Below are 144,179 nucleotides of genomic sequence, written 5' to 3' on the forward strand. Positions count from 1 at the left end.
TTTCAGGTTATTTAATTTCTTCATCTCTCAATTTTACCTCTTGATTTTGTCTTTCACCTTTTCTGTGAATTACTTACTTCACTGACTTCAGCTTTTATTTATCTTATTGACTTAATATACTAATTTAAATCAGTCCGTCCCATATTTTTAATTAAATATACATTGTACTTCTATGCATTTCCCATTATATGAGTTAAGATATATTAATGACATTTTTGAGGAATAGTTTGTGATTTGCGTTTCCTATGTGGGCTAAAATGTTTCTTTGGCTCTTTTAAACTTAGTTTTTGGGTATGATTTTGTAATTTTTCCATAGTTTTAGAGTTTGTAATGTTTCTGGGGTAGAGGGTATCCTCTTTTGTTTATGAGACATTTATTTGTTTATAGTCATCTGTTTATTTTATTTATTTATTTTTCTCTTCCCTAGTTTCTTTGGTCTCTCTAACATGTCCGCCCCCTCCATAGACAAATATAGGAATAGTGGATATTTCCTCAGTCTAGAAATTACCGATTTCTCTCTTATCTTTCATACTTTTTGTATACATTTAAAAGTTTCCACTCGTCTTTGTATTCAAATTTCTCTTCTTCTTTGTAACTACTTCCATTATTAAGTATATTTCTTAAATACATTGTGACTACATTTACCCTGTTTCTAACTATAAGTTTTTGAAGTGATTACTTGTTTTTTCTTTAAAAAATAAGGAATAAAATAAAAAAAAAAAAAACTTTTTCTTTTATTATCGCTAGTTAACTAGATGTAACGTCTTTAACTTTTTCAAAACATTACATCTAATTTGAAGTCTACATATAATACATTGGTCGTTGCCAGTGTTTCTTCTTGTTTTTATTTTATGATCTTTATTTATTTAGGAGTGGCAAGAGTTTAGCCTTGTTTTACTCCTTTTTACCTTGGAGGTAGGAGATTTTCTTTGTCATTGATTTCGAAGCACAACATGTATTAGTGGTTTTCTGGATCTGGAAGATGTTGGGGTCTTCCCTTTTCTGACAAAACTGCATGGTTAACATTATCAATAGCTCTGTTATAATTCACAAATGTAAAGCAGAAGGGGGTTTGTACTTAGTTTTTCTGCATGATTATTTTTCTAAATTAATTTTTGGCTCCAGTATTTTCTTTTCTTGGCCTGTATATACTTATGTATTTTTTTTTGGGGGGGGGGAAGTTTTCGGTGTGGGTGATATGCTTTTTTTTCCCATGCTATAGGATGTGATGGCTATAGCTCAATAAGCCTTAAATTTCTGTGGTCTTGGTTTTTTGGGTAGTTACTTAGGTAGGATTTTGATCCATCCCACTGCAGTAGTTCCGCTCTCCCATATTCTATTAAATGAGGGCAAATAGGTAGCGATATTGTTATAGGTGCTATTTATTTTTTTTGGTTTTTCTGCTGTGATATTATCTGGCCTTGGAGCTTTGCTTTTTCTTAGTGTTTTTTTTCTTAGTCTTTGTTCACTTGTTATTTCATATATGGAGAAACCAGTCGACAGGGGGGTGGCGAGGTTTTGTTTTGTTGGTAGAGTCTTTCCGTGAGTGATAGACTATCATATAACAATCAAGCCAAAATGCCTTTTGTTAATCCTGGCCAACAATTACTTTTCCATTTCCTAAAACTTACGGAGCTGGTTCCTATTTCTGCGTCATAGTTTCCTTTCTCTCATATCTTTATCATTATCAAAGACCTTTTTCGCTATATAATCTATCTATCAATCCATAGAGTATTTTGTTTCTCTGGAAAAAGAAAAAAATAACCGTTTGTTGTGTGGTGTTCGTTGCTGGATAGTCATAAACCGATTACTGACTAGTTTTTGCCTATTCACTGGAATCTTCACCTATTTTAAACAATTTGTGGTAAACCCATTTAGCTTTTCCTTATTTTCATGAATAAATTCTAATCTCAATTGATATGAACACATTCTCAATTATTGTTAGTAACTATCAAGGCTTACATTAGATGTTAAACTTAAAATTAGCCACCACCCACCCTTAAAGTAATTAAATTATTTTGGCAGTTCATGGGTATAGGCTTTTGTTTTGCCCATTTCTTTTTGTTGATTAGCCTATAGACGTTTAAGCAACAGTTCTCGGACTGTTGCGCGTACAAGTACGTGCGGCTTGCCCACAAACGTGTGAATGGCTCCTCATTTTTTTCTCCCCTTAATTAACTATCCAGTTTGATGGATTTTTGAGGAAAACCTAGCGTAGCTCTGTTGTATCCACAACCAGAGGGCGAAAACGCTTTTATCACGTATCACGTATTTTGAAAAGTTTCCATTTATGATATATTATTTTTCTTATATTCTAAATATTATGGTAAGATTATAATTTGTTTTAATTATTTCTTAGTCTAGTGAATTTTTATGAACGTAGATTAGGTGATACCTAAAAAAAGGGAATGACTAAAATACGCGTCCCCGAAAACTACGCGTCCCTACGCGTCCCCGGTCAAAACGACTTATTTTTATTATTATTAATAGGAAATCTTATTAAGCTTTATAAGATGAGTTAGAAAATGTTTTTTTTAATTTAAAAAAAATACGGTAACTATATAAAATTTACAAAAATTTATTTTTTTAAAAAATAAACTACGCGTCCCTACGCGTCCCCGGTCAAAATACAGTTTTTTTTAAAAAATCAAAACGGATTCATATTTAGCTCATTAAAAGAATACAGAATATGTAAATATTATATTTTAAACTATTTTATAACTTAGTGATTTTTTCAAAAAACACTTTTTTTTTCAAAAACACTACGCGTCCCCGGTCAAAAAACCTTTTTTTTTAAAAAATAAAAGCAGATTCATGTTTAGCTTTTTAAGGAGATTCAGAAAATGGTATTAATAAAAAAAAAATTTTTTTTGGCTAACTACGCGTCCCTACGCGTCCCCGGTCAAAATACAGTTTTTTTAAAAAAATCAAAACGGATTCATATTTAGCTCATTAAAAGAATACAGAATATGTAAATATTATATTTAAAACTATTTTATAACTTAGTGATTTTTTCAAAAAACACTTTTTTTTCAAAAACACTACGCGTCCACGGTCAAAAAACCGTTTTTTTAAAAAAATAAAAGCAGATTCATGTTTAGCTTTTTAAGGAGATTCAGAAAATGGTATTAATAAAAAAAATTTAAAAAAAAAAATTTTTCGAAAAATTTTTTTTTTGGCTAAACTACGCGTCCCTACGCGTCCCCGGTCAAAATACAGTTTTTTTAAAAAATTCAAAACGGATTCATATTTAGCTCATTAAAAGAATACAGAATATGTAAATATTATATTTTAAACTATTTTATAACTTAGTGATTTTTTCAAAAAACACTTTTTTCGAAAACACTACGCGTCCCCGGTCAAAAAACCGTTTTTTTTAAAAAATAAAAGCAGATTCATGTTAAGCTTTTCAAGGAGATTCAGAAAATGGTATTAATAAAAAAAAAATTTTTTTGGCTAAACTACGCGTCCCTACGCGTCCCCGGTCAAAATACAGTTTTTTTAAAAAAATCAAAACGGATTCATATTTAGCTCATTAAAAGAATACAGAATATGTAAATATTATATTTTAAACTATTTTATAACTTAGTGATTTTTTCAAAAAACACTTTTTTTTTCAAAAACACTACGCGTCCGGTCAAAAAACCGTTTTTTTTAAAAAATAAAAGCAGATTCATGTTTAGCTTTTCAAGGAGATTCAGAATAATTTTGGTAGTTGAGAATTCAAATAAAATATTTAATAAAGCCAATGTCTAGCCCATATTTAAAATTAAAAAATTTTCAAGGATATCTATTTTAAATTTTACCCAAGTTGATTTCTATCATAAATGTAAATTATGATATTTCTAATACCCTTACATTGCAACATTTTTACCTCTTTTTCTCCTAAATATTAATATTTTTATGAAATATATTAATAAAGCATATTTAGTATCGTATACACCTAAGTAATTAGTAATTACCCATCAACCCCGTCATTCTGATTAAATTAAATTAATTTTATAAAAAAATTTTTTTAATATATATATACAAATATATCAAAATATAAAATTGACGGAGGGGCTCAATGGTTAGAAAGTATGCCTTCCTAACGATAAGTTGCGAGTTCGAATCCCGTTTTGCCATATAAAATTTAAAAAAAGAATTTTTAACATTAGCGAGATAATAATAGCTCTCGATTTATTTAACATTAAGATGATAGGAAAGTTGATAGAAAAAAAAAATTTTAACATTAGGGATAGGAAAGTGAAATTAACGTTAAGAAGATAGGTAAGTTGATAGAAAAAAAATTAACATTACCAAGATACGAAAACGTTCATTTCTTGATTACATTTATAGATAGATAGATATATATCATATTAAATCAATAGGTCCGTGAAGTTGTAAGAACGATGTAAGGATCAATTAACAAAACCTATGCCATTATTTAGAGTCTTAATTGATCCTAATTGATCTTCAAACCAGACATCAGCAGAATTAAAGGTTTTTGAGTTATAAGCAAAATAATGAAAGTGCGAAGATTTGCAGCTGTAAGAATGATTTGAGGATCAATTACCGAAACTTATATCATTGTATAGCCCGTTAATTGATCCTAATTGATCTTCTATCCGGAAAGCAGCAGAATGAACCGTTACTGAGTTATGAGCAAAATAAGAAAGTGTTGGCACTTTGCCAAAACCGAAAATATAAAAGATTACGATCTGAAACTTGGCAATTATTTAAGCTTTAATTTGTGCGTTAATAATATCCAAACCGGATATCGATATCACTAACCATTGAGTTATGACCTGTTTTTATAGCGTGAAGTTGTAAGAATTTTTTTAAAAAGTGAGGATCAATTACCAAAATATATGCCAAAGTGTGGTGCGTTAATTGATCCTCCAGAATCTTTAAACCGCATATCAACAGAATGAACCGCTCGTGAGTTATAAGCAAAATAGAAAAGTATTGGCACTTTGCCAAAATTAAAAATTTAAGCAATCATTTTTTTAGTTATAGCCAATATTTAGTACCATAATTGATCCTCCATATTCTTTAAACGGAATGTCAAAAAAATTAAAGGCTATTGAGTTATAAGCAAAATAATGAAAGTGCGAAGATTTGCAGCTGTAAGAATGATTTGAGGATCAATTACCGAAACTTATATCATTGTATAGCCCGTTAATTGATCCTAATTGATCTTCTATCCGGAAAGCAGCAGAATGAACCGTTACTGAGTTATGAGCAAATTAAGAAAGTGCTGGCACTTAGCCAAAACCGAAAATATAAAAGATCACGATCTGAAATTTGGCAATTATTTAGGCTTTAATTTGTGCGTAAATAATTTCCAAACCGGATATCGATATCACTAACCGCAACCGAGTTATGACCTGTTTTTAAAGCGTGAAGTTGTAAGAATTTTTTTAAAAAGTGAGGATCAATTACCAAAATATATGCCAAAGTGTGGTGCGTTAATTGATCCTCCAGAATCTTTAAACCGCATATCAACAGAATGAACCGTTCGTGAGTTATAAGCAAAACAAAAAAGTATTGGCACTTTGCCAAAACTGCCAAAACCGAAAATAAAAACGATCATGTTTTGAAACTTGGCAATTATGTAGTATTCAATACGTACATTAACAATCACCAAACCGGATATCGATATCACTAACCAATACCGAGTTATAACCGTTTTAAAAACGTTAAGTTGGCGGAAATATTTAAGCAGTAAGAACGATTTGAGGATCAATTACCGAAACTTATACCATTGTATAGCCCGTTAATTGATCCTAATTGATCCTGATAAACCCATGTCACATCCTTCATAAAAATGTAATTTCAAAAACCACATCACTTTTCAATATGACCTATTGTAAGTATTTATCTCAAAACACATATTTCTTTTTTTCCTTTCTTTTAAATAAAAATGGTCAACAACTTTTATAATAATTTCTATAAAATAATTAATACATAAAGTTAGAGTAGACATATCCATGGTCTTGGTATTTTTTTAAACTAAGACCTAAAAGCTCTTTTTATGGTTGCCTCCACGCGGCTAAGAGCGGTAACATAAAAAGGTGAAAATTGATTATTTTCCACCTTTTTATGGCTAAAACCATAATATTAAAACTAAACATTAAAATAAAGATCAAAAGCAATATATTAATAAATTATAGTATTTATTTTATTTTACAGATAAAGTCTTCAGACGAATCAAAGACGATATTGGGAACGATAATAGTCTTTACAATTCGCTTAACCGTCACTTACAGTGAAACGATACACATGTTTAAATATACTATAAAAGGGGGTAAACAAAATAAGATTTTATTTTTAATAGAATAAAGATTGAAATTAAATATGGACAAGCAATTAATTAAGAAGATTTATAGTTGATTAATCATTATAAAAAAAATGTGTTAAAATTTAATTCAAAATAAAAAATTAAAATACTTACATATTAATTATTTTTAATTTTTCTTAAATAATAAAAAAAAATGTTTAATATAGAATCTTTATTATCCAATAGTAATACTAATTTTTCCAATTTAAATGAAAACTCCCAATCTTCGTCGAGAATTCAAAGACCAAAAAGAATACACAAATATTGGAATAAAGAAAAATTAGATATATTTACCAAAATGTTATCAATGCCGGAAGAACAACAAATGTTTGATAAATTTTAATTATAATTTTTATGTATTAATTATTTTATCGAAATTATTATAAAAGTTTATAGTGTTATCATATTTTTATCGAAATAAATGGATATACAAAATAGATTACATTTAAGAAATTCTAAAATATTTTCAAATATTAAAAAGACTTTTTACAAAAAATGATTTAGAATTTTAAATGAAATTTAATCAAATATCTTACTTGAGCATTCTCAAAGAAAATAAGAAAAAAATTCATTTTTCATCACAAATTATATATATGTAACACATTTCTTTTTATAATGATTAATCAACTATTAATCTTCTTAATTAATTGCTTGTCCATATTTAATTTCAATCTTTATTCTATTAAAAATAAAATCTTATTTTGTTTACCCCCTTTTATAGTATATTTAAACATGTGTATCGTTTCACTGTAGTATTGCGGACATATATTACATTAACACTATCATGACTATTAACATCTTATTTTTATTAAAAAAAATTATAAACTTGGCTGCTCTGAGTAATTTACAAAATAACAAGTTTTTATTAGTTTCCTAAAGAAACACGACAACTGTATTTTTTTTATACTTCACTCTTTATTATCCCCCCCCCCCCTTTTAACTAATTTTTTGTAAATTCACTAGAATATTAATATATTTTAATTTTTTTTTATTCATTTCCTATTTTTATTTATAATCTTATAAAATTTATGATTTATAATTTACTTTTTATATAAAAACATATGTCATAATCCAAAATCATGATAAATGTAAATCTCATTTTATTTTATATTATCAAAAAGAAATAAATTTTGAAAAGAGGATAAAAATAACACATTAACCTTACTATATTCTTACATAACAAAGTAAAACATTAACATTAAGCCTCTTTTTTACTATTAAAAATTTAATTAATATATCTAAAAGACCTGCAGACTCCAGTCACTACCCAGAATTTTTTATAATATATCCGCGCCGGGCCTATTTTTTATAAAAATTTATACATTATGTCTAATGTAATTTTAAAAAATTCGTAGCCGGACCTGAAAATTATTTTTTAAAATAATAAGGGCCGGGCCTAATCTGAATAAGTATAGCGTATTCTGAATCTTATAATTATAGACTTTTTGAAATAATTAATATATATTTTATATAGACTTTATTTTTTTAATAAATTAATTATAAATAAATTTTTTTGTCCCAACCTTGACAGACTCTGTGTACGTTGGGACACACATGTGTGATAGTAGGGAAACTCATAAAATAGAGGTCTAAATAAATTTAAACATTTAAAATCAGTTATCAAGTATACTATTAGCAAATTTATTGTAATTCATAACCAATAACGATATTAAATAAAATTTAGCAAAATTTAGGAAATTTATTTTGATTTTACATAAAAATAGTGAAAAATAATAGAAGCCAAACATTTTTATTGTAATTCCGCATTAATAGTAAATGAAATAAGCTGAAATGGCGTGTCCAAATTATATATAAATAACATCTAAAATCATATGAATTCATGTTTATTGATTATGAAAATTTGTAAGATTGAAAAATAGGAGCCTTTCCTTGTATCTTGCATATTTGCGACATAAAAGTTTTATAGTTTTTTATTAGATCATATTTAATGATTTAAAGCATATAATTAATATATAAAATCATTTATAAAAAAAATGAGAACATTATCCACAATCTATGCAAATAAAGTTAGGATTAACTGCAGCATATTTCATAAATTTATTAAGATATTATTTTTTTAAACTATTTATAGAATAATTAAATTGATATTTATTGTTTTTTTTTAACAAAAAAGTATAGCCTTCTCGTCTCACAACGTCAAAACTAAAAGATTCAAAGTACATATAACTTATATTTAAACATATATTTTTGTTTTTCAATTGGATTTCCTCATATAAACTATGTTAAAAAAAAATTAAAAATGAATATAAATTTAAAAATATATGATTGGTTAGTTGAACCATTAACAAATATTACAATTTTTTAAAATATTTTATAATAAAATTATTTTTTATATTTGTTTTTAAAAATATTTTTAAAAAATTTAAAAACGTGAGAAAAAGTGTGAGACTAAACGTGATTATTTTAATTTACTCAAAAACGTAAGGAAAGCGTGAGGTGTCAGAAAACGAGAGTAAGTAAAAAATTTGGTAAGAAATCGTGAGAATTACGGCTAAATCGTGACATCGGGCAACCCTGTATGAGCTAGATGATATTATGTGAAAGTTGTTTATCTGGTAAGTCAAAACATAGTATGTATTAACAAGCCATATACTATGTGTTAACTGGCCATTATATATTATATAAGTATTTTAATATACCTATTAAATAATACAATATGAAATACTTGCAGACATTTCTTATATATTTCCTCATTTTTTAGATAAATAAAAATAAATTATACTATAATACAGTGTATTATCCAGGATTTTCCTATAGGGGGGGGGGTTTAGGGGGGCCTTTGCTTCCCTAACCTATAATTTTAAATAATTATTAGATATTAGTAATAAAATTTTTTTTTTTAAATTTTGCTTTTTAAAGCATTTGCGTTTATCTGTAAAGACATTTTAGGGAATATAGTTTTATATTTTATGAATAAGAATTTTATATCAGGATTTTCTTTAAAAATACTAATATTTTTATATTTTATAAATAAATTATTTCAAATTTGTTGAGTAGAAAAATTTAAATCATGATTAACAAGCATATAGTTGAAGACTATTATAATTCATCAAATAATATTTGTATTAATAATTTATTTCATTAAAAATGTTGGATGTTATCTTTTAAAATATAAAATTACAATTATAAACATTAGTTTAGTATATGGTGAATTCCATATCAAATCAACCAAAAAAAGTCGATTCTCAACCCGACCCCCTTCAATTTTTCTTAAATTTTGCATAATGGTAGTATATACTATAACTAAGAAAAAAATGAAATTTTACCTCCCAACAAGGTTTACTCGCTAAGATATGGGTGTTTAAAACGCGGAAAAATAGTACATTTTTGACAAAATGTGCCTCATTTATTTTCAAATATCTCGAGAAATAATTAAGTTAGAAAAATAATTTAAATTTTATTATACATCCGGTTTTGGACATTCATAATTTGATGAATGTCCAAAACCGGATGTATAAAACCGGAAATGGCCATAGAAAAAAAAAGGTATAAGCGGGTAAGCCTTTTTGGGAGGTAAAATTTCATTTTTTTCTTAGTTATAGTATATACTACCAGTATGCAAAATTTAAAAAAAATTGAAAGGGGTCGGGTTGAAACCTTGGTTGATTTGCTATGGAATTCACCATATATATCCTTAAATGTTTTACAATGTTGCAAGTTGAGGTAATGCTAACTTAAATTTTCGTATTTACATGGCAAACCTGTTTCTGTCAGAGATTTGTTTACTTTATTATAAGATATTATTTTAAAATTTATTATCTAAATTAGCCATGGAAAAATGTCTGAACTGGTTGACGCTTCATTGATTATTATTTTTTCATCTTCATCGCTATTTTTATTAATCTAAATATATTTTTAAAATTTGTATAATAAAATAATATTTACCACTTCCATTGAAAATAAAAATAGCAGAATCCTTGAGATGCATTGTAATATCAAAATTTGTCTGCTTTATTGATAAACGCGGACATAATATTTAATGAATATATATTAAAGTTCTAATATTATACATATATTATTAAACTAGTCTTAATATTTTTTAATATATATATTTAAATTATATGCTCATATGAAAAAAAATAAATTTGGCACCAATATTTTTTATTTAAAGTATAAAAAAGCGTTAAATATAAGTATATCTAAATAATCTTAAAAAATATCTAAAAATAGATACAGATACCTATAAAATAATATCTAGATACAGATATTATTATAAATAAAAATCTATCTAGGTACAGTTACCTCATTTTTGTATCTAGATATAACAACTTTGTAAATTAATATCTTACTTATCTTTTTGCTAAATATTCATAAGATTATTCATAATTTGAAATTTCAACAAATGGTGTGACTGTGTGCATAGAAGGCCAATCAATATATGGCCAGAGAGTACTCATCTAATAAAATTCATCGCCTTTATATTTCTATTAAAATAAAACTTGTAAGCTATAATTTTTTGTGTGAATAATGCTTAATGCCTCAGGATAATATTTATAAAAAATATCAGTAATCTTAATTAGTATTTTTTTAACAATATAACATCATGTGTAACCTAATTTTTCCAGATAGAAGTATTAAACCGTTATAAATTGTTTTTTATTGGATTGCTCTATTCAATAAATGAACTTAGGCAAGGTACATAACATAATAATACACATTATGACATAATTATATATAATTCGGTCATAATAAGTATAAAGTTAAAGGGTTTCAAGCCTAGCCATTTATGCCACATTTGACCTATATTTGAGGAGAGATTTTTATTAAGTAGTGTATCACAATGCTCGGTGATATCAAATTAATCACAATATATGTTTTAATTTCACAACTTAGATATATATATATACTAATTTTAAAAATATTTTGATTTAGGATCTTTTTGTGCAAGGTTTGTCATATAAATATCAAGAGTACGACACCATCCATTGCATGCGAACAGTGTAATGGGTGGATTCATTCTAAATGTTTGAATTTACAAGGCAGAGTTTTTAAATTATGGGGGAATATCGATGCCCCATTTTATTGTTGCGATTGTTATAATATTTCAGATGCGCTATATAAGCTAAAAAATGAGAGTAATATTAAAACTGCCGATAACGAGTTAAGACTTTTAGCGCTTTATAAAAAAACACCGCAACGTATTAGGAAACTAAGTAATTTTATTATAGATAACGTATCATATAATATCCTAAAAGATTATAAGAGAAATGATATATTATCGGAATATACTCCCTTATGGGTAGTGGGGGACGGTAATTGCTTATATAGAGCTATATCGGTAGCTCTATACGGCATACCAAGTGAGCATATTTATATCAGACTGATAACAGCTATTGAGATAATTAAGAATCGTGATTATTATGAAAAAGATAACCCAAAATATATTTTAAAAGATGATGTTCTAGATTTTGAACGATCTTTTGATGATATTTTAAATACAGTATTAGATTTAACAGAGTGGGCTACTATTGTACAGATTTACGCGACTAGTGCTGCTTTTAAGATCGCTATAAGATCTGAAATGGTAACTCAAGATAAAAGTTATAATAGGATTATATACGGTAGAGGGGTCCCACTTTATCGACATAACGATATAGCCATTCTTTGGACATCATATGAATATACTAAAAAAACAAATATTAATCATTTCGCGGTATTGTTTAATAAAGATGATATAATTTCATCAAATAATGATATAAACGAGTTTAATCTAGTTAAGGATGAAGAAAAAGATAAAGATATTTCATCAGATTATCATATATACGACGTTTTTAATGGAGATGATATAATTTCATCAAATAATGATATAAACGAGTTTAATCTAGTTAAGGATGAAGAAAATAAAGATATTTCATCAGATAATCATATATACGACATTTTTAATGGAGATGATATAATTTCATCAAATAATGATATAAACGAGTTTAATCTAGTTAAGGATGAAGAAAAAGATAAAGATACTTCATCAGATAATCATATAAACGACGTTTTTAATGGAGATGATGATATTAAGCTGAAAATCTCAGAATATATATCGAATAATAAACGAATAGATGATAAAAATAATTTAGACGTTAATATTCCTGAAAATATAATATTAGACGAAAAATTGGAAGGTTTACATTTTAAAAATTTTGACAGCCTTACCTTAGTAGAGATGTTAATAAACCCTTCAAATATAGTGCAATGTATACCTCGTGGTATAAAAAATAATGTTTTTTTTACGGTTATGAAAACTAAGAAAAAAACAATGCAAACATCATATGACGATGATTGCGGCGCTTGGACTGGAAAGAAAACATCCTCTACCAAGCGATATTTTGTAATAGAAGATACGATAAAAGGACCGTATCTCCTCATGGAAAATAAGTTGTATAAAAGTTATAATAGTTATAAAAAAAAATTGAGTATAGATATCGATTTATCATCAGCTAATGTGATTATATTATATAGATATTATACTAGTTTAAAACGAGATACTAATTATGCTAGAAGAATATCCTACCTGATAGGTATGTCGCCAAATGTAAATATTAAATTAGAGGATATATTTATAGTTGAATATTTTGGGGTTTATCCCGGAAATATTCGTCACGGTAATGTTAAAAATTATGATGAGGTGTATACTAAAACACCGACAAATGTCCTTAACTCTATAAAAGAGAAAATTGCGGATAAAGGTGTTCAAGACATTTATAAAGATTCGATTTTTAATGAAGACATTAATGAGTCTGCTAGAGATATAAAACAAATTCGGAATATTAAGTATAATATTAAACGTAAAAATCAAAAAGGATATACAGCCAATTTTTCCGATCAAGTTTTATTAATTCTTAAGGATATGAATAAATATCCGATGGTGAAAAATATAAATATAACTCGCAGGAAGTTATTTCAATTATATTATACACACCATTTATGATACAAAATGTGAAATATATGTGTCATCAAAATGAACCATGTATATTAGGTGTAGATAAAACTTACAATTTATCAGAGTTATTTGTTACGGCAACAATATACAAACATAGAGCAGTTTGTAGAAAACAAGGCGGAAACCATCCTATATATATGGGCCCTATATTTTTGCATGGTAAATCTAATTTCGAGACATTTAATTATTTCTTTTCCCATTTACGGCACCTCTTTACCAAACATGATATCAATGTTGATAATCTAATATTTGGTAGCGATGAGGAATTCGCCATGATAGCTGCAATTAGAAATAATTTTGAAACATCGGACCATTTATTATGTTACGTGCGTGTGAGAAGAAATATCATAAGATATTTAAGAGACAAACAGGGAGTCGATGTAAATCATCGCTAAAAAATTTTACGTGATATATTTGGCAAAGAGGGACTAGTATTTTCGATAAATGATGAGATGTATCGTAGATTGTTGCAATTAAAATCATATTGCATCGAAAAAAGATATAATTCATTTATGAATTATTTAAATAAAAAATTACAGGATAATTTATTTGCTTATATTTATAAGCCATTACAGAAAAAAATAATTATAAATTTATGGTCGAATAACGATTGTGAATCGTTTAATAGTATGTTAAAATCTTTAGTAGATAGAAAGACGTCGGCTTTACACATTTTAATTGAAAAAATAGCCAATAAGAATAGGGTTCAAGAAAAAGAACTTGAACGGGCAGTCATTGGATTGGGCCAATTTGTTGTTGTTGACAGTTATAAGAAATTTATTTTGGGAAAAAATTGGGATAAAATAAGTGTCGAAGAACGTCGTCATCGTCTCATCGCAATGATGAAAGGACGGATTATAAATGATGATGATATTATATCGACCTGCGGTCAATTAAAATTAACCAAACCTAAAGGGTCTAAAAAACCGACACAGTATAAAAAAATTAAAGTAAAGCATATGGATGCTAATTTTTAAATAGTTTGTATATATTTGTTTTATTTTATTATTTTTATATGACATCCACATTCCGTGTTGACAATTATTTGGGATGATTGACGGATCATTGGAGTCGGACAATAGGCTGGAGGAGGCCAGACTAGAAGCTTTCAGGCTATATTGGCAAATGCTTAATATAGCGAGACCTACTCGAGACAGACGGTCTCGTAGGTCGGGTAGCCCAAGAAGGGGCTATGGTACCTACAGGTACGGAGAAAGAGAGTCTTTCTCGGGAGGCGCCAGGGAAGCCTCGGGCTATTGGAGATGTGAGGGAAATCATTATATAAGATACTGTCCAGAGCTGCGCCGAACCTATTATGATGTTTTGGAGACAAACCTCACCCCAGTGCGCCCAACTAATCGTCACTTTTTGGAGACAAACGACAAGGCGCACTTCTGCCCCCTCCCTAACGGCGCCCATTCCAGCCGTGCCGATTCACGTATGGGCGCTCATTCCAGCCGGGCCGATTCCCGTATCGGCAACACCACCGAGCCCAAGTTAACAGGTTGACTTGGCGTCGGAGGTTAATATGCTTGATTTAAACGTCACGTCTAATGACCATCATATAGAAGATGAGTTATTAGACTAGGACAAATAAATTTTTTGTTTAATATTTTTTTTGTTTAATATTTTTTTTTTAAATTAATGTAAACTTTTTAATATATTATATTTTGGTTATATTTCAGGTTTAAAATTTTAAACCTATTATATATCCATGGTCTTGGTATTTTTTTTAAACTAAGACCTAAAAGCTCTTTCAACTGGTTGCCTCCACGTGGCTAAGAGCGGAAACATAAAATATTTTTATGGCTAAAACCATAATATTATAACTATAAAATATATTAAATATAAGATCAAAAGCAATAGCGGGACAAATCATTAATATAGTATAAATAATGTAATATTGTTTAGCTAATATTAGAGAAAGTTTGTACAGTTAGAACAATGCATCCAATTTTTTTTTGTAATAACAATATAAATAGTTATTTTTAAGTTTAAATATTACCAATTATTAAAGTCCTATAATTTGAAATTTTTGACTATAATTATTGAAGGTAAAAAGGCATATAAAAATAAATATATTATATTATTATATAAACTATAAATAGATATCGAAGATGAAAACAACATCATATTATAGTTTGGTCAATGATTGAAATTGGAAAACTAAATCGTGATACGTCGGAAACAACATTCTATAAAGACTACCGTGATTGAAACACCCACATTATTTTACAACAAACGAATATTTACATTTTTTTACCTATTACGATTGTATATAATAATATGTAATATAAATGGTATTTTATTAAAAAATATGTTTTAGTAATCTTATTATATTTAATAAATTGTATATTACTTGAAATAATAAATATATATTTATCTGATTAATAAAATTATTTGTTTTATAAATTTGGTGAATATAGTAGGAGAGACTGCGGTTATTCTAACCTATTTTTAAAAAATTGGCTATAGTTTCTGGTTTTTTTTTACATAATATAAAAAATAAAATATGATTAGATACCGAAAACAATACTTTATAAAGGGGCCTTATAAAAAAATTTAAGAATATATTTATTTTTTTTAAATTTTATTTTTTGTAAAAATCAAATATATGTCTAACAATCCCCAATAGCGGGGTGAGGCAAACCACTTCAAGGGGCTTCCTAAACCATTGGTTTTTTAAGGCCATAATAAATTGAAATGTATTTTTATTTATTAATAATGATACAAATAGAATAATTTTGTTGTATTGTAGTATATAGGCTTATTTTATATAAAAATTGAAACTTAATTTTGGTTAATTTAATAAACATTTTGGACATAAAAAATAAAGATCTTAAGGAGAGATTATGATAGCATAAATCCTAAACACCAATTATAAAATAGACATGAATTGCCTTTACAAGATTTTGAAATTTTTTTCATTATTAACTGCTTTAATTGACTTGTATGGTTTAGCAAGCGCCGCTAGCTCTAAATTTACAAATTATGATTGAAATATTATCTAGATATAATAAATACACATTGAACATTTCCAAATTATAGAAGAGTGTTTAAAATTAACTATAAAATTTAATTTACATATAAATGATTATATATTATAATTAAAATTCTATCATGTAAAAATCTTTTGAAAACTTCATCAAAATTTTATTTCTTAAATAAAATTTTTAATAATTTAATATTTCAAAAGATTTTTTGTCTATAGATGTAAACTAATATAGGATATTAATTTTGAAATGAGATTAAGTGGTTTGCCAAGCCCGGGGTCCTAACCCCAGTCTCCCATATACAAAACATATAAAATGATAAATTTTAACTATTAATGTAAGATTAGAAAGTTATTTTAAAAAACTTATTACTAACATAAATGAAAAATAAATTAATAATTATAATATTTTCTAATTCATCAATCAGATTTAGAACATTCAACTTTGTTTGATTTTTTAGCTTTTTAACACATTGATTTAATATATGATATATATCTATCTATCTATAAATGTAATCAAGAAATGAACGTTTTCGTATCTTGGTAATGTTAATTTTTTTTCTATCAACTTACCTATCTTCTTAACGTTAATTTCACTTTCCTATCTCCTAATGTTAAAATTTTTTTTTTCTATCAACTTTCCTATCATCTTAATGTTAAATAAATCGAGAGCTATTATTATCTCGCTAATGTTAAAAATTTTTTTTTTTAATTTTTCATGGCAAAACGGGATTCGAACTCGCAACTTATCGTTCGGAAGGCATACTTTCTAACCATTGAGCCCCTCCGTCAATTTTATATTTTGATATATTTGTATATATATATTAAAAAAATTTTTTTATAAAATTAATTTAATTTAATCAGAATGACGGGGTTGATGGGTAATTACTAATTAGTTAGGTGTATACGATACTAAATATGCTTTATTAATATATTTCATAAAAATATTAATATTTAGGAGAAAAAGAAGGTAAAAATGTTGCAATGTAAGGGTATTAGAAATATCATAATTTACATTTATGATAGAAATCAACTTGGGTAAAATTTAAAATAGATATCCTTGAAAATTTTTTAATTTTAAATATGGGCTAGACATTGGCTTTATTAAATATTTTATTTGAATTCTCAACTACCAAAATTATTCTGAATCTCCTTGAAAAGCTAAACATGAATCTGCTTTTATTTTTTAAAAAAAACGGTTTTTTGACCGGGGACGCGTAGTGTTTTTGAAAAAAAAAGTGTTTTTTGAAAAAATCACTAAGTTATAAAATAGTTTAAAATATAATATTTACATATTCTGTATTCTTTTAATGAGCTAAATATGAATCCGTTTTGATTTTTTTAAAAAAACTGTATTTTGACCGGGGACGCGTAGGGACGCGTAGTTTAGCCAAAAAAAAATTTTTTTTTATTAATACCATTTTCTGAATCTCCTTGAAAAGCTTAACATGAATCTGCTTTTATTTTTTAAAAAAAACGGTTTTTTGACCGGGGACGCTGTTTTTGAAAAAATCACTAAGTTATAAAATAGTTTAAAATATAATATTTACATATTCTGTATTCTTTTAATGAGCTAAATATGAATCCGTTTTGATTTTTTTAAAAAAACTGTATTTTGACCGGGGACGCGTAGGGATGCGTAGTTTAGCCAAAATAATTTTTTTCGAAAAAATTTTTTTTTAAATTTTTTTTTATTAATACCATTTTCTGAATCTCCTTAAAAAGCTAAACATGAATCTGCTTTTATTTTTTAAAAAAAACGGTTTTTTGACCGGGGACGCGTAGTGTTTTCGAAAAAAGTGTTTTTTGAAAAAATCACTAAGTTATAAAATAGTTTAAAATATAATATTTACATATTCTGTATTCTTTTAATGAGCTAAATATGAATCCGTTTTGATTTTTTTAAAAAAACTGTATTTTGACCGGGGACGCGTAGGGACGCGTAGTTTAGCCAAAAAAAATTTTTTTGGAAAAAATTTTTTTTTAAATTTTTTTTTTATTAATACCATTTTCTGAATCTCCTTAAAAAGCTAAACATGAATCTGCTTTTATTTTTTAAAAAAAAAGGTTTTTTGACCGGGGACGCGTAGTGTTTTTGAAAAAAAAAGTGTTTTTTGAAAAAATCGCTAAGTTATAAAATAGTTTAAAATATAATATTTACATATTCTGTATTCTTTTAATGAGCTAAATATGAATCCGTTTTGATTTTTTTAAAAAAACTGTATTTTGACCGGGGACGCGTAGGGACGCGTAGTTTAGCCAAAAAAAAATTTTTTTGGAAAAAATTTTTTTTTAAATTTTTTTTTATTAATACCATTTTCTGAATCTCCTTAAAAAGCTAAACATGAATCTGCTTTTATTTTTTTAAAAAAAAGGTTTTTTGACCGGGGACGCGTAGTGTTTTTGAAAAAAAAAAGTGTTTTTTGAAAAAATCACTAAGTTATAAAATAGTTTAAAATATAATATTTACATATTCTGTATTCTTTTAATGAGCTAAATATGAATCCGTTTTGATTTTTTTAAAAAAACTGTATTTTGACCGAGGACGCGTAGGGACGCGTAGTTTAGCCAAAAAAAAATTTTTTTGGAAAAAATTTTTTTTTAAATTTTTTTTTTATTAATACCATTTTCTAAATCTCCTTAAAAAGCTAAACATGAATCTGCTTTTATTTTTTAAAAAAAAAGGTGTTTTGACCGGAGACGCGTAGTGTTTTTGAAAAAAAAAGTGTTTTTTGAAAAAATCACTAAGTTATAAAATATTTTAAAATATAATATTTACATATTCTGTATTCTTTTAATGAGCTAAATATGAATCCGTTTTGATTTTTAAAAAAAAACTGTATTTTGACCGGGGACGCGTAGGGAAGCGTAGTTTATTTTTTTAAAAAATAAATTTTTGTAAATTTTATATAGTTACCGTATTTTTTTTAAATTAAAAAAAACATTTTCTAACTCATCTTATAAAGCTTAATAAGATTTCCTATTAATAATAATAAAAATAAGTCGTTTTGACCGGGGACGCGTAGTTTTCGGGGACGCGTATTTTAGTCATTCCCCTAAAAAAATGATTCTAAGACTATCCCTCCTTTTAATTTTTTAAAATATAGTTTAACATAATTCAGATTATTTTATTTAGATAATGGGAGTGTGCTGTCTTCAGAATTGTATGGCACCATTATTTATATATTGATGATAGATCAGTAAAATAAAAATAATGAAATAAATTAATGAACAAACTTATAGAATGTTTGATTATCTGAATTCAAGAAATTGTCTTGGGAAGGGATATAAAGCCCCGCTACATATAAATATGATTCCAGAATATCAAATTCATTTTGATAAGTGTATTCAAACCTTAAAATCTTTAAGGTTAACAAATGGTGAATACGTTTATAAATCTTCAAAAAAAACATGTGTAGAGGGGCTTATTCTTTCCATGACAAGTATCCTGAAAAAGGAGTTATTAATTGGAGAAAATCCTAAAATGAAGTATTATATTTAACTTATAACAAGAGTTATTCATTAAATTTCAATATAATAATATTTTTTTAAGGTTCTTTTTAACGTATAAAACATCACAAGATCATTTAGAATTATATTTTTGTAGTATTCGTAGCGGGAGTGGATTTAATGATAATCCATCAGCTTATCAACTACAATCTGCTGTTCGCACTACATTAATGGTGAAATTAGATCCAACAATCATGGGAAATAGCATTTCCTTAGATAATACACAAGTATTATGTTCAAATTTTCAAAATAATCATGATAATGATGTTAACATTATCAAACCTATAGCCAATCTAGTACCCATACCCACCACTTCATCTTATTATTTTAGAAACACAAACCCACATATCCCGAAATTATCTTTATATTTAGATAATGTATCAACTTATATAACGGGATATATTGTACACCAACTTATTAAAGAAAAAAAGCAACGTTGTGATGTTTGCATTACAGCAATGGTTAGTGATTCTTATAATGATAATAATATCAATAATATGCTAATAAATATTAAAAATAATGGGGGGGGGGTTGGTGATACCTTCTACTAGTATGTCCAAACTATGCAGAATATGTGAAAGTTCATTTAGAACTTATCAAAATGAAATCACACATAAAAATATTTTAAAAAAATGGAAGTATTAATTTTTTCCAAAATAATAGGTACAAATATTTAAAAGAAATGAATTTAATATTTTTTTAATAGGCACAAATCTCTTTATTGATCTTTGTGATCATATCATTGAACATGAAATTGGGTACAGCCATTTTCAAATTCTTGTAAAATTAATTGTTCAAAAGTAACCAATTATTAGATTTTATACTATTTTTTTTAAAGATATTTAAATATTAGATTTTATCATTTTGCTGACTTAAGAAACCAGGAATTGAGAACTGGTATGCGACAGAATCTTACAAAAGCAATACAATTTAATAATCAATAAGTCATATATATAAATATATATATCTTCTATTATATTTTAAATATTATATTGTATAAGGAATGACCAGATATTAGGCATATTATAAAAATTATGATCTTATATATTATCTATGCTAATTAATTATATTAATTTTTTATAGGTGATGATATAATCAAAAATGATGAAAATGTACTAAAAAATAATATGAAAGTGAATTGTTACAATATCTTTTCCTTTTCAAGGCCTATACATTTATATCATTATATACTTATTAAATATACTTTAAATAAATGATTTATATAATATAATTTATACTCAAGCAAAAAATGATATTATTACATTATGTATTTATTGAAAAAAATAAAAGATATTTTTTTATTTGTCATTTATAATTAAGATGAAATAATCAAAACAAAACAAATGATCAATTATGAAGAGAATCTTAATAGTATATACTTTTGGAGTTATCTTTAGTTCTTCCTTTATAATAAAATTAATAATACAAAATAAAAAAATTAACAGCACCTTCTCTTATTAGTAACAAAATTTGTAGATTTTATTTAATTTTATCTATACAGGTCTATTTTTTACATAAACTTATGAGTGATTATTGTTTTAAGTTATAAGCTACTATTTTACATAAAATTTAAAGTACCAGCTACTGCAATAAATATAGGTGCATCTATGATATTTATTATTAAGACAGGAATCATAAAAGATTATATATGTAAAATATAAAAATAATATATTTATTATTTTTAATTAAAAGATTCTATAAATGAACAACATGTGTGTAACAAGATTTTTATTGTAATATCTAGTGAATTTGATAAAACTATAAAAGCTAGTATTCTTGGAAATGAGGGGTGGTATTGTGGCTTTTTATATATGTATATCTTGAGTCTTATATTTTAGATTACTAATAAAATGAATTGAAGAAGCTAAAATCATCAGTTGAGGTGAGAATTTATTTTGTATTGATATAGATAATTTAAAAATAATGATCGAGGCATTTGATCCATATGGGTTAAAGGAATCTGGGTGGTAAGGTTAATTGGAGATTATTTATTGGATTTTTTGAAGGTATAATAGATAGAGGTATGGAATATTTTGCATGAAGGGTGGTATTGTGGCTTTAAATATGTATATCTTGAGTCTTATATTTTAGATTACTAATAAAATGAATTGAAGAACTTGCTAAAATCATCAGTTGAGGTGAGAATTTATTTTGTATTGATACCGAGAATTTAAAAATATAATAATAATGATGAGGCATTTGATCAACGTTCAAGCTACAAAATGGCGCTACAGCTGATTGCAATGTGAGGACGTTTTTAATGAATGGCCAATCTATGTTATATATATCATTGACTCAATCTTAAATTTGGGGAGTTTTCATGGATATAGGCTACCTTACCAACCAAATCCGGCGGTATTGGTATAAGGTCACCTTCCCTAAGTGCGTTCATATCCTCTCGCTTGTCCTGCGAGCCCATCATTCAAACGCTAACAAAACATCCTGACCCCTTACTCCAACAGGCAATTGATCCATGGAAGTCATTTTCATTAGTCGATCCTCCATCGTCGGCATTACAGAAGAATTGGGATAAACCTCTAGTTGGCAACTCCGTTGCATTCCTTAAATAGAGGAGCCAACCAGAGGACCATTTTCTACTCTTCTTCATTTCCGAAGGTAGTGGATACGAATTTCTTGAAGCCTTCCCATCCCGAAACCTTGACCAGTTCCTAAGCAATGATGAGTTACGTCACGCCATCGGTCTTAAACTGAATTGCGATATGGTAATACCTTATAACTGTATCCTCTGTCAAACGTCGGTCCAAAGGCCGTCACTCTCTACACTGCAAGCGCTGTAAAGGCAGATTCATTAGGCATTCAAAATGCAATGATACCATTGCTAGGGCCTTAAAATCCGCCGGCATCCCATCAACCCTCGAACCTACTGGCCTTTACGATTTCAGATGGTAAGCGGCCCGGTGGTTCGACTATGATCCCTTGGAAGAGGAGGGAATTCCTAACATGGGATTTCTCATGCAACGATCCTCTTGCCCCCAATATAAATAGAGATGCCATACTAGATGCCGAAGCGAATATTAGCTAAATATTCGCCATCTCTTCCCGCCAATTATACATTCCTACCATTAATCGCCACTATCTTAACGTCGTTCGGCTCTCATGCCCTAGACTTCTTTAAAGAGCTAGGAAAACGGATCTCTGCTAGGACCGAGGATCCCAACGAGGGATTCTACCTACGCCAACGATTAGCCATAAATATAGTAAAATACAATTGTCTCAGCTTTATTTTTTCAATATCCGAAACGCCGTGAACATCCTATGCATAGTATAGACTTTGGCCATTTTGTTGCATATTATTATAATGTTAGCGCTAAATTTATATTAATGTATAATTAATATATGTTATTTTATTTTGTTAAATTATTTTACTAATAATGTAATAATATCTTATTATTATAATGATTATATATTTTAATATGATAAATAATTTATATTTAAATTTTAAAATGATAATATATCACAATATGTATATGAAGATATTAGTTTGCAAGATATTTATTTAGGTCTGATATTATATTAAAATTGAAATGTATTATGAAAAATCGATCACATTAATAAATTTATATTAATTCCTTCTCTTAAATTTATGTATTTATTAATCTTAATGTCAACATATTTATCAATTATACTAAATTTTTATTTTATAAAGAGAGAGCTTAGTGAATTCAATGATATTGCCAAACTAATAAAAGAATTCTCTGAAAAACAATTAAATCTTGGAAACCAAAGTGGTTGCAAATCCAAGCAACAAAATTAAATTTTTATAATCTAAACATGCTAGCCAGTGGCGTTGCTAGTAGGAGGGGGGCGCAGGGGCTCAAGCCCCCTAAAAAATTTGAATAGCCCCCTGAAGCAAAAATTTTTTTTTAATGGCTCCTTAATATCTCCTTGAGCTAAAAATAAATTTTTTTAATTGCCCTCTGAATAATTTCTTTTATAATTCTATTTAGTAATATATAGATTTAATTTTATTAAAAAATTAAAACAACTATCTTAATTTTTATTAAATGATTACTATTTTAATTATTAGATTAGATTATTACATATAAATTATACTATGTCAGCTTGCAATCAAATTCTGTGTTGAAAATATAACAATATCACTCACTAAATATTAATTTAGCTTTAACAGTTGAAGCTTAATTGACTTTTATATTTTTAAATTATTATATAACCCTAATAAATATAATCATTTATTAATTGAAAATTAATAATTTAATATTTTAGTTTAGCCGAGTTCAAAATTACTAATCAACTATATTATTAATTTTTAAATTTAATTACCATGTCTCTTCCTATACTAAAATTATTTTCAAGGTCCAAATCTAAATAAGTATAAGAGATTTATTTATAAAAATTAAGTAGACATATAGTTTATAATCCTCTATTATATATAATTTTTTATAAAATCACTTTTACAGACGTATCTGACAGTTGTTAATATTTTTTAAATTTTACTAATAAATGCTTTTGATAATAAATATAAGTAATAATTTGCATACAAATATTTAACGCCATCTATTTATTTAAAATAAAATTATAATTAAACGAATTATTACTCATCCCACAATAGATGTAATAAATTAGATATCTTTTCTTCTCTTTTTTTACGTGTTTTTAGGAAAGCTATATTTTTCTTCTTCGAAAAATAGATTTGGGTTAAATCTGGTTAAATCTTTAATACAAATATATTTTCGATATTATTACAAACTACTATATTTTAAGATATAATATACCAACTAGAGATGGTGCGACAATAATATATAAAATCTTAATTGCTTTCATGATATCACTCTGGTTCTTATTTTGTAGCTACAAAATGTTTCATTTCTAATATGGAATCCTTGCCATGTAAATAACTCAAGGCTTCAATATATTTTGATAATTTCTTCTAAAGGTTTTAATGTTTTTGTTTTATCAATTTATCACAGAATAAATTGTGATGGGTTACCATCATGAGTGTCATGGATAGGACTGCATATTAACTGTTGTAACTGTTGAAAAAAAGAAGAAATAAATTTAATATAATACATCAAATGTCAGTTATTTTCTGACAGGGGAATTAAGTTTTCCTTGGGGGAAGAAGGGGAGATGATGATCACATGATGGGTTGATGGGAAGGATTCTTTTGTTATCCATTTTGGGATGAAGAGTTTGGATTAATTCGAGAAGATGTCAGCGAGGAACTAAGAATGCTTTGGGAAATGAAGAATTAGATAATTATGATTTATGATTTGTATATTTTTTTTGTTAATGTATAGAGATTGTTGTGAGCGTTTTTTAATAAATAAAGTGGAGTCGTATTCTTATTCTTATTATTATTGAATTATGGGTTGTTATATTAACCAGCATCTATTATTTGTGTGGCTATGTAATTTAAGATTATTACTACAGCTGCTGAGAGCATATGATCGCATATTTTAGATGTTTATATAACATTGAAAATGGAAGATAATCTTTTAGAAATAAAATATCATACAATAATTTTCTCGATTACTTATCTAGCTTCCATCATGTCTTCTAAGAGAAAGTTCTAACCACCTTATAGTTTTATGATTTGGATTGGTCGTTTATATTCTCTTCTTCAAGAATTGTACATTTGGTAAGGTCTATAAATTTTTTCTTATTAGTCCATTTGTCTAAAATGGTAATAGGGAGTTATATTAGTTTCATGACCTTTTGTAAATGTAAGTTGCTAAGAATTATATTATATTATGTAGTTTTCAAAAACTATTATCAACTAAGGCATATATGAATTAATTAACCTTTTTTATTATTCTTTAGACGCAAAATCATTTTATATCAACAATCGAAAATATTTTATACTGTAATAAATAGATTTTCTATTAAAAAATATTATTTTTAGAAATGTCTTCTATTATTTTTATATGCTAGTTTATTTTGTATGCAAAATATAATCAATGACATTCAGAATAATTATTTAGAGTTAGTAAATTTTAAAATAGTATAATATATTAATATAAAACCCGGCCGAAGGCCTGGCAAAAGCGGGCCGAAGGCCCGCTAACTGGTGGGTATGGGGGCGAAGTCCCCATAAATTTTTTTTTGTTCAGCCCCCTGAGATTGTAAAGGCTAGCGACGCCCCTGATGCTAGCTATCACAAAAAACAGCTGGCAAAGTTATAGTGGAATTTATTAGTACACTTTCTAATCACTGTCACTGGTTGATTATCCTGAGAAAATGATTAAAATATTTTCTCCAACCAGAGTTGTACATTTGCTCAAAATAAAAAGATCTTGATCTTTGAAGGTAAAATTTGAAGATCTTTTATTTTTTAAAAATTTTGTGTAACGATCTTCAAAGATCTTCATGATATTTATTTTTTTTACCCCTTTATTAAAAGCCCAGATGTTTTTCAATTTTAATAATATAATATTTCTTTTATGTTTTATACATCTCCTCCTGCCTTGATGAAAATTGAAAAATATCTGGGCTTTTAATAAAAAGGTAAAAAAATAAATATCATGAAGATCTTTGAAGATCGTTATACAAAATTTTTAAAAAATAAAAGATCTTCAAAGATCTTGCTCAAATTTTTGAGTTAGATCTCGCTCAAAAATTTTCAAAGAAGATCTTTTGTACAACTCTGTCTCCAACTATATAAATTTTGTGTCATCCAACTCTGAACAACAAAATATCTATTACCTTTACAGATATGACCACAAATCTTGTATGTGATCACCATTGCTGATTGCTAAAGTAGTCATAGAAAGTATATTATATTTATATTAATTTTATAATGTTTTATTTTAGGGCTTTTATCGGTGTTACGCCCCATTAGGTATTAACCCTTAAGAGAAGATCAGTAGCTTTTGCACCGGGGTGCATAATTAGAAAGCAAACGTATGTTTTGACTAAGGAAATTATGGATATTCATAAGACTCATAAAATTAATAATAAGGTGGTGAAGATTGTGACAGAAAATGGCTCCAACGTTGTTAAGGCCTTTAAGTAATATTTATATTTAACAAAAAAAATTATTTAAAATAAATATATAATTTTTCCGGAATTTTTGGAGAAAATGAAGAAGATAGTAATCCAACTACAAGCCTATCAATTAATTTACGTTGTTGTTGTCATAATCTGAACCTAATTGCAACCACTGATGTGGAGAAGGCAGAAAATGATATCAATTTTAAGCGAACATCAGATAAACATTTGCTAATTTTCTTTAATTAACAAATCAAATATGTCCCCTAAAATGGCTGATACTGTATTGCAGACATCGGGAAGATATCTTACAAGACCTGATAGAACTCCTACCATTCAATAAAATTAATGGACAAGACTGAAAAAATTTTTCAAAAGTAGAAGAAGTTTGTGAACAAATCGGATTCACAATGTAGGAATGTTTCTTATCCAAATATATTAGTGTTGTTAATTGGGAGCCGATTTTTAAAAACAGCTAACTCAGTATTATATCCAGAAATATATTGCCCACGCCTCGAGATTTCGCTAATAGATGCTCAAACCTTTGTGCCATAATATATTTCTGGATAAAAAGTTGAGTTGGCCGTTTTTAAAAATCGGCTCAAAACGAGCTGTTTAACAACATTAAAAAATATGCATTAGTAATTTAAAGATATTTTTATTTTAATAGGTAAAATTTAAATAATAAGGTTATGAAACAATATAATTAAAGATTTTACAACGGGAGGAAAATAAGGACCAGGGATATCAACCCCAGTTCTAAACTATTCTATAGATAAATTAAATCTTTATGCAATTATTGTATATTGATAGATATCAGAGATCTGCAAAATTTATTAGAAAATTGTAATGATTATGGCAAATTTATTAAAATATTTTTGATATGACCCAATATATACCATACAGATAATGGGTCAGGTCTTACTGTAAAATTTGGAAAAGCTGAGTTTTGCTGATATCTGATTTATATGAATCAACACTTATTTAATAATAAATTAGTTATCAAATATAGATTTCCTTCACTGTATGATGAAAGTAACATATTAGCAACAATAATTAACTCAAAATTTAAGCTATTGGCCTTATATTAATCTGCCACAAAATCTGTTGGTAAAAAAATATTAATTGTTCATTTGGAGAATCTGCATCAACCACATTTGGATGCTTTAAATTAATGTATGGATGAAATTGATATATTTTGGCATGAAAAATTCTTCAAAAAATTCGATTTCTATTAATAATTTTTTTATTCAAAGGGAGATGATAGACTTACGCCAAATAGCGTATTAGCAAGAAATAAAAGCTATATTTTTTCTTATTTATACGCATTTTCCAAATTTCGCACTTCTATTCGGGATTTTTGAACTACATGCAAAATATGAAATCTCAAAACGCATTGCAAAATGAAATAGAAAATATAGTTAATGAACTTGACAAATCATATCTTCGACCAGTTCATGTATTAAAATATAAACCAATAATATCATTACCTATTCCTTAGGCTGAGGTTTACGACTGTTCATTAAAATGCTGTAAAAATTCTGATATGAATATTGAAGAGTTCCAAAAATGTATAGGAAGATGCTCAGAACCAATTATTAAATGTCAAAATTATTTACAAGAGGAGCTCTCTTCATTTCAAGTAAAATTTAATTTCTATAATTAATACATGTAAGGATAATTTAATCATTTTTTATATAATGTTTATATAGCATTCTTATTAAAAATTATATTGTAAAGAGTATATTTAAATTAAGAAATTTACTCAATTTCAAAAGCATATAATTTCTCTACAATTAGATAAATCTTGCTCATGCTATTCTTGGGAATTTTAAAATTGGTTTTATCAGTTTCTGAACATTTTAAAAGAATTTCCATCCCCATTGCTATATTTTTGCCAGTTCTAAGGATTCCAGCTCTAAGCAGATATTAATTATATTTGCAAATAAATATAATTATCTGAAAAAATATGCTTATTTAATCTATTTATCAGACCTGTAGAGTATTGGTTAGTATACCTCAAAGGGGAAAAATGATTTTTAGGTTAGACCATATAAATTATTCAAAATACTTTTATGCACCAGGCTGAAGTTTTAAAGTGGATAGTTAGGCTAATTTATATCATTTTTCCTGATAAAAAGTTATTATAGACCTGGCTCTTAAAATAATAAGGGGCATAGTGGAAAACTAGTGCTATTGATCCACAAATTTGATCCAATATTTTCTGATATTATTATAAAATTGATCTGGTATTTATATATTATCTATCTCTGAATAAATATCATAAAAAATACTATTTCTAATGTAAAGCACTTTTTTGTCTGATTAGCTGTATTTTTATTCTCCAAAAGCGTCTCATTTAAAATATGGACAATGCTTATAACTAAATGTAGTGTTGTTAAATGGCTTAATTTAGTTGATTTTTATAAACCACTAAATTAGGAGCTAAAATAATATTACTTGGTCATTCCATGTCAAATCAATCACTTTACAACCCGACCATCTCAGATTTTGTTAAAATTTGGTATTTAAGTTAGTAAAGTATTGTAAGTGACGAATCCAAAATATTAGACTCTTAACTCTATTAGAACCGGAGATATAGGGCTTCAAAGTGGCTCAGCTTGGTCATTTTTTGAAAAAAATGAATTTTTAAAATTGGGATAACTTTTATACTAGATGCACTATGTATATCTATTATGGCTCATTTTATAGCCCTAAGTAAACTCTTGAACGCATGTTAAATAAAATTAATTTTTAGTTTATATATTTTTCTTAAATTGCGGTTAAAAATTTGTGATTAATTTTTTAAAATGTTAGACTAAAATTTTTTTTCCAAATTTCAGATATTTTGTAAAGATTACCAAGAACTGTTTATATAAAAAATTTCAGGGTGGGCCCAAAAATATTAATTAGAAAAAATCTCATTTTTGAAAAATCCGCTAGATGGCGTCGGTAATTTAAAATATTAATTTTAACAATATAAGTCAAATTTTTTTTATTCCATAATAAAATATATATCGAATAATTAATAATAGTAAGCTTAAAATAATTTTAATTAAATTATCGATTTTTCGAAAAAATTTTTCCAATAATTTATCGTCTGTTATTTTTCCTAAAATTTATAATTTTTAAAATTTATCGAATAATTAATAGTAAGCTTAAAATAATTTTAATTTAATTATCGATTTTTGGAAAAAAATTTTCCAATAATTTATATCAGTTATTTTTCCTAAAATTTATAATTTTTAAAATTAATTAATATTTTATTAAAATGTTTTGTACAAATCCATTAAATCTGCCAAATCATTATTCCAAAAAAGGACTTCGTAAAGTCAGTATTTGGATGACAATGTATTATAAAATTAACAAAGGAGATTATATTTGTCCTAAATATCGCAAATCTTTATATAAAAAGAAGAAAGATGTTTCAATTTTAGAGGATAGTAACATAGCTACAACCTCAAATAATTTCCTAAACTCCACCCATATAGAAAATAATTATCCAAATAATAACGATAATGCGCAAATCCCTACAATTTTTTTAGAATCTTTAAATTCTACTTTAGATCAAATGGGGCATTCACCAATAAAAAAAAAGAGACTAAGAGAGAAAGGATATCCCAAGAAAAAACTATTCGATATATATTTTATTATGGAATAAAAAAAATTTGACTTATATTGTTAAAATTGATATTTTAAATTACCGACGCCATCTAGCGGATTTTTCAAAAATGAGATTTTTTCTAATTAATATTTTTGGGCCCACTCTGAAATTTTTTATATAAACAGTTCTTGGTAATCTTTACAAAATATCTTAAATTTGGAAAAAAATTTTTAGTCTAACATTTTAAAAAATTAATCACAAATTTTTAACCGCAATTTAAGAAAAATATACAAACTAAAAATTAATTTTATTTAACATGCGTTCAAGAGTTTACTTAGGGCTATAAAATGAGCCATAATAGATATACATAGTGCATCTAGTAAAAAGTTATCCCAATTTTAAAAATTCATTTTTTTCAAAAAATGACCAAGCTGAGCCACTTTGAAGCCCTATATCTCCGGTTCTAATAGAGTTAAGAGTCTAATATTTTGGATTCGTCACTTACAATACTTTACTAACTTAAATACCAAATTTTAACAAAATCTGAGATGGTCGGGTTGTAAAGTGATTGATTTGACATGGAATGACCCTTAAGCCTCAATATTTATAGATATTCAAACATTTTTGCCATCTGCAAGCAAAATCTACAAATTTGGTAATACCATTTTGGTATAAATCTTGAGTTAGTCTTTTCAAAATTGGCGGATATGAATCATTTAAGAACACTTGTGATCTAGATATGCTTAGCTACAGATAATATAACAAAATAATACCAAATACATGATCTTAAATAATTTTATTTTTTAAAAAACATTATAAATAGATTTAATTATGGTTCCTTTAATTAATATATTATTTTGAAATTATGTATAAAATAAAAGTCGTAATTTTTAAAGGGATCAGAACTATCATGGGGTTTAAAGGAATAACTAAAAAAATTAGGGTTTTAAGCTAAGGGATAATACAGTATTATCACGTTTTAACCGCGATAAAGAGGAATCTTATTTTAAAAAGCGTTTTACGCGTGTTTCATTTTATTTCTTTATAATTTTATTGTTATTTATTAATTTTCAATGTTGTTTTTTTGGCCTTATGAAATAAGATATGTCTAATATAGGGTATCAATCGATAGCTAATCAAAAAATCAATTTAACTGGAGGTCAATTTCTCCCCCTTATTAGGCGAGTATATTTTTATCAAAACAAAATATCGATATGGGTATTAAATAATAGCTAATTTTGATATCTTTTGACGGAAAGTCTTTATTCTTGGTCATGATAGGTAGGACTTGGTCTAGGGAGGGGGGTAAAAATAACAAAATATTGATTTGGGTATCAAATAAAAGGTAATTACAATATCTTTTGATTGTATAATAATTAGGGATGTACCGATTTTATATCGGATCGGATCGGGCCGATATTTCTTCCATTTTAAAATATCAGTTATCGGCAAATATTATAAAATTTTCCGATCTGATCCGATAAAAAATGGCACTTTTAACAAAAATAAAATATTATAAAATTTAAAAAAAAAGTTATATCTAAAAAACCATTTAATTTATAAATAAAATCGAAATCCATTTTTATGTTTATTTTTTTAAAATTAATAATTGTTTAATAAACATTCTGCCATATTGTTATCTTTTTTCGCATTCTGTTTATAAGAGTGTGCAATAATCTCTTCAGAATCTGTTTTTAATGATGCAAGTTATATTGACAGTCCCCATCACCGCAGACTGATCTCTGATATATGGAAATTTTGGTATTTCTAGAAAGAAATCTTCGATATATTAATTTAAATTATTATTTCAAATTTCATAATATATTTGTTTATTACTAATTATGTAAATAAATTAATGTTATTACTTATTATATAAATAAGTGATTTATCAATAAAATATTTTATATATATTTAGAATTGCAATTAAATTGAATATAAACTATAACTGATCATTATAATATATTTAAATGACATGTGTTATGTTATAGTTAAATTATAGATGTTATACTAATAAAAAGTATATTAAAAATTAAAACCATTGGTATCTTTACGGAACAAAATTAGATATGATATTCGGTAATCGGCCGATATCAATTTAATATCGGGAATATCGGATCGGATCGGTTTCCAAAAAGTGGTATCGGTACACCCCTAATAATAATTATCCATATAAGTGGGCGGGTCTAGGTCTTGGGGGGCAGGAATATTTACTTTATTCCAATTTAGTTCTATTTATGAAACTAACTTACCCACCAACATTTTCAAAATTAGGTTAAAATTCATTTTACAATACTAATAACAAACAGATCACAAGCCATTAATGGTTTTATTTCATCCAAGAAAAGATATACCCACAACATCAACTGCCCGAATACAAAGGTGGGCTTTATTATTAGCCGGTTATCAATATGAAATAGAAGTCAAAAGTAGTAGACAAATAGCAAATGCTGACATGCTATCTAGATTACCCCTAAAGGGAACTCCAATATCAAAAGAAGAAGCGCTAGATCAAATACAGGTGGGAGAAACACCTTTAAATGCAAGCGAAATTGAAAGAGAAACAATGCGAGATGATATACTTTCTAAAGTATACAGATATACAATAGATGGATGGCCAGTAAACTATGATCCATGTTTAAAGGAGTATAGCCAAAGGAGAGAGGAAATTACAACTGATAGAGGTTGTTTATTATGGAGAACGAAAATGATAATACCACAACAATACCGAAACAACGTGTTGGACATGATACATCAAGGACATATCGGAATGGTAAAAATGAAGATGAGAGCACGACAATACGCGTGGTGGCCTAATATAAACCAAGATATAGAAACCTGGGTCGAAAAATGTAGAGAATGCCAGGAACAACACGATATGCCTCAAAAGACAGCAATTCAAAATTAGCCAAAACCACCAAAAGCATGGCACCGAGTACATATTAATTATGCTGGACCATTTCAAAATCATTATTGGTTGGTAGTGATAGATGCTAGCAGTCGCTGGCCAGAAATAGTTCCCATGACTAGCACTACAACCGAAAGCACGATAAAAATATTAAGAAATATTTTTGCAAGATTCGGATTTCCCAAAATAATCGTTTCTGATAACGGACCCCAATTCAGCAGCAAAGATTTCAATGATTTTTGTGAAAAAAACGGAATTCAATTAGTGCACGGAAGTCCTTACCATCCTCAGACAAACGGCATGGCCGAACGTTTAGTTCGAACTTTTAAACAGAGTATGAATAAAAGAAACGAGAGAGATTTAGAAACCAGCCTAGCTATTTGTCTCTACAATTACAGAAATACACCAGGAACAGAAACTGAACAAAGTCCCGCTGAAAAACTACTAAAATTTAAACCTATTTCGAACGGGGAAACAAAAAGGAGAAGTTTGAATGCCACAATCAAAAATTTCAGATAAATGAAAAAGTTTGGTCGCGCCTTTACAATAATAAAGAAAAAAAAATGGGAAGAAGCCATTATTAAAGGCATACTCGGATCACAACGTTATGAAGTATAGCGGGTAATATTATTATACGTCATACGGACCAATTAAGGAAAAGAACCGAAAATGTATTAATTGAAGAATGCGAATTAGAAGAGAGTACTGAAGTAGAAGAGAAACCCGAAGAGATAGTAAACTAAGAGGATGCAATAAAAAATAACGATGAAATGAATTCAAAGGAGAGGGAGGAAGAAACAAGTCAAGATCGATATCCCAAAAGGATACGATCGAAACCAAATCGACTGGGGATATTGTTGTTTTTTGTTATTTTTTGTAAAATGTTTATTTTTATTATTAATATATATTTTGAGATTAATTTGAATAATAAAGGCTGATTTTGATTTTTTACATTACAAAATAAAAGAATAAGAAAAACTCGTTTACTATTAAAATACATTACAATATTCTCGGCAACAAATGAACTATCCACAGCAAATTCCTACTTACGCGCCTGTTAAATCTAAATATATCATTAATGATTAATAATTCTATAATATATCATATTAATATTATGTATGAGAATATAATGTTTAACTTACCTATGTTTTTGTACTTTTAAAATTATAGATTTGAAGAGTTGCACTCAATGGTTGCAATAATAAAAAAAAAAGTTAAAAGATTCACGAGGAAAAAAAAATTATTTTAAAATTTATGTTATGATATAATAAATTAAATTATAAATCATAATTTTTGCAACAAAATATTATATTTATATTATGGGAAAATTCGTGAAATTTCCCGGGAAATAATTCCTTACCTTTACATCTCTATTTATGATTATTTTAAATTTAAAAAAAATCTCGCAATTTATATTGATTACGAATAGACTATGAGTGTTATCTCTTTTTAAATCAAGAGGGAAGGGCACATAACTGAGTCCATTGCCTCTATGACGCAGGCGTTCTTTAGTTGGTTGGTTGATGATAATAGAGTAATTGGCTGGTAATCTTACAAAACCGTTGGTAAAGTAACCGTTATTATAATAAATTTATGATCAAACTTCGGACAGAAGCCTCTAGTTGCTATTCTTCTGGTGAAAGCGGATTGTGAAGGGCGCGGTTTAGAGTAGAGGAGAGCAGTCCTCGTTAAACGGCTTTATTTTTAAAAACGCTAACCAATATTTTACTTAAATATTACGAAGTCTTGAGATTTTGCTCATTGATGGAAGAACGGTCTGGACATTTATTAACGAAATCTCGAGGCTTACATAATATATTTTGCTAAAATATTGGGTTGGCCGTTTTTAGAAATCGAGCCGTTTAACAACACTAACCGCGCGTTAAGGTTTATGATATCGCTTACATTCATTCCCATAAGTTTGAGAAGTTTATATAAATTCCTAGTTGTCTCACTGCCGACTATTGGCGCTAGCGTGACAGATGCGTTGCATGAGGCGACAAATCTTTAAAAAAAGGTTATTTAAAAAAATAATTTTCAAAACCCCTCAGATTATAAAAGCTAGTGACGCCACTGTCCTTATTGTCTTAAAATTATACATTTAACTAAGATACAATTATCTGTTAAATTTTATTCAATCAATTAAGGTATATTATGTTTTCAATTGAAAGAACATTATTGAAATTTTTTTGCTAAGTACTTAAGTTTTTTATAAAACAATAGAGTATTTGAATAGAAATTATATTCAGATAGATCAATTGAATGCATAAGAAAATTTTCAAAATTCCTATTCTTTAGAAATAATTATTTTGAGTTGAATTATATTTTCAGGGAATGACCTTAAGTAATAATTAGGGTTGTGTCGATCGACATTCATGAAAAACAAATTATAAAGTATATTTTTTTTATTCTCCAAAAGTTAATTATCTCATTTAAAATATGGTCAATGTTTATAACTGAATATAATGTTGTTAAACGGTTTATTTAGCCAATTTTTTAAAACGGCTAAAATAATATTACCTAAGCCTCGAAATTTTGCCAGAGATATCCAAACCTTTCCATCTGGATCTGTGATTAAAATCTGCAAACTTAGGAAATTTTGTTTTGGCTAAAATCTTGAGTTAATTTTTTAAAAAATCGATTTAATCGGCTGAGAATGTGATTCATAGTTATGTTTAGGCGGTGTCCTGAGGCGACTTAATTTGGATACTTAATCGCTTATTAGTATACGCTAAAAAGCTTTTGAGCTACGACAACCAATTTTGGTTTGTTTAAAGTGTTTGGTGGCATTGTTATTTTGCATATTTTATTCTTGTTTTTTTTTGTGTTTTGCTATTTTTAATTTTTTTTGGCTATTTATTTGATATTATATAGCTGGCTATTAAGTAATAAGTCGACCAAAGACGCAACCTTGGATCTTTTTTGTTTCAGATAATATATTATAACAAAATTAATACCTTTTAGCTACATTATCTTATAAAATAATTCAATTTTTTTTAGAGCATTAATAACTTGAATTTTGGTTCCTTTTATTAATATATTATTATGAATTATATAAAATGAAAAATATTTTATAATTATATATTTAATCATAAAATAGCCAAAAACAATAAAATTATCATCACTGCCCTAATAATAATTGCCTAAAAATAGTACATCTTTTAAGATACAGTTATCTAAAAAATCTATAATAAATAAAGGTATATAATATTTATTAATTGAATGAAATTATTTTAATTAATAATAAACTTAGTATATAAAAAGTAAATAATAATCAAGGCTATCTTATATGATTATTCCTTCTATGCTCTCATTTTTAGTTTAAACATTAAGATTAGTACGTGTATGCACTTCAACTATCAACTTGTAAATTTTTAAATAAGGTATCTAGATACATATAATTTATAAGTCCATCGCATCTTCTAGTATTTCAATTCGCATTTGTCTCACCGGAAATTTTATAGGTAAATAATTTTAATTCTATTAGGGTTCTTTAAAAAACGTTAGACGTCCTATCACTCAATTTGTATAATTTAAAATAAATATACAAAGATTGATCTTTTATTTTATAAACATTCATACGTTCACCATTTACCTGCAGTTAAATTTTTGCGACAAAATGTTTAATATAAACGCTAACACCTTTAGAGTTATAATTATATTCATAATATTTACTACTTTTTTATAAATAATTAAGGTATATAAATTTGAAAATTTTAAATTATCTATCAATTTTATAATTTTTTTTACACGAATAGAATCGAATACAAAGATGTGCAAATGATTGCCAAGATCAAGTAAAAGATAAAATGTCTAGCCTATTTAAATCATCGGTGCAGGCATCCAGTAACCATGACGCTTCCGATAAAGCTCAAAAAGCTTTTGATCAATGTGTAGATAATTGTTTTCAATCACACGTTGACAAATTAAACCCACTAAAACAGAGAATTTCGCTTTATCTATCGCAATTTATGTGAAAATGTATTATGCAAAATATAGCTGTGACCGTTAAATAAAGTTGCGTTGAATTTGTGTTTTGTAAAATAATCCACATGATCTTGAATAATTTTAATTATGCCAACTTTGTAGGCAGAATCTGATTATCTAGCGTGCACTTGGTAAATAACCTTTTACTAAAAAAAGATTAAACTTGGTTATGGGAAATTTCAGTCCATGTGCTAGTGAGAATAGTATATATTAGATATGGGCTAAAACTTAATGCTGACTAGAGTTTTGCTCCATGAGTATAATTAATTCTAAATTTTACCATTTCTCATCTTCTTGATTAAAAATACGTATATGGGGTAGTGTTGGCTTTATACTTAGAAAAAAAATATGTGTTATATAGTATATTATATATTGCATAAAATATCTTTTTAATATGGGAATATTTACCGACCACACGTTCTATAACATCAGCCAAAAAATGAACGCGTAATTTATTTTAAACTACAAACTTATTTTTTGTTTGATATTTGTTATTGAATTAATTTTAAAATGCCTAGTATCAGAGTTAGAGATGGACCCTGACCTTGAAAATTCTTGTTACCCATTGGATCACACCATGAATATAAATTTATTTTGAACTATGATCTGGCGTGACCAGAAATTTGTGGGAAAATTTTAAAGTAATATCTTTAAAAAATCTGGCCTTTTTCCTTACACATTTTTTAACAAGATTTTCCAAAGAAATTACTTTAAGAGACTATAACCAAAACTAATTTTATTTTTTAAATTCAAGAATTTTAACAAAATAATTTATATAAAATATTGAAATTTCTTTTAAAAAATAATTATTTTATAGAATAGGCTTATTTCTATTTTAATTAAAATATGTCAATTTTGAATATTTTTTCAAAAAATTGACCAGTAAAATTTAGTCAGCCCCAGCCAGTTTGTTTTTCCGTGAACGATTATTTCTAAGGCCAATAATTGTTTATTAGAAAAAAGACGAACACAACTTAAAATTTTATTATATTATTTCTATTTCATATAAAATATATTTTGATTAAAAATATGACTTAATTGGGGAATTCTTAATTACTAGTGATTAAAATTGCAATAATTTTTAAAATGGTAAATTTTTCAGGCGTGACGAGAGTGATAAAAATGCCTTGGTATGTGGGTCGAGCTAAAAAAAATTAACATCAGACGTGAATGGATCTGAATATTTTTTTAATGTAAGCGTGAGTGGGCGGGTTATAAATAAAAAATGCTCTCAATTTATTTTATAAAAATTAATTAAAACATTACATATATTTATATTCTTTTTACAATATATAAAGAGGAGATATAACGATTGGTATTTTGCATTTTTTACTATAAAAATTTTTAAAATAGTCAAGTCTGAACAAATTATAGATTTATATGTAACCCAGTTCTTCACCTACAAAATAAAAAAAAAAGTGGGACAAACCATGCTAATGGCTAAACACCAAGGTAGGATAGTTAAAATAAAATAGAACACGACTATTGTTTTATTGAACAAACAATTTTGATATCTATTTATTATTGTTGTTAAACGGCGCGATTTGAGTCGATTTTTAAATACGGCTAACTCAATATTTTAGCCAGAAAAATATTACCAAACCTTGAGATTTTGCTAATAGACAAACCTTTGTACAATCTGTGACCAAAATCGGATAAAATATTGAGTTAGACATTTTTTAAAATCGTCTCAAATCAAGCCATTTAACAACACTAAACTAATCAATACGCTAAGGGAATTTAAAAATTATTAAAAATAGCATATTTTAATTTTGTCCATAGACACACCATATATTTCAATTATTTTTCCTCTTTATGACTATTTTTAAAAATTTATTAACAAAAACTTTTTGTTAATGTTATTTTGCTCAAAAATACCTTTTTATGTTGCAGACTTTAATATTCAAAAATTATTTTTTTTACAGCTTTGATCAGACGGTACATTTAAATCGTTATTGCAGGACTTCTAGTTAAGTCATAAACTTCCGATAAATTTTATTTTATAGCTGGAACATCTATACAAATTTTTAAATCATGAGCATAAATATATTTTGCTAAAAGCAAAATACACTAAACAGTTATTTTTATAATTTTTTAGCAAATTTATAAAAATAAATCTTAACATCAAATTTAAAGTTGTGATAAAATTGTTATCCTGTCAATCACTTTACCTCGGTCTCCGAATTTAATATTTTTCCAACTGTAAATGTTAGGGTTTTATGGTCGAACGCGGTCCGAAGCGGTTAGAGAATTGTGCTGAGATTTGGATAACGATGAGTTAACATTGTCGTGAAGCATGTAGTTGCATACAATTTTAGAACAATATGTCATATCGAATAAAGATATTTTTCAGAAACAAGATCTCTTGAAAATAGTCTTTGCTAAATATAAAACTAGGTTACTTGAAGAGTATGACCATTTTTATCAGTTGCATAAACTTTTAGGAGAAGTGCCTGTCACTTCGGTATAAAAGATCGGCTGATCGTAACATTTCAGCGATAAATATATGAAGAATGAATCATATTTGGATTAATTAAATTTAAACAATATTTAATTGGTAAACATTTTACTATAATCACTGATCATAAACCACTTATATCGTACTTAATCTACATAAAAGAATAACAGATATGTAATCAAGATTAGTAAGATGGTCATTACAACTAGCAAATTATGATTATGAATTACAACTTCGATAGACGAAGACAAATAGTAATGCAGATATGCTTCCCATTTCCCAATTGATGGTAAACCATCTGCTTGGTAAGAGTTAAATATTAATTTAATAGTATGGATGTTCCACAATTTATTTCAGCGATAGATATAAAATCACACACAAGAAATGACCAGGTATTATCAAAGGTTTCACGTTGTATTGCAACTGGGTGACCGACGATAATAGAAGAAATTCTAAAACCGTTTTTCCAGCACCGAAATTAACTCACGATAGAGGTGTACATTATGGAAATTAAGAACCATAATTCCCCCAAAAATAACAAGTAAATATTTTGTCTTGTTTACATATGAGGCATCAGGGTTATATTAAAACAAAATTATTGGCCCAAGAGAACGTTTAATGGCAGAATATTAACGAAGACATCGAATTACACGGTAAGAATTGTGAATTATCTCAAACAAATAGCCCTGACGGTAAAACATTCATAGGGAAATGGCCCTCCGCAAATAAACCATGGTGAATAATTCATTTAGATTTTGCCGGACCAATTAATGGATATATATTATATATCTAGTAATAATAGATAGTTTTAGTAAATGGCCTGAAATTCAAAAACTGTCAACAAATAATTTTACTGAAGTAAGAAAAATATTGTTAAGACTTTTTGCTATTTTCGGTTACCCCAGTTGTTAATCGGCTTAGCCGAGTCGGCTCGAACGCAGCTCACCCAAATTTTGGGTCGTTTTTTTCGACTCTAACTCAAAGTTTTGGTCGTTTTTTACGACTTCGACCCGAGTTCAAGCCGAAAAAAATGACTTCGACCCAAAATATGGGTCGTTTTTTTTCGACTCCGACCCAAGTCCAAGCCGAAAAAAACGACCTCGACCCAAAATATGGGTCGTTTTTTACGACTCCGACTCAAAATTTGGGTTGTATTTTTCGACTCAAACTTGAAATTTGGGTCGTATTTTTCGACTCAAACTTGAAGTTTGGGTCGTATTTTTCGACTAAAACTTGAAGTTTGGGTGTATTTTTCGACTAAAACTTGAAGTTTGGGTCGTATTTTTCGACTCAAACTTGAAGTTTGGGTCGTATTTTTCGACTCCAACTCAAAGTTTGGGTCGTTTATCTGACTCAGACTCAAACATCGGGTCGTTTTATTCAATCCGACTCAAAATATGGATCTTTCTTTTTAAAGACGACTTAAAGTTAGGGTTGCTTTTTTTCACCCTTAACCCAATATCTAGATCATTTTTTTTGACCAAAAGTCAAATAACATTTAGTATATATTAATATTATAGGCGGGAAAGTTACTTAAAGCTTCTTTAAATTATAATGCTCTGGATTAACTATTCATCATAGTTATTTTTTAAAATTTTTAAGTGAAGATGCACCATAGAAAAGAGCCATTTGTTATGATGCTTATTTTTGAACTTTTTTAAATGAAATAGATGAAAATATATATTGTAGACATGTTAAATCAAAATTTCAGTGAAGATGTACCATAGATAAGTGACAATTGTCATAATCGCCATTTTTGAACTTTTTTGAGTTTTTTTAAAGCAAATTGCTAAAAATATATATTCTAAACATGTTAAATTTAAAATTTGTGAGGATGTATCATAGATAGGTGACAATTGTCATATCGCTATTTTTGAACTTTTTCAAATTTTTTTAAAGGAAATAGCTAAAAATATATATTCTAAACATGTTGAATTAAAAATTCAGTGAGGATGTATCATAGACAATTGTCATAATCGTTATTTTTGAACTTTTTTCAATTTTTTTAAAGGAAATAGCTAAAAATATATATTCTAAACATGTTAAATTAAAAATTCAGTGAGGATGTATCATATATAGGTGACAATTGTCATAATCGCTATTTTTGAACTTTTTCAAAATTTTTTAAAGGAAATAGCTAAAAATATATATTCTAAACATGTTAAATTAAAAATTCAGTGAGGATGTATCATATATAGGTGACAATTGTCATAATCGCTATTTTTGAACTTTTTCAAATTTTTTTAAAGGAAATATCTAAAAATATATATTCTAAACATGTTAAATTAAAAATTCAGTGATGATGTATCATAGATAGGTGACAATTGTCATAATCGCTATTTTTGAACTTTTCAAATTTTTTTAAAGGAAATAGCTAAAATTATATATTTTAAACATGTTAAATTAAAAATTCAGTGATGATGTATCATAGATAGGTGACAATTGTCATAATCGCTATTTTTGAAATTTTTCAAATTTTTTTAAAGGAAATATCTAAAAATATATATTCTAAACATGTTAAATTAAAAATTCAGTGATGATGTATCATAGATAGGTGACAATTGTCATAATCGCTATTTTTGAACTTTTTCAAATTTTTTTAAAGGAAATAGCTAAAATTATACATTTTAAACATGTTAAATTAAAAATTCAGTGATGATGTATCATAGATAGGTGACAATTGTCATAATCGCTATTTTTGAATTTTTTCAAATATTTTTAAAGGAAATAGCTAAAAAATTATTCTAAACATGTTAAATTAAAAATTCAGTGAGGATGTATCATATATAGGTGACAATTGTCATAATCGCTATTTTTGAACTTTTTCAAATTTTTTTAAAGGAAATATCTAAAAATATATATTCTAAACATGTTAAATTAAAAATTCAGTGAAGATATATCATAGATAGGTGACAATTGTCATAATCGCTATTTTTGAACTTTTTTAATTTTTTTTAAAGGAAATATCTGAAAATATATATACTAAACATGTTAAATTAAAAATTCAGTGATGATGTATCATAGATAGGTGACAATTGTCATAATCGCTATTTTTGAACTTTTTCAAATTTTTTTAAAGGAAATAGCTAAAATTATATATTCTAAACATGTAAAATAAAAATTCAGTGAGGATGTATCATAGATAGGTGACAATTGTCATAATCGTTATTTTTGAACTTTTTTCAATTTTTTAAAGTAAATAGCTAAAAATATATATTCTAAACATATTAAATTAAAAATTCAGTGATGATGTATCATAGATAGGTGACAATTGTCATAATCGCTATTTTTGAATTTTTTCAAATTTTTTTAAAGGAAATAGCTAAAAATATATATTCTAAACATGTTAAATTAAAAATTCAGTGAGGATGTATCATATAGGTGACAATTGTCATAATCGCTATTTTTGAACTTTTTCAAATTTTTTTAAAGGAAATAGCTAAAAATATATATTCTAAACATGTTAAATTAAAAATTTAAGAGGATGTATCATAGATAGGTGACAATTTTCATAATCGCTATTTTTAACATTTTTTAAAGAAAATAGCTAAAAATATATATTCTAAACATGTTAAATTAAAAATTAAGTTAGGATGTATCATAGATAGGTGACAATTTTCATAATCGCTATTTTTAACATTTTTTAAAGAAAATAGCTAAAGATATATATCCTAAACATGTTAAATTAAAATATCAGTGAGGATGTATCATAGATAAGGGACAAAAAATGTTATTATATATACGAGTAGTAAGGTACATAATAATTTTTGAGTGATAAAATGAGATGCTAATATATTTCTTGTAATTTTAATTTATAAAAAAATTCTTAAATATGTTATTGTCATAGACTGGGTCAGAAAATCAACTATCACATAAACTCATCTATGTTTTATTCATATTATATTTTTAAGTTTAAGGATATTAAAATATTTCCTCTTTGAAGTTTCTAGTTAGGATAAAATTTACTTGGCACATCTTACAATGATATTTATACCTTGTTTTTTTTTCGAGAATAAATTTTATGCGATATCTCATGAAGGAAATTACATATCATTGTACAGAGAAATAACTTTGTATAAATTATCTGCACCAATATCTTTTATATCAATCTCTATCGATGACATTTTAAATTATATTGGAAACTAGATTGTGTAGATTTCTAAATATTAATTTAAAGGATTAAGATTTTAGAATTAATTATAAATATATCTTAATAATTTTTATATGCATTTAATATTTAAAATCTCTCGTTTTAAGCCTATTTAGCAAGAAAAATATTGACTAATCCTGAAATTACGATAATAGATATCTATACCTTTATATAATCTATGAGAAAAATTGCTCTCATAATATTCTTCTTAATAAAATAGTGAATAATTAACGCCTGAAAAAAAGTATAGCGCTTTATAACATGGTTCAAAGTTAATCCCAGTATCAATTTTAATGTGTAATTTTTCTCAAGTGTTCAAAATTCTAAATCTTAATATCAAAAACTATTTTAGTTATCAATTTAAAGTCAAATAATATTAAAACACTAATATTCTACAGTATTCATAAAAAACAACAGCCTGAAACAAGAATAGTAAGCTCAAAACATCTTAAATATTTGATACATTTATAGTTTAAATATTTTTATTTAAATTATATATATTTATTAATGTACAAAAAATTTAATTTAACAATATATATAGATATAAAAATTATGTATAAAATTTATTATTCATGATATTGATATCCCATGAATTTAAACATAAACACTGTTTAAGTGTTTCGGAGGCCATGCGATTTCTTTTCTTTGTTAAGGTGTCCACCCCTCTTGAGAAGACACGCTCGCTCTCAACGGATGTACTTTGCTGCGACAAAAAATCTTTAGCCATCATGCAAAGGTACGGAAAACGCTCAGAATTACAGCTCCACCAATCCAACACTGTAGTCGTTGCTGAGACTACTGGATCAGCTAGGTATTCGGCGATCTCGTTCACCATTGGAACTAACGAGGCTTTCCTAAAAATATAAAATAAATTATTAAAATTAAATATATCAACTTTGAGAAAATTTAAAATAGTTATAGAATATTAAATATATACCTTCTCAGACTATTTAAGATAGTTATTGACATCATTTCACAATTATCGTCTTTTTCTGATATTTCTGGCGATATATTACACCGGTATTTACCATATAAAGCAATCAATTTTTCATAATAACATTCTTTGTTCATCCATAAGGTATGAATGTTTTCTTGATACGTGGATCAAGAAAACTACACACATATATTTCGAAATTGTCCATAATATTGATATATTTTTGGCATTTAGCCAACATAGATCTAGACGATTCTACTATAACATTATTATTACTGGTTTCAATACTTGTTACCAGTAATATTTGAATCGTATCTAAATATAGTGCATACATCCCTATTGTAGATGTATTCGTACTTATCTCGCACGTTATTTTATAAAAAGGATATAAAAAATCCTCTATATCTTTTAACATTCTACTCTCATCTGTATTAATGTAAAAATTTTCATTGATACATCTTTTCCAGTTTCTAAATTCTATAAATCAAACAGTAAAAAAATTAAATATTAATATTAATACCTTATTAATTTTACTAAGCATGAGATACTTTGAATTCCACCTAGTTGACACATCTAATGGAATTTTGCAATTACAAATATCAACAAAATCCTGCATCAAGGAAGGACTTTTATGAATTTTTTTCACCAACATCTCAACTTTTTCTAAATCTGTTGAGATTGTTGGCAGTCCTTCTTGTACAATCAAATTAATAATGTGGGCAAGACATCTAATTGTGTTAAAATTTTGGTTATATGTCTCACGAATTAAAGGAATTATGAGCTTTCCCGCCGAAAGCATGTTCGATCCATTATCATGGGTAATGGATGATATTTTATCTATTATTTTGTACTCTGTCATTATTGATAATAATAATTCTTTAATATCTTCACCCGTGTGAGGGTGGGCAAATTCCGTAATTGATAATAAGGCATTAGTTATATTCCATTTATCATTTATATAATGGACCGTTATGGCGCAATAACTTATTAAATTATTGCTGGTCCATATGTCTGTTGTTATTGCCATCTTATTTTTATAATTATGGAAGGAATTCATAATATTTGTTTTAGCCTCGTTATATATATTGTTTAAATATTTCATAGCAGTTTGCCTGCACCAAACTTTGGAGGTTTTGTTTAAATATGTAAAGATGTCTTTAAAATTTTTACTATCATACGTTCTAAATGAAATATTTTCATTGATGATATATTTGAGTATTAATTTATTTAAATGAAAATTATCGTCTGTTGTAAGTTTTCTTGCCCCTATAATAGAATCAGGCAAAGGTGGCGAATCATTGATTACTTCAGGATGTTTGGTTAGAAGATGTTTGCGCAAATTGGCTAAAATAAATTATATATATTATTAAATAAATTATATATATTATATATGTCGTATTTGGGATATGGAATCATGTGAGATTCGGAGTCCCAACGTTGGGATTCAAGATCTTGAATCCCCACGTTTTATTCGGGATCTTTTTGTTTAAATATTTTTATTAAAATATTTAAAAAATATTCCGAATCCCCATGAATAAAAAATAAAATAATATAATTACTTTTTCTTCTCTTTTTTACGGCTGGCACCACATAATTAAAAGGCCAAAATAAGGGATTTAAAAAGGGAATTTAAAAAAAAGTAAATAGTATAAAATTAAGGCATATAATGAATGAAAAGGGATGAGGTTAAGACATTTTTGTTTTAGAAAATATTAAAAAATATATTATAAAAAATCCGAATTATTGCAACAATTATTCAATGCAATATGGCATTTCATTGAACATTTAAGCAGGGATCCAAACATTTATAACGGTTCAGTATATAAAAAATTATAATGGTTTATTTTTCTGGATGTAATATTGAGTTAGCCGTTCTAAAATATCAAATATGAATAAGGAAAAATACTATGTATCTTTAGGTTGAGACAAATAAGGTCAGACTCATTTAGAGATTGTTAAAACTTAATTATTTATAACAACGAACAAATTTTAAGTTGAGATTATCAAAATGTTTTTTTTTAAAAAAAGCTAAGGACCAATATATATTTTTATTTAGTTTTTATATTTTTTTTTTACATATTTTTATATAGTTTTAATATTTTAGTGTTTTATCATATTTTTTTAAATTATAACAATATCAATATTATCAAAATAAAATTTTAAAAAATAAAACAAATAACAATGGCAATATTTAGAAGTTTTGGAAGCAGGAAAATTTATTTCCTTTTTTGAGAAAATTAGAGAGTAAAATTTTGTCAGCCCAGGCAAATTCTGTTTCTAGTGAAAGGCTATTTTTCTGTAGCCAATCGCCTATTAGAGGAAAGGCGTACACAATTGAAATAAAAAAAATAGACATTCTTCTTTTTCTAAGTAAAAATTTGGATTTATAATATGTATTTATTTTTTGTTATTATGGATTATGGAATTAAAGAAATAAATAAAATAAATTCAATAAAGTGAAAAAATTATAGCATTAAAGTTTTGAAATATTTAAAAACACCGTGAATTTTCGGGCGTGAAACAAAATATTGCCTTCGAGTATTTAATGATTTAAAGCATAAAAGTAATACAATATTAATTATCTCTAAAAAATAAAATTTTCTGGTGAAAATATAATTTAATTGTTTTTTTTTAAAAAAGATTCCGAATCCCCTTAAATATTTTTTTAAAAAAAATTTATTTTTGTTATAAATATCTGAACCAGGAGGTTCCAGCAACACAAATTTCTGTAGAAAGGGCTTTTTGTGTTATCGTCACTACGAACAAAAAGGAATCTATTTATACTTGAAAATATATAGCTTATATGTTCAAATAAATATTTAAAAATGAGTTATTTTGAATCTTATATATTTTTTTTATATATAATTCATAAATGCTTATAATAAAAATAAATTAAAAGATGGTGTTGCTTCAATAAAAAAAAATTTCTAACCGTAATGAACCTTTATAATTAGCTGAACCGAACGGAACCTTTATATAAATTCCTTCTCAAGCACCGTAACCAAAACGTAACTATTATAATTTTTTATATACTGAACCGTAACCAAACTGAACCGTTATAAATAACGGTTCGGGTCCCTGCTTAAATGTTGCAATAATTCGGATTTTTTGTAAATATATTTTTTAAAACAAAAAAGCCTTAACCTCATCCCTTTTCATTCATTATATTTCTTAATTTTATACTATTTACTTTTTTTAAAAATTCTCTTATTAAATCCCTTATTTTGGTTTTTTAATTATATGGTGCCAGCCGCAAAAAAGAGCATGGGGATTCGGAATATTTTTTAAATATTTTTTTTAAAAATATTTTAAAAAAAAGATCCCGAATAAAACGTGGGGATTCAAGATCTTGAATCCCCACGTTGGGATTCCGAATCCCACATGATTCCCCAATACGACATATATATTATTAAATAAATCAAAAGAAACTATATTCTAAACCCTGCCTCCTTTCGATTATTCAAACATTTGAATGTTGATGCATAATGCACTAACTAATAAAAATTTTAATACTGATATATTGCCTATCATTAATGTTAAGCCCGATTTGATCGATTTTTAAAAAGACCTGAATAATATTATGTAATCATGGAGATTTTATAGATGACAGATAGGTTTTTATTTTACCAAATCTCGAGGCTTACTTATTATTTTGCTAAAATCCTAATTTGGCCATTTTTAAGAAATCGAAAGGGGTCGGCTGAAAAGTGATTGATTTGACAATGACCCTACAAAGAAGTATTAAATAATACTAAGAATTAATACCTATTTTGTTGTTAATAAGCTAAGTTACAATCAGAAATTAATAAATAAAATATATCAGAGGGCTAGATCGTATTTTAATTTTTTTATATATACCACCGGGCTGGGCCTAAAATTATTTATAAAAAAATATCCGAACAGGGCCGGCCATATATATCAAATTAAATATTTAAAATCGCTTTTATTAGCTAAAAATCTATTATAAATATAATATATTTTAAAAAAATCCGGGCCGGGCTAGCCGTATATTGTAAATTAAATATTTGTAATACCTATTATTAGCTATAAAAATCTATTATAAATAGAACTGTATTTATATTGATATAAAATTTATAAAAATATTATTTAAAAATATCCTAAATAAAAAAATATATGTATATTATTTTAAAAATAAAATAAATTAACCAATCACAAAAGAACAATAATATATCAAAAAAAAATAACATAAAAAACATTTAAAAAAATAACAAAAAAATTCAATATAAAAAGAAGTCCGAGTCAAAAAAACGACCCAAACTCTGGGTCGGGGTCGCGACGTTTGAACAACATAATAATGAGCCCCTCCAAAAAAATAGTAACCTAACTTAATATTCTAAATAATTAATATTAAGTATAAATTATTACCTTTTTTGAAAAATATAGCCAGGTTTATATATTGAATATATTTTCTATATTTTAATTAGGTTTAAAATAATAAAAAATTAGAGTAAAAAATAAAAAGATAGGTAAATTTAGCACTTAAATAAGATAAAATAGGCCATTATGAAGTAATAATTAAATCTTTATAAGCAAATATCGCAAAATTGACAGAGCTGTACCGTCATAAAAATTAAAATTTTTTTAATTTAGTTTTTATTTTTTTATATATTGAAAATAAATAAGTTATTATCAACTTTTAGCTTAAAAATATTTAAAAACTGGAGGAAAACAAAACAATTCTAGACCAACATTAAAATCCTAAAAACCCCGAAATATTTTATGTTTTTTTAAATATTAAAAAACATTACTGCCATCATAAGGAATAATTTCTTTTTAAATTTGAAAATTTAATTTAATGTAACTATATAAAAACAAAAATTTATTAAACTTGTAGCGGTAGTGGAACGATATATTTTTTCGCAATGATTGCATTTTTTGTGTGATTTATTTGGACTATAATTATAATTTGATTTAATATTGAAACTACTATTAATCGCAGAAGAATTTAAATCCTGTTCTATTAGTGAATCCGAAAAAGGCTCCAACTAAAATTATAAATATATTAAAATAAAGGTTATAATTGCATAAAATCGAAATAATATCATAAAGGTTTATGGTTATTGATTTACTTGATTTTCTCTATCATCTTGAGTTGACCTTGATGGCGTAGAACTTGAACTTTGTGACATCACACTAAGAAAAGTTTTATATAAAAATAATATTTAAGAAATGATTTAAATTGGACAACTTTTATTAATAAAATTTATGTTAATAATATTAAATTATAATTTTAAAAACAAAAAATGAATAAAATAAAAAAATTTAGATTTATACCCCTAAAAATAATAAAAAAAAATTTGGAAAGTTAAAAAAAATTTGGAAAGTTAAAAAAAATTTGGAAAGTTAAAAAAAATGATTATTAATCATATCCCTATCCCTAACAATGAAGAAAAGAAAAAATCTCAACAAATTTGCCGTCTAGCTGGCACCACTAAAAGTAAAATAAAATATCTTTTATAATTTTAGAATTTAAATAGTCACTTCACTTCCATATGGAATTTTTAAACTAATAAAACAATAAATTTTTTAAATAAGTATTTGCGATTCCGGATGCATTTTTCAATTAAAATATGAATTTTTTTAAATATAATTTAATAATTTAGGCGAGCTATATTTTTCATAAATGTAGTGTTAAGTCGAGTTTTTTTAAGTCGTACTGTAATTCTGAGCGTTTTCCGTACCTTTGCATGATGGCTAAAGATTTTTTGTCGGAGCAATACATCCGTTGAGAGCGAGCGTGTCTTCTAAAGAGGGGTGGACACCGTAACAAAGAAAAGAAATCGCATGGCCTCCGAAACACTTAAACAGTGTTTATGTTTAAATTCATGGGATATCAATATCATGAATAATAAATTTTATACATAATTTTTATATCTATATATATTGTTAAATTAAATTTTTTGTACATTAATAAATATATATAATTTAAATAAAAATATTTAAACTATAAATGTATCAAATATTTAAGATGTTTTGAGCTTAGTATTCTTATTTCAGGCTGTTGTTTTTTATGAATACTGGAGAATATTAGTGTTTTAATATTATTTGACTTTAAATTGATAACTAAAATAGTTTTTGATATTAAGATTTAGAATTTTGAACACTTGAGAAAAATTACACATTAAAATTGATACTGGGATTAACTTTGAACCATGTTATAAAGCGCTATACTTTTTTTCAGGCGTTAATTATTCACTATTTTATTAAGAAGAATATTATGAGAGCAATTTTTCTCATAGATTATATAAAGGTATAGATATCTATTATCGTAATTTCAGGATTAGTCAATATTTTTCTTGCTAAATAGGCTTAAAACGAGAGATTTTAAATAATAAATGCAATATAAAAATTATTAAGATATATTTATAATTAATTCTAAAATCTTAATCCTTTAAATTAATATTTAGAAATCTACACAATCTAGTTTCCAATATAATTTAAAATGTCACCGATAGAGATTGATATAAAAGATATTGGTGCAGATAATATATACAAAGTTATTTCTCTGTACAATGGTATGTAATTTCCTTCATGAGATATCGCATAAAATTTATTCTCGAAAAAAAAAACAAGGTATAAATATCATTGTATGATGTGCCAAGTAACTTTTATCCTAACTAGTAACTTCAAAGATTTAAGAATTTTATTATAAATTAAAATTACAAGAAATATATTAGCATCTCATTTTATCACTTAAAAATATTATGTACCTTACTACTCGTATATATAATAACCATTTTTTGTCCCTTATCTATGATACATCCTCACTGATGTTTTAATTTAACATGTTTAGGATATATATTTTTAGCTATTTCCTTTAAAATAATTGAAAAAAGTTCAAAAATAACGATTATGACAATTGTCACCTATCTATGATACATCCTCACTGAATTTTTAATTTAACATGTTTAGAATATATATTTTTAGCTATTTCCTTTAAAAAAATTTGAAAAAGTTTAAAAATAACGATTATGATAATTGTCACCTATCTATGATACATCCTCACTGAATTTTTAATTTAACATGTTTAGAATATATATTTTTAGCTATTTCCTTTAAAAAAATTTGAAAAAGTTCAAAAATAACGATTATGACAATTGTCACCTATCTATGATACATCCTCACTGAATTTTTAATTTAACATGTTTAGAATATATATTTTTAGCTATTTCCTTTAAAAAAATTTGAAAAAGTTCAAAAATAGCGATTATGACAATTGTCACCTATATATGATACTTCCTCACTGAATTTTTAATTTAACATGTTTAGAATATATATTTTTAGCTATTTCCTTTAAAAAAATTTGAAAAATTCAAAAATAGCGATTATGACAATTGTCACCTATATATGATACATCATCACTGAATTTTTAATTTAACATGTTTAGAATATATATTTTTAGCTATTTCCTTTAAAAAAATTTGAAAAAATTCAAAAATAGCGATTATGACAATTGTCACCTATCTATGATACATCCTCACTGAATTTATGTTTAGAATATATATTTTTAGCTATTTCCTTTAAAAAAATTTGAAAAAGTTCAAAAATAGCGATTATGACAATTGTCACCTATATATGATACATCCTCACTGATGTTTTAATTTAACATGTTTAGGATATATATTTTTAGCTATTTCCTTTAAAATAATTGAAAAAAGTTCAAAAATAACGATTATGACAATTGTCACCTATCTATGATACATCCTCACTGAATTTTTAATTTAACATGTTTAGAATATATATTTTTAGCTATTTCCTTTAAAAAAATTTGAAAAAGTTCAAAAATAACGATTATGACAATTGTCACCTATCTATGATACATCCTCACTGAATTTTTAATTTAACATGTTTAGAATATATATTTTTAGCTATTTCCTTTAAAAAAATTTGAAAAAGTTCAAAAATAACGATTATGACAATTGTCACCTATCTATGATACATCCTCACTGAATTTTTAATTTAACATGTTTAGAATATATATTTTTAGCTATTTCCTTTAAAAAAATTTGAAAAAGTTCAAAAATAGCGATTATGACAATTGTCACCTATATATTACTTCCTCACTGAATTTTTAATTTAACATGTTTAGAATATATATTTTTAGCTATTTCCTTTAAAAAAATTTGAAAAAATTCAAAAATAGCGATTATGACAATTGTCACCTATATATGATACATCATCAATGAATTTTTAATTTAACATGTTTAGAATATATATTTTTAGCTATTTCCTTTAAAAAAATTTGAAAAAATTCAAAAATAGCGATTATGACAATTGTCACCTATCTATGATACATCCTCACTGAATTTATGTTTAGAATATATATTTTTAGCTATTTCCTTTAAAAAAATTTGAAAAAGTTCAAAAATAGCGATTATGACAATTGTCACCTATATATGATACTTCCTCACTGAATTTTTAATTTAACATGTTTAGAATATATATTTTTAGCTATTTCCTTTAAAAAAATTTGAAAAAATTCAAAAATAGCGATTATGACAATTGTCACCTATATATGATACATCATCACTGAATTTTTAATTTAACATGTTTAGAATATATATTTTTAGCTATTTCCTTTAAAAAAATTTGAAAAAATTCAAAAATAGCGATTATGACAATTGTCACCTATCTATGATACATCCTCACTGAATTTTTAATTTAACATGTTTAGAATATATATTTTTAGATATTTCCTTTAAAAAAATTTGAAAAAGTTCAAAAATAGCGATTATGACAATTGTCACCTATATATGATACATCCTCACTGAATTTTTAATTTAACATGTTTAGAATATATATTTTTAGCTATTTCCTTTAAAAAAATTGAAAAAAGTTCAAAAATAACGATTATGACAATTGTCACCTATCTATGATACATCCTCACATAATTTTTAATTTAACATGTTTAGAATATATATTTTTAGTTATTTCCTTTAAAAAAATTTGAAAAAGTTCAAAAATAGCGATTATGACTATTGTCACCTATCTATGATACATCCTCACAAATTTTAAATTTAAGATGTTTAGAATATATATTTTTAGCTATTTGCTTTAAAAATTTGAAAAAAGTTCAAAAATAACGATTATGACAATTGTCACCTATCTATGATACATCCTCACAAATTTTAAATTTAACATGTTTAGAATATATATTTTCATCTATTTCATTTAAAAAATTTCAAAAATAACCATCATAACAAATGGCTCTTTTCTATGGTGCATCTTCACTTAAAAATTTTAAAAAATAACTATGATGAATAGTTAATCCAGAGCATTATAATTTAAAGAAGCTTTAAGTAACTTTCCCGCCTATAATATTAATATATACTAAATGTTATTTGACTTTTGGTCAAAAAAAATGATCTAGATATTGGGTTAAGGGTGAAAAAAAGCAACCCTAACTTTAAGTCGTCTTTAAAAAGAAAGATCCATATTTTGAGTCGGATTGAATAAAACGACCCGATGTTTGAGTCTGAGTCAGAAAAACGACCCAAACTTTGAGTTGGAGTCGAAAAATACGACCCAAACTTCAAGTTTGAGTCGAAAAATACGACCCAAACTTCAAGTTTTAGTCGAAAAATACGACCCAAACTTCAAGTTTGAGTCGAAAAATATGACCCAAACTTCAAGTTTAAGTCGAAAAATACGACCCAAATTTCAAATTTGAGTCGAAAAATACGACCCAAATTTTGAGTCGGAGTCGTAAAAAACGACCCATATTTTGGGTCGAGGTCGTTTTTTTCGGCTTGGACTTGGGTCGGAGTCGAAAAAAACGACCCATATTTTGGGTCGAAGTCGTTTATTAAGGCTAGAACTCGGGTCGAAGTCGAAAAAAACGACCCAAACATTGAGTCGGAGTCGAATAAAACGACCCGAGCTTTGGGTCGGGGTCGCGACTCGCGGCGTTTTAACAACACTACCCCAATCCTATTATTAAGGATAATTGGCCCCCATTTCAAAATAGAAAATTCAATATATTTTGTAAACAATTATCAATTTGAAATGTATATAGTGCCACGTACCACCCTAAAACCAACAGAGAAGCGGAGCTGTTAGTACAAACTTTTAAATTTTTTTAAAAAAAAACATAAGGATTCTAATAAAATACAAGATTTTCTGTTTAATTATCAATATACGCCACAAATAACCACAAAACAATCACCAAATTCAATTATGCTTAAATTCCAACCCATAGGACCCTTACAATTAATATAACAATTTATCTTCACCCATACATACCCCAGTTATCTGTTTTTTAAAATATAAATGAGAAAATACATGCAAAAGATTTAAAAAAAGTTATTTGGATACCAGATATCATTGAGAACAGGACTCATGACATTTTTAGTTGAGACTTAGGTTTATGAAGAAGACATTAATCATTTAAAAAATAGGTTCGACGATTCCAATAGGTAGGAAGAGAAGGAGAAACTAGGCAAACTATATAAACTAATGAATGAAATTGATCCTATTCAAATAGCCAAAGATGGTTCCACGTCAATTCGGCGCGGAAAATTCGGCGTGACGACAATTCAGCGCACAACAATTCAGCGCAAGGTCAAATCAGCGCAGCGTCAATTCGGCGCGGCGACAATTCAGCGCGTATCTATTACAGTTGCAATTTATTATATATTACTTAGTATAAAAAAATAAGGATGATTAAATAGAAATCATTTTGAATGTTGGTCCTATTAATTATTTATCCATATTTATTTTTACAAAAATCTCAATTTTATTTACTAAATGTATATCGAAAAAAATTAACTAATATTAATACCTATTTCTTTAATAGACCATTTTACCACATTATAAGGTATGTTGATTAGTAGCCAATATTATGTAAGCCTGGAGATTTTGCGCATAGAAGGAAAAAAAGAAAAAGAAAGATTTGACCTCTATCTCTAATCTTATTATTATTTTGGCTACAATCTCAATCAACCGTTTTTAAAAATAGACCCAAAATACCCCCCTGATAAGTACTATAATGTTAAATCTTAAATCCCCTTTTCACGCCTAATTTTAGATAAAAAAATTTTTTTATTTTTATTAAAATAATTTATTTTATTTATATTTAATGTTAATATTTTATTTATCAACAAATAAACATATATTTTTTATTTGGTTACTGCCACTCTCGGGGGGTATATTATTTTTATTTTTTTTTGTTATTTTTTTATGTTATTTTTTTACGCAAGGTCTAAAAGTCGAAAGGCTGCATGATACGAAAGGCTAAAAAATAATATTGAAAATAAAAATAACAAAGAAAATGATTAATGTGTAATTTGCTTGATTTATTGCTTTTTTTACGAGAAAAATATTATAATAACATTACATTATAATATATTAAAAAAATGGAAATTTTAAGATCTTTTCAATTTTTTTATTAATTCTTTGAAATAAATTACGGTTTTAATTTTATTTAATTTTTAATTTATATTTTTAATTAAATTAAATTTATTTATTTTAAAAAAATGGAATATAATATATTAAAAAAATGGAAATTTTAAGATCTTTTCAATTTTTTTATTAATTCTTTGAAATAAATTGCGGTTTTATTTTTATTTAATTTTTATTTTTAATTAAATTATATTTGGTTATTTTAAAAAAATGGATTATAATATTTCAATTTTTTTATTAATTCTTTGAAATAAATTGCGATTATAATTTTATTTAATTTCATTAATTTTTAATTTATATTTTTAATTAAATAATATTTGGTTATTTTAAAATAATGGAATTTTTAAAATTATATGTATATTCTATTAAAGTTTTTTTTCAAAACTAAATTGATAGTAAGTATAACGATATTGTGAGTACTGGATTAGGGAAAAGGCTAACATCTTATATGCAATTTTGAATATTTTTATATCATTCTACTCAGAATTAAATTTCCTATCCAATTATGCTTAGATGTATTTTTTTACGTTTCCGGTTCAAAAAATAACATCTTTGTCGTGAAAACGTTCAAAGGGAAAAGGCTAACATCTTAAGTTTAATTTTAATTTTTATATCATTAAACTCAGAATTAAATTTCCTATCTAAATATGTTTGATGTATTTTTTTACGTTATCGGTTCAAAAAATAAATTTTATTAATTTTTTTGTGGTAAAAACGTTGGAAGGGAAAAGGCTAACATCTTATATGCAATTTTGAATATTTTTATATCATTCTACTCAGAATTAAATTTCCTATCCAATTATGCTTAGATGTATTTTTTTACGTTTCCGGTTCAAAAAATAACATTTTTGTCGTGAAAACGTTCAAAGGGAAAAGGCTAACATCTTAAGTTTAATTTTATAAATTTTTATATCATTGAACTCAGAATTAAATTTCCTATCTAAATATACTTTGATGTATTTTTTTACGTTATCGGTTCAAAAAATAAATTTTAATAATTTTTTTGTGGTAAAAACGTTGGAAGGGAAAAGGCTAACATCTTATATGCAATTTTGAATATTTTTATATCATTCTACTCAGAATTAAATTTCCTATCCAATTATGCTTAGATGTATTTTTTTACGTTTCCGGTTCAAAAAATAACATTTTTGTCGCGAAAACGTTCGAAGGGAAAAGGCTAACATCTTAAGTTTAATTTTTAAATTTTTATATCATTGAACTCAGAATTAAATTTCCTATCTAAATATGCTTTGAGTAAAAAAATACATCTGTGCATAATTGGATAGGAAATTTAATTCTGAGTAGAATGATATAAAAATATTTAAAATTGCATATAAGATGTTAGCCTTTTCCCTTCCAACGTTTTTACCACAAAAATATTTTTAAAATTTATTTTTTGAACCGATAACGTAAAAAAATACATCAAAGCATATTTAGATAGCAAATTTAATTCTGAGTTCAATGATATAAAAATTTATAAAATTAAACTTAAGATGTTAGCCTTTTCCCTTCGAACGTTTTCGTGACAAAAATGTTATTTTTTGAACCGTAAACGTAAAAAAATACATCTAAGCATAATTGGATAGGAAATTTAATTCTGAGTAGAATGATATAAAAATATTAAAAATTGCATATAAGATGTTAGCCTTTTCCCTTCCAACGTTTTTACCACAAAAAAATTATTAAAATTTATTTTTTAAACCGATAACGTAAAAAAATACATCAAAGCATATTTAGATAGGAAATTTAATTCTGAGTTCAATGATATAAAAATTTATAAAATTAAACTTAAGATGTTAGCCTTTTACCTTCGAACGTTTTCGCGACAAAAATGTTTTTTTTTGAACCGGAAACGTAAAAAGATACATCTAAGCATAATTGGATAGGAAATTTAATTCTGAGTAGAATGATATAAAAATATTCAAAATTGCATATAAGATGTTAGCCTTTTCCCTAATCCAGTACTCACAATATCGTTATACTTACTATCAATTTAGTTTTGAAAAAAAACTTTAATAGAATATACATATAATTTTAAAAATTCCATTATTTTAAAATAACCAAATATAATTTAATTAAAAATATAAATTAAAAATTAATGAAATTAAATAAAATTATAATCGCAATTTATTTCAAAGAATTAATAAAAAAATTGAAATATTATAATCCATTTTTTTTAAAATAACCAAATATAATTTAATTAAAAATAAAAATTAAATAAAAATAAAACCGCAATTTATTTCAAAGAATTAATAAAAAAATTGAAAAGAGCTTAAAATTTCCATTTTTTTAATATATTATATTCCATTTTTTTTAAATAAATAAATATAATTTAATTAAAAATATAAATAAAAATTAATAAAATTAAAACCGCAATTTATTTCAAAGAATTAATAAAAAAATTGAAAAGATCTTAAAATTTCCATTTTTTGAATATATTATAATGTAATGTTATTATAATATTTTTCTCGTAAAAAAAGCAATAAATCAATCAAATTACACATTAATCATTTTCTTTGTTATTTTTATTTTCAATATTATTTTTTAGCATTTCGTATCATGCAGCCTTTCGACTTATAGACCTACCCCCCCCCCCCCCCTCCCCTCCGAGAGTGGCAGTAACCTTTTATTTAATTATATTATGAAATGAAAAATGGATTTCATTTATTTGATATTTTTTTAATAAAAAAAATGATATGCTACTATTTAATATTATTTTTGTTACAATTTATTAGTGATTTTCACAGGCCCAAAATTTTAAGCAAAAAATATTTTTTGAAGTTCAAAAAGATTTTTAAACATATTTTGATAAAAATTTTAAATCTTTTTTGAGGAATTCTTTTGTGAATTTTATAATAAATAAACAATCTTTTAGGTGAAATCTTTTATAGTTTTTTTTATCATTTTTGTAAAATTATCTATTTTTTAAGTATATTAAAAGAGGTGGGTTTTCTAAATAATATTTTTTAAAAGTATTTTTATTTAACTTATTTATGTATATGATCTTTTTAAGGATAATAATTTAATCTGACAATTTTTATATTCGTTATTGAAGATGTTCCTTGGAAAAATGACAATTATCATAATCGGTATTTTTAAACATATTAAATTTTTTTACGGTAAAATATGTATTTTTAACATGTTAAATTAAAATTTTAATTAAGATGCACCATATAAAAGTGACAATTATCATAATCGTTATTTTTAAAGTTTTTTAAATTTTTTTGACGTAAATCGGTTAAAATAAGTATTGTTAACATGTATTAATAAAACTTCAGTGAAGATGTACCCTAGATAAGTGACAATTGTCATAATCCTTATTTTTAAAATTTTTTGAATTTTTTTTGATTCAAATGGGTAAAAATATAGATTGTAAACTTGTTAAATAAAAATTCATGAAGATGTACCACAGAAAAGTGACAATTGTAATAATTGTTATTTTTAAACTTTTTTGACGTATATGGGCCAAAATAAGTATTGATAACATGTTAAAATAAAACTTCAGTGAAGATGTACCCAAGATAAGTGACAATTGTCATAATCATTTTTAAAGTTTTTTGAATTTTTTTGACGCAAATGGCAAAAAAAAATATTGCTAACATGTTTAAATAAAATGTCAGTGAAGATGTACCCTAGATAAGTGACAATTGTCATAATATTTATTTTTAAACTTTTTTGTATTTTTTTAAAGCAAACTGGTAAATATATATTGTAAAAATGTCAAATTAAAATTCATGAAGATGTACCATATAAAAGTGACAATTGTCATAATCGTTATTTAAATTTTTTTAAAGCAAATGGGCTAAAATATAAATTTCTAACATGTTAAAATAATATTTCAGTGAAGATGTACCCTAGATAAGTGACAATAGTCATAATCGTTATTTTTAAAGTTTTTGAATTTGTTTGAACCAATTGGACAAAAATATAAATTATGTTAAAATAAAATTTTAGTCCAAACAAAAAAACAAATCGATATTTTCATTCTCACAATCGTTGTTCCTTTTATCCTGCTTAAAATTTAATAAAAATATGCAAAGTGATTATTAAAGATAGCTGTAACCTATGTTAAATTCTAAACTTTTAAGATATGGATTGACAATCTTATTCCTTTAATTAATAAATTAATTCTACATTATAAAAATGTATTACCTTGCATTCACAGTTAGCAAATATTTTTGTATACTCGTGGCAAAATAGTGCTGAGTCTGAATTCAGGGTAGGATTTTTATAGAAAGAACTTAAAAACCATATGAATATTATTTAGTAATATGATACAATTATCATCCTATAAATTTAATGTTAAGATTTTATTATGGTTAAAATGGATTACAATCTATATTTTAACCCATTTACATCAAAGAACTTTAAAAATAACGATTATAAAATTGTCACTTTTCAATGGTATATCTTCATGAAGTTTTAATTTGGCATGTTTACAATATATATTTTAACCAATTTTCAACAAAAATATTCAAAAAAACCTTATTAACAACGATTATGACAATTGTAACTTATCTATGGTATATCTTCACTGAAATTTTATTTCAACATGTAAGCAATTTATATTTTTGCCCATTTGCGTCTAAAAAATTCAAAAAGTTATAAAATAACGATTATGACAATTGTCACCTTTCTATTGTGCATCCTCATGAAATTTTAATTTAACATGTTTACAATCTATATTTTTACCCATTTGCGTCAAAAAAATTCAAAAAAGTTTAAAAATAATGATTATGACAATTGTCACTTATCTAGGGTACATCTTCACTGAAATTTTATTTAAACATGCTTGCAATACTTATTTTAGCCCATTTACGTCAAAAAAATTCAAAAAGTTATAAAATAACGATTATGACAATTGTCACTTTTCTATGGTACATCTTTGTGAAATTTTAATTTAACATGTTTACAATCTATATTTTTACCCATTTGCGTCAAAAAAATTCCAAAAACTTTAAAAATAATGATTATGATAATTGTCACTTATCTAAGGTACATTTTCACTGAAATTTTATTTTAACATATTAGCAATACTTATTTTAGCCCATTTACGTCAAAAAAAATTCAAAAAGTTATAAAATAACGATTATGACAATTGTCACTTTTCTATGGTACATCTTCATGAAATTTTAATTTAACATGTTTACAATCTATATTTTTACCCATTTGCGTTAAAAAAATACAAAAAACTTTAAAAATAACGATTTTGACAATTGTCATTTATCTAAGGTACATCTTCATTGAAGTTTTATTTAAATATTTATCAATACTTATTTTGGCCCATTTGCGTCAAAAAAAGTTTAAAAATAATGATTATGATAATTGTCACTTTTCTAGGGTACATTTTCACTGAAGTTTTATTTAAACATGCTAGCAATATTTATTCTAACCCATTTTGGTCAAAAAAATTCAAAAAACTTTAACGATTATGACAATTATCACTTTTCAATGATACATCTTCATGAAATTTTAATTTAACATGTTTACAATCTATACTTTTACCCATTTACAACAAAAGAATTCAAAATAAACAACGATTATGACAATTGTAACTTATCTATGGTTTCACTGAAATTATATTTAAACATGTTAGCAATACTTATTTTAGACCATTTACGTCAAAAAAATTCAAAAAAGTTATAAAATAACGATTATGACAATTGTCACTTTTCTATGGTACATCTTCATGAAATTTTAATTTAACATGTTTACAATCTATATTTTTACCCATTTACGTTAAAAAAATTTTAAAAAGTTTAAAAATAATGATTATGATTATTGTCACTTATCTAGGGTACATACTGAAGTTTTATTTAAACATACTAGCAATACTTACTTTAACCCATTTTGGTCAAAAATTTTTTAAAAATAACGATTATGACAATTGTCACTTTTCAATTGTAGATCTTCATGAAATTTTAATTTAGCATGTAAATGATATTTTACCCTTTTGAGTCAAAAAATTTCAAAAATCTTAAAAATAACGAATATGACAATTGTCACATTAAAATATTATCCTTAAAAAGATCATAAAATAACATAAATAAGTTAAATATAAATATTTAAAAAAAAATTATTTAGCCACCTCTTTTAATATACTTAAGAAATAGATAATTTTACAAAATGATAAAAAAAACTATAAAAGATTTCACTTAAAAATTGTTTATTTATAATAAATTTCACAAAAGAATTCCTTAAAAAAGATATATTTATATAGAAGATTTAAAATTTTTATCATAATATGTTCAAAAATTTTTTTGAACTTTAAGAAATATTTTTTACTTAAAATCTTGGGCGTGAAAATCACTAATAAATTGTAACAAAAATAATATTACAATAGTAGCATATGATTTTTTATTAAAAAACATCAAATAATAAATAATATGTTGTTTTCTTTTAAATAAATGCATTCGCAATATATTTATTGTTTCGCGGTAATGCGCTCGAGATAATGATTCGCGAAAACATATTCGAGATAAAAAATTCGCTGTAAAGAGTTCGCGCAAAATGTTTTGCTAAAATGTATTCGCTCTAATATATTCGCGGTTAAGGTTTCGCGGAAATAAATTCGCGACAATGGCTTCGCGAAATTGTCTTCCCTATAAATGTTTCGCGGAGATAAATTCGCAGAATTGGTTTCGCGATTTTACCTTCGCTATAAAAACTTTTCGCGATAAACGACATTCGCGATAAAAGTTTCGCTGAATTGACCTGATACGCAAAATCTCGGCTTACATAACATTGGCTACTAATCGACATACCTTATGTGATAAATTGGTCAAACAAAGAAATAGGTATAAATATTGTTTGTTAATTTTTTTTGATATTACACATTTAATTTTTGATTTATATAATAGAAAAAATTATCCTAAGTATAATATTTTTTTTAAAAAGGATTATTAGAATTTAAGGATTTTTATAAATCTAAAAAATGATACAGTCTTAATTTGATTTTTTTAAATCATGGCTGGGTCTATTTTTAAAAACGGTCGGTATAAATTTCAGCCAAAATAATATGTAAGATTCGAGATAGAGGTCCAAACCTTTCTTTTTCTTTTTCTTTCTTCAAAATCTCGGCTTACATAACATTGGCTATTAATCAACATATCTTATGTGGTAAATTGGTCAACCAAAGAAATAGGTATAAATATTGGTTGTTTTTTTGATATTACACATTTAGTAAATAAAATTGAGATTTTTGTAAAAATAAATATGGAGAAATAATTTATAGGACCTAAATTCAAAATGATTTCTATTTAATCATCCTTATTTTTTTATACTAAGTAATATATAATAAATTGCAACTGTAATAGATACGCGCTGAATTGTCGCCGCGCCGAATTATATGCGCCGAATTTTCCGCGCCGAATTGACGTAATATCAGCCAAAGACATGGATCCTATACAAAACTCGATAACCAAAGACATTGATCCTATAAAAAAACTAGATAACAAAAGACATTGAACCTATACAAGACTCGATAACCAAAGACATTGATCCTATAAAAAAACTAGATAACCAAAGGCATTGATCCTATACAAGACTCGATAACCAAAGACACCATAATAAATCAAAAGATTGAAATCGACAGTATTGATCAACCCGCAGTAGAGACGAAAGTACACAGAGCCATTATCCAAAACGGATAAGAAAACAATTTATGCCGTTCGAAATCGAGAGCCCAAAAAGTAGAGAATAGATATAATAGAATCATTTAACCTTAAAGGCAATTAATAATATGATTAATTGTAATCAAATAATTGTTAATTGTGTATGATGATTAATTGATGTATTTAGATTGATTTGTAAAAGATATATAAACTGAAGTACAAAACTATAATAATATAGTTAAAATATAATAAATTAGTTCACTAATAATAAAACATCGCAATAGGGGAACAACAGAATCAGTTCTTGCTAACTACAAGGATTGATAAACGAGAAATATAAGCTTAAGTTGAAAGATGGAACCTATTTTGATAGAAATTTCAAACGATGAGTCTCTTTACAGCACTAAAAATATTTGGAGAAAAAACCATCGAATATACAAGATCAAAATAATTCGCTTTAAAACTATCAAATTATTAACAATTATTGAAAAGATGGAGAAAATGTGATTATGCCAACAATCAAATATTAAATTTTCAAGTACATTATCATTACAATGTTTTTTGATAATTTTGAAAAAAAAATTCTAAAATAGAACTTGTAAAAAAAAATATTAAAATTTTGACAGATATTATTAACACAATAAGATAATCATGGAAATTTTGTTTATTATTATTACTTGGCTACTGATCATTTGGGAACATGAAATGTCGTACATGTCGCGGCATCACTTGTCTCTATTGAGAGAACATCTCAGTTCTGAGCTAAAATACTTTGAGCCCTTCAAAAAAATTCATGAAACTCTATCATCACCTGAAAGTGGAGCCGATAGTGTTCCCTCAGTTAACACTAGTTTATACAAAAATTTGACCCTATCCTTTGAGTACTTAGGTAATGTGTACACATTGAAATTGAAAAACTATATAGATGTCGTTAAAAAGGGAGATCGCATCAAGATATTGACCGAACATTCCGAATCCGTAACATTAATAAGAGTTGATTTGATCGACAATTTTTACAGTGGAATAGTTGAAAACAATTCGGGATCCTTCGCTATAGGTTATTACATTAATGGCGAATTCGAAGGCTTCGTCTTTTTGAAAGACGAATTGCTGATAATCGAAAAAATTATCTTGGGGACTGTTAACAAGATTAATTATTTGAGCGGACGAACTTCTGTCCAACATACCGAACCGAAATCATCGAATATGACGATAACTTATTCATATGACGATTTAGATTTGGAATATGGGGGAAATGAAACCGATTATCTTTTACCAAAACCGGAGATATATGTTTGCGAAGTAAAGCCTGACTCAGACCATTTAAAGGCTCCCGATATTTCGCCTAAAGTGAAAAGGAGCGATTCTGATCAATTTTCATCTAAAATTCACAAAATCTGCAATCTCCACATTGTTCTGGACCCCACATTCGTTATTGAATTTGTGGGAAAAGATATTGATCAAGCTATGAAGGATATTATTCTGTTGGTCGCCGGTATGAACCACTTATACAGTTCTACCGATTTTGATAATGACGGACAGCCGGACAATATAGGTTTCAGAAAAAAGATTATTTTTCATAATTTCTTTAAAAAAAGTATAAATTATTATAATATAGTAAAATATGAATTATATAGGGTTCACCATCGATTCCGTTACGATAATTTCTTTAAAAAAAGTATAAATTATTATAATATAGTAAAATATGAATTATATAGGGTTCACCATCGATTCCGTTACGGTCTATACTTCCTCTAATAATCCTACTTTTAAAGATGTTTCAAACTTCAAACTTAAGTACCCTAATAAATCGTTAGACAATGCTTACCTCACAACATTTTCGGAAGGCTCTTTCGGATACAAACATTGCCTATCTTTGAGTTTTACCTTCAGAGACTTTTCGGGGATCAACGGGCTAGCCTATATCGGGGACAACGCCGCCCTTTCCGGCATATTTATGTGGTATAACCAAACAGTATCCCCTGCCGTTATGGAGAGTTATTTTAAAAAACTGGGCAAGCCAGTGCCCATTTTTCATCATTACAACACGGGACTAGTCAATTTTAAACGGACCTTTAAAAACAAGAGGCAACTCAGGGGCCTGTTACTTAACACCCTTGCCCATGAAGTTGGTCATACTTTTGGAGCAATACACGACGATGATACAAAATGCTCAGGAACTGGTCAGCTTATGGAAATGTTCGCGCCACCTTTCGTATCCCACCGGCTTCTGACATTTTCGAATTGCAGTAAGGAAAAAATTTTACCTATTTTAAAAGCCCGTATCGGCAGATTTCAAGAAACTAACAATCCTTATTTCAATGTTATTGCTTAAAAACTTTATTTACTTTATTGTGAAATCTTTAATAGAAAAAAAAGGAAAATTACTTGTTTCAAATTGTAATATAATATCCGTTTCTCTAATATAGAAAAAGCGTTGTCATAATAAAACATATTTATGAATAATTATTTTATGATTTATTATTATAAATTATATGGTTTGGTATATTAGGACTATAAATAACAGAAAACACATTAGGTAAAAAATTAAAAAAGGTTTAAGAATTATGAGTAATATCTAAAAATTTAAAAACATTCCTTTGCTTTCAATATTTATTAGTTTGTTGATGACTATCATTTACAATATATTTTTTTAAGATGGAGTGATATAGATTTGAATTGCCATTTTTTGAAGATTTAGATTTTGATAAAGGAACCGCCTGATCTAATACTTTGAAATTTCCATTATTTATTTTAGTACCTATGTTCTTTGTTTCATTTATAAATGCGTTAGCTCCTGATTCAATTTCATTGTAACTTTTATAATTTACCGTGTAAACAGATGCATTTGAGTGTCCATTAATAGGAGCACACCTTAAATTATTATATCTAATAGGGGTCTTGTAAAGTTTAATCTTTTCATTGGACGACCTCGTTGGCATTCTTTTACAATACGAAGGCGTGTAAAATCCCCTGTTACATGAATTCTTTAACCATTGGTGGTTTAAAATATCAATTATAGAGGAACGTTCGCATTGATCGAATGTTAAGAGTTTTGATATCAAATCTTCGCAATCCGATGAAATGTTAGAAAAGTTTTTGAGATTTTCTACTTTCCATCGCTTTTGACTCTCAACTAACCTTTCCGTGTTCCGTATTTTCTCGTCAAAGGGCATGTGTGAACTAACCCACACGCATAATATAACTCCTAAGGACCATATATCAGCCTTTTTGGGATCGTATGGAATCGATTTTAATATTTCGGGACTGGCATAGGATTTTGAACCACAAAATGTTTGACTTAGATACTTATAATTGTCGTTCGCATTATAATTTCCTTCAATTCTCGATAAATCACTATAATTACTCTTGTAGGTGACCTCTCTACAAAATCCAAAATCAGCCAATTTTATGTTATGGGAACAATCAAGTAATAAATTTTCTAGTTTCAAATCTCTATGAGCTAGTCCTCTCGTTTCATGCAAATATTCTATAGCACTGGCAGTTTGTTTAAACCATTTTTTTGATTGCTGTTCGCTGAGTTTGCCAAATTTTTGTACATATTCCAAAACATCACCATGACAAGCGAATTCCAACATAACATAAATTTTATCGTATCTTTTAAAATATGAATACATTTTAATTATATTAGGATGTGATAACGTAGGCCAAAATTTTAACTCCCTGGGCAAAAATTTGCTTCTAAAGTCCATTGGTGCCGTCATCAAGTCGATAATTTTTACGGCTAACAATTGTGTTCCAGAAGGATTCGACACTACTACTACCTTGGAGAAATTTCCTTTACCTATAGATCTATATAGATAAAATTCTTTCTCGGCCAATATAGCTTTATCTGTAGATCTCCTGATCAAAGGGTATGCGTTATCCCATGAACAAGGACTTATATTACCTCTAAAATTATTCGTATTACCAATAGACGTAGCTAACGCTCCCGAATAATGTTTTTGACTCATAGACGAGTCGGCATCATTAGATGCCTCAATATATCTGTCGGACGAATGCAACGAAGAAATTCGGTTATAATCGCCGTTTTCTGTATTATCCAAAACAGGATAGTTCTCGTTAGATGGAAAAGATAATTTCCCATTCGAACGATTATTGTGGATTAAACTATTCATAATATTATTTATGTTGAACTTCGAATTCCACCCAAATTTCGCAGCATTTCTTTTAACGTTATAGATTCCTTCTCCTCCATCGTTAGCAATTTTAGGTTCCTTATGAATGTTTTTGTATTCTGTGTCTCTTATAGGAATTAACTCATAATCCCTGATATTGGACTTGAGTAATTTATATGGAAATGGATGAGAATATGTACGACATTTATAACATTTATTAAGAGTTAGTGGTTTGATTGATTCCATATTTAGCATGTGTAGAATTTGCCAATAATAAAAAAATAATAGATGAACGGAGGGTTAAAAAATCATTTGTGCTATATACTCTCCAAAAAACAATATTTATTATTCTAATCATATATTATATTTACCAAAAAGATGTAATCGTGCGTCTTAATTGCTGTTTTTTTTACAAAACATTAGATTTATGATATATATACATACATCATATATTGAGATTTTTTTAATTTAAAATTTTAATGACAAGTTTTTATTTAGTATAAAAAATAATTAAATATTTGGTGAATAAAATTCTTTTTAGCCTGAAAAAGGTTTTCAATGACTACATTGCATTTGTTTAAGAAATCATTATTTTATTTAAGTCATAATAAGGTATATATTAGAGGTGAGCGCGGACTAATTATTTATTCACGGCCCACTCGCTCACGGTAGCAATAAAAAAAATTCACGCCCGTTCACGTTTACCACTAAAAAAATTCGACCCGACCCGCCTGCTCATGAAAGGCAATATTTTGATTCAATCCCGAAAATTCACGGTGTTTTTGAATTTTTCAAAACTATTGCTAATATTTTACACTGTTTTGGATTTTTTCTATTTATTTTTCTAATTTCAAATCCATATTAGTAACAAAATAAATACAATCTATAAATCGAAATTTTTATTTAGAAAAGAAAAATGTCCATCTCTTTTTATTTCTACTGTATATTGTTATTTGTCATATGAGCGATGAATTTTTTAAGTTCATCCTCACAGCTTTTATCGGTAGATGATGTTACTTCATCAGATTTAGAAATTCTCTAAATTTTTTATTTAGAATACACTGTCTTTTATGAGTGTAGGATGTATTAGGAAAGTTATATGATAGTTGGCATTGACCATAGAATATACGGTTTTTTATAAATTTAGGATAAATTAGGAAAGTTATAGACGATAGTTGGCATTGACTTATGCATATCATCTAGTTTTATATAATTTAACATTTTTAAGGTTGTTTTATATATATCTTCCTTCTCTTCTTTTAAATTCGGATTTAGAATTAAGCCTACTTTGTAATGGCTGCATAATAAATCTTTCTTTTAAAAGAAATCTTGTTCTGTTTTTTAAGGTTTAGATTATTATTGTATCATATTCAGAAGGTTATGGATAAACTTCATTTATATGGGACGAGAATCTGCACTCAGATTATCCGAGCATTCTTTAAATATTGGTAAAAATTTATCTAACTCGCATATGATGTTGATATCAATTGTGGCTAATCTAAATTCTTGCTTACTAAACAAGCCCATATGTATTTCAGAATATGATTTTAAGAAACTCTGTATAATGATGTATACAGAGTTCCATCTCGTTATTACATCTTGTTTAAGAGCGTGGATTAGCTTGTTATTGGCTATAGATTGTTTAAATTACACCATTCATATCTAAATTATATCAGTTAAACAATTGTCAAAAATATAATGCATAATATTATTTAGTATGACAGCGTTTATTCATCTTTGAATGTACTTCTTATAAAATTTGCTCCGTTATCAGTCACACAACAAACATTTATTTAAAAAATTTTCCTTCTAAAATTGAATTGACTATACTTTTAATATTAAAGCCAGTTTCATTTCCTTTGTGGCCAAAACAATGTTTTTAATTCAAGATCCTTAATGATAATATGTCCTGAACTTCGATTTTTATAGTTATCCGTCAAAATATTAGTGGTTATGGACAAGTAATTATTTGATCATGCTTTTAATCTTAATTTTAATTTCATCGTATATTTTTGGAGCTATAGTATTCATGAGAGTTTTCCGGCTCACAAGTATATCTTTCATATTTTGTTGTCCATATGTAACACCAACATTTAAACTCTTGGCCTAGCTTGTAAAATCCTTCACTTTCTGTTGCATTTAAAGATCGAAGATCTTTACAAATAAAATATAACTCACTTTTCTGTAAAAGGTTTAAGCAAAATAAGTCTCGCGATAAAACACCTAAACATAAAAAGAAAATAGAACTAACAGCATGATACCGGATGTTGTTTATAAAATGCGGAAGATTTTTTGTTTCAAAAAAGGAAAATTAAATTAGAAAATTTATATTATAATTATAAAATTGCAAATTTATATTTATAAAAAAACAAATTTAAAAATTAAAATATCCGATATTCACGAGAAATTTATGTTCACGCCAGATCACGACCGGAAAAATTTTTGGGAAGGCCGGTCACGTCTAATAATTTAAAATTTATTCACACTCACGCCTTGCCGTGGCCCATCGTGCGCCCACCTCTACTATATATTACTAGATAACCCCCCCCCCCCTCTCAATTAAAAATATAATAGGGTAAATTATCTGTCTCTTACCTAATTTTCTTCTATTTAGATAAAATATTCTTAGAAATTTCTTATTACATTTAAAATGTGCGAAACATTTAATTTTGACAAAATTTCACATTTTAAAAATTAAATTATAAAAAAATATGAAAAGGGGCACACTACCCAAAGTTGTTATAACTTTGGCGGGGCATTCCCAAGCACCTGTATCCGAGAAGTGCCCCTTCTAGTATGGGATCGATGTTTGGTCTTTTTTACTTCCAGTGCACTTATAGTCTTACCTTACTAATAGGGACTCTATTATGTTTATCATAACTGTGCACCCCTCCCCCTTTTAAATTAAATAGTATATATTTGCAGTTTTAATTGTTAAAATGAAAAAAACAATGGCTCAACTAGCACTTGGGTAAAAAAATCACATTTTCCAAAGAGGCCACAAGTTTATTTTACTAGTTTATTCTATAGCTCAAGTCTCATAATTTAAAATAAGAAAAAATTTTTTTTTATAAAGATGATAATAATTTATATTATAGAATTAAATTTAATGTTTTATAGAATGCAATTACTAAGTATTTTTTTTTATTATCATTGCTATTTGTGCTTCTATATTATTTGTTTATCTTGAATCTTGATGTTAATTTTGAAAATTTCTTATTTTGCTCATAAGTTTTTATTTATAGTGTCTATCAAGCGAGTTGAAATACTAAAGTAAAATATATAGATTAAGCATTATGGCCGTGTTCTGATAATTTTAATATTTATTGGCTTTTAGTCTAGGATATAAATCTTTTGCACTAGGAACCCTACTTTGGTTGGTTTTAAGTATTTGTTAGCATTGTTTTCTTATTTTAGTCTCGTTTTTTTTTATTTTCTGTCGTTTTTTTGTTTTTCTTGCTTGTTTCTTTGATTTAAAATAAAAAAATTTTTTTGGGGTTTAGTCGATATTAAATAGCCAGCTATTTAGTAATAAGCGACCCAGGACATGGCCTACATATTGATTTTAGCTTTGGAATTAATACCTTCAGAGGATTCAAAATATTATATAAACTATTCTACTTCTTTAGCTATTAAACAAACTTAAAAATTTACAGTGTAATAAATATATTCATAACTTAATATTCACAGGTTAATAATCATATTCACAGTTAAATTATTCTATTTAAAGTTTAATAATTATATTCAGAGTTTTGAATTTATTTTCACGGATTTTTAAATAAATGCTCAGTTTTAAAATTATTTTCACAGTTTTTTAGTTAAATTCTCAGTTTTCCTCATTATTTTAGGTACCATATTGGGCAAAATCTAAATACTTAGGACTATGAGCAGCCAATAAGTTTCTGTACCGAACTATATACCATGGGGCCCGCTTTAGCCTTTAGCTAAGGGTATGCAATAAAGATAAGGATTAGTGTCTATATTAGATAATAAGAAATACTAATTTTATTAGAAGCCAACCCACTAGACTTAGGCTGCTGAACAGCGTAAAAAAGCGCGAAGCAGCCAATAAGTTTTTATTAATTTTTACCGAATTACGCGGTTCAGACTAAGGCCTGATACAAAACTCGTGTAACACGTTAGCGGTTAGCGCCAGGGGCGGACTGGCCATAAGATCCAGTGGGCATTTTGCCCACGAGGCTGCGAGAAAATGTCGATTTTGAGGCCGATGAGAGGAAAATATCAAAAAAGAGGCCGGTAGGAAAAAAAACATTATTTTGTTCACATTATTTTCTCTTATCATTTATTTATTTTTAATGATATCTATTATTTGAATATAACATTCCCTGAGAAGAATTATCATGTCGTTTACTATATTTGAATGCATAAAATATCAATTACGTCGCTTGACGCTATATATCATTTACCACGTGCTTTTCGTTTTTTTTTTCAAAGGAAGTGAAAACGCTTATGTTTGAGTCTGAGTAGAGTGAAAGCTAAGTTTTGATTAATTTATTATATTAATTTTTATACATTAATTTATTGTATATAGGAAACTATAGTGATTGATTGTATTTCTTCTACTTAATTCATTGATCCTTTTGAGCTTGGGCTTGAGTAGAGTGAAAGCTAAGTTTTCATTTATTTATTTAATTTTTATACATTAATTTATTGTATATAGGAAACTATTGTGATTGATTGTATTTCATTGATCCTTTTATGCTTGGGCTTAAGTAGAGTTAAAGCTAAGTTTTCATTAATTTATATAATATTTTTATACATTAATTTATTGTATATAGGAAACTATCTTGTTCTTAATTCATTGATCCTTTTGAGCTTGGGCTTGAGTAGAGTGAAAGCTAAGTTTTCATTAATTTATTATATTAATTTTTATACATTAATTTATTGTATATAGGAAACTATTGTGATTGATTATATTTCTTGTTCTTAATTCATTGATCCTTTTGAGCTTGGGCTTGAGTAGAGTGAAAGCTAAGTTTTCATTAATTTATTATATTATATTTTTATACATTAATTTATTGTATATAGGAAACTATTGTGATTGATTATATTTCTTGTTCTTAATTCATTGATCCTTTTGAGCTTGGGCTTGAGTAGAGTGAAAGCTAAGTTTTCATTAATTTATTATATTAATTTTTATACATTAATTTATTGTATGTAGGAAACTATTGTGATTGATTGTATTTCTTGTTCTTAATTCATTGATCCATTTGAGTTTGGGCTTGAGTAGAGTGAAAGCTAAGTTTTCATTAATTTATATTATATTTTTATACATTAATTTATTGTAATATAGGAAACTATCTTGTTCTTAATTCATTGATCCTTTTGAGCTTGGGCTTGAGTAGAGTGAAAGCTAAGTTTTCATTAATTTATTATATTATATTTTTACATTAATTTATTGTAGAGGAAACTTTTGTACGCCTAATATTTGTATTACAACAATTTACTGATCATTAGCAAACAAACATAATATAAGAAAAGAATCAACTTTATATACTATTTTTACACGTAAATTGAGATGTGTGTAAATAGTCAAAAGTAAAAAACTTATTTATATTTCATAACCCAAAGATAGTAATGTTTTTTTATTATTATTACTGGCTGGTAACATAACAGATTACTTTATGCTTTATATTAAAATACAATTCTTTAAAAAAAATTATAATAAATTTTATTTTAGTTGAATTGATATATTTTTAAAAAACTTATTTATATTTCATAACCCAAAGATAGTAATGTTTTTTTTATATTATTACTGGCCGGTAACATAACAGATTACTTTATGCTTTATATTAAAATACAATTCTTTAAAAAAAATTATAATAAATTTTATTTTAGTTGAATTGATATATTTTCATATATGCATAGAAATGCCAAAAGGAAATTTAAAGGTGGAGCTGAAAAATTAAGAAAAAAAATGCTGCTGGTCTCAAAGCAGCTGGTGCTGATCCAAAACAACTTAAATTATCTTTTTTTGATAAATCAATACCAAGTATTTCAAATACTATTACTTCATGTAAATAAACTATTTTTTTAGAGATACCAACAACTGCCTCCCATTCACCACTACCTGAAACAACTACCTTATCTGCAACATCTTCATGTATTATGGCATCAGTTCAATCATTGCCACTATCCTCACACTTGTCAGAAGCAACTACATCAATAATGCCTTCAGATATTTCTCAAAGTGGATTATCAGAATTGATATGCATACACATGAAAATTCTAAGTTGCAATTAACAGCCACTATACCTCAAAAACTTAGATTTTTAATGCAACATCCTATACAACCAATAAACATTAAATATGATAAATTATATTATCAAATGGTAATGAGTGAAAAAATACCTAGAAAATGGATTACCATAAAAATTATATGCAATAAAGCCCAAGCTGTGTACCTCAATCTGCCTGGCATTTGCAGTATATGAAAACACTTTCACAACAGGCTCTACAAATTTTCGTCACATGCACTCATGAAAATTCAAAAGTGCATATTAGTGCTGTCGAGGCCTACCTCAGAGCTTCAAAAAACTAGTCATTTAATAATTCAATTAGCGTTAAAATATTAAATGAAAAAAATCGACAAATTCATAACAATATCCACATATAAAACAAATATTTGAGATAATAAAGTTTTTAGGTAAACAAAACTTACCATACAGAGGATCAAATGCTACCGAAACACTTAGCCTCTTTGATAATGAAAATATAAATCATGGCAATTTCCTGGAAATGATCCGTATTATATCAAAGAATGATCAAATACTTAGAGATCATTTAGAGAAGGCTATTTTAAAAAGCAAACGTAGAAAAGATACGCTTAAACTGTCTAACAAATCAAAATCGAAGGAAAGAGGTTCTCTCATAACCTTGTTGTCAAAAACAACTGTCAACAAAGTTATTGATGCTGTTCTTGATCAAATCAGGAATTTAATAAAAAAGGAGATTGGTAACAAACGGTTTAGTTTGCAAATGGATAGTACTCAAGACATTTGCGTTTATGATCAAGCAACCATTTGCCTACGATGCATATATAATGGTAAAATAACAGAAAGGCTTTTTGCTCTTACAAAAGTTACGAACTCTTCTGGAAAAGGATTTTTTGATATCTTGAGTGAATGCTTTTTAAAACATGGAATTCAAATGAGAAATATAATTGGAGAATCATTTGATGGTGCTGCAAATATGCGGGGGGAATTTGTTGGGTTGCAAGCTCTTATTAGACAAGAGGCTCCAGGTAGCTTGTATATTTGGTGTTATAGTCACATATTAAATCTCTGTATATGTGATTCATGCGATAATATTGAAGGCAAAATTTTATTTGGATTATTGAACAGACTAGCAACTTTCTTTGGTGAATCATATAAAAGGATGGACGCTTGGGTAAAACAGAATAACTCAACTGGCCAAAATAAACTGAGAAGGCTGCAAAAAATAGGTGAGACAAGGTGGTGGGCACGTGAAAAAGCCCTTAAATGGATATATGGCAAAGAGAACTTACTTCCAATAACGATAAGTGCACTTCGATTTATAATAGATAATAAATCATTTGAGGCAAAAACCTCATCAGAAGCGCAGTCGTTGATAGATAATTTATGTAAATTTAAGACTCTTAGTACAGCTGTAATATATTTGGAAATTTTTGAAATAATGGGGCCATTGTCATTGTATCTTCAAACCAAAAATTTAAATATTTTGTCGGCATGGAAGATGATAGAAGATGCTAAGTCTTCTGTGTCATCGATAACTATTACATCAATTCAAAATAAAGCAATAAAAATGGCTTCTGATTTAAATGAAACACTTTCATATTTAAAGCTTACGGAGAGTATCTGTGTACAGACTGCTCTACCAAAAATTCGAATAGGACGAGCAAAGAGAATATATAGTGATGAAGGCCAGAATAAACGTCCTCAAGAATCGATTGACCTTTATAGGGTTGAAGTATTTCGTCCTATAATTGATCAAATTATAAACAGTTTGTCGGAACGCTTTTCTGCGAATAGAGAGCTTATTTTGAATGTGCGATATTTGCATCCAAGGCATTTTGATGACATAAATAGCAAAGGTATTTCTGAAATGGCCTTGGAAAAACTGGCGCAATTGGCAAATATATCGAGTGATAAATTACATAACGAATTGTGTCATTTTCTAGTGTATTCAAAGATTTAATAGCAGAATTAAATGAAACGGACGATGATATCTTATGTACAAGTGAGGAGTCGAATGAAGAAGATGGAATACTACAATATGATAATAACTCGAAGTGTGATAAATGTAACAATTGTTTAATATGCGTGTATGAAATTCTTAAGAGGTACAATATGCATACAAGTGCATACACTAATTTATTTTTGGCGTATGAATACATTTTAACTTTATCATTTACGCAGGTTAATTGCGAGAGAATATTTAGCAAATTGAAAATTATAGAAAAAAGACTGGGAGCTAATATAGGCCAAAAAAAATTAGAAGCGTTTTTAATGAAGTCAGTTGAACGAGAACTATTATCGCAGATTGAAATAGAAGATATTCTTGTTTATTTACGCAAAGGTTCAAAGTTAATGAGAGATTTATTAACATAAAAATTATATATTATTAATTCATTTATTTAAATCTTATTTATATCTATTACAATATGATCTCTAATTTTATAAGTGCAACAATTTTATTCTCTGTGCAATATTGTATAATTGTTATAATTTTATATGTGTAATTAATTGATTTTATATATTGAGTATGTATTATATTATATTTAACATGTGATGTATGATTTGATTTTATAGTGCAATATCATTGTAAATCTAATATAAAATATATATGTGCAATGAATATTTTTTTATAAGTGCAATGAATATTTTTTAATATGTGCAATGAATATTTTTTTATATGTGCAATGAATATTTTTTTATATGTGCAATGAATATTTTTTTATGTGTTCAATGAATATGATTTTGGATGTGCAATTTTTTAAAATAAAATATATGATTATCGTGTCATTATTCTTTTCTTTTTTTTAAATGTAAATTGTTTGAACCTATAAAAAATAACAAGTAATAAAAATATATAATTTAAAGAAGCCATTTAAGGGAACCCGGCCGAAGGCCGGGCAAAAGCGGGCCGAAGGCCTGAAAAATAGGGGGTATGGGGGCGAAGCTCCCATAAAAATGAGGCCGCTATAAAAAAATGCCCACGAGGCCGTATCGTCGCCAGTCCGCCCCTGAAAGATAGGAGTCAATGTTTATGTCAGATGAGTGGATATATTATTTTATTAAAGACCAAACCTACCATATTCGATAAAATCTAACAAAAACTAAAAAATAATTTTATTTGAAACTGTGAAAACATAAATTAAAACTGAGACTAATTATTTAAAACTGTATATTTCGATTATCTACAGTCCAATTAAATGATATATCCTTTATTTTCTAGTAAAAAGAGATGTTATTATAAATAATTAAAGCAGAGGTTGGAATCTAGATTAAATAGGAATTCGGCTCTTGTTAAAAATAATTTTTAAACGGCTCTTGTTCCGGTTTAAAATTTTTAAAGTGGTTTCGGTTATTAAATTTAGCAATCCGTTTCAAACCCAAAAATTAAAGTTACTTAAGGGCCTTTATATTTTGGCTGCATTAAGGTTGTGGGGGCACTATAGGAAATATTGATTCAAATCATTATACATAGTTACGGGTATAAGAGTAATGCTCCATAGGTGTAGCCAGGGATGCGAACCCATAAAAATTTTTGGCCGGGTTCGGTTCGGTTTAAGGATAAAAAATATTAGTGGGTTCGGTTCAGGGAAATATTTATGAACCCGGGTTTGATTCTGGGTTCAGCTTGGGTTTAAGAATTTTTGAATTGATAAAAAATATTCTATATTTAAATCATAATTAAAAAACTAGACATAGATTTGGTATAAGTCATGTATCAATTTTAAAATTTTTATTTAGATGTATTTCTTTAAATTAACAATACCCAATATAATAATTTTTACTTTGACTTGTTCACTTTCATTTTCCTCTAATTAATAGTCTTTGAGAATAAGTTAAAAATTAAAACTAAATGAATTTAATTCTTTAAAATATATTAGCATTCCAATAGGAATCTTCGGGAATAAATTAAAAAAAATTTAAAAATGGCGTAAATGAATTAAGTTGTTTAAAATTTATAAGCACTTCACTTAATTGGAAATTTGAAAATATTATAAAATCTTAATTAAATTATTAATATTTGTATTTACAATTATACAAATATCATATATGATTTTAACAATACACTGAACAATTTTTTCAAATAATTTTGAATAATAGCCGCTATTTTAAAAAATTAATTACTTTTACGAATTTTTCTTTCAAATTCTTGTTTATAGTGATATATTATATATGTTTTTGGGGAAGAAATGGGTGGGAGGAGGACATTTTAATTAGCTTATATGAAAACAAGCAAATTTATGAAGGGGGTATCTCACCTTGTCCATCCCGGCTACGCCTATGATTAGTCTTTTTATAGAGTTTTTTCATAAATGTTTAAAAAAATAAATATAAAATATTAAACCTTGTGTTATGAAAAATGAATAGTATATCCTCAAGCAATTAATTTTTATATATAAATTTAATTAGAAAAAAAAATATATAAATTAATTTAATTTTTCGTTTTGACTAAAATGGACTCATATACTATGTATTTGTTAATTTAACCTTATGCAATCTATTAATATATTCTTGTGTTGACCCTAATTCGATTTCTAAAAGTAATAATCTATTCATATAAAATAACATTAACTCTAGTAAATTATGCATATTTTAATTCTTCAACGTTGAAATAATGTTTTTAATATAGACGAGTGTCAAAGGGAGCATAAATTTAAATAAGCAGGTTATATTATAGTATGTGATAATGCATTTTCAAATACGATTTCTCTAAAAGTGTAAATATTCCACTGCTATTATAACGGCTTTTCAGAATGTTTAAAACTATTCCAGAACAGAACGCGTTTAAAAAATTAAAATAATTTGATTGAACAAAATATAATATTCCTTGTGCCAGTCTTATCAGAGACAAGCTCTTTAAAATGTTTTAAAAAAAGAAATAAAACAGGCAGTTCTTTCATTATAGCGGAAGCTCCTATAATCAGAATGCTTTATTTTGAAGTTGTCCCATTGTTAAAACTCGCCATTTTGCAAGAAAGTCCGCTAGCGTTTGGAAAAAAGTAGCGCGCTATCGTTACCGCTAACTTTTCAAAAATGTAGTATCGTTACCTCTAGCGTTTTTAAAAAAGTAGTGTATCAATACCGCTACGTTTTTTTTAAAAAGTAGCGTGCTATCACTATCGCGACCGCTAGCTTTTTTTAAAAAAGTATTTTAAAAATATTTTTTACATTTTACAAATAAAAAATATGACTAAAATTTCAAATATATATTTTTTTTACTAAATCCCAATAATAATAACATTTCCATATTGTTATCCCCAAGTCTAGAGCGACGACCAGAAAGTAAGCTATTACTAAATAATCGTTCATTAGAACGCAATGCAGTATTAAATCTAATACACATATTTTTTATATAAGAAAAATCAAAAATATTTTTAGATTTAAAAAATCCGTTTAAAGGATTGTAATAATATTATTATTTATTTTAAAAAAGTCAATCATCCATAGTAGGTGGCGTTTTTGATCTGGATAGGGTCAGTCTAAATTATAATAGTAATAGTTATAATAAAAATTATGTAGGGGATAAGTGGGTGGCCATGTTTGCTTATCTATTGAACCAATTTCTTTCGGAATTGGTTAAAATGTGAAAGAATTGAAATAAGTATTTTTTAGCAGGCTTTGATAAAATTTATAGAATAAATAGATGAATGATTAATTTTAAGCATGTTTAACACCTAGATAATAATTTACAAAATATTATCAATAAATAGATGAGTCTGATGATAAAATGGATGTTAATTATTTATTGTAATTTTTAATTTATATAATTTTTGAATAATATCTTATGGCCAGTTGAAACATGCCTTGTTTGGACTGGGACAAAAAATCAATTTTCATATATTCATCTAGCTCAAAAACTATTGTAAATATAGCCATGATTCAAAATATATTTTAAAGATTAAGAATTGGGCTACACATTAATAATAAATTTGTTGAAGTTTTGTTTGATGATAAAACCTTCCGGCGCATCTTACCATATTTATACCGTGTTAATTTTTTTTTATCAAGATTAAAATATTTTGCGAATTCAGTAAAAGGAATTCGATATTATCATCCAGGGAAATTACTTTGTCAATATGTTCTAGACCAATATTTTCTGCAATACCCGACAATTTAAATTATTTTGAAAATTTATAATGCAGATTTTAAAATATAAATTTCAATATTAAATATAGAAATAATATAAATATATCTTAACAACTTTTATGTGTATTTATAATTTCTAAATTAGTAGCGAACTACCACTATTGCTATTTTTTTAAAAGTAGCGAGCTAATTTAACAACAATGTTATCTACCCTATATTATAAATATATGCCAATCAAACTAGTTTTTGAAATGAGACATTTTATGAAGTATAATTAATGATACTTAAAATATTTTTTCTTTAATTCATCTTTATTAGTGAAGGTCAAAGGTTCAATTCTATCGATCTTAGATCGGACTGGACCGATTTTTTCTTGAAGACCACAGTCCGGATTGGTCTTTTATTAATATTTAAATTCGCCCTATTATTCAATTAATCTTATTTTTTTACCTAATTTTTTTGTATTTTATTTCATGTTATTTTTCTAGAGTAGTTATTTTAGTTTTATGAATTTTTATTTTGCAATATGAATTTTAATGAGTCCCAATAAACAAGAAATAAATTAGGTAAAAAGAAAAATATTTTTAAATACCAAAAAAAATAGAAATTTCGATCCAAGACCGGTTTTTTTTATTTAGGACCACGATCTGGATCGATCTTTCTAAAAGACCATGGTTCGGTCTGGATGAAAGATCGGTCAGTGATCTTCACTAATAATTATACCATATATAGCTCTTTTAATCACGTAATATCTTTTTTTCAAACAGACAGTGTCCTCTTTTAATGCCAATTAAAAGATAGGAGGACCTTATCTTTGAAAATAACACCTTGTCTTTGAAAAAGGACTTACTATATATTTACCCATTTTTCTCCCATAAGTAGAACTGAAATTATCAATATTTCTTAATTTATACTTATTATTTTATTGAAAAATCCAAAATATTATTTTAAAAAAATATCGCCAGCTGAATATTATGGTGTTCCGTATCCACTCTTTTACAAAATACATTCTTCGATAAATCAATCCTTCTGTACTGTATTCTTCCATACACCAATAAAAATGCTAAAATATAATTTCGAATAATCCATTATTGACATTATTAAGGTGTGATCTTAATTAGTTATATAGCGATCAACTCTAAAAGGGAAACCCCAGTATTATACCTCATCTGGCATTAAAGATTATTAATCAATGTTTTAAATAATTGGTTGATATTATAAAAAAAATATATTAATTTCCTAGGCGCGATTTGTAATTTAATTGATATTTTTCTAAAAGAAATTTCCTAATAAAATTTTGGATTTTTAAATTGATAGACCAGTAACTTTCATACTTACTATATAATCATAAATGTTGTGCAGTCACATGGAATCAAGGGGAAAAGATATACCGCGTAAAATATCTATCGTAGCTATGGGGAAAAAAAAATTAAGTAAATAATATAAAGCGCAATCAGAATTCAAATGATTATATTATTTAAACAAAACTAAGGTTTAGCCTTCCTACCACTCCCATCAAAGATATATAGATTAAATAAAATAATTTAAAAAGGATTACAAGTAGATTGTGGATTGAAATACATAACGGGACTATTCAAAAAAAGGATGCCTACTGAACGTCAGACAATTGTAGGAGGGGAAGAAAGTGTCCCTAATGCTTGGCAAATTGATATAAGGATTCGAAACAACAGGCATATTTGCGGAGGTTCACTCATAACTGACTCTCATGTAATCACGTCAGCCCATTGCATTATTCCGTAAAAACGCATTTTTATATTTTTCTTTTTAACGTGTCATATTTTTCATCAAAATTTGTAATGGCCCTTATTTTTTAAAAAATAGGGAATATTAGTAATTAAGCACTTTTTAGTAAGGGTAGAGAAGCATGATTAGTTAAATTTTAAGTAATCTATATATCTATACATGTTGATTTTCATTAAAAGCTATGTTACATCCCTAAGGGACAAAATTTATACAAATATTTTTTTTAAAAATAATTATTTTATTCATCGATACTTTCGTTGGTTCAAAAAAACGATTAAATTTACATTTAGATCCATCACTAGTCACTTTAGAATTTTTTTACTGTTATTTTTATGAAATAGAGATCAGGGCACGTCAGGACATTTTATTTTTTTTATGAAATGTGAAAGTTTTAAGAGTGAAATTCAATTACAATATAGATGATTACTAAATGAATATGGGGAAAAGATTATATCTCTGTATAATAATCATTTGATACTATAACGTGAGTTTTACCTTATATTTGGATAAAAAAATTTAGTATATTTCCGTTTTGATTTTTCAAGACAAATTCGAACATAATTTTTACAAATGAAGAATTAACCCTCCTCTATCATATTTTTATTTATCAAAATTGGGCATATTAGTATTCAATTTTATTAAAAGAGTAAGAGTATATTAAAACAGTGCATATTGTATGTCAACCATCGATATTTTCCCGATATCTATTTTTTGCAATATTATGTTCAAATACTCACATGGTGTGTGATATTGTATTAGAAAAAAAGATTGAATCTCGTGGAAATTTTGTGTTTTTTATCATTATTTTTTATATGAAACACGTGATTTTTATTTATTACTTTTCTTATTAAAAAAATTTGTGGTTTCGAATAAAAAAATATGGAAACCTGCGCGATTCAAATTTTTAACCCAAACTGATTACAAATGATCGGTCTGACCTTATATAATCGTTGAAATAGGGTTACGGGTTATAACCAGCTCCTGGATAAATTTCCCTTATGATTGTACTATGTATTATATAATTATAAAATATTATATCTAAGGGGTCAAAGATACCGTCTACACGCTGGAGTTCATAATAGATCGATTCTTGGTGAGTATGAACAAATTCGAAACATATCATATGTAATTATTCACCCTAACTTTGATGAAGGTTGATTATATGTTTTATTAGACTCCTAAAATAGTTTATTTCTAACTGGAAATAATATCAGAGAAAGCAAATTCATAGGTTGGCTAAAATTATATAAATTTGGCTAAAATTATATAAATTATAGCATTTAGCATATCAACCAGACATATGTGGATAACAAAAAAAAATGTAAATTAAAAATATTAGTCAACGGTAGATAGTAAATTAATTATTCATAGCAATATTTAAAATTATCCTACAATAAATTTTATAAATAATAATATTGGCAAACCAAGAATTTATAATTTTGTTGAAACTGGTTAAAAATAATTTTTATTTTCTAATATATCCGTAAAACCGATAAAAACAGGTGTGCGCCAATAGGAAACCATGTAATTTTTTAACAAGGATTTATAAGAAATAGTAAACTTTTAAAAATGACTAATATTACATATATTGCATACACTCCTTTAATAAAATCATAGGCAATATTCATTATATGTCAATCTCTCATACGTAGCTTATATTTTTGTACCTATTATTAGAATTGCAATTCGATTCTGATATTGCCATCTTAAAAACTAAGGAACCCTTCTTGTTGAATCAGTATGTCAATTTGGTGTGTTTACCTTTACTACCGCGATCAACGGTTTTATGGAATAATGATAGCAAAGAATGTTTCGTCACTGGTTGGGGAGAAACTCGAGGTAATGAATGACAAATATTATTAAAAATTATTCGATTCAAAATATGATTAACAAAATTACAAATTGAATAAAATCTTTTATTTGACTAACTATTGATAATAACATCATAAATAAAATACTAAATTATTCAATTCACATAAACAGCAATCGTTTCAGATATATACTATCAATTTCTGATCCTGTTCAATTAATAGCTAAATAAATAAACATTTTTCTAGGAACTGGGAATGATATAGTACTAAATCAAGTTAGAGTGCCCATTTTAAAAACGGATATTTGTAACTCTTCGGATTATCTGTCGGGATTAATCACAACAAACATGATTTGTGCAGGGTACGATGAAGGAACAAAGGACGCATGCGGAGTAATTATAGTACCGTTTAGTCATACAATTAAGAAACCTTAGAAGGAATTATATAAATATAATAAATTTTAAAATAAATTACATTTTAAAACTTTAACCTTCAAAAATAAATGTAAGAAATTTTCATATAATTTTATATGTTATTAAAACTCTTCATATCTCTACCTACATTGTCAAATAAAATAAATTATATTTTTACAGGGCGATAGTGGTAGTCCTTTAGTATGTTCCTTTGACAAAAAAAATGGTTTTTAGAAGGAATTTCAGTTGTGCTCTGCCAAAAAGACCCGGAGTATATACGAAGGTTGAGAATTTTGTGTCATTTATAACAAGCAATATTATTTGATAAGAAAATTAAATAATCATATTATTATATCGCTATTTTGTAATTTACACTATTTTTTATTTATCGAAAATATAAAATTTATTGACAATGATATCAATCATGTTATATAATTTTTCATTTATAATTTTCTGCGAAAAATGTTTATATATAATGCGTATAGAATATTTCGATTAGATTGTAAAAAAATTTACCACATAAGAAGTATCAACTATTTAATTGTAATTATTTTTATTTACAAACTCATTTTACGTGATTTAAAAAAAAAATTAAATCCTTTATATTTTTCGCGCTTATTGCTATTAATCCATGTTTTAAAAATCTTCATTTTATTTTCATTTAAACAATGAGGCATACAAATCTGTGCTATATTTTTACTTTTAAAGAAAAAACTATGAAATAAATTACTAAATATTATCATCGAAATTGATATCTTCTTGAGGACACATATAATTAATTAGTTTGGGTATAGGATCGTATCTGTAATAAACAAAAAAAATTACAAATATATAAAATAATAATTCATATCCTTTTTTAAGATTAAAAGAACGTGTATAACAAACACCATTAGAGAAGGTCATGGTTCGGCAGCTGGACGCCATTTTAATTCTCTATGTAAATAATTTACATTAAAATTTTATCAAAACTTTAAAAAAAAATCAGTTTCATTTATTTATAGAATTTGTTATAAGGGAAACAAAAGTGTTGTGTAACCAGATGATTTGTATTCCGCGCTTCAAAATAATTATTAATGAATGAATCTTCAATCTAGATAACAAATATAAATATTGATTCGTTCTAAGGGGATCGAATTTATAACAAAAACAATGGTTAACGGTAGATAGAACCACTCTTGAAGCAATCACCAAGCCAGAAGATGAATTTATCAGTGCCTTTTTGGAAAAAATGGAATCTTTATTATCCCATTCTTAAACACAACAATCGTTGTTTATAAATAATCAAAAATTCAACTTAGACGAAGGCCAATATTTAATTTTATGTGGTTTTTCAGAAAATTATAGCTCTATACTTCAGGATAAAATTATCATTGGAAAGGGCTCAATCCACTATTTAAAAGAAAATTTTGCCAATATTTGTTGCTTATATTATATATCGATATCCGAATCTTTGCAACATATCACACCGTAGCAGTATAAAACATTGGCAAATTTTTTAATTAATAAATTATGCATGCCATCTTTAAAAAATTTTGAGCAGCTATCTTTAAAGATCTCATCATAAAATTTGAAGATTTTTTATTTAAAAAATTTTGCACAACGATCTTTAAAGATCTAGACCTTTAAAGATTTATTTTAAAATGTTTTGATCAACGATCTTCAAATATCTTCATTAATATGTTATAATAAATTATTATTTTTATAATTTTTTGAAATAATCAATGAAGATGTACCAGAAAAGTGACAAATGTCATAATCGTTATTTTTTTAAACTTTTTTCAATTTTTGACGCAAATGGGTAAAAATATATGTTGTTAACATGTTAAATTAAAATTTCAATGAAGATGTAACAGAAAAGTGACAAATGTCACAATCGTTATTTTTTAACTTTTTTGAATTTTTGAAAATAATGGGTAAAAATATATATTGTTAACATGTAAATTACAATTTCAATGAAGATGTACCATAGAAAAGTGACAATTGTCATAATCGTTATTTTTTTAACTTTTTAAAATTTTTTTGACAAATGGGTAAAAATATATATCGTTAACGTGTTAAATTAAAATTTCAACCATAGAAAAGTGACAATTGTCATAATCGTTATTTTTTTAACTTATAAAATTTTTTTTGACTCAAATGGGTAAAAATATATATTGTTAACATGTTAAATTAAAATTTCAACGAAGATGTACCATAGAAAAGAGACAATTGTCATATTCGTTATTTTTTTACATTTTTGGACGCAAACGGTTAAAAATATATGTTGAAAAGATGTTAAATTATAAATTCAATAAAGATGTTCTTTGGAAAAATGACAATTGTCATAATCAGTATTTCTGCCGTGGTATATATATATAAGATATCTCTGACAACTCTGCTATTAGAGCATCTTTCATCACTTTAAAGTTCTGCTATCTTAATCATTAGTGTCTGGTGACATAAAATTGTTGTACCAAGAGAGCTTAAATCATCATGATAAATTATCAACCAAGGACAGTGGCTGAGCTGCCAATTATAAAATCAACAATGACTTTATCAGCCAGTATCTGAAATATTGGAATGTGCAACATTATTAATCAATTTATGAATTGAATTGAATTGGTCTTTTTGGACGCAGTCTCCCCTATACTAAAATTATTACGATGTTTTTCTATCTCTTTAAAACTGTTGGCATGAACATTCTTATAAAATAAATACTATTAGAATTTAAAAATGACAATTACCTCTAGATGTTTTCTGAGGTTAAAGCTACTAAATTTATTTGAGGTTATATTTTTTTTTACATTTTGAACAAATAAATTTGTAGCCACCTTTTGTTTTTACATTAATTTGGAAATATTTTTCAAATTTTGGAAATGGAAAATGTGTAATATTGTTATCAAGAACATTTTCTACGAGGGTACCTTCCATTTCAATAATATCATCATTTTCTAACTCACTTACATCGATTTGGATCCCATTTGCGATGACATTTTAAATAATTTACACCAGATGATTTAGGTTTATAATACAAATTGAAAATATAAATTTCAATATTAAATAATCATAAAAATTATAATTAATTATGATATTATATTAAATATCTTTATAGTTAATTATATTTTTAAAAAGTAGCTAAGTGGCCAAAAAAAGGAGCGTGCTAAAAAAATTATTAATTAGATAAAAAGTAGCGCGCTATTAGCTATAGATACCAAAAAAGATAGTGTTCTATATAGTAGTGCGCTACTTTCATACTGGATAATTTATTAAAAAGAACGATAAAAATAGTGGTATTGACATTTTTTAATATTATTGTGCTCTCATAATATGTGTTTTTGTTCGAGAACAACGGTTAACCCTGTATATAAGCATAATAAAAATTGTATCTGTAATTAGACACGTTTTTGAATGATATATCTGAATATAAATCCATTTAAAAAGCATCTTTTAACAACTTTGGAAAAATATTTTTACCACTTTGAACCGTAATATCTCCAAAAATATAAATGTTAGAAGGCTAAAATTTTGATTAATTCTTAGTTACATTAATCCTGTTATCACAAAAGGTAAAGGCCTGAGATAGGTCAGTGTTATATTTTATATATTTATAATAATCAACTATATTTGAATAATATATTTGTCATACAATAATATAGCTTATTTATATTTAATATTATATAAAAGGTCAAATAGAATAATTATAAAATAGTATTAGAAGAATTGAAAATAAAAAGTTACCATTAACCATATATTCTGAGTTTACTTCAAGATATAAAATTGGTGACGAAAAAAAAAGACGTGGTCTTCGGTCAAGTTAAATATTAAATAGAATTGTATAGAAATTTTTTTTTTTAAATTATGGGTGATATTTCAAAAATTCATTAAACGATTTTCGTATATAGGAAACTTCTTTAGATGATTATTTGGATTATATTAAATATATTTTGAATATAAAGTTCCTCAAACAGATGCAACTTTGAAAAAATTATTCATAGCATCTAGACGAATAAATATAATAACAGATATAAAAACTATTTCCAAGAAAAATTGATGATGTGGTATGGGTAGATTTATATAAAATTGCAAAACAAATTTTTAAAGACAAAAGAACTGTCTTAGCATCAAGAATTGATTTTATTAGATTAAGTCGCGAACCAACAGAATCAGTAATGAGTTATTTAAAAAATATATAGGAACTAGCCTGTAGATGTGAATTTAAAAATAATAGAATTTATCAATATAATCGATGGATTAAAGATGTCGCAACTAGATAAAGAAATACGATTAAGATACCTAGAAACTAGAGACGGAGCAACCGTTAAGCTTAACAAGGTTATAGAAATGGCTTTATAGATGGAATATGGTATTAATAAACAACCACGAAATTAAAATGGAATATAATAAAGGTTCAGTAGTAACCATCATTAATGCAACAATATGGAATAAAATTGGAGGCCAAAATTTAGAATGGTTATAGCTCCAACTATATATGGAAGCAATACAATAAAAATTATGGGAGAAGCTTATGTAAAAATCTAATTAGATGACAAAATAAAATGGCTTACGTTATTAGTTACAAAAACAAATGATGAGCGCTATTTGGATTTTCATGGACAATAGAATCTGATCTATCATTACAAGCAAAGGTAAAAGCAATATGATCAGCAATAAATATAATAATATTGATAATGGCAACGTGAATATTGAAAACCTATATAAAGAATTTGCTATGGTGTTTGATAATAATTAGGATTAATAAATAATGTCGAACCATAAAACTATAATTGGAAGCAGAGACCTGCAGAGGCACCATTTGCACGGCCCGATCCGGTTTTAAATTTTTTAGGCCCGGCCCGGATATTTTTTAAAAAAAAATTTTAGGCCCGGCTCGGAATTTTTTAAAATTATATTCGACCTGGTATATACAAAAATTCACCTATGAGGTGTTTTACCATATTTTTCAGCGAGTATTATCGCTTATTATTTAAAAAATACATGAAAAAGCTAATATTTTGAGAATATTATATTGAATTTATAAAAATTATAAAACTGTTATTTATAAAAATGGATATTTTGAGCATATACTATATTTTATATTGCATTTATAAAAATAAAACTAATATTCATAAAAATGGTAATAATATTTTGAGCATATACTATATTTTATATTGCATTTAAAAAAAAATAAAACTAATATTTAATTTATAAAATAAAAATAAATCGCTATTTAAAAAAATGCATGTATAATAAATAGTATTTTGAAAATATAATTTAATTGCACAATATTAATATAATTTATTTTATAATATAAATTTTTAACAAAAGAAGATAATTGTATTATATAATATTGTAAAAAAAAATAATGAAAAATGTTGGATTAAAAACTTTCATGACTCAAGGTAAATATAATAAATGCAATAAATATTTGACAGTTTGCAAAGTAAAAAACCAGCATGATTGACGAAACCCCATACTCAAGAAAGATATTAAAAATTCACAAATTATCATGAAGAAAGAGAAGCATATCTACCTTTTCAGGTTGAAGATTACTTCTTCTTTCTTCAAGAATTCTCGTAGTAAGTAAAAAACCAGCATGATTGACGAAACCCTATACTCAAGAAAGATATTGAAAATTCACAAATTATCATGAAGATAGAGAAGCATATCTACCTTTTCAGGTTGAATACTTCTTCTTTCTTCAAGAATTCCCCCAATAGTGGAAAAATTCCGCTCACAACTTGCACTTGAAGCAAGAATTGCCAATACCCGTTTTGCCAATTTTGCTAAAATTGGGAATTCGCTTTGATGAGCCGCCCACCACTCTAACAAATTATCCACCTTAAATGTTTCATCTATTTTTTTATTTATGTAATTAAAATATTCATCATCGGGTATTGACATATTACCAGAATTACCATCGCCCCATTTGTCATAAAACGATTCAGTTTGTTTAACAACAGTCGTAATTTGACTGGTCGATGGTATTTCATTTACTTCCTGAGCCTCTTGTAATTTAATAAAATCTTTTATATAGTTTTCCGTCATCTTGCGATCTGTCCCTGACAACATACGTAATTGCTTGAATTTGGGACAGAGAAAAAGAGAAATAAAATGATACTTGTTCAAAACAAATTTTTCAATTAAAAAATGCTTTAAAGTAAAATCAATTTTATTTCTCTTTTTTCGCTTTGAAAGGTATTACAAACTTCAAGAAGTTCATAATACCAAATTACCACTTTAAAAAGAGTACAAGAGTCCGACTGTAACTCAACAATAGCTCTGTTAAAATTCTCAAGAATGTTGACTAGATCCTGAAGGATCGGAAAGTCTATAATATAATACTTTTCCGATCCCCCATGTTATTGAAGAAATTTTATAATTTCTTCATTTTGAGAATAAACAGAATTGAGCATATTGTATTTAGAGTTCCTGCGGACTTCTATATCTTGATAAAGGTGCTGGCATTTATTACTTTGTTTTAAATGCCCCACTAATATTTTAGTATTATCTATTGTTGATTTTATTAATGGGGCATTACTTTCCAAATATTTGAAGTTAAATGAATTTCTTAAAATTGTATTTAATATATGACAAGAACAATTTAATCGTTCATTTAACTCCAATGCTTTTATAATATTTTTACCCTGGTCTGTAACAAATATTATATTAATAAAATCGTTAGTGTTAAAATTAAAATTATGAAAATTTTTTAATAGTTCATCCTTAACTACTTTGCTAGTCTTTGACACTTCTTTAAATTTAGCGGTAAATAGGTTTCTCTTCACTAATTTCCAGTCATCTGATATATAGTGCATGTTAACTGTTATAAACGAGTTCTTTTTATGGTCATCGCACCATATATCAGTGGAAGCAGCCATAAATCGATTCTTGATTACTGGGGTAGTATCAACCAAAATGTTTCTTATTTTATTACATTTTTCTTTAAGGTGGCGTGATAGAGTGGTGGGATGTGAAATCAATGAGTTGATATCTATTTTAATATACTTTGCCCAACATCGACTAGAGCCTGGCTGAATTCAAGAAACCCATTCCCAGCTATCATTTCGAAAGGTCTAATATCTTTTGCGCAGTGTTAGGGAATGATCTATAAATTTTTCTTTTAAATATTTTATATTACATATATAGGTTGGTTTTTCAGGTCTAAAAATTTTTTATTAATTTTCATGGATTTACCATCACATTTATGTCTTTTTAAATGTGATGTACCATGTTTATAATTATAAGATAATATACTTGAACAATTCTTACATTGTATGTAGCTAATGTTTTTTTTATTTTCATCTATGATGATGTTAAATTTAGCCCATATTTCAGATTTTAAATTATTATATGTATTTCTAAAAGAATAAATATTATTTTTAATTTTATTAATTATATCATTAGTATTTTGTGCCATGATATTCCTTTATTTGATTGTTTTGGTAAATATTCTAAAAATTTAGATATGAATTATAAAAAAATATATTAATAATACTTGAATATTGGGGCTTATTTAAGATATTCCTTTATTTGATTGTTTTGGTAAAATATGTTGTAAAAATTTAGATATGAATTATAAAAAAATATATTATTACTTTGAATAAATTTGCAGGAAATTAATAATTAGATCGATCTGTGGGTGTTAGGTAGTGTTAACCATCACCCAATATTATATTAATCATAACTATAATATAATATAATCTTATAACCATTAACTCATAATGCAAAAATTTTTATAAAAAATATTAAGGCCCGGCCCGGGTTTAACAATCTTAGGCCCGGCCCGGATATATTTTTAAAAAAACCGGCCCGTCCCGGATATGTTTAAAAAAAAATTTTTTAGGCCCGGCTAGGGTATATTTAAAAAATTTAAAATACGGCCCGCTGATTGGAAGAAAATACAAAACCAATTGCACTTCAAGCAAGAAGAGTACCGTTGCCTTTAAAAGTAGAAATTGAAAATGAACAGAAACGTTTGGAAGAAAAATAACTTAATAAAGAAAATAGATCCTTCAACAAGAGTAACCTGGAGTACTCCAATGGTAGTGGTACATAAAACTTCGGGTGAACTATGATTATGTGGCGATTTCAAAATAACATTGAATAAATTTTTACTAAAAGACTATCACATTCTACCAACATTTGAAGAATTAATCTCTAATGGAAATAAATATACAACATTCTAAAGGATGCATATCTATAAATGAGTATTGACGAAAAATCACAAGATATTAACTATGGTAACACCAACTACCGATATTTACAGATTACTTTTTGGTATAGCTACAGCACCAATAATATTTCAACGATATATGGACGATTTACTAGCTGACTACAGCAGTGTATTTAGACGATGTTATAATCACAATAAAAATGATACAGGACATGTAGAAAATAAAACAAGTCCTCAAAAAATTACAAAATGCGGGATTAAAAGTCAAAACAAGCAAATAAATTTTATGAAAGAAAAAGTATCACATTTAGGATACATAATAGATGAAAATGGAATACACCCTGATAAAAAAATAATAATAGCAATACAAAAATATTCGACTCCAAAAGATAGCCATGACATAAAATCATTTTTAGATATCCAAACTTATATGGAATTATCGCCGAATTACATAATAAAAAAAACTAGTAAAAATGTTAAATGGAATTGGACTAAAAAAGATGATACATTATTTGAAAGAGCTAAAGGAATAGTAACAGAACAAAATACTATATAGTTTTATAAATCGGACCTCAAGTTAATATTATAAAACAGATGCATCTAACCAAGAATTTGGAGCTGTACTCCTGCAAAAATATAATAAGGGAGAAAATTTTCAATAGCGTTCATCTCAAGAACTTTAAAAGGCTGAAAAGAATTATTCCACAATAAACAAAGAAGCTAAAACAATAATAAACGGCGTAGAAAAATTTCATAACTATTTGTATGGACTTTATAAATTATCCACATATGATTACGATATTATGTACAAGAAAGGCGCTAATAATATAATTGCAGATGCTATATCGCGAAATCCAATCGAGAAAAATGATGATAAAATAACAAGCGAAAATAAAACAGTATTTATATAAGAAATCTTACTTATGACACATTACCTCTATCTAGAAAAGAACGTAGAGAAGAAACCGCCAAAGATCCAATCTTAAGAAGCGTAAAAATATTAATAAATGGTACAAATATACAAAATCAAGCCCCAGAATTACAAGCTTTTAGAACAAGAATTTATGAAATAGAAAACGACGACGGTATTTTGTTTTGGAATGGATTAATCATTCCGTAATCACTTCAAAAAAGAGTTTTTGCATACTGGACATCCGTGTATACATCAATGAAATCCATTACGAGACATTAATTATGGTGGGAACAATTAGATAAAGATGTTGAAAAACTAGTAAACAGCTGTATAGGATATCAAAAACAACGTAGATATATATATACCAGGTGTTGCGGTATACCCGTGGAATCCGCCATCTGGGAAAGGGTGCATTTAGATTTTGCCGGACCACTAGAAGAATTTTATTGGCAGGTAGAAATCGATGTGTACTCAAAATGGATCGATATCAATAGAATTAAAGACACAACAAGTAGGAATTTAATAAATAGATTAGAAAAATGAGTTACTCGATAATGTATTCCACGTCAAATTGTAACCGACAATGGCCCACAATTTATTTCAAATGAATTTGATAAATGGTGTAAAAACCAGAATATACAACATATAAAAACTACACCGTATTATCTGAGAAGTAATAGTTTAGTAGAAAGATGCATAGACCATCAAAAATCGATATTTCGAAAATAGAGAAAAAACGAATAATTGGGAAAATGCTTAAATGAAATGCTATTTACGTATAGAAATTCAGAACACTCATCAATGGGGCGAATACCAGCAAAATTATTTATGGGAAAGAGACTAAATACTAGTGATGTTAAGGTAATTAGTTACTTTTACATTTTGGCTAAAAAATAACGTAACTAGTTATATTTTTAAAATTGTAACTAGTAACTGTAACTAGTTATAATTTTTAAAATGTAACTGCCAAAAGTAACTAGTTACTTTTAAAGATATATACAAATAATTAATTTTATTTTTAATATGTTGTGATAAATTAATTTTAAATTAAATTTATTTTTTAAATTAAATTTATTAATTTAAAATTTTGTGAAAATGTCTGATTGTTATAATTTCCCGTTCAAATTGATTTTCTTTTCTTAAATTGTTACATTGCTGCTGGGCTTCATAATTTTGTAAGCAAATTCAAGTAAATTAATAAATTTTAATATTATATTTATTAACAAATGTAGCACAATATATTTTTTTCCGTCAAGTAACAAGCATTGGAACTTCATATCATATGTAATAAAAAAAAATTTAAATTTAGTATAAGGAAAAACAAAGACAGATTATTTTAGAATTTAATATTAAATTATTAATCATTACTTACAAGAACCAAGTCTAACAAAAGCATAAGCACATTACTCAAATTTTAAAAAATTATTGCTTTCTGAAAAATTTTTTTTGGTCTAGCCTGAATTTTTATTTATAATCAAATTATATATAAATTAGACACATTTTAGAACTGTGTGTTTCACTCATTAATTGATTATTCTATTCCTAATTTAGATAGTGTTATTTATATTTATCTCCTAGATAGAAACAGAATACAATATGAATTCTGAGTCAGATGATGAAGAAATTATGCCTTCTCCTTCTACAATAATTGCAAAAAAAAGGACCTTCCTTGGCCAAGTTTTGAAAAATATTTTGAATTAAACAAAGAGAAGGCTGGTAGTAATACTAATATTATTGTCAAATGTCTCTTATGCCTACCATATAAAAAGTATATTGCAGCATCTAAGTCATCCACAGCTAATTTATGGAAACATATATCTGTAAGTTTACATAAATCGTATTAATATTATATAGAATAATTAAATGAATTAACTTTATAAAAATAATTAATATTAATTAAATATATATATATATATAAAACATATATCTATAGAGAAAGCATCCTAATCAATCTGTAAATATAAAACAAACCATAGGTAAGAAAATTAATTCAGCCACATCAAGTAAGTTAAAACAAACTAAACTTGACTTTGGTGGAAAATCAAATTTTAAAGGTATCAGCAAAGATAAATTTGATTCACAAATTGTTAAATATATAATAAATGGAAATCACCCATATACAACCTGTGATGATGAAGATTTTGTTGAGCTGATAAACACCCTGCAACCTAATATGAAGATTATATGCAGATAAACCTTAACCTTAAGAATATCAAAATATTTTGTTCAAATGAAGGATATTCTAATAGAAAAATTGTTAGAGCCTAATTATGTTTGTACAACAGCTGACTGTTGGACAGCATTTAATCGGTAAATATTATTTTTTACTAAAGTGCACAATACATTTGGTTATCTTTTGTTATATTAATAATAGCTCCTATATTGGTATAACAGTACATTGGATTAATGTGGAGAAATTGGAAAGGCGTTCAGCTATTCTAGCCTGCCAAAGACTACAAGGTAGGCATACATATGATGTGATCAGCAAAGCCTTAACTGCTGTTTAAAGAGTTCCATATCCAAAATAAAAATATCTGCACAATAACGGATAATGCAAGCAACTTTTCAAAGGCGTTTAGGTATGCCTAACTAATTTACTTTATAAATTATTTCTCTTAGAGTATTTAGCTGCCCATCTATTATAATGGAGGAAGATTCTGTTTCTGATATTGAATATATCTCAATAGAAGATATAATGTCTTCTTCCGGGCTCTCCAGTTATGATATTAATGACTTCGACTACCTTCCCAGGCATAGAAGATGTTCTTGCCATACATTAAACTTAGTGGCAACACAAGATGCCAACAAGTTACTTTTAAACAATGAGGGGTATAGGAAAGTTTATAACTTAGCTATATCTAAATGCCAACGTTTGTGGAACCTCCAAAATAAATCGGGGCCATCCGCCGAACTTATTTAAAAAAAATTACATTCACAACTCCCATATCCCGTTATAACAAGATGGGGTTCCTTTTATAAATCCCTGGCCAAAATATTATCGTTTTTAAATCAAGTGCCTGTGGAATTTGATTCATTATGTGATGAATTAAAATTGTGTAGATTCACATCAGATGATCGTGATTTTATAAAAGAATATTGTAGTGTAAATTTAAATTAATGTCTTATAAAAATTTACAATTTAAAAATTAGATTATGCAACCAGTGTCCAAAGCTATTGATATTCTTGAAGGGGAAAAATACATGTATCTGGGTTATTATACCCCAACAATAACACAAATACTTATATGTATGGCAGATGTGCAGGGATTAAAATATTGTCAACCTCTAAAGGATACTATATTAGCTAGTATTGAAAAAAGATAACTTAAATTAAATAATTATTTATAAATTAATAATATCATGTTATAGGTTTAATAATCTTTATGATAATGACAACATCATTGCTGCAATTCTTCACCCTTTATTTAAAACTGACTGGCCTTGGATTAGGCAAGGAGGAAATTTTAAATTTAATAAATACCTTAATACCTCAAAGTGAATCCCAGACGAATGAATCATGCTCAAAACCAACATCACTTGATGTAGTTGAATTTTTTGATCTAAAGCGCCAAAATATTCTGGATAATGAACTTATAGAAAACTTTATCAAATCTAATAACAACACTTTTTCTTTATATAACGATTTTCCAAAGTTAAAATTACTCTTTATTAAATATAATGTTGTTCTAACATCAAGTGCTCCCGTAGAGCGCTTGTTCAGCTAGGTAAGCTCATTTTTGGGGATAAATGAGCATGTCTCCTAGATAATAACTTTGAAGTTAATTTGTTGTTAAAAGCAAATAAACATTTATTAGATTCTAATTTTTATGAAAAATAAATGTTTTTTTTTCAATGCAAATATATATTTTAATATTCGATGTAAATATTCAATTTTGCGATATTTTTTTATATAAATAAATTGTATATTATTTTAAATAACTAATTATACTTTGTTTATCCTAATTTTTTTTATATTAAATAAATGCATTCAATAAATAAATAAATAATGAGCATATGAATGATGTATAAAGTAAGTAACTAGTTACTTTTGAAAATAACTGTAACTAATAACTAGTTACTTTTGTAAAAATGTAACTAGTAACTGTAACTAGTTATGTTTTTGCCAATGTAACTAGTAACTAGTTATGTTTTAAAAGTAACTTTTAACATCACTACTAAATACATTAATGAACTGAGTCAAACCTTCTATTATTGAAGAGAAACTTCTATAGTAGTTAGACAAAGGAATACATAGATATTTTGGAGAAAACTATTTAGTTTGGATAAAAAACCCAATTGAAAAAGGATGGCATGAAAGAAATCAACAAGTTAAATTCTCTCATAGGAGAAAAAATAGTATGAAAACATTCCGACCAACTACGAACAAGGAAATTACTAGTTGAACCCGAATCGACAATATAAAGTTAGGAACAATTAAACCAAGTCATTAAGGAATTCAAAACCGATATCCAACGAGGGAACGAAAGCAAACAAAAAGATTAATCGAAGAACTTAAACTTGGTGGGAAATAAGATATGTTATATTTAATGGTTATAATATTCGACGTTATTTGAATAATATTTTTGTCGTCAGCATATTTATATTTAATATTAAATAAAAGGCCAATTAAATTGAATAAATAGAATAGTATATACATAGACCTGCAGAGGTACAATTTGCATGGTCTGTATTTTTTTTCAAAAATTTTAATGACCCGGCCCAGCTTTTTTTTTTAAAAAAAAGGCCCGGCCCGGATTTTTTTAAAAAAAAGGCCCGGCCCGGATTTTTTTAAAATATACTATATTTATTTTTTATTTTTATAGCTAATAATGGCTATTTCAAATATTTGGTTTTAAAATATACGGCCCGGCCCGGATTTTTTTTAAAAAAATTTTCAGGCCTGGCCCGAGTATTTTAAAAAATTAAAATAAGGCCAGACCCTAAATCCGGGCCGGGTCTGCAGGTTTCTAATATATATAAAAGAATTGAGAATAAAAGGTTACCATTGACATTGACCATATATTCTGAGTTTTTTTCAAGAGATAGAAGTCAGATTCTACAGGAGTGAATATATTACAATTGATGATAACTTGCGCGGCTAGACGGGATGAAATAAAGGCTGAAAGAGAAAGTGTAGCGGAGATCGGATACCGCTGCCATCTGACTTGCTAAGGAGTGTGGCTTGAAGCCATGATGAATATGAAAATTTTATGTTAAACATATTTTCTACTTGATTTCGGTTTCATGAGAAACTAGCAAAGTGCTGCTTGTAGATCAGTGTAGATCTAAGGGGGTAAAAGATTTTGGAAATTAATTTAAAAAAATTTTGATGTGCAGGAAGGTAATTAGATAATATGCTTAATTTAGACAAATTGCTGAGGGATTTAAATAGTTTCAATAGCTATTTCTCCCCTATATATCATCTAATTCTTGTCGATGACATGGCAGATATTGTCAAATGGATTAGATGTAGGAAACATATCTCACACTAAGCTGATTAAGTGAAAGACCTGTACTAAGTTTTTCGTGGATGGGATAGACAAGGTCGTGGAAAGGTTGATAGCAACAATGCCATCATCGAGGTATCAGGAATTTAAGGTGAGAATGAAGTTTGATTGAATTTGCTGAATTATTTTGTGATAAATGCAAAAGAGGGCAGGGCCTAAGGGGTGTTACAGCTTAATTCACTATTGAGATTTGATTATATTATTATGGTATTTTATCAATAGTTGGATTTGAGATATGATAAATGTATGATGTGTATTCTGGATATTTGAACAAAGTTGCAGGGATCAAAATCGAACCTAAACCGAACCATTAAACCGCTAAAAACCTGTATTTTTTATCGAACCTAAACCGCTAAAATAATATCTAGCCGAATCTGAACCGATTCGAGTGTGTAAGTTATTACTAGTCTATTGCAAAAATTTTATTTATATTCGAATTGTTTTAAATTATTATCCATCACATTTGATTGATAAGTGTCAGTCATAATTCTTATAAAGTTAAATATATTGCCATTTTACAACATTTTTTAAATATTTTAAGCTTATAAATTATAATGCCAAGAGAAAAATTAAATCCAGTATATAAATAATTTACATATAGTATGATAAATGACATATCAAAATGTAATATTATTGATTGTCAAATAAATATGATGGGCCATCATGGAGCAAATCTTGAGCGTTACATAAAAAGAAACCACCCTCTAGAATTCAATAAAATTAACAAATATCACAAAAAGCCTAATAAAATAAAAATTTAAGATGTCATCAAGCCAACAGACGATAGAAGAAGCATTAAAGGAACAAACAATATCAGTAAAACTAAATAAAAAAATAAAAAAGATGCTTGTAATGAGTTGGTCACTTTTAATGGCAGATCATTCAAATTAATCGATGATAGCGGTTTTAAAAAAATTATTGATCCTATATTAGAGGGCATGGGTAATATTAAAATTTAATATCAAAATATTAAATCTAATGTTGCAGAATTAGATATAAGTATTCGGCAAAATATAATCAAAGAAATAAATGGTAATTTATTACCTCTAAAAATTGACTGTGTTATTCAAGACAGGTCCATTATTGAGATTAATCTTCAGTATATTCAAAAAGCAAAAATTGTTCTAAGAACACTAGCAATGAAAGAAATTTTTAAACGGCCCATTGCAAAAAATTTACAACTCCTTTTAATAAAATTATTAAATGATTATGAAATCAAAACATCACAAAAAGACACTATAACAACTGACAATGGGGCAAGTATTATTAAGATGGTAAAATTATTTATGGAGAATAGTGATGATGACAATCAAATGTCTAAAAATAATGAAGAAGATATAATTTGAATGATGTTTCTACTAGTTTCACAAATGTACCTGATGAATTAATTATCAATCTTAATGATTATCAATATAAGATGTGCTTCTCATACCTTACAACTTGTGGTAGATCATGCATTAAAAAATTGCTCAGTTTCTAATATTATTATTAAAGCTCGTACTGCCTGCAAGAAGCTAAGGACAAAATCGATATCAATCCTAAAAAAATTAAACTTAAAAAGCACAGATGGTTATCAACCTATGACATGCTAGAGAGATTGAATGTATTAAAGGATCTGTGTGAGGAATTATCAGTATCATACAGTGAACTTTATTCTACAGCTTTGGAATGGGAAGCAATGATAGGGTGATAAATATCCTAAAACCAATTAAAGTAGCTACCAAGAACTTACAACCTGGACAGCTAACTTTAGGGGATTTTTATGGCTAAATGCTAAATTAGAAATTTCAATTTTCACTTCATCCTTTGCTGGTTCAATAATAGATGTTATGAATTTTAGAGAGAAACAATTTTTAAACAACAAGGCCTTTTTGTCATACCTATATCTAGATTTAAGGTATATTTTAAAAATATTATATTATATCTTATATAAATTTAATTAATAATTTATTTTCCTTTATATTTTTTCTATCTATTCATAAAAAATAATAAGATTTTTTTAATGATATTTTTAATTTTTATTATATAGATATCAAATGTTTCTGACTGAAGAAGAAAAAACCAAGGCTAGAGAGCATATTATTAAAATATGGCATAACATGGAATTAAACTTTGTTATAAGAGTGGAAGATTCTAGTGAAGGTGAATCAACGTCGGTTAATGTATCTTCATCTTAAGAGGATTTAGAAAGTCTTCTTAAAAAAAGATGGTAACAAGCAAAATCTGTTATAAAAATCGGAGAATATTAGAAATATTTTAATTAATTTTTCTAAAAAACCTATTAAATAAAAATATCAATATTTTAGACTTTTGGAGAAATCAGAGTAATCGATACCCAGAATTATGTAAATTGTTTGATATCATACTGGCAGTGCCGGATACCAAAGTTAGTGTGGAAAGATGTTTTTCAACAATTAAATTTATACTATCTCCTTTTAGATGTAATTTGAGTGATACGAATTTTTAAATATATTAATTGTGCTGCTTAATAAAAAATTTTAAGTAGATAAAGTTAAATATTGTTCATATTAAAATTAATCATTGATATTTATTTGTTATATTTTATAAATTAAATATTATTTTATAATGTGCAATTAATAAAAATGACGGTTTTATGAATGTGTTTTTTATTTTAATGATGAAATATAAAAAAATATTTTTCCTTATACATAATTTGAATGTAAATTTGAATACAAAAGTGTTCAAACCGTGTTTTAGATGCTCAAACCGACCCGATATTTTTATTTTTTAACCGAACCTGAACCGTTATTTTATTCTAACCTGAACCTGAATCGATATTCGTTTCGATTCGGATCCCTGTAAAGTTGTCGTTTTATAGTATTGAAAGGATTATTGAAATAAGTTTTAAAACTGTGTCATCAGGAATGCTATTTGGAATATAAATAAGAACGAGATGGGCAGAAATTTCTATGCCTCCAGCGCCAACCCTTAATTGGAGTCGTGACAGGAATGAGGAAAGAGATTCCTTAATATGTGATGCAAATATTTTTAAAACAGCAACAAGTGGAAGGATCCCTCCATTTTTTTAAAGCCATTAGACGAGCACTGAAAAGAATAGGAATGATGGATTCTGATGAAGATGGCACAAATGCCATCTAGACCTCCAGAAGTCTTTTTTAAAATTTTCAACAGCTTTGTTTCGTCGATGTTAATTTCAGGAGCAATATAATTGTTTTGGTTTGAATGGACAAAATCAGATTCACCTAGAGTGGACTCGTTATATGAAGGAGTCTTCAGAAGTCATATAGCAAAGGACCGAGTTTATGTTGATGCTATTTTATTAGAAACTATTTTTGCCTATGGACAATAGGAAGTGATGTAGATTGGTGAGTGTGGAGACTGTATAATATCTGGAATGAAGAGGGATATTGAAAATGTATTTGAATAATAGGATATTTTTATTGCTTGGTATTTTAAAGGTTAATTGGTAAAGCTTGGTATATTTTTAATTTAATTATTTATTAACTGAATTTTAATTTAATATATCATTCACTGGAATTATATAAACATTTTTTTAATTTATATTCACCTTAAATTTAATAACATTATATGGAATTTAAAAAATATAATATTAAAAATAAAGGCCTTATTAAACCACATGACTAATTTTAATTTCCATTGGTTTAATGGATGTGGAACACTATAATACTAAAAAAAAATGCATACGACATCAAACAATATAATAATGTGTATAAATTGATTATTTTTTCAATTTTTTATGATGACATAGTAGGAGATATAGTTCTGAATAAATGATTTATCAAAAAAAATCAATTTTGGTAAAAAGTGCACATAGACCACTATAATACTCACACGACGATGTTAGAAAGTTTCTTAAAAAAGAAAAAAAGGTATATGGTACAAACTAATAAAAGCAAATTAATGAAATTTAATATGTATCTGATAAACTAATTTTTTTAATGATATTTAGTTCAAATAAAATAACAATTACTGTAATTTAATATTTTTCATTTTTATAATATCTATATACTATTCTTAGCCTTTAAAAATTATGATATTTCCGTTAGCAAGAATTTTTTTTATTTATGTCAAGGAGATGCAATGCCGAAATAAAAATTAAAAACGTGACATAAAATATAATATAACCTCAAACGTCGTTTCTTAGTGCATTTAGTGTCTAAGATCTTTTTGTTGCTATTCAATCCCATTGACCTAAATTTATAAACGATACTCATTTTATTAATCATAATATGATATTTATACTACATTATAAACTCATCAGCATTACATAAGGAAACGCATATAATATTAATTTTTTAATAAAAGGTGTAGGCAAAATTGATTAACGCAAAAGTCTTAGCTGTTAATTCTTAATTTTTTTTAAAATATAATTTTTAAAAAGGAAATGGGTAAAGTAAAAAAAAAAACTAATTTTAAAAAATTGCAACAGGATTTTAATGGTTGAAAACTATAAATGGTTAAATTTCAATAAATATATAATATAATTTTTAACTTTTTATTCAATTGAATGTTCTTAATATTCTGAATGGAGGTATCAAGACCGTTATTTAAAACACATTGTGGCTTAGTATTGTTCACAAAGTCTTTGATTAATTCATAATAAAAATCATGGTCATCAAATATATCCTCATTGGTATCGAGAGTTGTGAGAGGTGTAACATTCATTATTGATTTCTAAAAAAAAAAATTCCCCTTACATAAAATTGGAAATGAATCAGTATTATAAACTGGAGAAATACAGGCCCAGACCAGAGTCCGGTCTGAGTATATGGGCTAGGGCGTATAAAAAAATTTAAATAAACCTGGGGCAGGCTTGGCCTGAAATTATTTTTTCCATAAACACAGGCCGGGCCAAAAATATAAAACCTAGGCCAGGCGAATATTACAAAACTCAACTATTATCCTATATCATAAAAAAATATATAATATATATTCTAAAATTGTATCATGAATGATATATCGCATTAACTTTTCATTAAGGCTGTACCGATTATAGTTGGGTAATGGCGAAATATCGGCAAATTCGGCTCAACAGGCGCTTACCGGAGAAAAGCCTTTAACATTAAGGCGTTTTAATTTATATTAGTTTCTTGCAAATTTGAATTGCTATCTTTTTAAGAAAAACCACAAGGCCAAAGTGATAGATATCGGCTAACTTGGTGGTTTCGCCGATTTTTTAGCCGGTTAAAAATTGGCTTAAACGGCTAAAAATTAATAATTACCCAACTATAGTGCCGATCCACAAATTTTTCACTGATCTAATCCAATATTAGTACAAAACCAATCCGATAATTAAAATTGATTTTATTTACCATTGAATATATGCAATGAGTTAATATTTTCTATTTAAAAAAAAATTTTCACGAATTATTAAGTGTATTAAGTTTTTTTATTCTCAAAAAGTTAATTATCTCATTTAAATGTGGGCAATGCTAATGGCTGAATGTTGTGTTGTTAAATGGCTCAATTTCGCTGATTTTTAAAAACGCCTATCAAGGCTTTAGCCAAGATATTATTACCAAGCCTTAAAATTTTAACAATTTATGTCCAAACCTTTCTGCTAACTGTAGGCAAAATCTCAAAGTATGAATAATTTACAATTGGCTAAAATTTTGAATTAACTGTTTAAAAACATTAGTTTAATGTAACTCTTTAGATATTTTAAAATCGTTTTCTTGTTGCAGATATAACAAAAAAATAAAATTTTTAACTACTCTATCTTTTAAAATAATTCAATCTTTTTAAACATTACAAATAAATTGAATTTTGGTTTCTTTAACGAATTTATTATTATGAAATAATGAATAAATAAAAGATATTAATTATATATACAACATAATGTAACCAACAACAATGAAAATATAGGATCAGTTTTTTTGAAAATACCACCCTGACACAATATTTTAAAAAATGATAAATATGCGCCAATTAATTTAATCGTTTCTGACCTATTGTCGATCGAAATGTTTTAACTTGCTTTAATACTGAAAATTATATTTCATATGAGGAGGAATTAAAGGGTATAGTTAATGCAATTTTAAGGCCTGATCTGGTATAATATTAAATCAGCAACCCTTTATTTTAAAACCGTTTATATTTATTGTTCGATAATACTTAAATAACATAAAAGAAAAGTAAAATAGTTTTTAAAATATTCACTATTTATAATAATTTTTATTTATAGTCATATCACACAATTTTAATTTACCCTTATCTACTCTACTATATTAGATAAATAAAATAGTTATTAATTGAAGAGACTAATATAATTTCTATTTTTAATCAAAAAATAAAGTTATAAAAGAAAAAGTTATACCAACCACATGATTTTATGTTCTTAAATACTCTACTGTACTAGGTAAATAAAATAATAGTTTTTAATCCAGAGACTAATTATTATAATTTTTATTCTTAGCCAAACAAACACAAAACATTATAAATAAAATCATTTTGTCAAAAATGAACACAAATGTTCTATTTCTTTGGTATTAAATTAAAGATAATATTCTTTTAAGAATAGAAGAAAATTATTTAAAAAGTTATTAAATGATTCCATATTAGATGAGATGAATCATAAATTGAAGAATTAGGATAATTTTAAAACCCATGAAAAATTTTTTTTTAAACTGAGCTTTAAAAAACATTATTCAGGTCAATCCAATTATTTGACCCAGACTGGGCCATAAAATTTGTACCTCTGCACCTAACTCTTTATTTTTTAATTTAATTGGATAATATAAAAACCAGCAAAATTTAAAAAAAAACATAATTTGTTTTAACATTTAATTGCCTTTCATTATAAGGCATAAAATAGTAGTTTGTGATATAAATAATGAGTATTCACTTGACAAGTTTGTTCATCTAAATTTGGGATAACTCTTCTAACTTTTGTCCGCTGTAACAAATTTCCATCAGTGTCATCTAAAATCTTATAAGTTATAGTAATAAATTATAGGCAAAATGAATTGATGAAAAAATATTCTTTTAAGAGTAAAAAGATATAATCATAGGTGTGAACAAAAATCCTTGATCCCAGAATAAATATAAAAACTTGAACTCATTTCATAATTTTCAAGAAAACCTTGTGCTGTTTAAAATCTTTGATTTATTTTATAATGGTATTTTTTTATAAACCTGAGCTTAAACTCACTTTTCACTATTTTAGGAGGCAGAACTGGAGCCATTATTCTAAAAATATTCGATCTCTTTGTCTATGCTTCGAACAAAGTAGCTTAATAAGCTCAAAAAATTATTTACAAGGTATATTTTTTTCAAATTACAGAAATTATTTTATTGCTTTTATTTGAAGCTAAAAAATGTATTCTACTTTATATATTTGCTCTAATCGGCTATTCATATGGCCTTGATCTATTGATGAATTACTATGTTTAAATTTTTCATCCCAATCAGCAATAATATTATCCCTGCAATAAAATTTTAAAAAAATAATATTTAATTTTTTAAACCTATATGGTTTAAATGAATCATTAAATCCTTTGAACACTATTTGAATTTTTTCACATAAATCTTTTCTACAAATATGATTAATTATTTGATCATAACTATTACTTATTTGAATCAGATGAGCCTTTAAAATCAAACTTAAAGGGGAATAGAAGACTTTGGATTTTTATTAATTTTTTTAAAGAACTTTTGATTTGAATATTTGCTTAATCAAAAGAAAAGCATAATGCAATAATTATCCTTTAAAATATACCTTTATGACGTAAAGCACTAACTTCAGCCGTTTCATTTTTATAATAATTTGAGTATATTAGTACATTATTTAATAATATGCGCGTTTTTACAAGTTTATTCCATAATTCTTAATTATAAATATATTTTATGCTAAAAATAATTCCCAATACCCGAATTCAATTTAATTCCATTTGATTTCTCAAGTTCACTTGATATATGGTCATTAATGAGGTTCATAATAGGATGTTATTATGCTACTAATAAACATGGTAGGATCAGGTTACACAATGACTTGTTTAAGGATACTTATTAGTAGTATTGGTATAAAGGTAGATTCGTGATAATTTTTAAAAACGGACTGCTAAGGTTATAACCAAAATAAAATTATCTAAGCCTGGAGATTTTGCTCATAGATGGCAGAAAGGTTTGGACATTTACAGAAACAGATCTCAAGGGTTATATAATAGTATTTTGAATAAAATCTCAATCGGGTCATTTTTAAAAAATTGACCCAAATCAGGCTTTTTATTCAACGTGGGCGTGGTTGAGCCAGTTAAAAATATTTTTTAAACAGGGCTCGACCCATAATAACAATGCCCTCTTAGTTTTTAATGGTGAGATCTTGCATCTACACACATAATATTTTATAAAATGATAAGCGCCAAGTATGAAAATGATATTTAAATTATAAATAATTTGTTTTATTTTAAAATATAATTTACTTTTTCCTTTTTATATTTTAATAAGTGTTCCTTAAGGAGGCCAAAATAATTTTGTATTTTGTTATTTTTATCTTACAAATGGAGTTCAATTATTTTCTAACAGTTTAACTTAAATTATTTTTATATCGTAAATATGAAACGACTAAATCTTTCTAGTTTATTTTAAATTTTTAAATTGTTTCATTTTATTGTTATAAAATAACTGTTATTAAACAGTAGCGTAACTAAGGGGGAGGGGGCAGGGGCTCGAGCCCCCTGAAAAATTTGAATAGCCTCCTGAAGCAAAAGATTTTTTAAAATGGAATCCCCTTGAACTAAAAAAATATTTTTTTGATTGCCTGAACGTTTTATAATTCTATTAAGTAATTTATAAATTTAATTTTATTATTTAAAAATTAATACTCTAAATTTTTATTAAATGAATACTATTTTAAATATTAGATTAGATTAATACATAAAAATTATATTTTCACAATGTCAGCTTGCAATCCATAGGCGTAGCTGGGGGGGGGGCAAAGGAAACCCCCCCCCCCATCAGAAATTTATCACATTTTGTAAATATCATTTTAAGCTAATAAAAAATATCCCTCTTAGTCCTCCCCCCACCCCCTGACCCCAAAATATATATGCATGTATCTTAAACAATAATTTGAAAGAACGAATGTAAAAGTTGATATTTTTTTTATAAAACTATTCATCATAATTTATAAATTTTTGAAAAAGTGAACCAAAAATGTTTTTTTAAGAAATGGAATATAAGCCAAAGATAAGTCTTAAGACAAAAGTGAAATTAATTTAAAGTGAGTAATTTTAATTTATTTATCTTAATAAAAGTAAAATATACTATAAAACTATTGATAAAATTAAATCGTAAATTAAATAAAAAAATTAAAGCTTAATACAAACAGTGGAATATTAATGTCGTATATTTACAGTATATCTAATTTTATCATTTATCATATGGCAACAGCGTCTACATGAGCGGGTAGGGTAGGAACAGTTTGCATCCTATTTTTTTGAGGTGGTAAGGGGGTATGGGGGTAAAATAAATTTTTTGGTGGGTTATCTATTAAATTTTGAGAATAGGACAAAATATATTGCTGTAAAAATTAATACTTTTATTATAGTATTATTATAATACAATTTATCGACTAAATCTATATATTGCAAACAATCATACACATTGTTTTCCAAATAAACTATCCTTTTAAATGTAATTTATAAGGTTTAGATATTTCAGCAAGCTCATAATGCCATAATAATTAATTCATTGTAAATAATGGAGGTTTTAATTGAATTTATTATCTAAAAAATTCACAAAATATCGATAGTTGGTAGTAGAGATAGATTAATTTAAGTTATCCTTTATAAATTCTTTGAAAAGAGTATCAATAAATAAATAGGTGAAAATAACGATAAAGAGACACCGTTGCCGAAGGCGGCTAGGATTTTTTATGGGGGTAGGCAAAGGTTTTTGAAGGGGGTTTGCATCCAGTGAAAATCCTGTCATGTAAACGCTGTATGCAATGAGGCAATCAAGTAATTTTTAACAATATGGCGAATTATATATTTTACAGAAAACTATAAAATATTGATAAGGACATCAGAAAATATCGTTTAAAGACATTGTGGGATAAATAATATGAAGATTAATTTTTAATATCCTTTTTTATTTAAAATAAATAGATGGCGTTAAATAATTAAATGCAAATTGTTGCTATATTTATTATTAAAAGCATTGATTAGTAAAATTTGTTAAAATATTAACTGTAATATATTCTCTATCTGTCAAATATGTCTGTAAAAGTGGAATTTTACTTAGTATTTTGTAACTAATTCTATATAATAGAGGAATATCATCTATATTTCTACTTACTTTTTATAAATAAATTTCTTATACTTGTTTGGAATAAATTATTACCATGCTTTTATATTAATGTATATACAAGTAATTTATAATAGTTTATATAAACTAATAAAAATATATTTCATATTTGTTCCAGGCTTATTAAAATTAACCTCATATCTTGTAAAAATATTTTATGACTATATATAGACTTAGGTAACCCGGCCGAAGGCCGGGCAAAAGCGGGCCGAACTGCCTAAAATGGGGTCTGGGGGGAAGCCCCCATTAATTTTTTAACACCCCCCCCCTTAGGAAAATCCTGGCTACGCCTATGTTGCAATCAAATTATGTGTTAAAAATAGAATATTAATATCACTCACTAAATATTAATTTGGCATTAATAGTTGAAGCTTAAGTGACTATTATCATTTACCTGATACGTGATATATAGCTAACGTTGAGTATCAACAGAGCTACGCTAGGTTTTCCTCATTCCATCTAATTGGAAACAAAGTTAATTTGGGTATTTAAAAATAAAATATGAGGAGCCCTCCACACGTTTGTGGGCAAGCCGCACGTACTTGTACGCTTAACATTCCGAAGAAGTTGCAGACGTCCATAGGCTTAGAAACAAAAGAAGCGGGACAAAAAAAGAGCCTATGCCCAAGAACTGCAGTTTAAGTTAATTACTATAAGGGTGGGTTATGTTTTAGTTTAGATTTTTATAGAAATTAAGATGAAATAAAGTACATACCAATCCAGCTTGCTATCCAAATTTAGAAAACGTCCCTTAGTTGATTTTGGTGATTAAATATTATTTCATTTAAAATATCTACCCTTTATCCTAAAGAGTTTTTTAATGGACTTTTTGCAGTTATTTAATTTAATAAATTGTTTCTTATATAATTTAACTCCATTATATCTTTTATGGTCTTATAGTACCAGAGGGATTTGTATTTTGTATATTCATTTTTATTATAGGTGTAAAGCCAAGTAATAGCATCATGAACAAGATTTTGATCAGAGTTTCTTATGATATGGGCCAGGAATTGAATACGGCGTTTCCTCAGGGTGATGTGTATCGGAGTATGCTTAGATGCTCTCCATAAATTATTGTTTGACATAACCTTCGGATAAAAAATTCCATTTATGATTCTAAGGCAGTTATTTATAAAGGATTGGAGTCTCCTATTTTCTGTTTTATTAAATTCCCATAAGTCCCCTCCAAAAAGTAATATGGGGATGATTGTAGAATTGAAGATTCTAAATCTGGTGTGAATAGAGATCTCCTTCGTCTTCCATAACTTCATATACTTGTGAAATGCCCCTTTTGCCTTTTGTATTTAGGTTTTCATCTCTTCTTTACAACAGCCCTTGTTATCCAAAAGTACGCCTAGGATTTTATTTTTCCTACTACCTTAATGATATTGCCATCAATTATAATATTTGGATTCTGGGCAGCACTCGGAGAAGGAAGAATAACTGTTTTATTAAAATTGATTTTTAAACCCATCTTTAGACTTAAGTTTACTAATAGTTGTAATATATTTTTCGTTTCTTTAATACTTAAGGATACTACAGCGATGTCATCTGCGTAAGATATTATTCTGTTCTCTAGATGTAATTTTGAGTTGGAGCTTAGATCCATTAAACTTACAGCTCCTGAAACTTCTTTAATAATTTATGCATTATAATATTGAACAGTAAAGTGAAAGTACGCATCCTTGTTTTATGCCTTTCTTTATCTTAAAAGGGGGGGGGGATATTTTATTGTTAATTTTTATACAGCCGGTGAGATTCGTATAATGATTTTTTATTATGTGGATTATGTTTGATTCAATCTCGCATTCCGACAATGTCTTCCAAAGAGCATCGTGATTTACATTGCCAAACGCTCTACTAAAATCAACGAAAGTGAAGTAGGCGGGAATTGTATTTCCAACATTTTTATATTATTATCCTTAGTGCTAAAATTGGTTCTAGAATATTTTTCTTTGGCCTGTAGGCACAAATATATTTCAGAAGTAATGTTGGCCGAGATGATATAATTCTGTTCTTTATCAGCACCATGAAAACTTTAGATACAGTAGATGTTAGGGCAATAGCCCGATAATCTTTGAAGCTTTTTGGGTCTAGTCTTGGGGAAATTACACAATAAAGATATATTCCATTCTTTAGGAGTTTCACCACTATCCCAGATTTTCTTTAAGAGGGGTAATAGATAAGAGGATATAGTGTTTGATGCACTTTTTAGATGTTCAACAGTTATTCCGTCAAGCCCAGGAGCTTTATTATTACGTAGCTTAGTGATAGCTTTCTTAATTTTATCGGTGGAAAAACCAGACGTAGGCGGGATTGAGCGTATGCTTGTGCTTGTTTGGCAGAAGGCTTTTCTTGAGTCAAAGATCTTCATAGATTATTATATAACCCTAATTAAATAAATATAATCATTTATTAATTGAAAACCAACAAATATAATATTGTAATTAGCCGAGTTCAAAATGACTAATCAAATGTATATTTATTTTTAAATTTAATTATCATACCTATTCCTAAAAATATATTTTTCAAGGTCCAAATAAGTATAAGAGATTTCTTTATAAAAAGTAAGTAAATAGAGATATAGTTTAGAATTCCTCTATTATATACAGATGGTTATAAATTATTAGATAAAATGCCAATTTTATAAACGTATTTGACACTTATATAATATAATACAGTTAATATCATAATAAATATTACTAATAATAATAAATATAGTAACAATTTGCATTCAATTATTTTACGTCATTTATTTAGTTATAAATATTTTTAAAAATTAAACATTTTATTATTCATCCTATAATAGATGTAATGAATTAGGTATCTTTTCTTTTTTTGTATTTAGGAAAGTTATTTATTTCTTTTTCGAAAAACAGTTTTGAGTTAAATTTTTAATACAAGTATTTGATGTTATTAAAAACAACTATTATTTTAAGATATAACATACCAACTAGAGGTATATAAAATCTTAATTGTTTCATCAATCATTCTGGTCCTTATTTAAAAGTTAGAAAATGTTTCATTTCTAATATGGCATCCTTGCCGTGTAAATAACTCAATGCTTCAATATATTTGAAAATATCTTTCTAAAGATTTTTAGTGTATTTGTTTTATCAATTTATCTAACATAATAAATTCTGATATGAGTTAAAATCGTAGTGTCATGGCTATGACTGCAAATTAACCAGCATCTATTATTTGTGTAGCTATGTAATTTAAGATTATTACTACAGCTGCTGAGAGCATATGATAGCATATTTAAAAGCAATAATGGTCAACCGTGTAGTCGTTTATCTATATTAAAATTTTCCAATGTCCTCACTCCGTCATCGCTACGTCATGTCATCGCTACGTCATGTCATCGCTACGTCATGTCATCGCTACGTCATGTCATCGCTACGTCACGTCATCGGTACGTATTTATTTTTATTTATTTTATTTTTTGATTTTATTTATTTATTTTATTTATATATTTTATTTATTTATTTTATACAAACAGATGGATGGAATTTAGAGAATTGATGGTGTACACATACCTAACATGGATTGAGAGATTTGAAAAATCGTCTTTGAATTGATATAAACAATATTCCCTCAACTTTCTAAATATGAATGAAATAAATGATGTGAATAAAAAGATTCAGGCTAATATTTCACTTAATCTTTTCTTTATTTTTTAGATTACCTTATCAATTTTCATCTCATATTATCAATTACACATTAATTAAATCTCTACAAGATACTCAACTTGTATATTTATTTTGAACATACTCACAATTTTTGTCAGTACTTACATTACAATTTTTATACTCATATTTTTCTTTCATAACCAATAATTAAGAAGATAATCAAGTATATTCAAATATTTAAAATTCTTATCCTAACAGATTTATAATCTCCAATCCTTATAAATAACTCTTTCTTTATTTTTTTCACCTCCCTTAAAGAATTTATTTATCACTAAATTTTATTATCTCATTCTTTTCTTTCTATCTCTATTATCTATTTACCACTATTTCTCAAAACCTTATCAATTCCTTTAATTTAATTTTTATTATTTTCATATTATAATAATTTATACCTTCTTTCTCCCCCTTTTTTAATCATATTTTTTAATTACCTTACAATTAATTAACCTTAATCTTAATAACATTACATTCATCATGTTATTTTTTAACTTTTAGAATATCTAGGCTTGATAAGTCCCCCAAAAATTTTTTTTGATGATAACCCTCCAACTACTAGAAATATGCATCTAATATTGACCCATCTATCGGTTTTACATTATTTTAATGTTTGTTAAATCAACAATAGTTTATTTACATTTTTGCCTGATTTCTTTATTTGTCTAGGCTAACCCTAATCCCTCACATTGTTATAAAACATGTTGAATCTATTATTAAAGATAAGGATTAAACAAACGCCTTATCCGTTCTGGAGTTACTGGTAGACAAAATAATAAAGAACTACGCTTGAAATGAACTCATCTGGAGGTTTATTTTGTTTTTTTTATCTTATGTTTTATATCTATGTTTATTTTATTTTCACCCAATTCTCCAAATGATATTTCTATCCGCACTACCACAATTCCTATGCCACCTCCGCCTATTTTTTTTAACAAATATAAACATTTAATTCTGTACTTATCATTCACTTCACTAGGAGTTAATATAAATATTACTTTATCCGATTCTCTGAGAAACTTTCATGAATATTTAGAGGAATGTTCAAACTTGAATGTACAATACAGCCAATTTATCAACTTTATTAATGGAAAAATATGCAGTAGTTCTGTCATGACCTTTATAACAATACTTACGACCGTTTTATGGTTGAGTTAACATTGTCGTTCATGATTCTATTTTAGAAGGATGCTGACATTGACAGAAATATTGTTTTGCGTGTTCAAACTTGAATGTACAGTACAGCCAATTTCATCAACTTTATTAATGGAAAATATGTAGTAGTTCTGTCGTGGCCTTTATAACAATACTTACGACCGTTTTATGGTTGAGTTAACATTGTCGTCATATTTCTGATTTAGAGGGGGATACCAATGCTGACATTGACAGAAATATCGTTTTGCTTTCTTCTTTTACCAGTATCCTAAGGCATAAGCATATCATCTTTATCAGGACGCAATGTGTTTTGTACTACTTTGTTAATCCGTCATTACTTTCATCTACAACCCTAAATGATATAAAATTATACATTAATTATTTCCTCTCCAAACGACCGCCCAGATTTATTTTGTCACTTTTTCCATCAAAAATTAAAAGGTCAACAAGGATTTGCTCTTAATTATATCAAGCACATAATAAATAATCCTCATTATTTTTTAAAAAAATTAATCCTAAATTTATATATCAATAAAAAAATATATATAAATAATTGCATATAAGTTTCATTAGTGTTTAATGGCATTTTTGTAATTTAAATAGATAGCATTTTTTTTTTTTATTTAACATAAAAAAATATATATCCTTTATCAAATTCTTTGACAAATAATTTCAGAAATGCAACTGCAAGATATACATTAAATTTATCTAAAAAACAACAATAACCTTATATAATAAACAACATAGATATAATTTTAATTGATCATATTACAAAAAAGTATAAGAGTCGGTTATTTTTATTTTATTTGTCATGATTCTCTAATAAGTGGTAGCCCAGGCCTTCCCAGTTTCCCTTAATACGGAATTTACATGATTTTTTTCCATATTAGAATTGGTAAATCAGATATTTATCGGAGTTTAATTGTATCAACGAAAATGTAATATAATGTATTTTAAATTAATATGTTAGTTACACAATTTTTTAAATTGGATTTATTTTTAGATAAAAGAAAATATATCTTTCAGCTGATCTTATAAATTTATTGATTATTAATTATATTTCTTAGTATTAAAAGTTTCGTGCCATAAATCAATATACTAGAGAATTGAAGTATTCATTTTATATTATAAAACATAATCTAAATAGATGTTATTTTAAATGTAAACCCCTAAACAAGATTTTTTCAATATAGAAATAATACGAAATAAATTTTTTGCCTATTAGACATTTTATAATATTCTAATTTATAATTTTATATCAAAAAAGATATAATTAATTATAATAATAATGAATATATTTTACTGTTAAAATAATTTTAATAAAGTGAAAATTTTACTGGTAATTTATTTAACAGGCGCATCGCAAATTTGCTGTTATCATAAATATTATTCTAAGCTAATAAAAATCACCCCCCCCCCCCTTCCCCTTAAAATACATGAATATATCATAATAAGTAAGAATTTGAAGAAAGATTAGTAGTTTATAACATAAAATAATGACTATAATTTAAAAATTTTAGAAAAAAGCATTTTGATACAAGTGAAAAAATGTGAAAGCCAAAAATTATTTTTATAAAATCTAATATAGCCAAAGGCTACAATAATTGGACCTAAAGTTTTCCAATAAAATTTATGGGGAAAAGATTTAGTTAATAGTAGGCTCCCTCCCCTCTAGAAAAATCATGAGGTTGACATTTTAGTAATATATTTAAATAATATTTTTTAAAATACTGATGATTTCAAATAAAATTAAATACTGGAGAAAGAAATACATAATAAAGGAACAAGAGTAAAAATTTTATTAATAAATAAATATCAATTTTATTTGAAATATTACACGAGTAAAGAGCTGAGCTTTCTATTGTTGATCAACATCAAAGCTATGAGATATTTAAAAATTATGAAACAACCTCCTTACAGCGAATATTTTATTTTAAAAGAATACAAACAGATTTGTTTTGATTTATTAACATAATCAAACAAATGGTTCTTGAGTAGCTTTATTATATTAGTGTCAATAGCTGAGTAATAATGAGATGGTTTGATTTAAAGGTTTTTATGAAATCAATAAAAGTAAAGAAAAAGTTAGTTTATGTTTATCAAATTTCTGCATCATGTTAATGCTAAAATAGTGTTAATCAAGATTCACTTTTTAAATTTGATTAACTTAAATTTCTTTTATTCTAAACATGTTATCCTTTAACCATGTATTTCGTTTAAATTGTTTTTTTATAATACATAATCATATTATATATATATACCTTATTTTATATATATTTTTAGTATCATTTTTAGTTTTAGATATATTTATAATAAATAAAACATTTTTTCTTGTCCATACTGAAAAAGTTACACACCCCTTACTTTCAACCTTTCCTAAACTTACTATGCACTTAAATTGAAACGATTGGATGATGTTAATTTTCTTTATTTAATTTCAACAATTTTGATACACAAAATATAAACCAAAATATGAATGTTTCACAATAATATATCATATATAAAAAAAAACTAATTTTATTATCATCAAAAATATCAGGAAAAAAAATCACGAATAATTCACAAGAATTTCAATAATCAAAATATATCAAGCAAAAAAAATCTCATAATAATTTTTAATAATGTTTTTTGGGTATGACTAAATACTGCCTTGCTATACTGTCTTGCTAAACTGTCTTGCTAAAAAGCAATTAATCATAATCAATCATAATTGGATGATATAATATTTTTTAAAAAAAAATTTCAAAAACATTTTTTTTATTTTACATATATCAATTTTTATTTTATTTTTCAATTACAAAATTTAACAAATTTATATCCATAAGAGGGCGTTAAATACATAAATATGAAAATATATTCTTAGGAAACAGAATAAATATTGGATAGCGCTTTTTTTGTATTTGGGTGTAAATACATGTGAAAAACCTAAAAAAATTTTTAAAAATAGAGGTTTCTTTGAGATTTAATTAATCAATAGGTTTAGAATCGAAAAATAGTAGAAAGTTTGTAAGGAACATATTGCTGGCGTTATTACTCAAAATCTCTTCATTTTTGGTTTATAGGTGTATATTTAGGTGTTAAACATCATCCTAAAAAATATTTTGAAAATATTATGATTTGACCGAATGCCGAGCTTAAAACCGACCAATTACTAAATATTCGATCGACCAAATTTGGTGTTAATATTATTTGGAAAATAATCATTTTTGGTTTATTTAGCTATATATACGTGTAAATCATTATCGTAAAAAATATTTTAAAAAATCGTGATTTGACAGAAAACCGATTTGAAACCGGCCTAATGACTAAATACTGTCTTGTTGGCATTATACATGGAAAATTCTTCATTTTTGGTTTATACGTGAACAATAACGTGTTAAGCATTATCCTAATTAATTTTTTGAAAATATTATGATTTGACCGAATGGCGAGCTCAAAACCGACCACTTACTTAATATTCGATCTACCAAATTTGGTAGTAATATTATTTGGAAAATGTTCATTTTTGGTTTAATTATCTATATATACGTGTAAATCCTTATCCCAAAAAATATTTTAAAAAGATCGTGATTTGACAGATAACCGATTTGAAACCGGCCCAATGACTAAATACTGCCTTGCTGGCATTATACATGGAAAATTCTTCATTTTTGATTTATATGTGAACAATAAGTGTTAAGCATTATCCTAATTAATTTTTTGAAAATATTATGATTTGACCGAATGGCGAGCTCAAAACCGACCACTTACTAAATATTCGATCTACCAAATTTGGTAGTAATATTATTTGGAAAATGTTCATTTTTGGTTTAAATATCTATATATACGTGTAAATCCTTATCCCAAAAAATATTTTAAAAAGATCGTGATTTGACAGATAACCGATTTGAAACCGGCCCAATGACTAAATACTGCCTTGCTGGCATTATACATGGAAAATTCTTCATTTTTGATTTATATGTGAACAATAACTTGTTAAGCATTATCCTAATTAATTTTTTGAAAATATTATGATTTGACCGAATGGCGAGCTCAAAACCGACCACTTACTAAATATTCGATCTACCAAATTTGGTAGTAATATTATTTGGAAAATGTTCATTTTTGGTTTAAATATCTATATATACGTGTAAATCCTTATCCCAAAAAATATTTTAAAAAGATCGTGATTTGACAGATAACCGATTTGGAACCGGCCCAATGACTAAATACTGCCTTGCTGGCATTATACATGGAAAATTCTTCATTTTTGATTTATACGTGAACAATAACGTGTTAAGCATTATCCTAATTAATTTTTTGAAAATATTATGATTTGACCGAATGGCGAGCTCAAAACCGACCACTTACTAAATATTCGATCTACCAAATTTGGTAGTAATATTATTTGGAAAATGTTCATTTTTGGTTTAAATATCTATATATACGTGTAAATCCTTATCCCAAAAAATATTTTAAAAAGATCGTGATTTGACAGATAACCGATTTGAAACCGGCCCAATGACTAAATACTGCCTTGCTGGCATTATACATGGAAAATTCTTCATTTTTGATTTATACGTGAACAAATTAATTTTTTGAAAATATTATGATTTGACCGAATGGCGAGCTCAAAACCGATTAATATTCGATCTACCAAATTTGTTAGTGATATTATTTGGAAAATAAGAATTTCTCATGTATAACGCCAGCAAAACAGTATTTAGTCATTTGGCCGGTTTCAAATCGGTTTTCTGTCAGATCACGATATTTTTAAAATATTTATTGGGATAATGATTTACACGTATATATAGATATTTAAACCAAAAATGAACATTTTCCAAATAATATTACTACCAAATTTGGTAGATCAAATATTTAGTAAATGGTCGGTTTTGAGCTCGCCATTCGGTCAAATCATAATATTTTCAAAAAATTAATTAGGATAATGCTTAACACGTTATTGTTTACGTATAAACCAAAAATGAAGAATTATCCATCATATATAACGCCAGCAAGGCAGTATTTCGGTTTCAAATCGTTTATCGGTCAAATCACGATATTTTAAAAATATTTTTTGGGATAATGATTTACACGTATATATAGATGAATAAACCAAAAATGAACATTTTCCAAATAATATTACTACCAAATTTGGTAGATCGAATATTTAGTAAGTGGTCGGTTTTGAGCTCGCCATTCGGTCAAATCTTTATATTTTCAAAAAATTAATTAAGATAATGCTTAACACGTTATTGTTCACATATAAACCAAAACTAAAGAATTTTCCATGTATAACGCCAGCAAGACAGTATTTAGTCATTGGGCCGGTTTCAAATCGGTTTTCTGTCAAATCACGATATTTTTAAAATATTTTTTGGGATAATGATTTACACGTATATATAGATATCTAAGCCAAAAATGAACATTTTCCAAATAATATTACTACCAAATTTGGTAGATCGAATATTTAGTAAGTGGTCGGTTTTGAACTCGCTATTGGGTCAAATCATAATATTTTCAAAAAATGAATTAGGATAATGTTTAACACGTTATTGTTCACGTATAAACCAAAAATGAAGAATTTTCTATGTATAACGACAGCAAGGCAGTACTTCGGTTTCAAATCGGTTATCGGTCAAATCACGATATTTTTAAAATATTTTTTGGGATAATGATTTGCACGTATTTATAAATAAATTAACCAAAAATGAACATTTTCCAAATAATATTACTACCAAATTTGGTAGATCGAATATTTAGTAAGTGGTCGGTTTTGAGCTCGCCATTCGGTCAAATCATAATATTTTAAAAAAACTAATTAGGATAATGCTTAACACGTTATTGTTCACGTATAAACCAAAAATGAAGAATTTTCCATGTATAATGCCAGCAAGGCAGTATTTAGTCATTAGGCCGGTTTCAAATCGGTTATCTGTCAAATCACGATTTTTTAAAATATTTTTTACGATAATGATTTACACGTATATATAGCTAAATAAACCAAAAATGATTATTTTCCAAATAATATTAACACCAAATTTGGTCGATCGAATATTTAGTAATTGGTCGGTTTTAAGCTCGGCATTCGCGCAAATCATAATATTTTCAAAATATTTTTTAGGATAATGTTTAACACCTAAATATACACGTATAAACCAAAAATGAAGAGATTTTGATTAATAACGCCAGCAATATGTTCCTTACAAACTTTCTACTATTTTTCGATTCTAAACCTACTCATTAATTAAATCTCAAAGAAACCTCTATTTTTAATTTTTTTTTATGTTTTTCACATGTATTTAAATCCAATACAAAAAAAGCGCTATCCAATATTTATTCTGGTTTCCTAAGAATATATTTTCATATTTATGTATTTAACGCCCTCATATGGATATAAATTTGTTAAATTTTGTAATTAAAAAATAAAATTTAAGTTGTAACCTAGTAAATATATATTTTTCCAATAATATTAAGTAAAAATAGAATTTTAAATTATTTGATATTTAATATCAATTTTTTAATTAATTAAAAATTGATTTATGTAAAATATTAAAAAAAAATTTTTTTAAAAGATATTATATCATCAAATTATGATTAATTGCTTTTTAGCAAGACAGTTTAGCAAGACAATTTAGCAAGACAGTATTCAGTCATACCGATGTTTTTTTACAATTATATTCAAACACGAAAATATAAAATCACGTTTTCTTCAATGTTAATTATAATCCAATCAACCTTATTTAAATCGGTTGATTGGCATTATGTAACATGAATATATATATAAAAATACGGAATCCCGGAAAATAATTCCCCGGAAAAAAAATCCCGGAAAAAAATTCCCGGAAAAAATCCCCGAAATTAATTCCCCGGAAAAATAAATCCCCGGAAATTAATTCCCCGGAAAAAAATCCCCAAGAAAATAATTACCCGGAAAAAAATTCCCCAGAAAATAATTCCCAGGTAAATAATTCTCCGGAAAAAAAAATCCCCGGAATAAAATTCCCCTGGAAAATAATTCCCCGGAAAAAATTTCCCCACTATACATTGAATTGCTAATGCATTGTTAAACTGCATTGCTAAAAGGCAATCAATCATTATCAATTATAAATCAATCAAAAATTTATTACGTATATTTTTTTAATGATAATTTTTTAAACTTTTTTTAAAATATATTTAAATCATTTTTTTATTATAAATGAAGAATACTGATTAAATGATATAGTATATAATTTTATTTTTATTTAATATTATTAATAAGAAATTTATTTTTCTAGCTTATTAAAACAAATATACATTTTATTCAATTTTAAAAATTAACAAATATATATCCGTAAGAGGGCGTTATATGTTTTAATATGTATCATTTTAGGAAACCGGAATGATGATTGGATAGATTTTTTTTTATATTTGGGTATATATATACATATGAAAAACCTAAAAATTAAAAATTTTTTTTAGGTTTCTTTAATGTTTAATGAGTAGGTTTAGAATAGTAAAATAATGGAAATTTTTTAAAGTAAATATTGCTGGCGTTATTTATCAAAATCTCTTTATACGTGTATATTTACGTGCTAAGCATTATTCTAAAAAATATTTTGAAAATAATTTGATTTGACCGATTGCCGAGCTCAAAACCGACCACTCACTAAATATTCGATTGACCAAATTTATTAGGAATATAATTTGAAAAATGTTGATTTTCGTTTTATATATCTATAAATACGTATAAAACATAATCCTAATAATTCTTCAGAATTAATTTTATCAAAATTTTTAAATATTTTATTTGAGAATTATTATTTCGTTGATTTATTTATAGGGAATTTTTTCTCCTAATTTTGTAATTTTAATTATCTTAAAAACGGAGATTTTTTTTCCGGGGAATTATTTTTCTAGATTCTTTTTTAATATAGCTTACATTTAATATATTTATTGTAGCTTTCATTCTCTTCGCTACACTGCACAAGGTACGATTCCCAAACAATTTATTTTAAATGAAATAGTTACATTTCTCATATTTAAATAAATATATTATGCTAAGCTAACCTATCTCATATTTTACTTTTAATAAACCTTTTATCGGTCCGTTGTCTCACCCCCTCCTTCATTATTATATAGGATTTAACTTGTAATATACAATAAATTTATTGAATTTAAAACAAATTAAACAATAACATAAAATTTATCGAATTTAAAAACATTTAATGGTAAATCTAAATATATTTCCGCGAATATGAAGTTAATGATTTATTTTCAAAAAAGATACTCCAGCAGTAGTCCGCCAACATATTTATACGATTCTTGCCGGGAATTTAAATTGAAAACTTAAGACCCCCCAAAACGAAATTCTTTACCATTTTTCTCAAAAAGCAATCGATAAAAAATTATAAAAATTAATAAATTTATAAGGAAATATAAATCTAACACTATCACCAATTTTCAGGGATTTTCATTTGATACTTTTTAAAATATATCCGTATTACCATTTTTGAGATTTCGAAAAGTTGCCTTTATACGATAATATTTTTAAAACTTGACGTGAAGGGAAAACTTAGAAAACGAATTCGAACTCAGTGTCAAATTCTGCACCAAAACTTGTTTTTATTTATTTTTTCTCCCATTTTTCTTGTCACACAGTACAATTAATAAAAATTGATAAAGACATAAATATTAAATAAAACCTATACAATAATTTTAATATATATTTTTTCAACTTTTAGGTAGAGATATCAACATCCAAGGATGTTTTTATCATCTAACTCAATCAACTCATAGAAAGATTCATTAATTGGGGTTAGAATCATCATATCGGAATGATCCAATGTTATGCTTATTTGCAGCTATGATCGATGGATTAGCATTCTTACCTATACACGATGTCAAACGAGGTATGGAGTATTTAAAAACCATTGTATCGGATGAAAACAATGAATTATTGTTTTATTTTGATAAAAATTATGTGAATGGAGAATTGAGACATGGGAAAAACTCTCAAAGGCAAGTAGAGCCATTGTTCCCACCAGAAACATGGAATGTGTTCAATGTTACGATTGCTGGGGAAAATCGAACAAACAATGTATGTGAAGGATGGAATAACCGATTTAAGCATATTGTAGGCAACAAAAAACCGAAGATATGGGAACTACTCGAAAAAATAAGGATGGAAATAGCGGTTGATATGGGAAAAATCGTCCAATGGAATATTGGGACATACACTCCCAAAAAAAATCGTATTTATGCAACGAAACAAACTATTTTAAAAAATTTATGCATTGATTATTTAGAAGAGAGAAGGGACTTGCCCAATTTTCTCTCTTCAATTGGAGAACATATACGTTCTAGAATTGTTTCTTTTGAATAATATAATTTATTATTCTATATATCATTTAATAAAATTATAATTATTTCTTTTCTGTAACTTTTGAAAAAAATTCATAAGCAAAATAATAATTGTTAGATTAGAAAAATATAATACTCACTGCTGATAATCACCTCTGGATGTATTTTGATTAAAGTGGTCAGCATTTTTCATTACTTTTGGCAGTATTTAATTAAAATTGGGCAGTAAAAAATATAATTTTGCAAGTTTTATAGTGATTTTGTATTCAGTCAGTTAAATTCTTAAAGTAGGTAAATACTTCAGTAAAATAATATTTATCAAATAGAGGGTATCAGATTGAATTGCTAATTTCCTATTTAGCCACAAAATTTATAAAATGCTATTATTTAATAGCTTATCCTTGTAAAAACAAAAAGGGGCGCTATTTAAGAGTCAGTAAACTGTGAAAAGCCTTTTATCATATTTCTAAAAAAATGATTAAAATTTGTGTAAAAGTTGATGAAAGTGTGTAAAGGTGAACTAGATTTATTTAACTTTCGTTTTATTATTTAAAATCTCAAATCCTCGAAGAAATTTGACTTTAAAAAACATTTCTATTTAATTAAATACTGCAGAGCAGATCCGGGTCACGGGATTTTTTTTCCGGGGAATTATTTTCCTAGATTCAAATTTACTAGTAATATAATTTGAAAATTGTTCATTTTTGTTTTATATATCTATAAATACATATAAAACATAATCTCAAAAAATATTTTAAAAATATCGTGGTTTGGCGGATAACCGACTCGTATATGTTTTACTCGTAATTATAGATATATAAAACAAAAAATGAACATTTTTCGAATCATATTACTAGTAAATTTTATCAATCGAATATTTAGTAAGTGGGGTTTTGAGCTCGGCAATCAGTCAAATCAAATTATTTTCAAAATATTTTTTAGGATAATGCTGAGCACGTATATATATACGCGTATAATACAAAAATGAAGCTTTTTCCATGGATAACGCCAGCAATGCAGTATTTGGTCATTCGGTCGGTTTTCGGGTCAAATCACGATATTTTTAAAATATTTTTTGGAATTATGTTTTATACGTATTTATAGATATATAAAACAAAAATCAACATTTTTCAATTTATCTTAATAGCAAATTTGATCAATCAAATATTTAGTGAGTGATCGGTTTTGAGCTCGGCAATCGGTCAAATCAAATTATTTTCAAAATATTTTTTAGAATAATGCTTAGCACGTAAATATACACGTATAAAACAAAAATGAAGAGATTTTGATAAATAACGCCAGCAATATTTACTTTAAAAAATTTCCATTGTTTTACTATTCTAAACCTACTCATTAAACATCAAAGAAACCTAAAAAAAATTTTTAATTTTTAGGTTTTTCATATGTATATATATACCCAAATATAAAAAAAATTCTATCCAATCATCATTCCGGTTTCCTAAAATGATCCATATTAAAACATATAACGCCCTCTTACGGATATATATTTGTTAATTTTTATAATTGAATAAAATGTATATTTGTTTTAATAAGCTAGAAAAATAAATTTCTTATTAATAATATTAAATAAAAATAAAATTATATACTATATCATTTAATCAGTATTCTTCATTTATAATAAAAAAATGATTTAAATATATTTTAAAAAAAGTTTAAAAAATTATCATTAAAAAAAATATACGTAATAAATTTTTGATTGATTTATAATTGATAATGATTGATTGCCTTTTAGCAATGCAGTTTAGCAATGCATTAGCAATTCAATGTATAGTGGGGAAATTTTTTCCGGGGAATTATTTTCCAGGGGAATTTTATTCCGGGGATTTTTTTTCCGGAGAATTATTTACCTGGAAATTATTTTCTGGGGAATTTTTTTCCGGGCAATTATTTTCCGGGTATTTTTTTTCCGGGTAATTAATTTCCGGGAATTTATTTTCCGGGGATTTTTTTTCCAGGGAATTAATTTCCGGGGATTTTTTTTCCTGGAATTTTTTTCCGGGATTTTTTTTCCGGGGAATTATTTTCCGCTTACCAAAAATACGACATGCCACCCCTTTATGGGCCAATGGCATGCCTACAAATTAAAAAATATATATACCATATTTACTATATACAATAGATGATGTTACGCAAATACGAGAATTTTTTTTTTACTATGCCTCTTGATTATTAAAGACATCCCTAGAATAATGAATATTCATGGTCCTACAAGGGTATGCTATATGGAAACAAATAGATAACTTGTTAAGAAGTACTCGGCTAATATGAATTCTTATAACATCAATAGAATACGGAATATCCATGGTCCTACAAAGGTATGCTATAGGGATATCATATACTTGTTAAGACTGTAATCTGCTAATACGAATTCCCCATCCTATCATATTCATAGTGTGCAATGGTTTGATATTCATTTGTCTACATTTACGTCCTATGTGTGTCATCATGGATCATTAGGGGTATCGATGGTCATCAGGTGATTGTGGACTTGATTTGAATACTTGAAACGACGCAAATTTTTTTTTCTCGTGATTGGAGAAGGAGTAAATTCAGTACAAAAAAAATAAAATTTATTTTATGTTCTCTTTTATTTAAATATAATTTTCAAATTACAATTTTGGGGAATTTTAAAAATAAACTGGTTCTCTTTTTTTTTAAATATAATTTTCAAATTACAATTTTAGGGAATTTAAAAAAAAAAAATTAAACAAATTATGCCATATTCTCTCCATTAACATTAATTAAATTATGGAACGTCTCTTCTCGCTGCCTGGCAAAGATAACAAAAATAAACAAGGAATATTAAAAATATAATTTCAAAAGAGGGGAAAAGATAAAATAAAAAATAAAACACACAATTCATGTCCCACACTATCACAATATATCTTTCATTTTTCTTCTCTTTTTGCGGCTTGCCCAGATCAAGGCATCCCCACAAGAATATAATAAAAAGCGAAAAAATCACAAAATAAAAACAAACCTTCTCACCTAAACAACAATTAAAATCTTCTCCTTTTAAAAAACACGGTTAAAGATAGGAGTTCATTGTACACGAACTCTTCAATATACATTTTTATATATTACGAAACAAACATTACAAATATATAAATTTAAAAAAAACACGTGCAAGCTCTTATCTCACATTACAACAAAAATATTTCTCCCCTTTCACTTTCTTCTTGCGGCCTGCCAAAGATGAAAATCAACCACAAATATGTTATAAAAATATCAAAACGGTTTCTCTAACTCAATACATGATTCCCTTTTAACCATTAACAATATAATACACAACAACTTTCCATTTTAATCTTACATTATATTTCAACTCTTATTTATGACTAACAACTGGTAACCTCAATGAATACCAACTTTTTCCATTACAAACATGAAAGAATTAAAACCAATAAACTTGCATTTTATCAATACATCTCACTACCATCGTGTAATAATAAATCAAAACAAAATGGATACCAACATTCACTTACATTTTAATTCCCGTTTACTCTTTATTTTTACATAACATTTACCACGTAACTCCTCATAATCACGGAACACTTTTGGTCCCTATTAAGAGTATCTTTCCCATTAATTTCTCCAAATTATATATATAGTACATAATTACACTCTCACCCCGGTTACTCCCTGGGTTTTACTGTTGTCCTCAACTATTAATTCAGTGGAAAGTATATACATCTCAGAATTACAGGTTGAATTCCCTTCTTTTACAGTTGAATCCGTCCCTTCTATTTCCCAAATTTTATCTCGAACATTATTAGCATCCTCATGTTCTTAGTCTCATTTGTAGCCTCTGGTATTGCAAAAATATTCCAAAAATTATTAAAGGGACCCAACTGAACAATCCAACTCCACCCCATGATGGTTTCCACACTTTCCTTCACCACCCATAAATCCAGGAAAAAGATTACATCATTAATATTAACCCCCAATTTGGCCGTTATCAACACGGCAACTTCCGACCCATCAAATTGCCCGAGGCACATAGCCTCTTTTTCAAGTCTAACCCCAGGCCAATACTTATTAAAATTCTCCTGAGACATTAGAGAAATACTTGCCCCGGTGTCAAACAACATCTCTATATTCCTATGGTCAATTTTCAAGTTAACCCTCGGACACGTACATGGTCCATTTAATCTCTCCGTCATTAAAATATCATATGTTTTAATCGGAGAGCCCGTGTTTATTCTATCTGAAATAACAATTTCATTAGAATCCACATAATCCCCTAAATTCAACTCGGAATTTAGCGGCCTTTTACTGACAACTATATTTTTTTACCAAGATCTCTGGGACACTTCTCCCAACTAAACTTTCTGACATCCCTTCTAAGGTAATAACGGACAATATTCCTCGGATATTGTTCCCACTTGAACTGATTAACCTCCCTTCCATGGGAATTACGAGGATGACTACTTATTTTTATTTTATCACTCCCATTATCACAACTAACATTGTCATATGTTTTGTTATAAAAATTTTTCCTATTTCTCGGAGCCCTGACTCCTATATGATTGACTTAGCAATCATAATGCAAATTTTGAGATACTTCCACTGACTCCTATATGATTGACTTAGCAATCATAATGCAAATTTTGAGATACTTCCATGCAGTCCACGGCCACATGTCCCAGCCTTTTACACCTAAAACATAATCTAGCCCCGTTCATACTGACCATTTTTACATTGGAATTTCCTACTTCAGATTTCTTTAACGGAAATCCATATTTAAACCTTTGCTCTGGGACCACGCAAGTATCCCTTTTGTGTCCCCTCCACCCACAACGATCACAAATGATAATCTCCTCAAATCTTTTGTTAAACACTCCATTATTTTCCTTGTAACTATTTTTCCCATTATTATTATTTTGCTCACATGTATGGCACTTCACGGAATTTCTGTTCAACCTCATCAACGCATTGATGACTTCTTTCATCTCTTTTACCTCCTGGAGGATCTTACTGACCTCTACAAACCATTCCCAGCCTTGATTTCATCTAAAACATCTTTTAGACTACTTTCCAAGTCTGCTACTTTTTTAACATAAACAGCCAACACCGGAGTGTCCTTCTTAAAATTACAATACATTTCTGCCAGTACCGCAGTACCCCTTTTCACCAAGAATTTCAATATAATTATCAATAAATACACAATTACCAATATCCCAATAGTAATCAACTGCTTACCTAAATCTAATTCATTAAAGTTCTTATACAAAACTTATAACCCAAATCCTTATAAAAGAGAACCTTATCACCAAAACTATGCTCTCCACCATGCCTAAAAAAATAAACCATTTGCTCATAAATTTTTAACTAAGATCACCGCCCAATTAATTCAAATTAAATAAAAATGCTTATATAAAAATAATAATATACGGGTATTATTACCAAAAAAAAATTCCCAATTAAATACGTATTTAGTGTTAGTACTATTGCGTTGTCAAAAATTTATCAGATAAAATATATATCAACAAAAATTTTGTTTTACCTTTAAAACCGAATCACTCCAAATCTTCCGATCTGCGTCACGAGCACCTCTGAAAACGTTACACACCCCTTACTTCCAACCTTTCCTAAACTTACTATGCACTTAAATTGAAACGATTGGATGATGTTAATTTTCTTTATTTAGTTTCAACAATTTTGATACACAAAAATAAACCAAAATATGAATGTTTCACAATAATATATCATATATAAAAAAAAACTAATTTTATAATCTTCAAAAATATCAGAAAAAAAAAATCACGAATAATTCACAAGAATTTCAATAATCAAAATATATCAAGAAAAAAAATTCTCATAATAATTTTTAATAATGTTTTTTTACAATTATATTCGAACACGAAAATATAAAATCACGTGTTCTTCAATGTTAATTATAATCCAATCAACCTTATTTAAATCGGTTGATTATCATTATCATTATCATTATGTAATATGAATATATATATAAAAATACGACACATACAACACCACCGTTATTGATATATAACATGGTGCCCCGCTCTGTATGGTAACTCATGCACAATGATATATAAAAAAATCTCATATATATTGTGCATATGCCGATAAATATAAAAAATAAAAATTTTTTTTTGGAATTATGTAATAAATTATAAAAATTATTTGATATAAAGGATACACACAAAGTAAAAAAAAAATTTTTTTTTATATGACTTTACAATATTAATATATATCTTTACGCTAAGTAAATAAAGTTTTAAAATAAAAATTTGCAATTTGGAAAAATAAATGACTTTATAGTGACAATTTATATCTCTATGCTAATTTAAATAAAGTTTTTAAAATAAAAATCTGCATTATGGATGATAAAATTAGCATATCCTCCAACAGGGAAGTTAAGTTTCCAAAATTGGAGGGATGCTTGACGGACACTTATTTGGAGAGACTTGACGAATATTTCTCTCAAACAATCTTATCCGACTCAGTAAAAATTGAAACATTGATGAGAATTTATCTGATGACATATACGATAAAATTAAGTCATTATGCACTAAGGAAGATATCAAAGATTATAAAATTTTTATAAAAAAAATTAAAATTTTTATTACCCAGTCAAGATGTTTGGATATTGACTGGGAAGTTTAACCTTGCTTCACAAGGTGTTAAGGAATCTTTTTTGGATTGGTTTTTTAGACTGTCTAAGTTAAGTAGACAATGTAATTTTATTAACGATGATTGCATAAAAGAAAAATTGAGAACATCTAGTTTAAATGACAATATAAAAAATAAATTAAATAAAAATATTAACTACACATTAGACGAAATGATTGAAATAGGAAGAAAATTAGATAGTATTAACATTAAATCAGAAAGTGACAATGTTAATTATGTTTTTAGTAGGGATAAAAAATTTAATAAAAATAATGACAATAATAGAAATAATGATAAGAATTTAGATATCCAAAGTACTTCTTATAGGAATGAGATTAATAGTAACTGTAATAAACCTAATTATTACTCGAGGCAAAATTTTGACAGTAGGAATAGAAATTATGGTGATAACAATTTTAGTAATGTTAACGACAATAGGAATAGGAATTTTAGTAACGTTAGAAACAATAACAATTATAATAATAATAGCTATAGAAATAATCAGTATAATGATAGTAACTATCAAAATTACAATTATCGGTATAACAATAGCAATAGAAACTTTCATAATAATAATCATCAATCTTATAACAACAACTATGATAGGAATAATGCCTGGTTTAATTATAATCAGAGGAGACAGATTCAATGTGACGATCAAAATCATAATAATTACCGATCTTATAACAACAATTCAAATAATTATGGCGGAAACAACAGATGGCATAATAATGATAACCAAAGAAAACAAATCGAATATGACGATCGTAATCGGTAGAAGGATTTTAATCAAAGAAAACAAATCCAGTATAATAATCAAAACTTCTACGATAGCAATAATTGTAACATGAACATTGAAGAAGTTGGTGAAAATAAAGTTGGCACTGCCAAAGACAATAATGAGAATGATTTCAATGTCAACAACCTGGCTGAAAATACAGACAAAGGTGTTTTATGACTACTTTGAAATTAAATAATGTTACTACAACTATGCAGGTTGACACTGGATCAAAGTTAACCATCATACCTCATGATATGGCTAAAAAAATTGGCATAAGAAAAATGAAGAAATCCAGTTTGCGGTTTACAGCCTACGACGAAAACTTGATTAAAATTATCGGGACAACTCAAGTTAAAGTAAGTTATGAAGGAATCACTAAATTAGAGTCGAGAAAGAACGCGTTATTAGGAAGAATCTGGATCAATGCCTTTAAAAATATTTTAAATAAATTCATAGGAAATGTCGACACCAACTATGTAGACGAAATCAATAAACTTATTAAGGATTGTGAATCCAAGTTAACTAGCTAACCAATTAATAAAGTAAATGTCAAATTACATTTAAGATGTGACGCCCAACCTAAAATAATACCACCAAGACGTATACCGTATTCAAAGATTGATCTTGTGGGCGAAGAACTGAATAGATGGATACATGAAAAAATTATTGAGCCTGTAAATGATGTGCGATGGGCGAGTCCTATAACCGCCGTATACAAATATGATGGGAGCATCAGGCTTTGCACAGATTTTAAAGACACTATAAACCCAGCTCTCAAAGACTTTAGATACCCACTTCCACGTATAAATGATCTTGTAGCTAAACTTTCAGAAGGAAAAAAATTTACCAAAATCGATTTCAAAAATGCTTTTCTACAAGTTCCGATCGATAAAAATAGCAGAAATTTTTTGACTATATACACACATAAGGGATACTACCAATTTACCAGACTTCCTTTTGGGTTGAAAACTTCATCTGCTATTTTCCAACAAATCATGGATCAGATTTTCGGTGATATGAAAGATGTTATATTTAATATTGATGACTTATTAATAACTGGAAATAACGATGAAGCACATTTAAACAACATCAAAAAGGTGTTTGAGAGAATATTATCGTACGGGTTAGTACCTAACTTCGCCCAAAGTTTATTTTTTAAAAACAAAGTGAGGTTCCTGGGTCATGATATTGGCGCCAAGGGGATTTATGCTAACCATGATAAAATTGAAGCAACACCTTCTAAGAGAATGTTCAATCGTGATATTAGAGTTAAATGGGACTTATTGAAACCGTTGGAGGAGAAGGAGAACAAAATAAACGTTACTTTACCACGAAATAGAACCTTTAACGTAGGAGATTTTGTTTGGTATAAAGTACAAGGGAGTGACACATGGGACAAAGGGACAATCAATTTGAAGGAAATTGACACTATGTTCCAGGTTTATACAGAAAAAGGTATTACAAGGAAACACTTGGACCAATTAAGAAAGAGAGAATGCTGCTATAACATATTTGCACACCACGACTCTCCTAAGAAGGACGGAAGTGTGGACAAAAATATTAAAACTAATGATAAAAATATTGTAACACCGACTCCTAGACCGATACGAAGTAGACAAAAACCTGTTTATCTAAAAGATATAACTTAAAATATTAAAATATGTAAAAATAAATTAAATACTAAAACACGAAAAATTAAATTAAATACTAAAACGCAAAATAAAAATAAAAATGCTAAAAATATCATATAAAAAATAAAAACGCTAAAAATATTATCTAACAATCTTGTTGATTTATTATCCTTTTATTATTCTAACATCCAAATTTGATCAATTCTCTAATTATTCATATTTTAGAACATCCTATTTGATAATAATAATGACAATAACAATTTTGTAAAATTGACAATGATAACGACGGAGATTGACGACAAGCCTACGTACTCGGAACGATATTATCAAGCCAACGATTACAACGACTATGAATGACTTGAACAATCAAAATGAACAACCATTTGAACGACAAGCTTGCTATGACAGCTCAGATGGATTATGAGAAGGCTTCTCAGAAGAAGGGGAATGTTAATCGAGATTGACTTTTTAAATTTGTTTAACTTAAATTGCTTTTATTTTAAACATGTTAGCCTTTACATGTATTTCGTTTAAATTGTTTTTTTATAATACATATATATACCTTATTTTATATTTATTTTTAGTATCATTTTTAGTTTTAGATATATTTATAATAAATAAAACATTTTTTCTTGTCATATAACACCACCGTTATTGATATATAACAAATAGGTTATTATATTTATCCAGATTGGTGCACACAGATGCATTTAGAAAGTAAGTTCTGAGTGTGAAGAATACGAATTTTCAATACCACCATCAAGACACTTTCGGAAGAGACGTTTAATTTATTATTTAATAATAAAAAGAATTTGTAACAGTCTTCCTTTGCTATTGAAATTAACTCATTCCTATCTTGTGGACTTAATAGTTTATTTTTATATTTAAAAAAAAATATTTAATACAAAATTATATACTTTTGATAATATAATTTAAAAACTTTATTTTCTTCTTTCAAAGTTTTATAAAGATTATAAAAAAAATAAAGCTCATCCTATCACCCGAGCTAGATAATGTGGAATTGCTACATCACCTAGATAATGTGGAATTGCTACATCACTAAGATGAAAGCTAACTTCATAGATCGGTTCTGATTTATCTTCAAAAACACTAATATATTCTATTATCATATCAGCAATTTGTTCTTCAGGTTATCATATCTTTAGCTCTTATGCTTCGTAATTTAACTAAGCATGGAATAGTATTAAATGCTAGTATCCACGGCGCCAGTGGCGTATCCAGGATTTTCTTATAGGGGGGAAAATTTTTTGGGGGCTTCGCCCCCAAACCCTTTTTACCTGGCCTTTGGCCAGCTTTTCCCCGGCCTTCGGCCGGGTCTTATTTAGCTATTCTATTAAATTATGAATAATTTAATAATAATTATATTTCTATTTTTAACTATTATTTGCTAATTCGTGCTTATGGATAGGATATTACAAGCCTTTTTTTTATTATTTCAAGTTAGGTATATTATATTTAATAAAGTTTTTTTAAATGTAAATATGAAATAAAGTGTAATGTCATTTTTTTTTATAAAATTTGCTTTAAAAACTAGCCTCAGCTTAAATTCTCATACAATATAAGTAGAATATAATTTTTTTTATTGAAAATACTAATAGTAGTTTAAAATATTGACTAGAAAATAATTAAATTAACAAGTTTTTTTTAACTTCTTATCAAATACAAGATTTTTAATTATTTCGTTTGTCTTTGGAACCAAATCTCTGTGTATATTTAACAGAGCTAACCCATTTAGCCGAGATTCAGTACTTCGTAAATATGTTTTCAACCTTCTCAAGTTGGAAAAAGTCCTTTCATTCGTACATGTTGTAATAGGCAAACATGCAAGAATATAAAACAACTTCGAAATATTAGGAAATTGAGCCAAGGTTTCTTTACACCGATTGAGCGCATCAATAGCATGCTCAGGTAAAATAGCTAAACGTATAAATATTTATACCACAATTCGAATTCACTGATTAAATTTATTTCAGTATCAATCTCATAGGAATAAAATTTTTCTAAATATTTAATTTTACCAATAGTGGCATTAGAAAATGAAGAAGGATCTTTGGGTAATAAAACTTGAAGATTGCTAAAGACTTGTTTTTTATCTAAAACCCGTACTTTTATTTGCTCTAAAAAAGTATCTAAGAATGGGATGAAAATGGATATTTTAGAATATTCTTCAGTTGAGCCAATATTTATTTTCATCTCAAAAATGGCCTAGGTGCTAGACGAGGTTTAATTAGCATTATATCATAAAATTTAGCCTTCGATTCAACGTCTAGATAAATATTATGAAAATATTTATCTACATTCATTCTTATTGTATCTAACCTGTTCATGTATATTTTCCGCCAAATCAATAACTTGAACCAAATCTAAATTTGGTTTTTGTAAATTTCTACAAAGTAGTGAGCTAAAAATAATTTATTGATGCAACTAGCAGCAATGATAAACTCTGATTGATCAATTGAATTCAATAATGATATCGCTGCTAACGACACATTACTTTTTTTCATGCTCAGCCTTATTTATAAATTATTGTTTGATTTCAATCTCTTTGACTAAATATTTTTACATTTTATTAATATTTTTGAATAATATGTTGGAAAATTGATATTCAAATATTTGTAAAATTTTGATTTGTGGGGGGGGGGGGGTCTGGGGGGTGGGGGTAAAATTTTTATTAGCTTAAAATGATATTTATGAAAATAGTCAAATTTGCGATGGGGGGGAGAAATTTCCCCCTTTCCCCCCCATTGGTTACGCGCCTGCACGGCGCCAACAGCGTTACGTTACTCCGTGATCACAATTGATAATGCTCAAATATTTTTGAATTCCATCTTCACAATATTTACATCAAGAACTTACAGATTCTGATCAGAGTATACTGTCCTGTCAAAGCTTTTGTTAGTCCAAGTTTTGGTATGTCAATTCCATCTCAATTTTATATTCTAATTACAGACATCTAGCGCCAGTATCATTATCGATTTTATTGGTACTCCGTTTATCCTAAATAATAATTTAACACTGTTCCTATTAGTTTGGGAGATGTTGTTAATTGAATATTATTCATTATAATATGGATGCACAGGAGTCTGCGTCCCTTAAAGTATTTTGTAAATATGTTACTCTTGATGCTAAACATTGGTGCGAGATATGAGTTTTAAATTATAGGATATATCTACCTATAAGATCATTTATAAACCTAAATGTAATAGAAATAGAAAGTGGACACAAGTCAAGAAAAAAAGTGTGCTGAAAAATATTTTAAAAAAGCAAGTGAGTAAAATAGAGAGATCAATTTATAATCAATACAATACTCCGTTTATGAATGGTTAAAAGCCATCTACAGTTCTAATCTGGGTAAAAAACGATATATACATATCTCTACATCTGTAATGCCGTTATACCTTCCATTTGTGTTCATTGCGGTGAACCCATCGAATCGAATGCCCATCATCCCTTACGCTATAAGTTTTCTTGCATGCTCCAACCCCGTTACAAATCGATCAACAACATTCTTTTGGTGGCCCCAAAAAGTTAATATATTATCCACTCTCGAATCAATTGACTTCTTAAATGATTGCCCCCGTCAACCTGATGGCAGATTCCTCATCCCTGGTCAGTTGGTTATCCGCTGACCTGGGACTAAATGTACCTCTGCACTAAATCTATCCTCTTATTTTTGGCTATTAAAAAGGAAGAACGTGTAAAAAATAAATATGAAAACCTCATGAACAGTGTTTCTTACCCATAGTCATTAACACCTTCTGGATTTTCTGAAAGGTAGGATCTTACCAAAACCCTTGGCAAATAATGTAGACTCATTACACGTGATAGAAACACATGGATGACAAGCTAAAATGAAAAAATTATTTTGTTAGAAAAGAATTAGATTGTGTTCATTCTATATAAAAAGTATAAGTTTATGTATGCAAAATAATAAGTTAAATTGCATGATATAATTAAAATGATATAAATAAAATAAAGTAAAAGTAGGAATATAAATCGTGATATATTTTATAAAAGGTAATTAGATATTCTAATGTTATTAATATATAATTGTTATATTAATTTATTATAATCATTAGTTTTTTTGGAATCCTCCTTCCTAAGGCGCTAACAAACTTTTATTTTAAAATTCTTTTTACATATTTTATTTTTTTTGTATATAATAATCCTTTTTACATATTTTGATTTTATATTCTTATATTTTAACATAAGATGGATTAAAATTATGATGAAATATATAATATATATATATATATATTATATGTAATTTATATTATTATATTAGAATATAATATTAATAAAAAAAATTATATTTTTGCAAAAAAAAAATTATTTAAATTAATTTTATATTATATATTTTTTGATTCTTATGTAAATGAAATATATTTAAAAAAAAATATACATTATCGAGAAAAAATAAATAAATATATATTAAATATTTAAAACATAATTGTTTAATTATAACGAAAAATATCTTTTTGTGGTTAAATTCTAAATATAGTTGCAATGCAAAATATAAATAAAATTAACAAAACAGTTTTTAATATATGATAAATAACTATATTTGATGAACTAGGAGGAAAATGGGAGTATTTCGAAGAAACATTTGTAGTTCCCCTTTAGGATTTCAAATTGGATTTTTTGTTTAAGAGATAGGGACTCGTTTTTGACCCCTGTCCTTAACGAAATTCTTCTACCCAATTGATTTAACGGGGTTTCTAAGGATGCTAAAAATTAGGAGAATAAATATAAAAGAATTAGGGAGGAATCTATATTTATTAAACTTATTGGTTTCTTGTAGTTCCAAGGGGTTGGTATTTCCTTAGCCGGAAAGGAGATAACACAAGAGACGTCCCAGACAAGTCTTTTGCCGCCGTGCCAAGACGTTAAGGACATACCATCGGGACGCTTACCGTCCGCATTTAGGAGACCTAATGGCGCCAAACTATTGGGAAAACCGGCCGAAATCAAGGCTTTGCCGATTAACCTATTAAGGTAGTCGTGCCTCAGGAAACGGCCACTGACTTTGAGGCACGAGAAACAATGTCTAGAGAAAGGATAAACCTGTTTGTGACAGGCAGCACAGGTGTCCACAGAAGGAATAAGGCAACCAAGCCTATGGCCAATGGCAGTTTGAAATTCATCGTATGTGAGTAACGTTTCCTTTTTACCACTCGGAATCGCGTCTAGCCATTCATGGCCGTTAGAGTTTTTTTTGCGTTTCTGAGCAGTTGAAGGTTAGTTAGATCGGGATACATACAAAATTTTTCAAACTCGCATTGAAGCATAGGGACCAGGAAGCTCTTTAGATGACTGGAAACTGGCTGCTCGGAGCCTTGGGTGACTAGAGTAAGCCACTATTGTTTAGCTAAAGATAGAAGGGGATCGTCCAACTCGATAAGCGAGGAAATAGAATCGGTAAAGGATATTCGAGATGAAAGAAAGAACGCAATTGCCATTAGGAAGGGGGGTGAAAATCCCAGTCCACCCCGGTAAGCGGGCATAGAGGCGAAGGACCAATTGAAATCGGAAAAATTTAAACCTAAAAGGGATTCGATAAAATGTTTAAATTTTAATTCGAAGACTTTAAGGAGAGTATTGTACTGGAAAACGGGGGAAGATTTAAATTAATGTAAGAATTTCGGTAGAAAAAGTCATTTTTTGTTGAGAAAGAAGAACTGATGCTTGGGGAGATGAAGAAGATTCTTGGGTGAATTAAAAAGGGACTGGATCAAATCGTCAAAAGTTTTTTGACAAAAGGAAGTTGAAGAACCGATAGGGGAACCTAAAAGACAGAGTTCCTCGTGCGGAATGATTGTAAAATATAAGGGAGGGATAAAATCCTTATTGTTGAGGGAGGAAATTTCACACTTTTTCCTATTTAGGGAATGACCAATTTTAAAAGCTTCCATTTCAACGTACTCTATGGCCGACATAACATTGGATAAAGAACCGCCAAAAGAGTCATCGTCGAGATACCATAAATTAAGGTCTAATTTGAAATCAGACTTTAAATTTTTGATCAAATCCTGATTCCCTATAGTAAAGAGCAAGGGACCTAGTGGATCACCTTGCTGAATCCCCTCTCAGGAAAATATGGAAAATTTCCCGAATTTGAGTAACGAAGGGAATCCATAACAGGAATTAAGGAAACTCCAGTATTTTGGGAAATGGTGTAAAAAAGATGGTAAGAATGCCCTCCTATGGATGGTGTTGAAGGCATTTCTGAAGTAACTTGCAGAAAACCTTATCGGCCTCAGTATTTATAAAAATACGCGCAACATGTGAGGCCACTTCACACCCACCTCTCACTCCAAATCCTAACTGTGAATGAAATAAGAAGGAACTGGCCTTGGCCGAATCCTATTTACAATAGCCTAGGCGACTAAACGACAAAAGAATGACCCTATGGCTATGGGTCTAATGCCACCATCCGGTTTGGTTAAAGAAACAAGACGTGCGCCAAAAAGAATTGGACGAATACAAAGAGGAACTTCGCATACGAGGATATTATTGCAAAGTTCAGTTAATGATTTCAGCAAAGGGTCAATAAAACCACTATCAGAGCAGAATTAAATCCACAAAAAAACCAGGTCTGAAGCCGTCCAACCCACGTCCCTTTTTTAAAGGACTTTAAGCACTTAAGTACTTCATCACAGGTAAAAGAAATAGGGGAAGAGGCATGCGGGTGAATGTTAAAAGGGGAAGCTAGTGGATGTTTTTCAAGAAGTTGTTGAAAGATAGTAACGTTGATAAGTGAAATAGTATCATCGGAAGTCAATATTCGGGCAGCACCGCTAATATCTCCAAGATCTAATTTTTCAGAGATCAATTTACAACGGAAGGAGTTGGGATTTAAAGAGTTAGATGGAGAAAAATCATCGATAATCGTATTTCCAAAATTGGACACTTTCTCCTTTATTGAGGCAGATAAGTTATTTATTCTATACTTGGGCTTAACTAAAACTCGAAAGCAGAAACTAATTAAATCTAACCACAAGGGTATTGAGGAGAAATCTGAGTTTAAATTATTCATAATAGACGTAAGGAACCTTGAGATAGACTCTCGAGCGGCTATAGGGATCCTAGAAAGAACTGGGGGCTTATGCGAATTAAGGAATAAATAGACAGAGCTTAAGGAACAACAAGGCGGACTGGGGTCATACGAGTGAGGAGCGTTAATAAAAGGATCTGGGCCGTAGGAGAGGGGAAATTTTCCAGAATTGTGGCAAGCGGGTGAACCATGTTTCCTAAACACGCCATTTAAATTGAGCGAAATTATTTTTAAGCTAGACAACAAGAGTTTACCATGGGATGGCTTTGAAAGGGAGAAAACAAAAAAAAAATATTAACGGATATAACTTTGAATGGGATAAAAAAAAGAAGATATTAATTAGAGGGGAAAAAAATCCAAATTAAAAAAAGAGAAAGATACATGAGCTATCCTATCAGAAGTATAATCGAGATTAGAGGGGTTGGTAAATTTAAAAAAATAATAAATAATAATAATTATAAAATAAGACTAGATACATAAAGTATAAAAAGTATTATTAAGAACAAAAAAAAGGGGGGGGGGGTATAAACAAGAAAAATGAGGAAAAGAAAAAATCAAAAATTGAAAGAAAAAAGAAAGATTCAAGAACTGTAAGAAGTATTATTATGAATAATCGAAATTAGGGGGTTGGTAAATTTAAAATAATAAAAATTAGATGCATAAAGTATAAGGGGTATTATTAAGAACAAGAAAACAAGATTAAGGGTAGGGGGGGGGGTGGTTAAAATTTAAGAAAAATAATAATAAAAAAAGATTTAGTTGATGGAGTATAACTTTTAATTATAATATTGAATAACAAAGAAAAATAATAATAAAAATAAGATTTAGTTGATGGAGTATAACTTTAAATGATATTATTGCATAACATGAGAACAAAAGAATTAAGTGGACGTAGTGTTGTTAAACGGCTCATTTTGAGCCGATTTTTAAAAACGGCTAACTCAATAATTCATTCAGAAAAATATTACCTAAGCCTGAAGATTTTGCTCATAGAAGGAACAAAGGTCTCGGCATATATTATCGAAATCTTGAGGCTTAGGCAATATTTATCTGGTTAAAATATTGAGTTAGCCGTTTTTAAAAATCGGCTCAAAACGAGCCGTTTAACAACACTAAGTGGACGGGTAGGACATAAAATAAAGATTAAGTTAATGGAGTATAACTATAAATGATATTATTGCATAACATGGGAACAAAAGTATAAATCTTATAATTATTATCAATAGCTCGTCAAAAGTGACGGGGAATGAGAATTTTATTCTTTCTTTTACCATAGAGGTTACCATTTATTTAAAAATCATATCCAATTTTTATTCTTTTTACCCCCCCCCCCCCCCCTTCAGGTTAAGTCCAACCCATTAAGACTAAGAGTGAATACAATTTTTTGAGTCAAAATATATTTAAATTAGCTTTTATCCCATATCAAAATATTTTGTTAAAATAAAACGTTTATTTTGTTGATTAACCTGCCATTTTCCTTGTTTGGCAATGACAGATAAGTCAAAATTTATAATCATCAAGAGGGATTAAAGACAGGGTCTGTTTTCTAAAATATAAATAAAAGTTAAATATAAGAAATAATATTGCATTGAACCTGAAGAGGAGTTAATATTATGTTCAACTCTCTAGAAATAGTGGGAATATCATCAATAGCTAAAATAGATGTAATCTAATATGCATAAAAGTATAAGAAGAACATTTATGAGTATATATATATTGATGACTAACTTTATTTTGTATCGTTAGTAGATTTTGTTGCATTTCATGATCTCTGGAACGTTTATTATGTTGATTTATCTGCCATCTTTAAATATATATACGAATTAAGATGAATATGGTTTGGTGAACCATTTTGGCAAACTTTCTATAATGTAGGTTCCTTGTGAATATAATTTTTTGTAAATAAATTTAAAAAATTAACGATTTTCCTTTTTTGAATTAAAATTTTCCTTTTTTATTGGATCTTTTCCTTTTTTGATAGAACCCTTTCTTTTATTATTCAAACTTTAACGGGAAATTAACGGTGCTTGAAAGAAAATGGCAAGCCAGACTCAGTTGTAATTAAACCTTTTCTAAGAATGAAAACTCTAATGCCGAGATAAGAAGGAAGAAAGGGAAACGAAAAGAAAAATAAAAAGAAGCAGGAAAAGTGAAAGGAATTGGGAATGGGAAGAAAAAAGAAAGATGAAAGAAATAGGCAAGAGAAATTAGAAGGAAAAAAATGGAGAGAAAATGGAAAGAAGGGAATAAAAAGGGGGAATAGGAAATAAAAAAGAAAGGAAAAAGGAAAATATGGAGAGATAAGGGAAGCAAATTGGAAAGAAGGTAATGAAAAGGGGGAAGAAAAAGTATTAGAATAGAAGGGAATGAAGGGGGAAGGGAATGAAAGGGGGAAGAAAATAAAAAAGAGAAAGAAAAAGAAATAAGATACGAAAAGGAAAGGAAAGGAAAGAAGAAAGGAAGGAAAGGAAAAGAAAACAAAGTAAAGAAAGGGGAATGGGAAGGAAATAAAAGGGAAAATAAAATGGAAAGAAAATAGGGAAATTAAAAGGAAAGGTAAAGAGAAAGAAAAGGTAATATGGAAATGAAATAAAAAAGAGAAGAGGGGAAAGGGAAAGAAAGAGGGAAAGGAAAAGAAAAATGGTAAGGAAAAAAAAGGCTAATGAAAAGGAAAAAGTTAATGTTATAAACTTCAATTACAGGGTTGCATGTGTTTTATTTGGTGATATAATAAAAACAAAAACAATTAAGTGGTATAATAATAAGTTTGAAGTGTTTAAAAAAACAGAAATACCACATTTATGTATTAGGAAAAAAAATAGTTTAAGTGAATATTTTTTCAAATTTTTACAATAATTTTTTTAAAAAAAGTAACATAAGAATTTACCTATGAAATGTTTCTAGAATATCGTATGTAATTGGAAAATTAATTTTTTGGAAGTGTAATACTGTATTGTAGTATTTAATGATCTTTATTTCAGATTCTAACCTTAAATTTCAATATTGATCATAAAGACTTATACTAAGAATTTAAAAAATCAGCCCCCACCTTTAAAGTAATTAACTTATATTGCAGATAAATGTAAATGCCTTCGTCTTTTTCTATAGAAAGGCGCTCAGAAGAACGAAATATAAAAATTATCAACCAAAGAATATTTTATTTTGTATATATTATAATAATCTATAATTACAAATACAAACACAATAATAATAATTTACATAATGATTTAATTTTGAGAAAATATTATATTTTTAAATTGCATTCTCGTTTTAGTTTTGAGTGTTCCGAAATTGGCATCTTTATTTTTATATCTTTATTTTCATTCTTTCCATTTCAGGCTGGGACAACAATTTGGTTACTATGTCAATTTTCCCTTTATTCCAGAAATTAAATTTTCTTTTTGGGTTTTGAATTGCCGGTGAGTTTATAGGGTTTATTATAGTAAAATTGGCACTTATAGCAGATTGCGAAAATGATGTGGAAAAGGAATGATTAGATAAAAAGGAATTATTATTATATAAAGAAGAATTTCTAAAACTATTATTGGTATTATTGGATAAAATATTATTAATATTAAACATTTTAAATTTAAAAAATTATTTTTTTGTAATTAAAAAGTTTTATGAAAATTTTTTTTCCTAATACATAAATGTGGTATTTCTGTTTTTTTAAACATTTCAAACTTATTATTATACCACTTAATAGTTTTTGTTTTTATTATATCACCAAATAAAACATGCAACCCTGTAAAATAGTTTGCTTCTTTATCCTTTTGTTTTGTCTTCAATACATAGAAATTAAATAAAGTTTTTTTCTTTTGCCCTTCTTTTGTTTTGTCTTCAATACATAAAAATTAAATAAAGTTTTTCTTTTGTTTTGAATTAAGTATATTTATGGTTAACATAAGGTTTTTGTGTTTTCTTTTTACTTAGGGGTTTTTCTTACTTTTAAAGTTCTTAATAGGGTGTTCGGCAAATATAAGTTAGATACTTAGGTCCGAGAGATCGCCCTGCATCCAGTGGAATAATTAGAATTCTGGAAAGTATAGGGGGGGAGGTAGGTTTTCTCCCTAATTATGTAAGATAAAACTAACACAACTCCTTTTTGCAAAAACGTTCTTTTTTCACTTTGCGCCAATTTTATTTTAATTTATTTTTGCACGTTTTATTTTCCCTATAAAAGGGACAAATTTTTATAATTAAAGAGATACTATATTTTTTGTTTTAAAATTACACTTTATTTTTTTTTGATTAATTTGGATATACACTTTTTTTATTTTATTAATAAATTTAAATTAAAATTTTTTTTGAGTAAATTATTTATCCCTCTTACAAGATCCCAGATATACGAACTCCCTATCGTTCAGACCTTTACTGAAGCCCCGACTCTTCAGTTAAAAAAAGGATAGGAAAAGAAAAGAGGAAAGCGAAAGGATAAGGAAAGGTAATAAAAAATACAGGGAAAAGAAAAAGGGAAAGGAGGAACGAAAAGAAAAAGCGAAAAAAGTAATATATAGAAAGAAGAAGGTAAAAAGGGGAGAAGAAGAGAAATTAAAAGAAAAAGGAAAAGGAAAGAGAAAGGAGATAGAAGAAATTATAAAGGGAAATGTAAAGCGACATAGCAAAGGAAAAAGTGAAGGGAAGGAAAAGGGGAAAATAAAAGAAGGAGGAAAGTAATGAAAAGGAAGAGGGAATAAAGAAAGGAAAAAAAGAAAAGGGAGAA

General features: G+C 26.9%; 4 protein-coding genes and 2 long non-coding RNA genes across 9 annotated transcripts; 5 read left to right on the forward strand and 1 right to left on the reverse strand.

Annotated features, from left to right (window-relative positions):
* Positions 1-7,466: 7,466 nt before the first annotated feature.
* LOC135922055 (uncharacterized) lies at positions 7,467-14,389 on the forward strand. Its single transcript, XR_010570712.1, has 3 exons — positions 7,467-7,506; positions 8,457-8,499; positions 14,349-14,389. It is a non-coding gene; the product is annotated as an uncharacterized LOC135922055 (long non-coding RNA).
* A 5,129-nt stretch (positions 14,390-19,518) lies between these two features.
* On the forward strand, positions 19,519-20,895 carry LOC135922057 (uncharacterized). Its single transcript, XR_010570713.1, has 5 exons — positions 19,519-19,758; positions 19,823-20,442; positions 20,486-20,579; positions 20,618-20,723; positions 20,863-20,895. It is a non-coding gene; the product is annotated as an uncharacterized LOC135922057 (long non-coding RNA).
* Positions 20,896-27,969: 7,074 nt separating this feature from the next.
* LOC135931682 (protein FAM136A-like) lies at positions 27,970-37,274 on the forward strand. The gene is made up of 3 exons (XM_065468949.1): positions 27,970-28,207; positions 28,250-28,390; positions 37,016-37,274. Exons 1-3 carry the CDS (start codon positions 28,118-28,120, stop codon positions 37,232-37,234), a joined length of 450 nt encoding a protein of 149 aa, XP_065325021.1. The 5' UTR covers positions 27,970-28,117; the 3' UTR covers positions 37,235-37,274.
* Positions 37,275-69,988: 32,714 nt separating this feature from the next.
* Positions 69,989-76,158, forward strand: LOC135929536 (zinc finger MYM-type protein 1-like). The gene is made up of 3 exons (XM_065466157.1): positions 69,989-70,010; positions 74,018-74,212; positions 74,627-76,158. Exons 1-3 carry the CDS (start codon positions 69,989-69,991, stop codon positions 76,156-76,158), a joined length of 1,749 nt encoding a protein of 582 aa, XP_065322229.1.
* Positions 76,159-78,633: 2,475 nt separating this feature from the next.
* Positions 78,634-84,859, forward strand: LOC135931427 (plasminogen-like). Of its 3 annotated transcripts, none has more exons than XM_065468520.1 (6): positions 78,634-78,736; positions 81,835-82,039; positions 83,090-83,199; positions 83,724-83,885; positions 84,104-84,249; positions 84,451-84,858. In XM_065468520.1, exons 2-6 carry the CDS (start codon positions 81,888-81,890, stop codon positions 84,502-84,504), a joined length of 624 nt encoding a protein of 207 aa, XP_065324592.1. In that variant the 5' UTR covers positions 78,634-78,736; positions 81,835-81,887; the 3' UTR covers positions 84,505-84,858. The 3 variants fall into 3 exon arrangements, with proteins under 3 accessions (XP_065324592.1, XP_065324594.1, XP_065324593.1); XM_065468522.1 differs by having other exon boundaries at positions 83,090-83,139; positions 84,451-84,855; XM_065468521.1 differs by having other exon boundaries at positions 78,677-78,736; positions 81,812-82,039; positions 84,451-84,859.
* Positions 84,092-106,811, reverse strand: LOC135931426 (protein AATF-like). 2 transcript variants are annotated; one of them, XM_065468519.1, is made up of 10 exons: positions 106,714-106,811; positions 106,563-106,670; positions 106,415-106,514; positions 106,312-106,377; positions 106,173-106,269; positions 105,690-105,773; positions 103,338-103,519; positions 102,971-103,036; positions 85,001-85,072; positions 84,092-84,286 (listed from the first exon to the last, which is right to left on the reverse strand). In XM_065468519.1, coding segments are annotated over exons 1-10 (843 nt in total). In that variant the 5' UTR covers positions 106,781-106,811; the 3' UTR covers positions 84,092-84,285. The 2 variants fall into 2 exon arrangements, with proteins under 2 accessions (XP_065324591.1, XP_065324590.1); XM_065468518.1 differs by lacking the exon at positions 84,092-84,286 and adding an exon at positions 84,730-84,958.
* Between the last annotated feature and the right edge of the window lie 37,368 nt (positions 106,812-144,179).

Source organism: Gordionus sp. m RMFG-2023, chromosome 1 (genome assembly GCF_954871325.1).
Source record: "Gordionus sp. m RMFG-2023 chromosome 1, tfGorSpeb1-WG-v2, whole genome shotgun sequence".
NCBI classification, from domain to species: domain Eukaryota; kingdom Metazoa; phylum Nematomorpha; class Gordioida; order Chordodea; family Parachordodidae; genus Gordionus; species Gordionus sp. m RMFG-2023.

Coding starts and splice junctions, on each gene's coding strand:
- LOC135931682 (XM_065468949.1), top strand. CDS start 28,118: ATGCAAAATATGAAATCTCAAAACGCATTGCAAAATGAAATAGAAAAT. Junction 28,208..28,249: donor CATATCTTCGACCAGTTCAT/GTATTAAAATAT, acceptor CCTATTCCTTAG/GCTGAGGTTTACGACTGTTC. Junction 28,391..37,015: donor AGGAGCTCTCTTCATTTCAA/GTAAAATTTAAT, acceptor TTACACGAATAG/AATCGAATACAAAGATGTGC.
- LOC135929536 (XM_065466157.1), top strand. CDS start 69,989: ATGAGAGTTTTCCGGCTCACAA. Junction 70,011..74,017: donor GAGAGTTTTCCGGCTCACAA/GTATATCTTTCA, acceptor CTATTTTTTTAG/AGATACCAACAACTGCCTCC. Junction 74,213..74,626: donor CATACACATGAAAATTCTAA/GTTGCAATTAAC, acceptor TAAAGTTTTTAG/GTAAACAAAACTTACCATAC.
- LOC135931427 (XM_065468520.1), top strand. CDS start 81,888: ATGCCTACTGAACGTCAGACAATTGTAGGAGGGGAAGAAAGTGTCCCT. Junction 82,040..83,089: donor TCAGCCCATTGCATTATTCC/GTAAAAACGCAT, acceptor ATTATATCTAAG/GGGTCAAAGATACCGTCTAC. Junction 84,250..84,450: donor GAACAAAGGACGCATGCGGA/GTAATTATAGTA, acceptor ATATTTTTACAG/GGCGATAGTGGTAGTCCTTT.
- LOC135931426 (XM_065468518.1), bottom strand. CDS start 106,780: ATGAACCTCATTAATGACCATATATCAAGTGAACTTGAGAAATCAAAT. Junction 106,515..106,562: donor TAGTGCTTTACGTCATAAAG/GTATATTTTAAA, acceptor CTTTTGATTAAG/CAAATATTCAAATCAAAAGT. Junction 105,774..106,172: donor GATTAGAGCAAATATATAAA/GTAGAATACATT, acceptor ATAACTTATAAG/ATTTTAGATGACACTGATGG.